Source organism: Neolamprologus multifasciatus, chromosome 22, assembly GCF_963576455.1.
Source record: "Neolamprologus multifasciatus chromosome 22, fNeoMul1.2, whole genome shotgun sequence".
Taxonomy (NCBI): domain Eukaryota; kingdom Metazoa; phylum Chordata; class Actinopteri; order Cichliformes; family Cichlidae; genus Neolamprologus; species Neolamprologus multifasciatus.
Genome location: NC_140459.1, coordinates 14,168,666 through 14,290,561, shown reverse-complemented (window position 1 = coordinate 14,290,561; position 121,896 = coordinate 14,168,666). Strand labels below are relative to the sequence as shown.

The 121,896-nt window shown below is 40.7% G+C and overlaps 5 protein-coding genes across 13 annotated transcripts in view; 2 read left to right on the top strand and 3 right to left on the bottom strand.

The window, feature by feature from the left end:
* The first annotated feature begins 468 nt into the window (after positions 1–468).
* On the top strand, positions 469–35,814 carry LOC146493147 (myocyte-specific enhancer factor 2D homolog). 5 transcript variants are annotated; one of them, XM_085147491.1, is made up of 13 exons: positions 469–685; positions 8,203–8,553; positions 12,145–12,348; positions 12,986–13,123; positions 16,261–16,477; positions 17,689–17,745; positions 18,296–18,477; positions 20,138–20,167; positions 22,944–23,064; positions 23,215–23,392; positions 25,836–25,904; positions 27,244–27,294; positions 27,807–35,814. In XM_085147491.1, exons 2-13 carry the CDS (start codon positions 8,500–8,502, stop codon positions 28,288–28,290), a joined length of 1,785 nt encoding a protein of 594 aa, XP_085003617.1. In that variant the 5' UTR covers positions 469–685; positions 8,203–8,499; the 3' UTR covers positions 28,291–35,814. The 5 variants fall into 5 exon arrangements, with proteins under 5 accessions (XP_085003617.1, XP_085003618.1, XP_085003619.1 ...); XM_085147492.1 differs by lacking the exon at positions 20,138–20,167; XM_085147493.1 differs by lacking the exon at positions 27,244–27,294.
* On the bottom strand, positions 31,822–46,329 carry tmem79a (transmembrane protein 79a). Its single transcript, XM_085147496.1, has 5 exons — positions 46,070–46,329; positions 41,911–42,684; positions 40,865–41,059; positions 40,529–40,751; positions 31,822–36,453 (listed from the first exon to the last, which is right to left on the bottom strand). The coding sequence occupies exons 2-5, from the start codon at positions 42,590–42,592 to the stop codon at positions 36,261–36,263; spliced, it is 1,293 nt and encodes a 430-aa protein (XP_085003622.1). The 5' UTR covers positions 42,593–42,684; positions 46,070–46,329; the 3' UTR covers positions 31,822–36,260.
* A 4,636-nt stretch (positions 46,330–50,965) lies between these two features.
* On the bottom strand, positions 50,966–57,270 carry LOC146493145 (uncharacterized). The gene is made up of 2 exons (XM_085147485.1): positions 57,008–57,270; positions 50,966–55,013 (listed from the first exon to the last, which is right to left on the bottom strand). Exon 2 carries the CDS (start codon positions 54,971–54,973, stop codon positions 53,567–53,569), a length of 1,407 nt encoding a protein of 468 aa, XP_085003611.1. The 5' UTR covers positions 54,974–55,013; positions 57,008–57,270; the 3' UTR covers positions 50,966–53,566.
* A 25,755-nt stretch (positions 57,271–83,025) lies between these two features.
* LOC146493144 (small ribosomal subunit protein eS19) lies at positions 83,026–94,267 on the top strand. Of its 4 annotated transcripts, none has more exons than XM_085147490.1 (6): positions 83,026–85,169; positions 87,785–87,855; positions 90,380–90,480; positions 91,828–92,011; positions 92,106–92,160; positions 93,760–94,267. In XM_085147490.1, exons 1-6 carry the CDS (start codon positions 85,131–85,133, stop codon positions 93,805–93,807), a joined length of 498 nt encoding a protein of 165 aa, XP_085003616.1. In that variant the 5' UTR covers positions 83,026–85,130; the 3' UTR covers positions 93,808–94,267. The 4 variants fall into 4 exon arrangements, with proteins under 4 accessions (XP_085003616.1, XP_085003613.1, XP_085003615.1 ...); XM_085147487.1 differs by lacking the exon at positions 93,760–94,267 and adding an exon at positions 92,915–93,753; XM_085147489.1 differs by lacking the exons at positions 83,026–85,169; positions 93,760–94,267 and adding exons at positions 86,775–87,570; positions 92,915–93,753 and having other exon boundaries at positions 87,785–89,280.
* Positions 94,268–99,004: 4,737 nt separating this feature from the next.
* Positions 99,005–121,896, bottom strand: part of kmt2ba (lysine (K)-specific methyltransferase 2Ba) — a 34,852-nt gene continuing 11,960 nt past the window's right edge. Inside the window, exons 6-36 of one of the 2 annotated variants that reach the window (XM_085147481.1) lie at positions 119,748–120,018; positions 118,973–119,034; positions 118,608–118,856; positions 117,519–117,622; positions 114,796–115,635; positions 113,680–113,793; positions 113,347–113,493; positions 112,886–112,978; positions 112,664–112,781; positions 112,462–112,575; positions 111,762–111,952; positions 111,511–111,612; positions 111,303–111,413; positions 110,837–110,904; positions 110,505–110,662; positions 110,324–110,391; positions 109,869–110,003; positions 108,710–108,868; positions 108,471–108,588; positions 108,265–108,343; positions 106,944–107,104; positions 106,632–106,793; positions 104,235–106,530; positions 103,814–103,942; positions 102,727–102,845; positions 102,428–102,556; positions 101,852–102,104; positions 101,643–101,753; positions 101,470–101,553; positions 101,244–101,373; positions 99,005–100,708 (exon numbers count right to left, since the gene is read on the bottom strand). In XM_085147481.1, coding sequence (XP_085003607.1) covers positions 100,433–100,708; positions 101,244–101,373; positions 101,470–101,553; positions 101,643–101,753; positions 101,852–102,104; positions 102,428–102,556; positions 102,727–102,845; positions 103,814–103,942; positions 104,235–106,530; positions 106,632–106,793; positions 106,944–107,104; positions 108,265–108,343; positions 108,471–108,588; positions 108,710–108,868; positions 109,869–110,003; positions 110,324–110,391; positions 110,505–110,662; positions 110,837–110,904; positions 111,303–111,413; positions 111,511–111,612; positions 111,762–111,952; positions 112,462–112,575; positions 112,664–112,781; positions 112,886–112,978; positions 113,347–113,493; positions 113,680–113,793; positions 114,796–115,635; positions 117,519–117,622; positions 118,608–118,856; positions 118,973–119,034; positions 119,748–120,018 — 7,151 coding nt within the window. In that variant the 3' untranslated portion in view covers positions 99,005–100,432. The remainder of the gene's footprint in view (positions 100,709–101,243; positions 101,374–101,469; positions 101,554–101,642; positions 101,754–101,851; positions 102,105–102,427; positions 102,557–102,726; positions 102,846–103,813; positions 103,943–104,234; positions 106,531–106,631; positions 106,794–106,943; positions 107,105–108,264; positions 108,344–108,470; positions 108,589–108,709; positions 108,869–109,868; positions 110,004–110,323; positions 110,392–110,504; positions 110,663–110,836; positions 110,905–111,302; positions 111,414–111,510; positions 111,613–111,761; positions 111,953–112,461; positions 112,576–112,663; positions 112,782–112,885; positions 112,979–113,346; positions 113,494–113,679; positions 113,794–114,795; positions 115,636–117,518; positions 117,623–118,607; positions 118,857–118,972; positions 119,035–119,747; positions 120,019–121,896) is intronic. The other variant, XM_085147482.1, reaches the window with a different exon arrangement.

Sequence of the window (121,896 nt, the reverse complement as noted above, 5' to 3'; positions counted from 1 at the left end):
ATTTCACCACGTGTCCCTTTATTTACTCTTAAACAATACGTGGACATTTCACCAGTCTGACATCATAGCGTCTGGTATACCGCTAGAAAAGAAGCACTTGAGATGAAAACAATTTAAGCGGTAATTGCCTCACAACATTCAACATTTCCCACTTTGACAGCCTTCACATGCCGCAGCAGGCGGTTATTCGCCGCTAACAGGGCTGTGTTGATTGCAGACGTGAAAAACAAATGGGCTAGCGGGCTCTCTTATGGAAAGCAGGCAGGGCACAGTGGGGCTACAGTGACATTTTCCCCACATGCAAAATCATGCAAAAGGTAAATACTGAGGCGGAGGGATACCAACACTATTGCAGAACATGGCCGTCACCTCCGTCATGTCCTCTCCCGCAGACCGACCCACTCGTCTGCGATTGGACGAGAAGTTTGCACGTCAGCTCCCAATTGGACGAGCGTCACGTCGATCACGTGCTAATGTCAATGACGTCGATTGTACACTGGGTACGCTGTGTCGCCTGGGTGGATAGTATAGTTACATCAACATTAAAGGGAATAAAATGCCGCGGATTCATGTAAATAGAGACTTCGCTTCAGCGCTGATAATTAATGTTTCTTAATTAACACGGGTCACCTCTGGAGCCGGTAGTGGCAGGCCTATTTTCGGTGTTTATCAGCAATATTTCAGGGTAAGTGGAGTGATACATTTCCTTCCTGCGTCTTTTTTCCTTCACACGGGTGCAGACCTGCTTGCTTTATTATTTAAATACAAAAAAGTAATAAGCGAGACTACTGTGTTATATCACACAGATACCCAGTCTTCACGTGAACATGAAATATCCGTGATATGATTAAAAGTAGTGCGTACTCCAGCTCGCCCTGCCGAGTTATATGGAGAGAGTGAGGAAGGTAATGGCTGTCGGTCGGACTCGTAACTAGAAAATTGTGAAATGGCCTGTGTAGAGTAACGTTAGCTCGTCCTTTGCTTTCCATGTCGGCTCCGGTAGTTATGGTGTCCTAAACGGCTGTGTTAGGCTTTTAAAAATCACGAACCGAGGATCTGACACTAGGTTTTGCCTCCAACATGTCAAATTAGATCCTGTTGGGTACCTGTCTGCCGTCAGTGGGCCTCCTCAGTATCCAGACTACCATCTGTCATCATGGTTAGACAGTTTGGACTTCTGCTCCCACTTTGTTAACAAAAAAGGGAAGAAAAAAATCCACTTTAACCTAATGTGGTCTTCACATTACCAGATCTCACACGGCTATTAGCTTAACGCCATTAAGAAGAAAACAGTCCAAGTGCACATAAAGGAGAGCTATTGTTTAAAGCTGTTCACCCTGCTGCTGCATTTTTTTTATTATTTTTTTTATTATTTATTATTTTAATTATTTTTGTAGCTCTTCACAGGAGCCCGAGGGAAAATATATTTCACTTTCCTGCACTGGTTTACGTGTGTGCAGAACAATGCACATAATATTTAAAAGAGCTAACAATCAGTGGTCACACTACAATGTCCATATTTGTGTGGTCTTTTTTGTTATGTTGTTTATTAATACTTAAAAGTAATTCCAGTGAAATTGGGGCTCTGATGTGGTTTAGCAGAGAGGCTGGCCCGTGCAGCCATGATTTTTCTGTGCCCTCCTATGGTAGATGCCAGTGCTGCTGGGCTATAAGTAGGCCACTTTGACAGGGTGATCCACCGCTGTGAGGCGTCCCTGCAGATGGATTCATATCAACATCCCTCGGTAGTGCAGCCCGACTGACCATCAGCACAGATTTTACACATAATTTCTCGTTTATCGTGACGTGTACTGTATGCTGTGGATTGAGCACAAAATCCTCATGTTTAAATGTTTCAAAATGTCACCTTATTATTTGGATTGCAAATGCTTCCCAGTCCTGGTCCTCTGCTGGCCTGGCAGCAGGATCAACATGCTGGCAGGCCAAAAACTTTGCTATCTTAAAGTGAAATATCTGATTAAAATGAGGAAAACAACATTGATATAGAAGCGTGTTGCCACCTCGGGGTTAGGATTTAAGCTGACAAAGCTGGTAATGGTTGCCAAGTTGAACGGAATGAAATCGTTTCTTCACAACAACAAATCATTAAGATAGCATCGTGCTCTTAGGTTATGAGCAGCCTTTGGGCTGTCAGAATGTAAGCTTTTGTCTCCTAGATGTGGTAAAGATGTGACCAAACAAACAGGTAACGGTGGCACATAAAATTAGGAAATATCCATCCGAATCTAGGAATTTTTCAGTTTTAATAATAATACACAGTGATTGCATGCCAAGTTTTGTCCTTCTGACCTGGCTGAAATAGTCCATCCATGTAAGGATAGTTTTAATTTGTTTCCCTTTGTGTTAAGTGTTCCTTGAACTGAAAGCTCATTAAAATTGCAATAATTTTCCACTCAAATAACACCTCATCACATTGAATTTATTAAGGCTTGAGGCAGGTCTAAGAAATTTGTATGTTTTTGCTTTAGAAGCATAATTTGCTAGAGTAATGAGATTTCTTTATATCTTCTTACGACTTTATTACTTACATGTCTAATGCTTTTTGCTCTTAAACAGTAATATTAGTTGGAAGGTTTTGGAAGGTCAGACATTGACTTGTTTGGTAATGTTCATTTAATAGGAAGACACAGTGTAACACTGTCCTAATGCACAAGGGTTTAAACTGGCAACATATGCGAGTCCTTAGTAATATTTTTTTGCTTTTAAAATGACAGTGTCTAGTTTAATCTTGTTCAAAAAAAATCAGCTTTATTTAAATTGGAAAGCTTGTAGCCCTAAAGCAATTAGGTGGTTAACTGAGGAGTTGATTTATGAAAAAATGGAGACAGATATGCAAAACACTCCCTGAATCCAGCTCCCTAAATGGTGCTTTTTTTCTTGGTCCTATATGAAACCTAATGATGCTACTTTAGAAATTACAAAGAGATTTTTCTCCATTGCCTGAGATTTTCTATGCAGCACCTTGATAATCAATGTGTTGTTGCCTTATGTTGTCAGGTGGATGCAAAGTCACAAACTGTGAGTGTAAATCAATTCTATCCACCTTTTGGCTGTGGGAGATTGAGCCATTAAGGCCATCAAGTCCTGAATCCTTGTCTGGGAGCCGAGCAAACCCCATTGCTAGTCACGTTTGAGGCTCCGACCATTTATCTCAGGCATTTGGCACATTTCATTGGGCAGTGCGTAATCCGCTAAAGGTCACTGCCACTAATTACACTACTCCAAAACAGGCAGATGCCTACCCTGAGCTTGATTGCGCCACCCTTCATTAGGAGACTATTCAAGGGTTGCATAAGCATCACTTGCATGATTCGAATAACATATGTGCGGCTCTTTTTCTTTTTCCTAACCAGAGTGACCAAATGCCTTTCCTCCTAAGATGATGAGGCACACCTGGTCCAGCTGAAAGTCATTCATTTGCCACTGTCACAGACTTTTTAAATAGTGTCTTTTAGATCGACTTGCGCCTTTTCTGGCTGATTGGCTTCCTGCGTCTGAGCGAGATTGGTTCGACTGGCTGCAGGGCTCAGTTTTAGCCCAGCGGTGATCTCGTTATCTCAGTGTCCAATCAGTCCTCCGGCCACCTCCTAATTGAGCCATCAGCGCCTTGAGGGGGAAGAGGAGGGATGAACGTGTCAATTACAATAATGAGGGGGCAGCCATGCAGAGGGCAGTCGGGGAGAGGAAGGCTAGACAGAAGCCTTGCAGTGTCGCCCCGTTATGGTCAATTCACGACTAATCAAAGATAATATTGTAGCCTGACAGTGCCAAAGTTAGCAGAGTCAGTAGGGAAGAGCATTTTTTAAAATCATTTTCCCCTCTAACTGTGGGATATTTCTGCATGTCGTGTTGTGGTAATTGTTAGAGCCGCTGAGTGATTCATTAACACTGCTGTGGATATAGATTTAATATACGGAAAGCTCAGTCTAAGCACAACTCAAAGCACCTAATGCTCATGCATCTGTATGTGTCAAGTAGCTTTTTGGGCTCGAGGGTTATTGGATTAGTTGTTAGCCTGTATTTAAAAAGGTCCTTCATAAAATGTTGTTTAATAAAGGACACCAATATTAGTAGTAATAGTAATATTATTATTACTACGGGCTTTGTGAGCAGAGGACTCGTGCAAAAACATAACATTTTGAGCACTTTTTATGACTTGACAATGGTGATGATGTTGATGCTACTAAAGACTAGTAGGTACACTCATGAACAGATTCACAGCTAGTAAGATGAACCTGTGTGTCGATATGGCAGCCACTACTGCTGTTTATACACATAAGGTACTTGGAAAGATTTAGCTCATTAGCAGCTTAATCAATCAGCCCATTAATTGATTGGTAATTACTCTGTGTTTTCCCAGCTTCACAAAGCTGCAGATTTTTGGTGTTGCTGTAAAAGACTTTAAAAGCTCAGATGGTCACGCAAAGCATGATGATATGAAGATGTCACCTTGGAGGCTGATGTGTCACATTGGTTTGATTGTTATAGAAGTGTTAATTTCCTGTTTTTATATGTGGATTTTCCATATATTGCTGTAAGTTGCTGTTATCATTTCCATTGCATCAAATAATTATTATTTTTTCGTCACTATGGGTCTTTTTTAGTATTAGTGCATAACGAACCATAGAATCTATTGAGCGATACACTTGAACAAACCATGATTATTCAGTTGGTAATGCTAATGTTGTGAAGGGGGTTATATTTGAACTCAAACCACAATCTGTAACACAACCGGACAACATAGTTTTTGCTGTCTAAACCTAACCAGTGAGTGAAAGCGAAAGTAGAAAGCTAGCGCAAACAAGATGATCATCAAGTGAAAACAAAACACAAAAGTCAAACATGTGAAATTTTGTAGCTGAGAGTGTGTTAAAACCAAGGATGCTGTTTCTGATATCTTTATCTATGAGGAATCTGCATTATATCGAGTAACAAAAAAACACTTACACTTCTATATAAGCCAGAATTTAAAAGTGATTGGAATCATTTTTATGCGAGCTGACACGGGTACGGGGGCACGTCACAGCCCGCTGTGACTAAATGAATGTAAGTGATAGTGAAAATACACTGTATAGCCACACCTGACCCGCTCAGTGAGATTATTATTTTCATCTCCAGAGAAAATTGGTTGGCTGGCGAGTAGAAAAGTCATAATGGATAAATGGAGGGGAAAAAAATGATAGCAGCTGCTGTGGCGGTAGAAGAAATTCAAAGTTGACCAAACAAAGTAAAGAAAAAAGACCAGTTTAAACATTTACACGATCAGGACGTCTTGTATGAATTCATAGGTGCAGCTCTGGTTTGAGTTTTCACCAGTTAATTCTCAGTCTGGACATTTGTTAAAATGTGGGTTATTTTTTTTGGGAAGCCCCATGTGCACTCCAGTGGCGTTTTCATTTTTTCCGTCTGGCCTAACAACAGTCCCACAGGAAAGCTCGGATGCGGAGGGTCAAGACTGGAGGGAAAACTTAACACAATTGCCACAGAGCCGAGCCCACATGTAGGAAAGAGAATGGGGTTTAGGTAATGTGTTTAGTAAAATGTGAGCTGAAGATAAAATTGGTTGAGGAAAGAAAAGTAGTTTTGTTGTGAATTTTCAGGCCAGTAAGGACATTAGGACAGGTTAGTTTTGGGGTCCATTTCACAGGTGTGATGAAATCTGTTTAACATATTTTTTATTACATAAAAACAGATTTTAAAATAACAGAGATTGCAGGAACTCGGTCCATTGACCGTCTGTTGTTGTCAGTAAGATCACAAAGAAAAGCAGCACAAATACCTGGATTTTCTGCCCTTCCACTAATTAATAGACAAAACAAATTTTCCTTTCAGCTCAAGGTAGCGCTTGATTTAATGTACCACACCAGGCAGCTCCCATAAATGCAAAGCATCAGCATTGCACCTGACTGAGTTTAATGAAATGTTCTTGCTAAAACTGTGATTAATGTATGATTAATTGTGCATCCCGAATGTAATATAGATTAATTAAAAGCTCTCGCTGCAGATAGGATAAGTGCACCTGTGCAGTATGTGACTGTTAATGACTTTTAACTCATTATCATGCAAAGTAAAAGGGGCCAACTGCTTATGTATTTGTAAATACATAAGCAGTTAAATATTTGTAAGTACTGCAGCTGTTATAAGATTTAACCTTTAACAAAGATGATTACCCCGAGTGTCCCGGGTACAATCACAAAGTGTCAACTCACTTCATTCTCAAATTTATGTTTTCCCCAAGTAGCAGATTAGAGCTACAGTGGAGTTGTTAAGGATTTCTGCCAAAAATGTGTTTTTAAACGTGTGTGTGAAAGAAAAACTAAAATAAAGTTTTCAGAGGCTTGTAAACCATCCAGTAAATGTCTTCATTAGCCGATAATAAGCCCAAAGGACTGCTCTTCAAACTAAAATTACTTTGATTCTTTCCATGGTGTCACTGAGTAACCCTGAAGGGCTGAATCCTGGGGAAAATCATACTGACAATTATCTTGACTGACGTCACGTTCACGTTTTTAGTCCTTTGGAGGACTGCATTAAATTTGTTTTAAGAATGAATGAATTTATTCTATTAACCACAGTTTAATAGATTTTAAAATATTAACCACAGGTTCCTTAGTGTTCTGTTTTGTTATGCACTTATAAACCACGAGTCACTACGGGTGACTTTTTGATAAATGTAACAGTAATAACTTCATGCATTTTGGGGCTTTCAGTGGAAATTAAAAGCCCATTTGCAGGCTGCTGGTAGTCATAATGTTGAATTGGTTGCAAAGAGGTATACAGTGCTGCACCAAAAACCTCCTTGCAAATGCTTTGATTACCTGTAGTTTGCGTGGGAAATGCTTACTCGTCAGCTTTTACTTTGAAGGCTAATGCTTATCATTTTCAGCTTGCGCCGCTGTTTTTCAAGTTTCACTACCGCTCCGTGAGAAGTTAACAAATGTTTTTGGACAAGTTTTCAAACTGAGGGTGACCATGGCAACGTGCTATTGACCAAAGCAACCACAAGGAAGTTTTTGGTGCAACACTATATACCTCTTTGTAACCAATTTCACAATGAGGCTGCCAGCAACACTCTCTAACTGGTTGAGGAATAATCATTTTTTGGCCCTAATAACTAGAGGTCACCAAGGGGTCACTGAGCAGTCTATAGGCCTGTGTGACTTGGGTTAACTCTTTGGAAGTAGAAAATCTGTGATTTGGTCTAATCAGTCAAAATTTTATTTATTTATTTTTTGGGGGAAATCGTGAGCTCTGCCTCCAGGTCCAAGGGAAGAAGGACCATCCAGCTTATTATTGATCAGCGCACAGCTCAAAAGCCGGCATCCATTGTGGCTGGAGGTTTTAGTGCATATTGCATGGGTAACTTGAATACCTGAACTGCTGCAGAGAGCGTCCATTTTTCAGGGAGGACCTTGCCTATATTAGCAAAACAATGTGATTGCCAAACTGGCTCGCTTTAATTCAGACCATAGAAAACATTAGTTGAATTATAAAGAACCAAAAATAGAACAAAGCCTATATGTAGCACAATTTTGCCTTCAAAATAACAGCGGGAAATTTGTAACCTTTAAGATAGTACTAACACGTTTAATATGTCATTGATTAAATATGAAGTTTAAATTATTTACAAATGAGCTCTTTAGTGCTTTAGTGCTTGCTTATATTCACAAATTTTGATTGCAATGACTAAAATAAATCTCTTTCTCATTTTGACCTGCTGAAGTCAGTGTAAACAAAACACAAAACATCCGGCCTATCTTAGACCGGATCTGTTAGCTGTTACTTAACACTAAGGGTGACACAAAATCCAAATCTCGTCATCAAATTCAATCTCTGGGAACATTTTCTGAGCTTGAACGCCTTTTCATATTTTTTAATGCTTTGCCTGAAGAGATTGAGACAATGGCAGCCGATGAATTTAACCCATCGCAGTGGTGTCGTGTGTCGCTTGGTGCCCCCTGACCTCATAATCAGACAGCATTGTTGCCTCAGTTGTTTTCAGGTTAACTACAGTTGAACAAGTGGGGTTAGTCATTATTTTTTTTCACACGAGTGAATGATAACTTACTGATTTCTGAATGCATGATTCCCACCATCAGATATCCATTGTTTTCCTTTCCTCTGTTTGTGTCATACACGAAGAACCTTCCAGTAACGTCTTTGTCTCTTTACTTTTCACAGGAGAGGAGTGTCGTCATCCTCACCACAGCAGCTGGGGGGGAAGTTTGTCACTTTAGTCCCTGTTGAACAAATGACGGACTGAGAACCATCTCAACCTCAAGCGTCTCCGCAGCACCCGCTCGTTGAAGGAGTCGACCGCGTTGCCTCGCCACACTGGACAGAGAAATGTGTCTGTGCGTGTCCTCGAGTGCATGACCGCGTCTCAGTGTTTTGTGGCTGCACTTCCTCTCTCACCTTCCGAGAGGCACTTCTGCACTTGACTGACTGCAACATTTGTCTTCATCACAACAAAGCATCATGGGTAGGAAAAAGATTCAGATCCAAAGGATCACCGATGAAAGGAACAAGCAGGTGAGGCTTAATTATTTATTTGGTTGCTCGTTTAATCTGCTGAAATGAGTCATTGAAGAGACTGCAGATTGAACCTCAGTGCAATTGTCTGTATGTAACACTGTGATACATATCTGATTTTTAAAGCACGCAGCTCCAGCTTGAGCATTAACTTCCAGAGTTAAGGCGTTATTTCAAAATAAGGTTCTCGTTTTTGTTACTTTTGGCTGTGACTCTGCATGTGCTGAGATTTGCACCCGATCTACAAATTCAAATGTCATATTAAAAGCTTACTTTTCTGCTAAATCCACTAAGAAGGAGGACACTTTTTTCCATATAAATGGAGCAGAGCTGTCAGCCAGTTAATTAAGAGCTTTAATCACCCGTGTGGTCAGGAGTTATGTGCAATTTTCTTAGTTCTCGTGGTTCTAATTGTGACTGCTTTTCTTACTTGCGTCCTTTGTTTTTTCTCAGCAACACATCGTGTTTGCTTCGTACGCTCCAGTGCACTTTATCAGTGACATTTGGCGCTTGTTGCCTGTCCCTGCTTTGGTTAGTATGATGATATGTAAAAAAAAAAAAAAAAAAAGAGAGAGAGAGAGATCTGTATGAAAAGAGGGAGGAAAAAATGAGCAATTTCTGAAAAATTTGTTTATTAGAAGTCTCTTCACAAGCTGTTCTGGAGCTTTTGATCACATGACGTGACTTTTATCAGCTGAGGCAGTTTTTCTTGTAATCATAAAGTGACATCTCGGCCAAATTTGCTTAAAAGTTCAGATAAAAAAAACAAACAAATAGTTTAATCAATGAGTTAATAAAACATAGTGTAACCAGTGATAAGCTCACTTACAAGTAAAGTCTGCACATGGTTGCAGATTACTACATTTTTTTTTATTATAGGTAAAGCAAACGCACCGGGTCACCCCATTTTTGTTTCCTTTGAAAAATCACTTGTGAAGTGTTCTAAAATACAGCCAATATTAATTTTAATGGTTGAGTCAAAAGACGAGAGCCCAGTGAGGCTTTATTTAGAAATCCAGCTGTTTTAGGTATTATACAATACTGTTTTATAATAGTTTTATTCTGTGAGCTGTTTAATCCAAAAATGGTGTTCTCTGGGCAGTACTTTGTGAGGACTGATCTGATCTTAAACAAAAAAACTCCATGTTTTATTGCCAGAAGTGGCGAACGTTGTGTGGTCATAGAAAGGTTCAGCATGCGAACCAAAAAGAAACCAAAAACATGCATATTATAACATGATAAGGGCTGTTTACTGCTCATAGGCACTGGGACAGTTTTACAGGGTCAACATAGCTGTCCAGACGTCACAGATTTCAAATGGAAGTAAGGTCATGATTTTGGGCTGGCCCCGCACAGCTTTGTGATGTTGTTTGGCGTCCACATTCAAGTCCTGCAATGAAAGGTCTCAAGTACTAAATCAGGCTGTACCCCAAAAGCTGCCTTTTCAGCTCCATTTGCTTCCTTTCTCTTCTCACTGCATGAGGCTGCCACTCCACTTCACAGTAATGATGGTGCTGGATGAGTGATGAGGTGATTCCTGCCAAACAGAATGCTTTGTATGACAACTGAAAACTTCAGTTTTGTTTTCATCACACCACCGAATATTTTGCCTCATGCTCTCAGGCCTCCACGTGCTTTTTTTTTTTCCTTTGGCAATCTTCAAGCACGCTCATTTTTTCCACAACTGATTCCTCCGAGACATTTTGCTCGAAGACCAAATTTGAAAATCGCTGCATTGATTTGTCTTTTCAGAAGATCGTTTCTGCCAGGTCGGACGGTAGCTGTAATTTGAATTCTGTACTTTTAATTTCTTCTCTCTTTAATCTACAAAAATGTTTGAAGTTCCCATGCCCTCCAGCCCAGACTTTGTGGACATAACAGACCCTGAAACCTTTTCAGATAATGTGTGAAAATGGAGAGGCCAATTTCAGAGGTTGGAATTGGCCAAGGCCAGGGCTAGCCATAGAGTGTAAAAAAGATGGACTGATCTGAAATGTGAAGGCAAAACCCAAGTGCCTTAAACTTGGATTCTTCTTAATGGCCAGCAGGGGGGTGACTCCTGGTTGGAAAAAGATGGGAAAATAGGTTTAGTTTCCCGTTGCTCTGAGATGACTTTATGGCCTAAGACGCTGTTTTCGGGTCATGTTAAAAAGAACATAGAGCTGTTTTTGTTAATTCTGGTTAATATCGGAGTTATCCAGAATGTCAGTCTGATCCACCCCTTGCTTGTCACTTCCTGCTGTCTGTTGGTGTTGCAGCTGCCGGCTACTGTTGCCTGCGTTGGCAAACCTGTCAGTCAAAATGGCCACACCTTTAACTTTAGGTCATAACAAAATCTAAAACAATTGGGGGGGGGGTTCCAAAAAGAAAGAAAGAAAATAAGTTACAAACAAGCTTTACAGTTTTAAAACAGGCGTCTGTAGGGATTGTCCTGCTTTTGGAGCCTTTCTAAAGGGGCCACTAGAGGAACTGTAGTTATTAGTACTTAACGTCAGCTCTGTAGGTTACCTCCTGGTTAGGTAAAGTGGCCTGTATTTGTATAGCGCTTTACTTGGTCCTAAGGACCCCAAAGCGCTTTACACTATACACAATCATCCACCCATTCACACACTGGTGATGGCAAGCTACATTGTAGCTACAGCCGCCCTGGGACGCACTGACAGAGGCGAGGTAAAGCTACTTTCACCTGCTCCCTTGTCACATTTAAACACCACATCTCTTCACATGTCTTATTTTTGATCCAGATGCCCTTCCTGATGCAAAAGGGGATTTTTGTCTCTGGCTGGAGTTGAATTAGTGACCTTTCTAAATACAGATATTAAATATAAAACAGGTCACCATGAAGCACAAAAATGACCGAGCATTCAGTTGCACAATCTATGCACTTCAACACTGACCGACTGATTCACAGTCAGTTGGGAAACAAATAAAAAAATAACGCAATATAGGAAAAAGTTAATGACCTGCAGTATTTATGCCAAAGTGTGCATCTCTAGTTCAACTTAGACCACATCTAATTATAGCAGAAGCAGTGAATAACTGTTAGGCTAAAAATATCAACAAATATCAAAACTGTTTGTGTATATATATATATATATATATATATATATATCAGGGAAAAATGATTATTGACTGTTTATTGTTAGCAACCAGAGTGTCTGAAGGCTATTTATTGTGCTGATAATAATTACGAATAATAAACCTTCACAAAAACAAGGATGCTTCAGTATCGATGCTGAAAACTGACTCACTGTGCTTCATTGATGGCTCTTTATTAATGTTGTTATTGCTATTGTTGTCACTGGTACACTGTTATTTGCGTGTGCTTTCACCTAATGTGTCTATCTGCTGTGTGAAATGTGTGTTTGTGTTACAGGCAGTTGAAATAGTCACAGACTTACTTTGTCTTTGTAAAGATTTCATTTTATTTTGCAGGCCTAGACCTGTTTGCGTGTGGTGCACAGAAGACCTGTGTAAAGGTTTTTTATAGGAGTTACAGCGTTAGTAGTGCTTTAACCCCGAGAAACCTCTGGGATTTTTTTACCCTGCCCTCTGCTGTTTTTACAAATCCTTTCTTCTGTTTTCTTTCAGGTGACATTCACAAAGCGAAAGTTTGGTTTGATGAAGAAAGCCTACGAGCTGAGTGTATTGTGTGACTGCGAGATTGCCCTGATCATCTTCAACCATGCGAACAAGCTGTTCCAGTATGCCAGTACTGACATGGACAAGGTCCTGCTCAAATACACAGAGTACAATGAGCCGCATGAGAGCCGGACCAATGCCGATATCATTGAGGTTAGTCGATGCATCCTCACCATTTGTGCAGAAGGGAGTAAGCTAAGGCCTTGATTAGATTTTAAATAATATGGAAACTGTCAGGGCTGAACTGTTGCACCAACTCTTAAAACATAAAAAGCTGTATAATACTGGCAATATCCCATTTAATCTGTTAAATATGTAGCCATATGCTGCACAAGCGATTTGTTTTTTTTTGTGGTCTTTTAGCTGTATTGTCATCATTTCACCAGATTTTGATTTATTTGCTGTTTGCTTTTGTGTTTTTGATGTGACAAAACCAACAAGATTAAAAGCTTAGGCTTCTTGAAAAAGGCTTTGTGACTGTTGTTTTAATGCAGTCTCTGAAGAAAGAATTTGAAGTGTTATCTTATCTTTGTGTGATCAGAGGCAATGTAACCGGCGCACCCCATTGTCACACGTCACTGCCTTCATTCAGGGGTGTTATAAAGAAAGTAGTTATAATTAATGGGAATTGTGTTTCTGACTTCACAACCTTGATCAAATAATTTTCAGTGGCAGCTGACTCTCTTCCACCTACATTTTCCGAAACATTTTAAATGATAAACTCATGATTCATACTATGATTGCAGTATCATGTCTTCTCACTTCTAAAGCCCAGTTTTTACATTTACAGACTTTGAGAAAGAAAGGCTTCAACGGCTGTGACAGCCCAGAGCCAGATGGCGAAGACTCGATCGACCAAAGTCCCCTTAATGATGACAAATACCGGAAAACCACAGAGGACCTGGATGTTCTCTTCAAACGCTACGGAGTAAGTTTTGTAAACTTCACACTTAAGTCTTCTCTTAATTCATGCAGCATTTTTTTATATTGCAGTTTGTTCTGCTTATTAGTCAAACACTTGTCTGTTGTTGTGGTTCTGCTTTGTCTTAAGTACTGACAGGAAACTGCTACTTGTAGGAAGTTCCTCTAACGAGTTGTGTTACACTTTACTGTGACCTTTATAAAAAAAATGCAGATTGCTTGATTGGTGTTAGAGATGGTGGTATTATTAAGAGCTTTTGTTTGGGGTTTTTTTTTGGTCATTGCTTTGAAGGCAGTAAATGAGTTAGTCTAACTCATTTACTGCCTTCATATTATTCACAAGCGAGGACTAAAACTCAACACATCTGTAAAACCACTGCTTTTTGGTTTTTCTGGCCATGCATGCCTTCAGTTCTCTTTATTTTTCTGTTGTATGCTGATGATACTCGCCTATATTTTGTGCTTAAAGACTCCAATTAAATAATTGTGCTTTTTACAATAATACCATGTTCATTTATAGTCAATAGATCGGAGTTAAGATCATAACATTTGTACACTGTATCAGCTGCACGCCAGGAAATTTGCACACAAAGGGCATTTTGAAGACAAAAGAAAGCAGATAGCACTTGATGTCTTTTATTTAAATGGCAAAAGAAGTAAAAAGAAGTAAATGAAACACTGAAGTACATCAACATGGCTGCTATTGTTGTATGATTTTTAATTTACCACAGATGCATCAGTGGAAGCAAAACAGATAATGAAAAGTTGCAGTAATAACTGTAAATCATTCAGGAACTTTGTGTCATTGCATATTTTCAGGTCCGCCAGCTTCATATGAGGGAGTTGATGGTGGTCACTGAATAGTCTGCTAAAAACTGAGAGAGTGGCATAACACTGCTATCTATAAACTGAGACGTCTGTTTATTACCATCAGTAGTAAACTTTGTGAGAGTTCTTAAAATATTTTGTTGGCAAGATAGAAAACTTTAAGGCTTCACTGGGTGCCACTTGTTCCTTTCTTTCTCTACCTTGGCACCCTCCATTCATCTTACTGCATTTACCCCCATTACTCTACTGGATTTGAACAAATACAACACCGTGTAAGGTGGAACTTCACGTGTTGTTTCATTAGCTGTTCAGGCAGGGTTTTGATGTTATAGCCTCATGGATCGTTAACGCTTTCTCCCCATAAAGATGACATTTGATGAGCTCCCCTGTACCCGTAATAATGTGTTTGACAGCTCAGTATTTATCAATGAACATGTGGTTTGATGACATTAGAATAGTTTCCAGTGGTAGCTGTATAGGCAGAGCTCACTCTCACTAACTTCTGATGCAAACACAGTCATTTCATTCTATAAGAAGCCCTCAGATATGAAACCACTCAGTTCAGAAAAGAGCTTCAAAGGTTACTCCTAGTCAGCTTTCAAGGGGTAAAGAGTTAAAGAAAACTGATTAATACCCACCATAACTGCATAAATACCTTCCTATTTCCAAATGACCTCTGCTTTCAAAAATTCTTGAAAAAGTGGTTAGTAGGCAGCTCTTAGGGGTAATAAAAGGCAATAATTTCAGTCTGGTCTTAGAAAAAAAGTACAGAAACCACTTTACGTAAAGTTTTTAAGGACATTTTAATGAGTACAGATTTAGGCAACATTACAGTTTGTATTTTACATTTGGTACAGCTAGAGTCACTGTGGACAGTTTTACCTCATTTACTGCACCCTCATGCCATATGGGGTCCAACAGGGCTCAATCCTTGGACCTATTTTCTTTAGTTTGTGTCTTACCTCTGTAATGCTGATTATTGACATTCGCTTGTCTTATTTAGTACAGAAAAACACAAACATGTAGCTTGCCTGCATTCCTGCCTTGGTGCCATTAAGGACTGGATGACTTCTAATTCCTTAAAACCAAACTGTTATTGGTACTGAACATCTTACTAATATTGTCATGACCCAAAGCAAACTGCTAGAATCTTTTTTTTTTAATTTTTCTTCAGCTTCTCAGTTTCAACTGTTATTTCAAATCTCTCAGTCCAGTCTTTATATGGGTTAGTATATTACAAAGGTCAGATCAGGACTTCTGAATATTACAGCTGAACACCTTATCCACTCTCTGATTTTCTGCTGATTAGATTATTGCAAGTCATTGTATATATTCCTAAATGATGCAGCACTTTTGCATCTACACTTCGTACAAGACTACTCACAAACACGCTGCAAATGCATGACTCCAGTCCTTGCAAAATTACTTTGGCCTCCCATTCAGTGCAAAATTCAAATTAAGATTTTACTGATTACTGTTAATAGAAAGGGGGACTGCATTCAGTTTTAGCCCAACAAACTTCCTCTTCAGTTAGCTCAGCACGATCAGTTCCTTGTTTTAAAAAAACTTTTAAAAGCCCACACTTGTATATTGGCTTTTATATCGTGGTTTTAATGTCATTTTATCTATTTATAATTTTCTAATGCTACTTTTTTGTGAAAGTGAAAGAAATAAAGGTTGTTATTCTGATGTTCATCAAACAGAGAGCAATGACAGGTTTATATTTGCATTTTTTTACTCTTTGATAATTATATTTTGACTTGTTTTTCTTTACTTTTTAACTTACAATAATAACTTAAACAATAACTTAAAATAATATTTTATAACATTGAAGGACCCACACAAGCCAGTGTGGGTCCTTCAATGTTAAAACTTCTCCACTTCACAATATGTCATACGGCAACAGTTTTCAGTCGTCTTTCTTCCACAATGGTGAAATAAGGAAATGCCTGTAGACCCATATTCATATATTATGTGCACCTATTTGGAGCATGACAATACATCTTAATTTTACCGTATTATAATAACAATTAAGTATTACAGTGCCTAATTTTCTTTGAAATTATATTTGATCTTTTACAAATGAGGTGACTAAAACTCTGGAGACAATTTTTCCCATTACATGCTTTTATATTTGTAAACGATCGTGTAGTTTCTTAGTTGAAGCTGTGAAGTACACAACCTGCCAGTTTTACCACTTTTTTTAATTCCAAAAGAGTAGTGTGAGGCTAAATATAGGTAATGTTCTGATTGTTATAAAGTAGTGCGTTAATGTCGCGCAGTAGGACTGAAAGTGACGTTTTCTTAATTTCGCAGCAGTCAACAGCTCCGCCTCAGACGTTCTCCATGCCGGTCACCGTCCAGGCGTCCAATCAAAGCACACTGCAGTTCAGCAACCCTGGCAGCGCACTGGTAACTACCTCCTATGTAACATCATCGTCGCTCACGGATACCCACCTCCTGTCGCCACAGCAACCGGCTCTTCAGAGAAATACGGTGTCTCCTGGGTTGCCACAGCGACCAGCCAGTGCAGGTGAGCGAGATGAGGAATGGCCTATAGACCAGCAAAAGACAGTAAACAGTCTTCAGCGCAGGGATTTTTCTGCTTTTACACGAACATGACTTTTTTAAGATGCTCGTGTTTTTTCACAGTTTGATCGAAAACAAAAGAAGTTGTTTTAAAAAAAAAAAAGAAAGTTGACAAAAAATTATCCCTGTTTGTACCCCCATAGGATTCATTTTGAATTCTTTGTAAACACAAGTAAACGCTGGCCTTTATTAGTTAATAGCAGAGATAATTACAAAATCAAGCAAGGCAACACTGTCAGACAATCAGAGACTATAGCAGACACTGGCAGCATGCAGCTCCATATCATTATGCATAATAAGCTGCTTCATTCCTCGGGGAGAAATGCATGCCGCTCTCCTCTGGACTAATTTGCTCTGTGTGACATTCGCTACACTTCACTTACACTTTTTTTTTCACGTTTATATTACATTTTAGTTGATTAGTTGATGCATGCAGGGGAGACCTGGAGTTAATATTTATTTAGATTATACTCAATTTAAAGTCCTTTTTTGTTAAAAAAAAAGGACTTTGAAGTCCGTTTCTTGGAGGCATGTTCAGCAGTGTCTGTGCTAACAAAAAGCAGTCTTGGTTTCATCGAGGACTTAAAGTTCATTTCAACAGCGAGGTCCATTTATTAGCTGTCCTTGAGCTTTCCCTCCGATCACACAATATTTCTCTGCACAGTGGACCCGCCACATAATTAAGATTAACACTTGAACCACCAGGTCAAATCTGAGGAAAAAGGGCGACTTTGGCTTTATTTAGATTATACTCAATTTAAAGTCCTTTTTTGGATATACTCATACAGTTTGTGTAATGAAATGCATGGTGACATAATGCATGTGCAGCACTGGTTGGAACTGAAACCTGAGGAGGGAATGAACAACTGTGTATAAGTCAATATTTAAGATATACCAAAGAAACAAATAGAGTGCATATAGTATACAGTGTATCCATGAGCTGGGGTCTTTTTTAAAGTACAAAAAATTAAAATGTCCACTGTGGTAAAATGTTATGTGAGAATAAAAGGCAGTTCTCTCATATTTTGAGGCTTTTGTTGCATTAGAAATCACTGAGAACTCCATGTATTACCTTTTCTTCCACTGCCAAACCTTAAAGTGATGTTCTTGTTCTTAAGTCCCAACATTTCTATTAATTTAAGCTTTTATCAATAGGCGCTCTTCTTGGAGGCGACCTGAATAATTCAAATGGAGGATGTCCAAGTCCAGTCCGTGAGTATTAAAATATCTGAGCGCTATCCTCCACTTATTTGTTGTTTTTCACCACAGATTGTCCTTCTGTTATCCGGTCTGTATTGGGAGTATTCGTTCCTGCTCTCCTCCTCTGCACCGTCTGTGATTGTATCTCACAGGGATCAGGGGAAGCCACCAGTAACAACAGAAATGCATGGGATTCCCAGCACTTCCTGCGGGGAATGCAGTCAGCCTGGCACATGCCTTAGTTCTTTATTTCAAGCCTGCACCAGGAAAACGTTTTCATTTACATACTTTTTATTGGATTTCTAGATTAAAAATGTCCAATCTTTTATTTATTAGTACTAGAGCACATTTGCCTCAACATATCCAATAATCTGTAACATTAGAGGGCTTTTACTCCTTGGTTCTGTTTGCACGTCTTTGAAAAACTGTTTAACAAAGAAACCTTTGGGAGGATTATGTAAGCCATCGTTGAGGGGGCACACCGTCTGTACCCCGCCGTCTGCTTTCACCTGTTTGATTTTCCTATTGATTTCTGTCCATTCACACCTCCGTCTCCCCGCAGCTAATGGATACACCAGTGCCAGGGCCTCCCCAGGCCTCCTCACCGTTTCCAACGGCAACAGTCTGGGGAAAGTAGTTCCGGCCAAGTCTCCACCCCCACCTCCGAGCCCCCAGATGGTCAACAGCCGCAAGCCAGACCTCCGAGTCATCACCTCACAGGGCGGAAAGAGCCTCATGCAGATGGTGAGCTTAACTAAGCCGAACTTGTGTTGTCTGGGTCGGTTTCTTTAACGCTTCGATCCTTTAACAAGCAGCATAACGCCTCCTGTCTTCACTAAAGTTACTCGCGATGTTGAAGCAAAGACAAACGATGAATCTGAAGGATTATTTCAGGACCACGGGAGGATTATTTTCATTTCTTATCTCAGGAAAGTTTTGAGTGAGATGGAAAACCATACAAAACTCTGGGAGTTCATATTGATGTGTTGAATGAAATTCAAGAATTACACTGAAGATAAACAGTCTGTTATAGAAGAATGCTTGCCATCAGTTTTGTGCTTTAGTAAAGACCTGGGGGAAGAGTTTTTGTGCTCAACTCTTCTCATTATTTAGTCTAGGAAAGTGAGTAAAGTTGTGTTGAATCAGCCTACTCCCACCGACACACCGATGAGATTTCTCTCCTCTCTTTTCCTGAACCAAGCGTGCACCCACGTTTCTTGGAGGCATGTTCAGCAGTGTCTGTGCTAACAAAAAGCAGTCTTGGTTTCATCGAGGACTTAAAGTTCATTTCAACAGCGAGGTCCATTTATTAGCTGTCCTTGAGCTTTCCCTCCGATCACACAATATTTCTCTGCACAGTGGACCCGCCACATAATTAAGATTAACACTTGAAACACCAGGTCAAATCTGAGGAAAAAGGGCGACTTTGGCTCAGAATAAGATGTATTAAAATATATTGGGTATCAGAGAATTACAGTAATGTAATGAATGTGATGGGGAGTATATCATGGTGCTTCTGTATTGGTTACTTTTCCCATGAGTACCCTCGTGGCTCAACTAGGCATTGTATAATTAGAGTAAAGTAACAAACGTGGTCTTAAGAACTTAAAAATAAGGGGACTGTACTTCTTTTAGTTTTTAAAAACATTTCACCTTCTTCAGATCTAAAACCAAAAAAGTAGAGAGTCTTAGACATTTTAAACCCTTGCGTGCTTGTCCCTCAGGTGGTCATTGACCCACTATTGATCATGAGTGTCACCACATGACCCAGGGTATGAAAAAAGGCATGGGTCATTACCACCAGAGATTTCAGGTGAATCCACCATGAGACCGATAGGTTCTCCGTCCAAAGTGTTGAACTGAACTGAAGAAGCCTCTTGGATGAGAGGCACATCTTCAAAAAAAAAACCTTAAATCAGTATAATTGCCTTATTTTCAAGCTTTAAGACTACCCTGCCCTGGATGACTGAAAACCTACCCAGCCACAAGATAAACATGCACGAACTGCTGGTGTTTTAAGAGCAGAAAGCAGCCTCTGCTACCCAGTAGTATTAAAGATTTTTTGCTGCTGTACTACTTCACTTTTCCTGCAGCTTTTCCTGTTTTTTCTTAGCTTAACATATTTATCACAAAGTGATAAATATGTTGACACGGTAACGGCTGAGGACGATTGTGTGAACGAAAGCTCAAGATTAGTGAGATCAGTCATTACATTTCTAATGACTGTAGGCAGGAAGAGTGATGGCACGGCCGCACATTTCATAATCAGACTGCAAGTATGTCATTGTTAAGCAAGCCACCAGTGAAGTAGCTGCCAGACTACAGTAAGTAGTTTTATTGTTGTTCCATATATATTTTTTAATTACCCCAGAGTTGTAACCCTCTCTGTTACCACCCTTTGCAGACAGAGGATGAGCTGGAATTGGTAAACGAGGTGATTTCCCCCACGTCAGTCACTCGCATGAGTCGATGGCACATTAATAGCATGGATGCAGTTCTCTTATAGGAGTTTCACATTGTTCTGGTCTTGCTCCACTCACATTTCTTGGGATGGTCTTTCAGTTTGTGGTTCCCACCTGACTGCATGTGGTTCAGGGCTCATGGATGTGTTGTTCCAGCATTTCTTTAGTTGTGGGCTCATAAACCTGTCAGTGATCTAGAAATACTCAAGTGATTCAGACCTTCACATGAATCAGTTTTATTTCAGCAGAAGTGTCATACTGTAATGTGCTCCTGTAAGTTTTTGAACCAGGTCCATTTACTTCATCATACGACGCCACTTTAAAAGCATGGATGTCTTCTCGAGGCACCACGGAGCATGCTCCCTGCTCACTGACACTCACACCGACTCATTCCACCATCCTCCAAAAACTGTGTGAAGTACAGATGTTTAAGAACTAACTGGCATTACATTAAAGGCATTTCCTCTGTCACGTATGCAGCATATTTAGCTCTAAAACACTAGGATTTAAACATTTTAGGATTGTGCACCTCTGTATTTATGGTGTTACTATAACAAATTGATTAATGATTAAGATGAAATAAAGCTAATTAGCTATGTTTTTGTGAGGCGATGGCTTCCGCTTTTTAAATAGGGCAATTTTGTGTTGAGATTTGCTGAAAACAAGCTATTATTCCACTGTTTTCTGACTATTCATGGGCAGGATTATTATTTGAGACAAAAAAAAAATGTTATAGCAACATTTTACTTTCATTGAATATTTGTGAGACAGAAAAAATACTTATCCCACTTTTAATAATACTGGGGGGAAGAAAACATTGTATTTTCTTGTTATTCTAAAAAAATCTGCCTTTGATTTAAGCTGAGTTTACACAGAGAGAGATGATGGTTGCTGCTGATGGTGGTGGTGGCTGCTGCCGTTCCCCCTCTTTCACAATTCCTCCCAAAGTTGACAGGCAAGATTCTCATTTTCCAGAGAAGAGTGATTAATTTTCATCGCTCTCACCTCGCCGCTCCTCCTCACTTCTTCACAAAGGCAGATAATTGAATCCGGCTCCTCTCTCCGGTCTGTCTCTTCTCTCTCTCTGTGTAAATTCAGCGTTACAGTCATAACTCTGTCCGAATGTTTCCTCTCCGGATGATGAGCCTCAGCGTGGAGAAGAGTAATTCCAGACCTGAATTACTGCGTCTTTGGCCTTTTATTCGCAAACCTTTTATTATTTCCTTCTGTTAAAAACCTCCATCTGCTTTTCTCTATATATATATCTGTGATATAATTCAGCTCAACCTGACTCTGGAGGGTTGTGTTTCTTCACAGATTTGTGTCTTTCAGCGAGTGTACATAATAATAAAACCTCAGGGCAGCAGTTCCACAGATTTAGCTGTGTGACTGTGGCACCTGTGTTGGAGAAACACTGAATATCTTGTCATGTAAATGGGTGACTGGATGTGCAAACACTCATCTCCGTGGCTCCTATAAAACTGAGTGATAGAAACATAAACAGGATGCTTTACCACAGCGCACTGTAAACCTTTACTGACATCCACTGGAGAATCATGAGATGAGCTCTGCATTGAGGCAAACAGGATCAGCTTCACGATAGCTGCAGATAACGTCACCCGTTTGTAGTTTATTATAGTGAGACTGGAGAGTTTATTCTGAAATTTACCATCTAAAATTACAACACACTGCATGCACAGTAGATGATATTAAAATTGAAATGGGAGATTTTATTTCCTATTAAATGTTTATGCCATTTTTTTAAATCAAAAGGCCAAAAACACAGTGAGCAACTGTATGTATGAATACGATGGTAAACTGAATGAAGAAATCAAAGAGCCATTTTGGCTGCAAGACCCTGTGATGTACTTTTATCACTTTTGACCTTTTTAAATCAAACAAAATCTTGATTCAGTGAACTGAAGCAGTCTTGTAATGGAGAATGGGCTAAAATTCCTCCACGATGATTTGAGAAACTGATAAAATCATACAGAAAACTATTAGTTCAAGCTATTCCTGCTAGAAGCGACTGAATCATGGGGTGTACTTATTTTATCACAGAGCTGTATTGACTCCTATTTAAACTTTTTCACATCACTGTGGATGTTTATATCCAGATAAGCCATATTAAACTTAAATAGTGATTGTATAATTTTTATTGAACATATTTGTATAGGTTTTTACATAAAAACAAAGAGCACCAAATAGAACAGTAAAAAAAAAAATGAGACGAGATAGATCCAAATTTTGCTAAAATATTTTTAATTAATCTGTTGATGTTTTTTTCAAAAATGCATTGATAAAATATTGAATTTCTACAGAGTCTGTGTCTCGTCACAGTCGATCTGCTTGGGAGGATTTACTTTCACATAATCTTTTATCTAGTTAATTGATCTGATTTACACTTTGGTAATTATCATTAATATTTGTGGAAGCTTAATTTGAATAAAATGTGGCAACTGAGGGTTGAACAATGTGCCTTTAATGTAATTCTATAAATCACCGAGAACAATGAAAGTGTTTTTGATGCATGTCATCAAGAACGTCCCGACAGTAAATCCACATTTAACTCCGAGATTTACTCCATGTGGAAAGCCATTATGAATCCAGCCATGTGCACATCGTCATTCCCAGCATGTCAGAGTGTACATTAAACAAAAAATAAGTCTTGACTCCTTTGGGTCACATGTGGAAGTGTTGATCCTTTCTGTCCTGCTCTCACTAACATGCTGTGGTCCTCTTTGGCAGAACGCCCAGCGGCTGGCAGCTGGAGCTCAAACTCTCACCACACCAGTGGTCTCTGTAGCCACACCGAGCCTCCTGGCACAGGGGCTGCCCTTCTCCGCCATGCCTACGGCGTACAACACAGGTGAACTCAACACGAGAGCTTTGGCAGCAGCAATATCCTTTTTAGATGAGAGTTTAATAATTAAATAATAAGTTTATTTAATTATTCACCCTGATAGCTTAAAGAAGAAATCTATTTTGAATTCCTGCTGTGACCTTTGCCCCCTCTCAGAGTACCAGCTGACCAGCGCGGACATCACTGCTCTACACGCTCTGGCGTCACCAGGAGGCTTGCTGCCCACTGGCGTGTCCACATGGCAGCAGCAGCAGACAGTTTCCCAGCCAAGTCAGCAGCAGCAGCAACAGCAAACACAGCAGCAGCTTAACTTAGCATCACTCAGCAACTTGGTGTAAGTCTGCTCTTCATCTTCATCTTCAGCAGTTGAACCTGCACTCAGGTCCAGAGACGGTGGCAGCTGAGACGTTCCTGTAATGGCTCTCTAACCCTTTTAATGCTGATGTACTGAATCTACAGACTCTCCCATTTAGCTTGCATGATATCCATACCATGACCTTTATATGCAAGCAATCCACATCCTTTTTTTTAGCGATCTGGTCTCTCACCAGCATCTCACCATCTCAGCCTTTTCATAACATCAGTCTGAACACTGTTCGGCTTTTTCTGGGTTGATTAAAAAAAACACATTGAGTGGAATGAAGAAGTGGTTTTATTGCCTCACAGTGGAAACAAAATGACACAATTATCAGATAATCATTATTATTGAAACCCTTTATCACCCACACGGTTCTCAGTCAACTAAAGCTCCCCTGAATAACCTTGTTAGGCATCGTGTTTATGTACGCTCAACTGACTAGTAAACATCAGGCGGCTCGCTTGGCTGAAAAGGCACTACTTTTCCTGTTAAAGTGAATCTTTTACTGGAAGTCATGCTCCTGTCATTGGCTGTTATTGGCTGCAAACCACTGAATAAGTCTCTTTGTTTGCCCCTGTTGCGTACAACTTTCCCTGAGCCATGCTGAGACACAAATAAAGAAAAAATACCACAGCATCAAAAACAAATATGATGAAGCCGCTTCCAGCTACACTGAAAGCTACACAAATTCCTTATATTGGAAGAAGAATACAGGTCACTGCATCTTTAAACTGTGTGCACAGTGAAATGTAGTACAATGTCTACAATGTCTTACGTAAATAATTATAAATGGGATTGTGTGTTTTACTTCCTACAGAGACAGAGTGCAACCTTTCATTCTGCAAAATATCTTTATAAAGGCCAAAAATATAGAATTTCATTATGTCAAAGGAATCTTTTAGGCTATTGTCTAGTTAGCTGTGGCGAGTTATTGTTAGCAAACTTCTGTGACATTTTATGCTGTCCAAGATGAAAGCTGATCAGTGTGAAAGAATCAGGATAATATCCTCAATCGTGGCTACAAAACTGTGATTGTGTGTTGTACAAGGGTAAAAGTTCAACAGTTTTGCAAGCAAAGATAGCGTGGGACAAACTTAGGATGACCCTGCTGCCACAGCCCTTATCTACTCACATGCTTATCAACCAGACAGCACCAAACAAACTTAAATCGAATATATGGAAATAAAACTTAATTGCCTCAGAAGCAAAATGACACAACGTCAGATGATTTGCACCAAACTTGGAACAGAAAAAAAAGGTTAAAATTGAAATCTATTTGAAGTTTGGCAGCAGAAAGTTGTTTGTATGATCTATCATCCAGCTGTTATCAGAGCCTTACATTCACATAAGGTGAATGTAAGCCTTGCTATAAATCCAGGATTCATAGCAAGGCGTACATTCACCTTATAAAGATGCTAAAACTGTCGAGTGTGTGTAGGCATTTCATTGCAGACATAACTTTACAGTCTTCTGAGTTACCCACAGTTTACAAACTGTCACAATCCTTTAGCTTCATTTAAAAATCATAGCGATGACAAAGTGATGTTTAGATATTTAACCAATCAGCGACAAAGTGGTGTCGGTGTACTGACAGTGGGTTAGAGCTGCATTAAATCTGAGCTGTGGCAACATTGTAACTCCAAACCTTTCGGATACCCTCCGTAGTAGCTTCCCTAAAAAATATAACTACACGTCACTCTGATGTCACATACGTAGGCTAAACGAAGGTTGACTGTTGATGTTATGCAGTTTTTACAGTCTTAGTCTGGGTTACTGAACTCTTCTTGGTGGAGGCACCTTCACTAAATACAAATTCACAGGTTAGCTGTGTGAGGGTAGCACCTAAATGCACTCTGTCTCTATAGGTTTAATTCAGCTTTGATTTCCCTCAGCTCAGGAGGGAAACACAAAAAGGATTTCGATCCTTGGTAAACTCTATTTTGTCAGTCAACCTGAAAATTTATAGGAAGTGAGAAACTGTTTTAAAAAATCGCCACAGTTCCTCGATCCTGATGTGAATGGTTCCTCATTTTAGGAAACAAACCTGCTCGCATTTGTTTGTCAGCACAACTTTGGCTCGTCCTTCATGAAAACATTCAGTCAGACTTTGCCTCATGTGAAGATGTTAGATCTTCTGCTAGCAACGTAGGAAGAATAATTAAATGTAATTTTGATGTAATTCGGGACTTGCATGCACAGTGTGATGCTATTTTCAATATGGAGGAAATGCAGTGTGATTTAGAGAAACTGTTATCACGTTAAGCAGATGGTTTCACTGTTTTTCTCCCTTAATAAGCAGCATCTGGACTGGATTATATCAGTGCGGTGTGGGTGTGATTGAAGAGCTGTGTGAGCTGGGTTGGGGTTTGGTAGCGTGAACACCAGAGCCTTGAAGTGTGTTCTCTCCTCTCGTCCACAGCATGTGGGGCGTGGACAAACAGAGCAGCGAGCTGTCTAGCCAGGTGTCCAGTCTGGCTGCCAATCTGAGGTGAAAAGCCACTAATAGTGTGTGCGTGTGTGAAATGTCATGACCTTGTCTGTAGGGGAGGCTGTAGTCCACTTTGCACTTGAATGGGATTCTGTCTAAAACACAAACAACACTCAGTGCGTGCTGCCGTAGACAAAGTTTCTTTTACACTTTTTTACTAACAACCGGCCTTAAAAATAAACTTGGGCTTATTATTAATTTTGCAAAGACAGAGCAGGAAGAACTCTTCAATAAGAGCTTTCAAGAATATTTAGACTGTAAAAGAAAGGATTGCTCCGTCTATAATAAAGGCCTTGAAGCTACTCCTCATTTCTTTATGTTTTCTAGGAAATTTGGAAATACATGCAGCAGTTTATTGACACCCAAATGGGAAAAGAGTACGTAAGGCAAAAAACTGCATGTTTTGTGTGTTCATCCTCAATTTTGACATGATCCTCAACATCACGTTTCCAAAAAATACACTTTAATTGGTTCTTTGCTTAGTTGTCTGTTATGCATAGAAAATATTTAGGGGCTTTCTTATGCTTGAATGATTCACAGGTCAGTGTTAAGTGGTTTAACAAACAAAACAAAACAAAAATGCTCAGGTACAAGGATTGGACCGGTAATGAGTGAAAAAACAACCAATTTCCAAAGAAACACTTTGAAGGAACTTCAGAAATCCTGGAAAACTACTGTTCAAGATCAAAATACATTAATGTCTTTCTCCTTGGAAGCAAAATATAAAGAAATGAGGGGTGACATAGGACATAGGTATTTTAACTAATTGTTTTCACAGTGTATTTCCAAATTAGGCCAATAGATATTTACTTAAATTGATCATTTATATATAAATTATCTTCTTTTTTTCTTTTTTAATTTAAACATACGTGGATACGGTGGCCCTTAAGGATCAAACAAAAATCGCAAAAAGCTGCAAAAGCTGAAACAACAATTGGACAAAAGGCACAAACATTAAAAGTAATAATTTGGACCACATGATTTACATGCCGTCATGTTTGCCACTCTCAAGCTTTGAAGAAAATAACTTTGTCCATGTTTTTGCATTCGATCTTGTACTCTGTTACTTCTTTAGGGCCACCGTCCACACTCAGGTGTTCCACACGTGAATTCCTGCATAAACGCTCCACACGTTGTGTATTGTGTATTTGTAGATCAGAAAACAAGATTTTCTTATGGGTTTTGTTGTGCTCTTGCTTCCAAAACATTATGAACATTATTGCTGTTGTTGAAAAGAAAACGTTGCCCGCAATAATGTTTCACACCTCTCTCCACACATGCCTTCTCGTCCACCTGTTCCCTTTGGTTTGGGCTCCAACATTTTGTTTTCTTCCCACAGTGTTGGCTCTCCGTCCAACCTGCTCTTGGGTAGAGATGAGTGGTTGGGCCGGTACTGTATCACACTTCCTTTTTCCTGTGTGTCTGTGCGCTTTTGGCTGCCTCGCTCTCTTAGCATGTCTGGTGCCGTCTGCAGTCAAACAGGAAAAGAGACTTAGTTCCGGCTTCCGCCATGTTCTCTAACCCGAGATTACTTTGTGTTTTCTCATTCTGGAGTTTCTACACCGTCACAGCTGACTCATTGCAAACCACCCTGTCACTCGAATCATTTCACGCTTCTTCGGCTGTTCTGTTGATCTTTTGGGAGCAGTTGGGATCTTAACTCCTGCTTTTAAAAGGCTCAGATTTGATTGTTTTTATGGAATAATGAAGTGTTGCTTTTCCCTGTTGGTGCTGTGCTTCGTAATGTGGGTTATGTCTTCACATGAGTGGTCTTCCAATTTTTCCATATTCCCTTTTGTCAAGTGGCTAATTATTTGTAAATTGTCTCTTGCTTTTCCTCTTTGTTCTGCCCTTTATCTTCCTTCCATTTTTCTTCCTCTGCCTCTGTGACCCCATTCTCAGGCCGGTGACCAACATCCCTCAAGGTGCCATGCTGACCGTCAACACAAACTCCAGCGTGAGCATCAAATCGGAGCCCATCTCGCCCGGCCGGGATCGCAGCACCCCTTGCCCTCCTCCGTCTACCACGCCATCCTCGACCTCGGGAGGTACCATCCTGACTGCTCCGCCTCAATACCCCGGCTCCCTGCTGTGCCTGGAGCCCCCGACCGGCCGCTCGCCCGCAGACAGCGTAAGCAGCAACGCCAGCTCCTTCGAAGGCAGCGACCGCGACGACGCTGGAGCGGCCGGAGGTGGCACTGCAGGTGCGGGAGGAGGAGGCGGTGGGGCCGGCGGTGGAGGCGGAGGTGGCAGCTCGGCAGGTCCTACCAGCCGGTCTGTGCCGCCCGACTTCAGCCCGTCGGCCGAGCTCCTCAGGGCGTCGAACGAACAAGACCAGGAGGGAGGAAACATCAAGCGCATGAGATTGGATGCCTGGGTCACATAAAGGCACCAACACCTCCTCTCTGCACGCACAGTGAAGTTTTGGTGACTCCCACAACACGCACCCACACTCATTCTTAGTCCCACCCCCCACCACCACTGCCCCGACCCCACTGCCATGTGACACTATTATCACACACAGTTATATTACTCAGCTGCGTCACCCTGACTTCAGAGGCTTTGCCAAAAACCCCATAAAAACAAGCATAGAAATCCTGATGGACAGCTCCAAGCTCAGCTGGATATTTTAGCCCCTCGGATGGAGGGACAGTAGATTTTTAAAGCCTTCTTGCTTGAATGGACTCCCACATATTGATATTTTTCTTTTTCTTCTTTGGTAGAAATAAGTTGTTTAAAGTGAAACCACGAAACAAACATTTCTCTTTCACACGGTTTCCGTATCGCCTCCATGTATTTACATCGACCTCCTTTCATTTTAATACAATGTGACTCGTGGCCTGTCGACATTACGGGACTAATGCCGCACGACTCGCCACTTCCTGCTCTCCAGAATCCAGCGTTTATTTAGGCTGCGTGCTGTCGATTCTCCTGTAAGGCACTTCCAAACTGCACTAAAGGAAATAACTTTATCTGGACAAAGACTGAGCGATTCTTGGCACCGACCAAAACAGACTCAAGCAAAGGTCTTTCTAGGTAACAATATTTCTGCGTCAAAGGATTTTTTTTTTTTTTTTTGCCTCTGCTGCCACGACCTCATGCAACCAGGCAGGCCCCGAGCCCCTCAGGTGGCACTCTGCGGCTGTGTGAGTCGAGCACCTCGCCAGAGTGCCAATATCAACTTCTCTTTGAGATTTAAATAAAAGAAGAGAAACAAACAAAATGCCAAATGCCCCTGTTCTCTATAGGGACATGCTATCGCTCGCACTGTCGTGAAACATTGAATTGTATTGGCGGTCACTTTGTTCACAGACTGGGGTGCTCCTCCCGTCCTCTCACCTCATCTCCTCTGGAACTCGGATGGAAATCCAGCCGGTTACTCAGCTTATTAGCAGGAGTAGATGCCATCCAAGTGAAATTCAATAGTAAGAGTTTTTTGAGCCTCTGTTGGCTCTTTTTTTTTTTTTTTTTTTTTTTTTGATTTGATTTGATTTGATTTTTTGGAGTAGGGAAGTATTTGGTTCTCTAAGTCCAAGTGTTCTCTATCTGTTGGTATTTTAAAACTCTGTTAGTCGTCCAGAAGTAGGAATTCCGACTTTGTATAAAAATCACTCCTTATACAAAAAAAGCTTTGATGTCCTCTTTAGCTCTCTATAGCTCTCCTTAGCTCTTTGCCGTGTTTCGAAAAAGTGAAAGGAAAAAGACATTTTTCTATATTTCTACCGCTTCAGTTGGCGACAAAGTAAAACTAGCTTTTCGGCTTCAACGACGTGTATGTACATATGAATATATTTGCATAGACTTTGCTAGGTATCCCTAAAAACAAGCAATGTGTTGATTCTCAGTGGATCTGTTTGCATATATGAGTGTGCATTTGATATGTTTTGAGATACAGGTGCAGGGGTTACGCTGCGCTGGGTGGTGCCGGCGGATCGGACGTGTTTCAAGTAAACCTATTTTATTCTAGTGTCGATGGTGTGTGCACTTTCCGTCTCTCACTCACAGAGGCCTGCTTGGTTGTGGTGTCATCATATTCGCTTGCCACAGTTCTTCTTCTTTCTTTTTTTTGAAGAAAAGAACCCACGATCAAAGAAAGAATCCTACACCGTGACATAAACTTATTATCAGGACACTGCCGTTCACTTCTAGCGTAGAGAGGTAAAATACACTTTGACGGACTCGTGTAAAATCTTTTCCACCTTAAGCTGACAATTTCTTTTTTTTTCCCATCAGGAAAACCAAGTTTGACGTTTAAGTGTAGCTTTTCTTGAACAAATCTGTTTTTCGTTGAACCATTTCAAGTGTATGTATTGGTGTGTGAACCCAGGCTGTTTATCGCTCTCGATTACATTACCTTTTATTCTCCCCTGGAGACGATGCTCAAAGTGCAGACCGGCTGTTATTTAAACAATCCTACACCTTTCCGTCAGTGTAGGTGAGCAGCGTTTGACGCCGACTCTGGGTTCATGCCGCGAGTCGGAAAAAGACATTGGGGCCGCGTGGGATTTTCTCCAAAAGACTGACGCGTCTAGCTGAGGTATTTCATCGTCATCATCATCATCTTTCCTAGTATATGTGGAGGGTAGTTTTTCACTCCACTGATTTCAGGTTAGCGCTGCTTTCCCCTCTCAGTCAGCCACGGTTAGCAATTTAACAGCCAACACTTTCAAAGAGCGCTTATTGGAGAAGTTTTTTTTAAAGGAATACTTACACAGTGAGTGGGAACGAGGAGATCCGTGCTTTTACTTATGTGATCAGTATGTACACAAAACACCAGCCAACACGCCTGATGCTTACCTCTAATGCTGCATTTATGAAAGCGAATTATTTACATTATTTACAGCTGCAGATTGAAACGTTAAAATACAAATTTCCCAAAAATCACTAAAGAAAGTGAATAATGTGTGATTCCCTCCAGAGTTTGTCAGAGCAACACGAATCCATTAGAATCAGTCGGGAAGTGATGCAAGCATGAAAGTTGTCAGTTATCTTTAGTGTCTCTTAACCTTATAATGCCCTTAATACAGGAGTTTCTGAGACCTCTATCTCATTAACATGATCAATACTTGCCATAATTTTAAAAACTTATGGACAAAACTTTTTTTTTGTCTAAATTGCCAAAAACACCCAGTGTGTCAAATGCGATACAAAGAAATATATAGCAAGTATATAATCAAAATATATCATACACAACATGATATAGCAAAAACATTTTTTGTGGATTTTGCTATAAGGGTTAATGAACATCTCAGTTTGAAAAAAATCAGAATTTCCTGGCTGTTTTTTGATGGGTTTGATGGCGGGGTTAAAAGAGGGTGCCCGTTTTTCTCCTTATACACAATATGAGTCTAGAGTCGATTGTTTGGGGACCTTTGTGCAAATTAGATATGTCACCAATAGCATCGGCCTAACATGCAGTAAATCCCTGCATCAGGACCCGGAGGAGATCAGGAATGATACAGATCCATCTGCCGTGGCGACACCTTACAGTAAAAGGTTTGGTTTCCAGATGAACTTTGAGGCTCTCCAAAGGCATGATAGTTATTAATTTAGAATCCTAATATGTATGCAATATCACATTTCCATGCTGAAACGACTTAAATGTGACCAGCTGTGGCAAATTCCGATGTCAGAGAGAAAAATTCCAAAAGAGAATCTTGAACCGTTTGCAGGCTTGTGTCACCATTTGGATAATTTTTACACTTAAAATCAATTCAATTAAATTTGTCGTTTTTATCCCCCGCTTGTATAAAATGTACATAAATAAATTTCGATGTCTCCACCTGACACGTCTCGGTGTTAACGACCATAAAGTCAGCTCGAGCTCAATTATGCGTCGTCTGCATCCATTTTCACAATACTATAAAAGTATCAAGCTCAGGCGTTTACATTACACAACTACAAGCCGTGGCACATCTCAGAGTTGAGATGTAAGATCTCAAAATTAATGCAGCACATTTTTTTTTTTATAGTTAAAATGACAGAGTGAGCTTTAGAGGTGCTGGCAGGCAGAGTGTGACTCCTGGACTGTCGTATCGAGCCTCTTCTCCGGCCTACATCCCATCAAGAAATTTCAAGATTTCAAACTATTCCTTTTGAACACTCGGGATGCGTGTCCGCCTTCCTGCAGACAGAGCTGACGATCTCCTCTCGTACCACCCGCTCATTTCCACTTTTAGAAAAACTCACCTTCAGTGGCATCTCTTCGTTTCTGTGGGCGCTGATGTTTGACTGAAATGTGACACCACACCGATTGGCTTTGTTCATGTACAAAAGGAAAAAAAAAAAGGTTCTCTGTCCAATCTAGCAGTGTAGTCACAAGACAATCTATATGAGAAATGAAAACCTGCACCCCTGTTACTTGTTGTGTACAATGTTTTTTAGAATCTCACTATTTTTGGATTAATTTGTGCTGGTGACAGTTCCATTGTCTATTATTATTATTATTATTATAATGATATTATTATGGAGCTTTTATTTTATTGCTATTTTTTGTGTAGGATAGCCAACTGTTTTTAATTTCCTCTTTATTTTTCTCTTCCGTATCATAAACATATAGTACTGGTTTCCTTTTTTGAGGCAACTTTGCTGACAATTGCACGATCAGTTATTGTGGTATTAGCAAATGCAATGAAGGAAATACCAGTTAAATGCTGCAGTTTTAATTAAGATACAGAATATATTTATAAAAACGGGAAACAACTGAAATTAGTAAAATCCTGAAATTTGAAACATGTAAATGCATGGGATACAGGTAACAATGACATATGTTACGTACAGTAATGATAAGGACATGCATCAGAGATGAGTTTTAAAGCAACTCAGAATAATGTAGCATATGAAATACTAAAGATGAAATTTATAGCTAATATATTGTGTTGAGCTGGTCTGCTTTGGGTTTTGTTGTAAAGAAAATATTTCTTTTTTTGTTGTTTTTTTTTTGAGAATGATATACAGTTTGTGTATATTTTCATATACAAAGTATGCACTGATATGTTATTGAAATTCTATACCGCTTTTACAAAAAAGTGTTTGTTGTACCAAAGTATCCAAGTCCCTTGAAACCTTATCCTTTTTGCGTATGTTTTACCGTATTTTATATATTAAATAGACAAACTGAGTGAAATGAATTTGGATCTGTGATTCATTTTTGTTTTGTTCCTACGTCGACGTGGGGGCAAAAGTGCTTCTATAATGACTCATCCGGAACATGTGGCAGCACAGCAAGAGGTGCGAAATACCCAGAAGTCTTTGTGAATTCAGTCCATTAGTGCATTCACGTGTCTCTTTCCTTTTTTCCTTCCCCTCTTCATCCTCTGCTTATTGTCACAGTTACAAACACGTGAGACGGAGGTTCGATTCGCACATTCGACAATAATCAGACGGCCAAATTTAGCTCATCTCTCACAACCTCTGAGGAGGTGAGCAGCAGCCGTGCATCAACAACATCTGAGATTTAAGAATGAATAATTGTAGTTTTTCTAAAAAGCCAATATTATCTTTTAAGGCGCTGTTATAGTATATGGACTTCACTCATTGTGATTTAAAGGGTTTGCATTGATGTTTCTCAGGGGGAAAACTGGTAAAAGCAGAGAAATAAAAGCTGTTTTTAATGCAAACAAGTGTGGCATTAGATAAAAATTGAATTACTGGTAATAATGTTTTTATATAAGCAATTCTTTTTTTTAAATTACTGAAATTAAGTCTTTTTGAAAGGTAAAAGTTACTCAGTTTAACACCAAAATTGTTTTTAAAAGTTAAAACGTAATTATTCGCAGATAAGACATTGTCAAGGTAACGAGATGAAATTCAAACAGAGTCATGCAGAAGAGCGCATGTGAACAAATAGCACACTGAATCTTGAAGGATGGGTGCCACTGTTGTCACATAAGAAAAGGAAACTGAGGCTACAACTCATGAAGTTTGTAAAATGTTGCCTGGGGTCAGATCTTTTGTGTAAAAAAATAAGATCAAATTGGGTCTTTTATCCACTGCTCAGGCTGCTGGTGTAATGGTGTGGGGATATCTTTAAGCCCCTTGGTATTGTTTAAAGACCACAGCCTAGCTGAGTATTGTTGCTGGCCATGTCCATCCCTATATGATCACAGTGCTGCTAGTATTTTAATGCTCCTATACGTGTGGCTACCTGCCTTTTCAAGGATTTTCAGCTTAAATAACCTTGAAATAGGCATAAAAATCTTGTTTTTCATGAGCTGCCATTTATATAGTGTTTTTCTACAGGCTGCTTCACACAGTGCTTTAATCTGTACACTTCATGCATTTTATCTTTAGCGTGTTTTTGGACTGAGGGAGGAAGTCAGAGTACCCAAGTACAGTATTTAACTATGCTACGTTCTCACTCGCACATGAACATCCTAACAGACAAGTCTTGTTGTTGTTAGTTTAATCTGTGACACAAAAAGTCCACATTAGAAACTGTTGCAGGACTTTAGATCCAAACTATAATTTACACTCGACTTCTTGGTCATCAGTTTAAACAAAACATAACCACACCTGCGAAATGTAAACAAATGTTTTTCACTGCAGGCTGTTGCTGCTGGATCAATCCTCGAAGTAACCATCTGACCAGACTACAGCCTTAGTAACTTTTGTCGGTTCTAATAATTTACAAAAGAAAATAAATAAAATGCAGAGAGAGAAAAAACAAGTCGGCAAATGAAGGTGGCTCTAAACTCCCTTCAAGGGTAGATTCCGATCGGATTGTGAGTTTACTGGGATTCCTGGACAGATCACAACAAGCCCAACATTGAAAAGTTTCATATGGAATGATGGGTGTGTACACGCACACGCATGACATTACAAAGGCTGGGGAAACTAAAGCAAACATACCAACAAAGACATATGTTTAAAGAGGCAAAGGTGTGTGTGTGTGTGTGTGAACATTCAAGCAGCTCATGTGCACCCTTCAATGCTGACAGACAAGGACTGAATCTATTGATTTGAACACATCGTTATACTGATAATGTTAATGATTGATATTGGATGGGCAAGTGGAGGGTTCACGATCCCTCTGATAGCAGACGCAGTAATGGACTTCAACCCTGTGGCACTGACTCAGAGTTCATTCACGTCCGTCGTTTGCTGGTTTCGATGCGGCATTACTCACGGCGCTCCTCGAGCTTCGTCGGGTCACCGCGATCGTGGCTCTGCAGTCTGCTTTTCAGGACTGGGGACATTTTTCAGCTTTACATTCTGATGTTGTCAAAACTCAGAACATTGACTCACCCTTTCCCGGACAGAATTGATGAAATGAGGCATTTTAATGTGAATCATCAGCTGCACTGTTATCATGTTTCATAATGAAGATTTATTGAACTCATTCAGGGGCCCGAATATTGACATTTTCTTTACATATTTACCACTCACAGCATCAGAGGGAGGGAGGGGAGGGGGAAAACAAAAAAACATCCTTTGGACACGAAAAAAAAAAAGGACAATCCAAAAATAGCATTTCAGTTTGTGCTGCTATCAACAAAGAAAAGCCTTTGATCAAAACAACAAAGGTGCATTTAACAGGCACAGTTATAAATATTACGTTTAAAAAGCCACAGCTGGCAGCAGCAGTGTGAAAATAAACAAATAAATGGAAGACAATGATTTGAAAAGCTTTTAATTCTCCTCTAATGTCGAGAGTTCAGATATTGTTTTAGTTTGTGTATTTTAAAGTTTAAATCACTAAATATGACCTAAAGTGAAAAAAAGAACAAGTAGATATACAAACAAACAAAAAAGTACTACATCAGCACAAAACATGAGACCACAGAGTTGTAGGTCACTAAGAACGGATCGTCTCATAAGGGTGTCCAAAATGTTAAATCTATATAAACCGGATTGTCTACGTCAGTCTGCTCAAAGCGAAGTTCAAAAACAAGAAAAAAAAAAAAGACAACTGTACAGAGTCATCTGTTTTATGATTGGACGGTTGATTAAATGTTTCTGATTTTGATGATTTTGACGCTCCGGTTTTTAAAGTCACTTTCTAACGTCACTCTTCACCCACAGCATAACTGGAGCTCGTACGTTTGAATTCTTTGTAAACAAAAAGGTCAGAGGAAACATTTCACACTGAGAAGTCGTAATCCTTTTCATGAAGTCACTGATTAACAACCCCGTATGATGAACTGCATCAGGGCTAAATTATACAAAAATATATATATTTTTACACAACACTGCTGATCAGTGATCATAAAACATATTTAATTCATCAGCAGATGACTTCTTTATTAAAACTTGGACCCACCAGGACAGAACGAGCTGTCTGTGAGCAAAAACGGTGTCGTTATACTCCAAGTATTATATTACAGGTTTCATTGTCTCTTTCTGCTCCACGCCCTTTTAACCCCACCAGCGCTGCCTGGGTGGAGGAGCCGAGGTGGGCGGCGCCACGTCAAAGACGCTGTCTTGTCCCATCGACGAGCACACGAAGTAGAGATTGGTGCCCAGCATGACCAGTATGGGGAAGAAAGAGAAGCCGAAGCCGAAGCCTCTAGCGCTGCTGCCCAGGGAGAGGCAGAGCCAGTAGATCAGCCTGCAACGAGGGGGATGAGACTCATTTCTGTTTGAAGCACAGTCACCAGCAGCTGGACACAATACTGAGAGAAGATCTGATCACTGCCCGCATCAGCCCACACACCCACTCTCCCCTTTCAGCAAGAACATTAGACAGCGCAGCTCATTTATGCTTTTCATCTGTTTTTGTATCGAGTGCTTGATGACTCAAAGCTGCACTAATGGCTTAATAGAGGCTTTTTTTTTTTTTTTAAAGTGTCCTAATTTTCTGTCATCGTGTTTTCGAGACTGTCTGAGATCTTTTTCAGGGCACAATGTGATGGAGTACTGGAGATTTGAGGCCCTATTTTTCAGGATGTAGCTCAAAGTGCTGTGGTATAGGAAGAATTAATTATCGTCTCAGAGCTCTCAGCCCGAGTTGGAAATTAAATGTATTCATTATTACAGCAGTTTTTAAAATCGGCTGCGGTGGAGGCAGCAGACTGCTTATGAAAAGAAGAACGTAGCCTCGTAGCTTGTCCACGTGTGTAGGTGACATCATCAGCTCAACGAAGACTCGCTGCAGAAGTCTAAATCAGCTGTTACCTATTAAATCTAGTTTATAAAATGCTAAAATGTATTCCACACTGTCCATTTATGAATGCTCAGATGTAACAGGTTAACAGAACATTCGCTACAAATGGGAACCAGAGAGCTTCTGATGCCAAATACAGTGGCTTGCAAAAGTATAACCTACCAAGACAAGGCCGTCCACCTAAACTCACAGGCCGAACAAGGAGAGCGCTGATCAGAAATGCAGCCAAGAGGTCCATGGTGACTCTGGACGAGCTGCAGAGATCTACAGCTCAGATGGGGGAATCTGTCCATAGGACAACTATTAGTCGTGCACTGCACAAAGTTGGCCTTAATGGAAGAGTGGCAAGAAGAAAGCCATTGTTAACAGAAAACCATAAGAAGTCCCGTTTGCAGTTTGCCACAAGCCATGTGGGGGACACAGCAAACATGTGGAAGAAGGTGCTCTGGTCAGATGAGACCAAAATGGAACTTTTTGGCCAAAATGCAAAACACTATGTGTGGCGGAAAACTAACACTGCACATCACTCTGAACACACCATCCCCACTGTCAAATATGGTTGTGGCAGCATCATGCTCTGGGGGTGCTTCTCTTCAGCAGGGACAGGGAAGTTGATGGGAAGACTTGAAACTGGGGCGGAGGTTCACCTTCCAGCAGGACAACAATGGAATGGTTTAAAACAAGACATATCCATGTGTTAGAATGGCCCAGTCAAAGTCCAGATCTAAATCCAATCGAGAATCTGTGGCAAAATCTGAAAACTGCTGTTCAAAAACGCTGTCCATCTAATCTGACTGAGCTGGAACTGTTTTGGAAAGAAGAATGGGCAAGGGTTTCAGTCTCTAGATGTGCAAAGCTGGTAGAGACATACAGCTGCCAGTCTTTTAGGGTAATTGCAGCAAAAGGTGGTTCTACAAAGTATTGACTAAAGGGGGCTGAATAATTATGCACACCCCACTTTTCAGTTATTTATTTGTAAAAAATGTTTGGAATCATGTATGATTTTTGTTCCACTTCTCACGTGTACACCACTTTGTATTGGTCTTTCATGTGGAATTCAAATAAAATTGATTCATGTATGTGGCTGTAATGTGACAAAATGTGGGAAAGTTCAAGGGGGCCGAACACTTTTGCAAGCCACTGTATGTTGCTCCTAATTGGTTATACCAGGGGTGGGGAACTCCAGGCCTCAAGGGCCAGTGGTCATACAGGTTTTAGATATCACCCTGGGTCAACACAACTGAATCGAATGATAAGTTCATTACCAGGCCTCTGGAGAACTTCAAGACATGTTGAGGAAGTAATTTAGCCATTTAAATCACAGTTGGCTCAAGGACACATCTAAAACCTGCAGGTCACCGGTCCTTCTTTGAGTGCAATTTCAGACTGCAATTTTTGAGAAATAAACCCAGAGCTACCCTTGGCTTATCAGTAGTTTTCAGAGTCCCACAGCACACTCTTTGAACCAGGGATCGATACGATTGGCTCACTGTTTTTTGTAAGCAGGCGGCACTGTGATGTCCCCACTGCAGATGTTTTTCTTTTGCATGCAAGCTTTAAACTGTGGATAAAGTAACTGCAGCAGTACGGGTGATCAGACAGGTTTAGGGAAAATCCCCAGTTGAACCAGATGATGAAAGGCAGGAAAGCAGTTAGATGCATGATGAGTCCAACAGAGAAACAGCAGGAAGTAACAGGTTATATAAGAAGTTATTCACTGTCTCTGTGGTTTAGATAATATATCTTGTTTTAATCGTGCCAGAGCATGCAAGCGGTTTCACTGTATTCAATTTAGTAAAACTGATCGAGGGGTCATGTTTGTTTGTTCAGCCACTGACTGAACAAAGAGTGAAACTTTATTTAAAAGCCTGTTAAAAAGGCTTTTTTGTCTGATTATTCTTTAAAGTTTGAAAAGGAACTTTATGTTCTTCAGCTTCTCCTCATTTATTCATTTAACGGGGGCACAAAAACAAAGTTTGTTTTTTTAAAGGTGAAGATGATTATCTGTTCTTGCACAGTACAATTTGAAAGTAATGGTTTCACAGTCTTTACCTCATACTTGTGGAGCTAATGTGCAACCAAATAAAAACCAATTAAAGCATCAAGCAGCATTTTAAAGGGATTAGAGTTCACTGTTGTAGACCTAAAGATCAGAGGAGTAATCACATTAAAAGCTTTTTAAAAAACACTCACTACAGCCTCGCTTTCTGTCTCACAGAAATTTGACCTAGTCAGTCTAGTGAAGTTGTAGTAATGATGGAGTCTGAGCACGCTGACTTTGCAGCTTTAGTCGGACTTTTGTCTGCTCAGCACCTTTACCAGGTTTCACAGAGACGACTGTGACAGTCGAACAGGTTTAAAACTTTATCACAGACAAAACTTTCATGGATTCAGATCATTGTATAGGGACAATCATAGCTAATGGAGGATAAATTGTACTGACGCACAAGTAACTGCAACAGTGTTGTCATCAACCCTCCCCCTTAGCATGAACTGTAATAGGTTTGGTCATTATGACGTGCGGACATCTGGACAAACTTTTAGTTTAGTTTTTGTTTTTTTAAACAATCCTTCAAAAACTGCTGATGATCCCCTTACTTGGCACCAATTATCAAAAGTTAATGCAATGAATGGTTAAACTTCAATCATACGAGTCTATTATGATCGACACACTGGTTGTGTCAAGCACAATGATGTGACCACCTATACTAGTACTGAGGACATGCAAAACTTGCACTAATTTCCTTAATTTCCTTTTGTGACTGAGACAGCCTCCTTGCTATAGAAGCAGGGAAGAGGTGTGACATCATGTCAGCTTATTATACCAGAAGTCCTAGTCCCTCCTGATATTAGTGTTGCTGAGGACATTCGAGCTTCTGATGATCACATAGGATTGACCATGTTGCACGCAAACAGTGACATCACCACAAACGTATAATTTATCTCAACTATACCTCTGCAGCAGCACTGGTACAGCCATGCACGTATAGACCAAAAACAAAGAAATACATGAGATTTTATTTGGAAAGTCTAATCTTTTCAAGCTCTTAAAGCATCTCCCTCTGTATTTATTTGGGATTCTTTGAGCTTCTGCACGGTCTGTTAGGAAGTTGGAAAATTATTCCATCCATAAAATTCCATCTATATCAGCATTTTCTTTACCATTTATCTAATTCGGGCTAACTGAAGATGAGCCTATACCAGCTGACAGTGAGCAAGAAGCAGGGTACATCCTAGACAGATGCAAGTAAAAACTCTCACATTCACACCGCTGGCCAATATTACAATCACACTTTAACACAAAATTAATATCTCTGGCGCTTGAGCACTCAGAGAGCACCAATGCAGGCTTGACACAGAACCCTCCTTTACTTAATCATTGCTGTGCTCCATGTTTAGTCTGAAAAGTCTTATGAGAGATGAGTCTTATGAGAGTGTCATTCAGTAGGTATAAACTAATCATCATAATATTTTCATCACTGAACTACCAGTTGCTGACAACACGCACACAAACACGTACCTGCCAAAAACAAATACGATGGTGAGCAGCGGCACCAGTTTGATGAGGTCCTGGCTGATGTAGGTTGCCATGACAGCAAGCTGCAGGAAGTAGAAGAGGAAAAGGCCGAGCGATTCATTGACGTAGTGCCAGTGCACGGCCACTTGTATGTTCAACAGGTTACTCTGAACGAGGGGCTTGACCGCGCTGTAACGCAGCCGGGCGAGGCCCTGCACCACCACGCCTGCAGAGAAAGATCATCGTCACCTCATTTTCTTGTTCTCCATTTTCTTATTTGCATGACAGATTTGCTTTGGTGCATTACAATTTAAACACAGGAAAACACTAAAGTCTCACCGAGCAGGATGGGCACGCTGGCAAAAAAGGCGCAGCGCAGTGTGTACACCACCCTGAGGGGGGCGCTTTCAAGCTTTGGCGAATCAAAAGGTATTAGGGCGTAACCACCCCACACCAGGAAAGGGAAAAGTATTGCTGCAGCCACCATCGCCAAAACTACCCTCAGTTTCTCCTTGCAGATATGCTCACACAGGTCTGAGGAGGAAGAACACAGTTACGGTTTATGATTAGCCAAAGTAACTCTGCAGGAAGGAGACTGTACCAAAAAAGATGACACAACATATCCTGAAGCCACAGCATGATTCACCTAAAGACATAATTACGTGTCATTAATTCCAGTTAAGCACCAAAAAAAGGGAGATCTAGGCCAGGTCACCAATGACTTTCTCACTGGGGAAAAATGTGGTCCAGAAAACACGCTAACCTACTTGGAACAGAACCAACATGTGATTAGATCATCAAATTAAAGCGGACCTATTATCCTCAATTACTACTCCATATTTGTATTCTTTGACTTTAATAGAGTAACTTTGCATAATTCACACTTCCTGATTTCTCTCATACTTAGTCTTGATGCAGCTCCTCAGTTCACCCACTGTGTGAAACAAGCTCCTCTTCTGATTGGCAGCCCGTCACGAATAGAGAAGGTGGAGCTTCTGTGCTATCAAGTAGAGCCTCGAGTCTCAGGTAACCATATAAAGACCGATCCAAGAGTACTAAAAAGAGTACTATATAGCACAATTCAAGATTTTATTGGTGTGAAATTAAGATACTGTGCATTTTGTAAGGTGTGCTAGGTGCGTAAAAGCCACAAATAGGCCGTTTCAGCCAGTTAGTAGGTGGTTGTTAAGGGATATCAAGGCGCCTAAGATGTGCCTGTGTGCCAACTTTGGCTGCTCACCTCATAACTCTGATGGAAACAAAAATGAAAAAACTTTTCAGAATAAGAGCACTAAGATTTCAGCGGTGCAAGGAGTAGGTCCTTATTAATGCTAATAAAAAAGTGGGCTGGGTGTAGCAGAGTCTGGGTTGGTCGGGATACTCACAGTACTTGTCGTCATTGGTTGTCCACTCCGGGTAAAACTCTACAACGGAGTTGTGCTCCATCTCCGGTTCCACCTCCTTCTCTCCGAGTGGCCTGCTCACCTCGGGAACCTCTTTCGTGGAGTGATTCAAAATCGTGACTTGTGGCGTGAAACCTGGAGATGATTTTTCCGAGACCCATGTTAATCCCCCTTCGTCTTCCTCCTCCTCATCCTCATCATCTGCGAGGGAGCCGTCCTCTTTATCACCCTGCTTCAACTTAATCTCATCGTCCCTCCACCTCTCCCCCTCGGGCATGCTCTCCCTCCATTTGGTCTTGCTCTTCACTTCGCTCTCTTCCTGGCTCTGCTCCTCTGACAGGTCCTGGCTCCCTCTGCTGATTCCCGTGTCCCTCTCGTCAAGCTCTGATCCTCCTTTTTCTGACGAGATTCCATCATCCTGCTCTGTAAGGGCTCTGCTGTTTCTGTCTGCCGACCACGGTAAAGTGCTTGGCTCCAGAAAAGCAGAGCTGGTCGCATCATCATCTTCTTCTTCTTCCTCCTCCTCCTCATCTGTAAGCTTTCTTTTGTCCTCCAAACCGTTGTGTTCTTGTGGCTTTTTACTTACTGGTGTTTGTGGCTCTGCACTTGACCCAGCAAGTGAAAATGCCAGCTCCTCACTTGTGTTGTTGATTAGGTCAGCCATTCTTAGTGTTTCTTTACTTCCAGTCAATACCAGCTGCACTGCTGAGAATCTGTTGTTACCAGCTCCTAAAAGTCCTCTTTGTTCGCATTTCTCTGTGAGAGAGGGAACAAAACATTATAACGATGCTTGAAGCAGCAGCCTGCTTCAACTTGAGCTTCATAAAAACGTCAAAGTTCACAGATTATCATGGGCGTGTTACCAGATATGGCTCACTCTGTCGTCACACATAACAGCACTGTGCATACAACATGTTACTGCAGCTCTGATTTATGTGACAGGATTAATACATGAATCACTACGTGTCTGAGTTGCAGATGCAATAAACAACTAATCCAGAGGGTGAACAGGAAAATTATTAGGAGGCCACTTTGTTAGGTACGCCTGTTGAATTGATCTTTAATGCAAATATTTAATCAGCTAATCACATGGCAGCGACTTCACCAGCAACTACCGTACTGCTTTGGGCTGATAGGAAGGTAACAGTAACTCAAACAACCACTTGTTACAACCAAGACATGCAGAAGAGGATCTCTGAATGCACAGCACAACACTTGAAGCAGATGGGCTACAGCAGCAGAAGACCACACCAGGTTCCACTGCTATCAGCTAAGAACAGGAAACTTGGGCTCACTAACGTCAGGCCACAGGAATACCATAACTGTAGTATCCTCGCCACCTGGAGGAGGCCCCCAGGGCAGACCCAGGACACGCTGGAGAGATAACATCCCTTGGCCGCCCTGGGAATGTCTTGGTGTTCCGCTGGACAAGCGGGAGGAGGTGGCGGGGGCAGCACCTCCCTCTCCCCTGCCACCTCCTCCCGCTTGTCCAGCGGAAGCTTATCCGGCCCCAGATAAGGTGAAGAAGATGGATGGACTGTAGTATTTTTAATGTCTCTTTTCACTCACCCCTCTGTGAAGAAGATTCAGATGCTAACCACAAAGTGTTGATTATACGTTTTCTACTGGTTTAATTTATTTTTATTCCTTTATAAAGATGTTGAGCTCATTGTGAATCTTTTTGATAATTACTGTATTTCTTGTTGAAAAGTTGAGCACTTAATTAAGTTTGGGGTTTTTTACTCTCAATTTAGCTGTTTTATTGGAACTCTTTCCCCCATAAAGACAACATCTGACGACATCTCCTGCACCCTTAATGACAAGTTTTGACACCTCATTGCATATCAATAAAGATCTGGTTTGATGGGCATTAGAATATATTCCGGGTTTTTCCAAGGGTAGCTGCATAGGCAGAGACAACCCTCACTAACCTCTGATGTACACTCAGTCATTTTTTTTTTCCATAAGCAGGCCTAAAATATGAGAGAAACCACACAGAAGTAATATCTCCATTTTCACTCCAGTTTGCCGTTTTGGACAAATACAGCATTAATGATCAGGCCTTCTCGGCACCTCCAATGATATCTTGATGCAAAATCATGCAGGAGATTAATCTGTTCTGCTGATGTCTACCTTTTTGCTCAGTTAACTGAGATACTGGGTGGGTGTGTTGAAATGACTCATCACATCTGCCTGAATGGTCTTTTCCCATGGCTGCTTCCAAGTCTAGGTCCTATTCCACTTCTCCTGCCTACGGTGTACCAGAAGGCTGTTTCCGTCCCTCTTCAGCACATTTTGAGCAATATTAAGTACTTTTTTGGATCATTCTATGCAGATGACGTTCATTTGTGCGTCTCCTTTAAGCCCCAAGATCTTTCTAAGTTGTATAGTTACTCTTGGATTTAGAAAATATTAAAAGTTTGATGTTTGACAATTTTCTTCAACTTAATGAAGCAAAAACAGAAGCTTTTTTGTGCTTTGAAAAGATTTGTGTCTAAGGTTATGAAAAATTTAGATCCTGTGCCACGTTAGCTAAATCTTCTCTCAGGTGTAACTTCTGACTCAGCCTTTACTTTGAATGCTTACGTTAAATCTCTGGTTCACTCTTGGATTCTACTTGAGAAATATTACCAAGTTCAGTTTCATTGTGTCACACTCTGAAGGGAAAATCATTATTCACACCTTTATTTCATCACATTTGGATTACTGCAATTCATTGTTCACTTGTCTTAAGAAAGCTTCCTTGAAACTTCTATAGGTTATCTTCTAAATCTCCTGAGTACTCCCACTTCACAACATTGTTAATTCATTCGCCTTGACTCCCCATTACCTTCAGAGTCTACTTTAAGGATCTGGCTTTGACTTTTAGAGCTCTGCACAGACAAGCTTCAGGTCACATCAGTCAACTTTTACATCCTTGCATTCCCAGCAAGGTCCTGGAGGTCAAGTGATCAGGGCCTGCATCACACAAGGCTGAGAACTTAAAGGAGAGAGCTTTTATAACAGTGGCCCCCAGATCTGCAATTACATCCTTCCGAGCCTCTGATCAATGGATTTGATCCCTTTTAACAAGCAGCTAAAAATGCAACTTGTATTTGATTCATTTTATAGTTGCTTGAGATTTTTCTCAAAATGTCCTATACAAATAACATTTTATTTTGAGTCTCAATTTCTACTGCAACATTCTGATTGTATGATCAGAATTTGGCAGAAATGTGAAAGCATGGCTCCATCCTGCCTTGTATCAGCATTTCAGGCTGCTTGTGATGTAACAATTTAGGGGATATTCTTGTGGTATATTTTGGACCCCTTAGTACTGTTGCTAACCATCTCTCTTTGAGACCAGTGTACCCATCTGCTGATAGTTGCTTCTAGTAGGATAACGTGCCATGTCACAAAGCTGAAATAATCTCAAACTGGTTTCTTGAACATGATAATGAATTCACTGCACCCAAAGTTACTAGATCTAGATCACCTCTGACATGTGGTGGAACAGGAGACCCATCATGGATGCGCAGCTCACAAATCTGCAGCAACTGTGTAATGCAATCATATCAATATGAAGCAACATCTCCGAAGAACGTTTCCAGCACCTCTTTGAATCTATGACATTGAGAACTAAAGCAGTTCTGATGGCATTTCACCACTTTGAGGCCTCAACCAAGAATCAGCTGCACCGTCCATTAATCTGATTTGAGCTGTTCAGGATTGAAAATATCGTGCAGAGTCGTTATAAAAATCTAATGTGTTATCAAATGGTTTTTTTTCTTAAACATTTAAGTGAGATAGCAGTACTCAAAGCTATACACGCATTAAAATATGTGAGGCAGCCGCTGCGATTTCTCAGGAAATACTTCTGCTTCTGGACGACCGGTCCACATTATCGGTATTTCATTTTAAAAAACAGCTCATTGTTGATCAAATTTATTGTATAGAGTTTGCTGTGAAGGCTTAAGGTGTCACAGAGACGTTTCTGGGCCTTTAAATGCATTGTAGAGTAACTTTAGACGCCCGTGAAAGAAAAAGTAGCTTCAGCCAGAACTTGTTTAGCAACTCTATATTTAGTACGACTCAGCCTGTTGATTCTTCGCCGCACTGGGTTTTAAAATATATCTTTTTAAAAAGTTAACGGTCAATTTACCTGTTTTTAAATCCGGTCACATCACTGAAACAATCCGTAACTTCGTTTAAAAGTCGCCAGTTTCGCCGTTTCCCGCAAGCGGAAACAAAGTTCCAGACAGGTGAGGCCAGGTGTTCTTCCACTGTTTAAACAGGGAAACGGAAACAGTGCAGAAGTATCACTCCGCTCGAGAAACGTCAACATCCCCGCCCTCTCTCAAAGCGTTATTGTATCGGGGTTCTGACCAAAGTTAGAGTATTTATCTTTATTATTAATCTTTACGCTCTTTACTAAAAAGTCACGTGTTCAGCTAATCAACCTTTATTCCAGACCTGTAAAGCTGCAGTTCCTCTAGTGAACACTTGAGGAGCTGTCTTCAGAATGGCTCAATCTCTAAATGTTAACATGCCCAATTTTACAGCATAAAAAGCATGTTTACAGCCTCAAATTTACAACAAAAAATTTCCTTTTTCATAACAAACGTATTTCCCTTCACAGGCTAATTTATTCACCTGAATACAGAGGCGTGGCCTGTACAGAAACAGAAGCCAGGAGCCTCCACTCCGTGCCATACATCATAGCAGGTCTCACTACCATCCTAGAAACTTTCACCTTCATTGTTGTAACTATCCTTCTGTCACAAATCACCACTGACACTCGTCTCCACGTACTCCACCCTAGCACTCGGCCCTTCACCTCTCTTGCAAGCTGTCCATTGCATTGCAAACCCAGATATTTAAACTGCTCCTCGCAGCTTCAGCTTTCCATCTGTCGCTTTTTCATGCACACACACATATTCTATCATGCTTCTACTAACTTCATACCTCCATCTCTCCGGGCTCTCTCCCACCTTCCTCATGCAGTACCACAGCTCCAGTCTTGGCATCCTAATATATGCTTTCTCCACAGTCCTCAAATACCAACACACTCAACGCTCTTTCTCAGCATTAAGTCATACTGCTCCTCATTGATCATCACCACTTTTCTTAACTCTTTCTCATCTCTTCATGGCATGGGTTTTCTTTCCGCATGCATCCTCTCACTCTCCAAGACTATTAAACAGACTAGTTAAAAAGTCCACTGCCCTCTCTCCTAGACATCTCTACAGGTATGTCATCTCAACCAAGTGCTGTTCCACTCTCCTTCTCCATAGTAATCCGCTGCGCTTCCTTATTAACTTGCTCTCCTCTGCTTTCTCCTCTCTCTCATCAGCACCTCACTGTTCCAGCACCTTCAATTATGCATAATATATGCATAACTGAACTGAATAATTATGCATTATTATGCATAATAATTATGACTGCATAATACTCACTGAGTCAATTTTTCATGTGCTGCAGTCTGATGTTGCTTCCAGCTGACAGTATGGAGATATTTGCTCAGAAACAAAAAAGTACCCTCCCTGTCCTGCTACACACCCTTAACACAGCCATTCTTCCCCCTTTCTCATCCTCATTGTGTTCATGGTGCATATCTCAATAAAGTTGTAGATAGTTGAAATTATCAATGAACGACAGCCATACAAAACAGAGCCATAAAAAACAGATGTGTGGTTCCTTTGGGTAATCAACCTTTACTTTATTTTACACCATGGAAGATTGTCCCAAAAATCCTCTGTTTGGGTGTTTTTGTGAACTACAGCCTGGTTTCTATTCGTGAGTCTTGCAGTGAATTACCTCATCCCACAGCCATGAAGTCATCAGGTTGTTTTGCATTTTCTAGTTTAAAATCACAGCTGTTTTTTTCATAATAGCCCCACCTGTTCATTATTACTGTCTCCAAATGCACGTTCATCCCTTTGCTCCTCATATTAACAGACTCCACTGCTATCTTAACAGCATTTCTGTGTGTGTGTGTGTGTGTGTGTGTGTGTGTGTGTGTGTGTGTGTGTGTGTGTATAAACTGATGTTGCAATGGCACACAGATGGAAACGAAAAACAATTATTTTTAAACCCTGTACTTTCTGTTAAAAAGGCTGTATGTCACAAATAAATCTGTCCTCTAAGTTAAGATTTTATTCTTAAAATGGCAATAAAAAAAGGCATAAATAATGCTCACATATTTTTCACTTGTAGTTCTTTTCTTTTTTTTTACCTTCACATGGTCCAGTTTTTGAGATATCGACTGTGGAAATATGCCTTTTCTTGAATTTAATGGATTTACACAACTATATATATGGATAGCTTCCTGCTTAATCCAAAAATCCTTGTTGTACGATCAAAGTATTCCAAGGCACTTTGGTTTTTTTAAGTTTACCTTAAAAAAAAAAAAAAACTCAAGCACCTTTCAGCTTAAACAATGGCTCTTTTGATTGTCCTTTCACCAACAGGAATCTCCCACCTCGGGTGAGAGTGGAAAATTCCACCAGTGATTCTCCTAAAGTAGGAATTTTTAAAACCTGGACCCAGACAGACTCCTACACCTGGAGTCTGGGTCTGTAATTTATAAACAAAAAAGCTTCCCTTTGGTTAACACGCCTTTGTCGTGTCACCTGTTTGTCTGTGTGTACGGAGAGAAGACACAAAGGATTACTCTTATGAAAGTCAAAGGTTTGGACTCATCCACTCATTCATACAATCATAAATAAATAACTAGTAGAAACTGGAGTATCATTGTGAGTGATGGTGTACTGAGGCAGACTCTTCTTGAACCACCATTTATCAGTTTTCTGAAGTTCTCCACTCCTGTGCAGTCATCTTCAACCAGACACCCCAAAACACAATGAGGTCATAATTCCAGTGCAATCACTTTATAAGCCAGGGGTAGGCAACTCCAGGCCTCGAGTGCCGGTGTCCTGCAGGTTTTAGCTCTTACCCTGGGTCAACACAACTGGATCAAATGATTAGTTCGTTACCAGTCCTCTGGAGAACTTCAAGACATGTTGAGGAGGTAATTTAGCAATTTGAATCAGCTGTGTTGGATCAAGGACACATTTAAAACCTGCAGGACACCGGCACTGAAGTCACCTACCCCTGTTATAAGCTAAAGTTTCTGTGGGAAGATTTTCCACTGGGAGAACAATAAGGTGTTTGCAAAATAGCAGAACACACAATTAACTATTTACTATTATTTTTTAAAAGGAAACAAACCTCTTTCTAGAGAGGTATTCCTGTTATTTGTGATTGATCCTGTCGTGTGTTGCTTTTGTAATTTTGATTTCAATTTGATAAATATTGTGGGCTTTCTGTTAACATTCACAATAGAACATAGAAAACTTTTTTTTGGAGTTTGGACAGGGCAACGAAAGGCTAAAAAAAAGTAAGACTAACATAACACCGGGTATACGCAGAGCATCTGAGAGAGGCAGTTTCTCAGAAGTATAGATGGGCAGAGGTTCACCAGTCTGCACTAAACTGCGCCTACAAGTTAGAATAATGTCCCCCAGTGTAAAACTGTAAAGACATAATAGCACAAAAAGTCTCTGTGTGCACAAGGCTGAAAATCAGCTTAGGATGTCCATAATATTCAGGCCGTCGGGCGGTATTGTATTAAAAAGCAGGCATGTCTGTGAACCCAGTTCACCTCACCATCTATAAATGCAGGTTATAGCTCTATTGTGCAAAGAAGAAGCCAAATATGAACATGATCCAGAAACGCTGTTATCTTCTCTGAGCCAAAGATCATTTAAACTGGTCTGTTCTGTGGTCGGGAGAGTCGAGATTTTGGATTCCTTTTCGGAAAACATGAATGGATTAAAGCGGTGAGAGACCATCTGCCTTGCTATCAGTGTTTAGTTCAAAAGCTGCATTTCTGATTGTATAAGCCTAATACTGCATCTATTTTAACAGCATAGCTTTATAGTAGAAGCCTGCAGTCCAGACCTTTCACCTTTCACCAACTGGAAACATTTGACACACCATGAAACAAGAAATACAACAAAGAAGACCCAGGACAGTCGAGCATCTAGACTCCTACACCAATCAGTCAGTTCCCAGATTTTTACAGACTGTAGTTAAAAGAAGAGAGGATGCTACAAAGTGGTAAAAAAAAAAAAAAGAAGAAGCCCTGGGCCAATTTTTTGAGATTACCTCAAAACTACCTCATGTTTTCTTAAAAAGGTACATTTTCTTACTTTAAACATTTCATGTTTTCTGGTGAACAAAATATGAGTTTATGAGATTACCAAACCATTCTGTTTGTATTTACATTTACACAGCTTCCCAACTTGTTTAAAAGTTGTGATTTTTAAGGTCAAACACAAAAATAACAAAAGCGCGATGGAGATCTTCCCTTTCAGAGATGAAGCAAAACAATTTGCATCCAGGAAGCGTTCCTTCCCCCAAAACATTCAAAGCCTTGTTGTTGTCAGTTTCATGCAGGAACTATTTTCTTTCCGTCTACATCTGCTGACAGCTGGCTAACAAATGAGCTCAGCAAGGGGGAAGACCATTAATTTTTTACATCCTGTGTATATAGTTTGCAGGTGTAGTTTGGTAGGGGGAAACTAATTGCTACAACAGATCAAAATAAGCTCGCTGATGTTTTTTCTTAGAAACCAGGTCACATTCAAATTGATTTTTCAGCAACGCAACGCAACATTACCAGAATTGGGCAACTCAATAAACAAGTTTTATTTTGGGGTGAACTGTCCCTTTAAATGTAGCGCCCATTGCTTTGTGCCGAGCTGAATATTCTAATGTCTGCTGGTATTGCGTCCATAGTTTGCAGTGACTCATCTGTCACTACACATACCACCTTTGCTCCAGCATGACTCTGGTGCATAGTGCACCAATGCAGTCATAAACAGGACTGGTGAGGGTGGAACAGCAGCATTCTGTAATGAACAGATAACTGATGAATCTTCCTTTAATCATGTAAACTGCCTGAAGGCGATAAACAGCCCCAAAATAAATAAATAAATAAAATAATGCTGATGGACAGAAAACAGACCAAAACATCACACCACGCTTTGGGAAATAAAACGGCAAGATCAACATTTTTATTTTAAACTCAACCATAATCTCACAAATTATTGGCTTCTTGTTTAAAACACACACACACAAAATGCAAATTTCCACTTGAAATGATTCGACTTCACAAAGGCAGGTCAAATATTACTGGGATGTGTCTTTTTTGTTGTTGTTTTTAACCTCCTTCTTTCACGAAAAGCACAATCCAGCATTTAGAAACTTAAATTCTTATTTGACCCAAACAGAATCAGTATGAACGGCGTACATGTCACACAGCTTTATACAAGGTCGTCCAAAATAAGTCAGGCAGTGTTCGTGAAACCAACCCAACAGCTGGATTTTGATCTCACGACAGTTACAAAGATTAAACAAACAAACAAAAGGCTTCACAGCTACACTAACATTTTGAAAAATTTGTCAAATGATATCTGCAACAAGAGGAAAGTAAAAAAGGCTTAAAATGGTACATGTAGAGGAGGAATGCACGGGATGGTACATTCAAAGCTTTAGCGATTAAGGCAAAAGAAAGATGAAGCTACCGTCGACCGTGAACCTGCGTAGAGGACAAATCATGACATCATTTCAAACGTTAGTAACCTCCAGAGGGTGTAAACTCTCCTCTCGGATACACAGGGCCATGTTTGAGAACTTTTCAGTAAGGTTTTCCTGGTTCAATAAAACTTCAAATAAATAACAAGAAAATAAAGAAATCTTTAAAACAACATCAACATTTGCTTTTTTTGCAATGAGACAAATGGCTAATAATTCAATCTTACCTAAGAGTTTCTGCTTTATTAAGCATTTCTGTTTGAATAATTTCATATAGAGTACAAGACAGTGTGGCTGAAACCTGCTAGAGCTCATAGGTTTGACCAAAAAAAATACTCATTATCAAATAACTTTTAATCATCAAGCACATTCTGAGCTGGATTTATAACCACCTTGCAAATATAAACCCATGACATGCTTTCTTTTACCTGTTAGCTGCTACAAGTGACTGGGTGACAAATTAAAGGAAAAAAACCCAAATAAAGTGCAGAAACAAGTGTTTTCACAGGTGTGCGCTATTGCGATGTCCAGAGGTACTCGGATACTTTTTTAAACCAGGAGTTTGTTTTTTTTAAATCCCATCCACACGAGCATCGTTTAAAACCATCATGTCACAGTAGCTCACAGATGAGCGTGAAATGACACGCTGTTCTTGAGCAGAAATTAAGTGCAGACCCTTTAAAAGATTGTTGCATAATCTGCTAACAACATCCCCACAGGTGGAAATACAACCACAAACGTATGGAAATGTTGGCTAATAACCAGCCTGAGCAAATAATAACATGGAGCACAAAAAATAATAATAATAAAAAAACAGGTGATAAGGGTGCAACACCTTTGAATTTGCAAGAAAAAAAATGTTTTCCACATGAAGTCATGAAAATTTACCCGGAAGGTTTTTTAAAACCTGTTTTCAGGGAGTTGACACGCCTTTTGTATGTGGACAAAAGACTCAGCTTGGACTGTGGGAAGAAACACGAGTACTCTGGGAGAACATGTAAACCCAGCCAGATGATGGAATCAAACCCAGGACCTACTGGTTTTGAGTCTACTGGTCCCATCACCCTTTGTGTGGGTCTTGTCTTTAATTTGTCACCCATCTTTGCATTAAGTTAGTTGCTAACGTTGGTGCAGGCAGTGAGACTGGGCCAAAGTTAACAACATTGGTTAAACGCAAGACTTTATAAGTCGAGTACGGCTGCAGATTCAGGTGATTTTTCACCAATAAACATTTCTGTTTTCACATCTTCAAACTGCTTTTTACAAAAATATCCGTCACAGCAACTTCAAGCACACAATAGGGGGAAAAATATGTATATAAATAAGTTTAAAATGTTTGGCAAATAGCTCACTGTTATCAGATTTATATTGATCTTACTGCATACATTTATCCAGTTAAATGAGATTTGGGGAAACAAACTGAAATCTGCCCATCTTACAATCACACTTGGTCAGTCATTTGTGGGACTTGGACAGCAGAGCAGTATCAGTGTAGGAGGTGTGAGCGAGCACGCTTAGCTCTGCATTTTTGTGTCAGTTTACGGCATAAATATGGAAAGCAAATCCCTTGAAAACATTTATTTTCTTTAGGATGAAAGGCTTAATGAGAGACTGCATTGTTGTACAAAAGCTGTTTATAGTTCTTCTTCTCCTCCCTTTCATCGTCCTAACATTTATTTGGACTTTCATCCTGCCTCTAAGTTATTCCCCAGGCGTCCTTCTTACAGTAACAACAAAACAAAATAACACTACATCTGAAAGCTGAATGTAAACTGGAACAATCGGTCTATAAGAATCACTTCCACATGTCGGCTTTAGTAAAAGATTATTAGTACTTTTGTTTACTTGGATGACGGAAATAAAGGTATTGAAGAAAAAAAAAGTAGCACGATAAAAACAAGATGGACACGTTAGTCAGAAAAACAGAGGAGCTGCTGGATATCTAGCCTAGCTGATGGCAAAATGTTAAAAACATGTTTTTGTCGATATGAATGGATTCTATGTTTTAAACAGCAATTACTACAGCAACTTTTCTTTTTGGTCACACCAGGATTGTTCATCAAGCCTGGCTGCTAACATCGAAGTTTACATCCTGATCAATCAGAGTTGCTTCCTCATCGCTTGCGTGCTCGATGGCCGGCGTCTCCGTGTTGTGCTCCATCTCCTCCTCTGCCAGCTCCGCTTCACTTTCCATCCTAACCGCAGACGAACCGCTCAACGCTTTCGAGTGGTTGGGGAAGGTTTCGCTTCTCGATTTATTTTTGTTGACCGAACCTTTAGGGCGACCCCTTTTCCGCGGGACGTCGCCTTGGCTTTTTGCAGTACTTGGAGGACGGCCCCTTTTTCTCGCAGGTTCATCGATGGGGTTTTGCGGTGTGAATGGAGCGGCAGGCAGACTCTTGCGTAAATGAGCGCCTTTCTTAGATTCTGACTTGCGAGGCCGACCACGGGCTCTGCGAGGGGGGGGCAGAGATCCCTCTGGGGGATCCACACGAGGGTATTTCCTCGGTCTTCCCAGTGGCTTCCACACTTTTGGCTTTTTCTTCTCCTCAGGCGACGGCAGGGGGTACTTCCTCGGCCTCCCCCTTTTGTTTGGTGGCTTTTGTCGCGGTTGACCACGTTTTCTTCCACTCACAGGCAGGATGTGTACTTTCCGAGGCCGGCCCACTCTACCATGGACCTTATATGCTGGGGGTTTCTTGTTTAAAGACCCTTTAGGCCGGCCTCGCCCCCTCTTTACAGACTGGGAGCCATCTGTGCCCAGTTTATTTTGTTCAATACTTTTTCTTGGCCTTCCCCTTCCTCTCTGAGGCGTATTTGAGATGCCATTTGACATATCTGCCGAGGTGTTATTCACCACCACTTTCCTGAGTCGTCCTCTTCTCTCCAAGTTTAGGCTCTCATTTAGATCTAAGATCCCCACAATGCCAAGCTCGCTCTCCAGCCTTGATTTCTTATTAAGCGAGCCCTTCGGTCGACCTCTTTTCCTGGGCGTTACAGAGCTGCCTTCATCATCTTCCCCACTTGTTAAACTCTCTGACTTGCGCTTTACCGATCCTTTTGGGCGTCCACTTTTTGGCGTATCTGAGCCACCATTCGGTAAGTCCTCAGCAGGAGCCTCCTCATCTGTTACAGACTTCCGTGGCCTGCCTCTTTTCTTAGGAGAATGCTCTGTCCTGTCTTCATCGCTGGCCTGACTCTTGGACCCTTTGGGCCGGCCTCGACCCCTGTGAATTTGGACCAAATTGTCAGCATGGTCGTCTCCTGAGCCCCGCTGCTCTGTCTGTTTTGTGCCAGAGAGCTTCGGACGCCCTCTTCCCCTCTGTGGTTGTGTGGACTCGCTGTTGGAAACGTTCAGCTTCTTGGAGCCTTGCGGCCTCCCTCTTCCCCTCTTCACTGGACTGCCTACACTGGCCTGCCTTTCATTGCTCACAGGATCTCCTTGTTCTTTAATTTCTTCTTCCATACTGCCGGCTTCAGCGTGGACTACTTCTGTTGGTGTGCACCTGCATATTTAACAAAGAAATTACAGTTATTATTTAATATTGTTTACATTTTACTCATTATTATTCATTACATAACTGGACGTAATAACATAATAACTACGTGTAGCTACGTGGAGTCCAGACAGACCACAGATTGTGTATGGAAGATGATAACCCCTACCACTATTTAATCTTTTCATTTTTCTAATCAATTTTTTGGAGGGATAAATCCATAGTAAATGTCTCAGTGGTGGAGTGACTTAAGCAGCTGAGGCCTTTCTGTGTGGAGTTTGTCTGTTCTCCCTGTACCTACATGGGTTCTCTCCAAGTACTCCAGCTTACTCCCACAGTCCAAGGACATGTTTGTTTTCTCAGTTAGTGAAGCTAAATTGACAATAGGTGTTAATGGTTATGCCTACACTTCTGTGTTCTAAATGTGCAAATCAGTCTGTGCATGATTACACCGCCCATCAAAAAGTCACCTGTGTGAATATATCTCCTATAGGCATTTATTGGACTGATGAATGTCGGTTGGAAAAATTTTCATATCACCCAACCTTACAACGTATTACTACACATGCTGATCAGAAATGACATGTTTAAGTCTACAAAACTTTCTTGGAGTTCCCCAAGGCTCCATTTTGGGTCCTCTCGCATTTACCGTGTACTAACTCAAAAACACAAATAATATATAACCATGTAATTACTTAATTATATGTAACATTATGTAATAACTATATGACTGCATAGTTGATGGACATGGATTTAAATAATATGAGCAGAGAATGACATTCCTTTTAGTCTGAGTCTTTTAATAACAACCACCACAAGACCACAGGCTGGAAGTCCTCAGAACTCCAACAAATTAATAGAAATACAAATAAGCAGCCTATCAAGAAATGTGAGTTAAACCAGCTTGTGATAACGAGAAAAATTCTGAACAAAGGTGGCCTCTAACGTCTCCTGCCATATCTTCTACTGGGCTTAGAGTAAAAACAGCGCAGTGGTTTACACATTCGGCCCACAAGACAAAGATATGAATAAAGAAGAAACAGAAAGTGAAAAAGAAAAAAAAGTGTGCACCAAAGAGGTTTGGGGCTTCCACGCAAGGAAAATCACCAGGACTGTGATAAATGTTTTATTATCAACAAACAAACAAGCAAACAAAAACACAGGAAGTAGCATAAACTAGGATTAACTAAAAATGTTAAATTTTAAAAAGGCTTGTCTATTTGCAACCCCTGAAAAATCCAGCTTAGACCATAAAAACTCTGTTTATAATAATGAAGCATTATAAACGTAAAATAATCAACAAGATTAACAGGAATTAACTATTTCAAGGAAATACCTTAAAAATACAGAAAAATTATTTAAAATGCTTTATATTTGTAATAACGAAAAAGCCAACTAAATGAATCACTACAGTGAATTAGATTCACTTAACTCGTGCATCAATTTAAAATGACTGAACGAGTCCCTCTGCAGGCGATTTAGCACTTTTAAGGTGGACTGACGGGGAAAATAGGATGCCATGCTCAGCGTCTTATTTAAGAGATGGGGTCTGCACGGCTACGTCTATTTTCTGGGTTACAACCTTGCAACGGCGGGAAAGTGTAGCCGTGGTCTGCTGGTGTTGAGGTGTCCCATTAATGACGTGCACAATTAATATCCCTGCATGCAAAAATCTGTTATTTTGTGCTTTAATGGTGCAATTTTTACAGATTAAAACTTGTGCAACTTAACGAAAAAAATCACACAGACCCCGTGCATTCTCAGCAATAACTACAGGGCAATACATTTAATTGCATTTAAGGGCCTTTAGCAGATGCTATGACTGTGGAGCAGACTGTTTTTCAGGTAATAGCCTGTTTCAAAATCGACGGTGCTGAAAAGAGTAGCTAACGCTGTGAAGCGCACAAAACAATGCCGTCAACGGGCTGCGTAACTCACCTTACATAAATATTCTGTATGATTTTAGTTTAATTTTTCATAAAATATTGATTCAGCAGACATACCGTAAAGTGAAAGTGCGCGTTTATTGTTGCTGTGATGGCTGTTCAAATTTGCGACCGCTTCCGGCCGTACGTGACATCCACGCGGTTCCGGAGGAAACTACAGCGGAGAATTTCAGTTCCGCCCCAGCAATTCCTAGGGTCCTCAGGGGGACCAGGATCCCACTTTTTGATTTGATTTTGTTGTTACTGCAAGATATACATTGTCTTAAAGTCTGTCTTTTATTTTACATTAATAATTGAGTAAAATCCATAGACAGTATAAAAGGTTTATCTTATCATGCACTTTATTTCATATATGGATAAATTACACAGACAGTAAAGAAGATATGTTTTATTTTAATTTTACTTTATATATGGATGAAGTACATAGACAGTAAAAATAAAGAATTTTTATTGTATGCTTGCCAAAATTTAAAATTGATGTAAAGATAGCAGCAGGGAATTTTTAACCACTGAAAACAATATTTTTATGTGTAGGTTAAAATTTTTGGTTATCTCAAAAAGTTGATTTTTTTTTTTTTTTACGTTATTTATTAACAAGTTATTAACCCACACTTCAGAGAAAATAACTGGAAATTTCAAGCTATTAAGTCAAATCTTTTAGCTTGAAATTATGACTTAACTCTGCCTGGCTTTTGGGTTTTTTCCCCTTGCATAAGGGAAGCCCTTTATCACTGTCTAGTGCAGGTTTATCTGTGGATATATGAAAATCACCGCAAAGGGATAAGCTGTGAAGATTTTGGCCAAATATGATGGAAACTAACATGAAGACAAGAAAGGGAAACAGTGGAAATATTGAGAAACTACCTATAACAAAGTGAAGCTGGCAGAAGGTGATAGAGTCATATTTCAGTTTGGCACATTGGAAAATATAGTGTGAAGTGACACAGGAGGTGAGAGTGTCATAACTGACTGGCAACACAGCTGTCAGGTGTGCCTCAGAAGAGATATCCTGATCCACAGATGATTCCCTACTAAAACCCAGCAATGATTACCAGGCAGGACAGCAGCTGTAATAAAACTGACCAGCTATCACTGACCCGCTGCAGAGCTGGTGATGCTGCAGGAAGCATCCCCAGGTTTACATTTGTGGTGCCAAAGACAAGCCAACTCTGACAGTGCTCAATCAATCAAGTCTTTATCTCAAACAAATAACAAGTGTTCATACATTAAACATGAAATCAAAGTCATCATTTTCACGTGGAAAAAACAAAAATGTTGACATTTGCTGTTTGAAAAGGAGGCTACGAAAACAAATGCTTATGAATTCCTAACCCATATTTTATCTCGGTTTTAATTATACAATCTAAAATATAATATATGCTATAAATAAATATGCCTAACACACAGATTCATGTTGTACTTAAATACATTTTATATATAAATTCTACAATTATTTAACCACCATATTTCATATTTCCAGAAGTATTGCTTTTTATAATATCATTATACACAATTATTTTTTAATGCATCACCACATAAATATTCAATACGCTATCTCATCCCTATTGTTGAAGTTTTAGTTTCACTGTTAGTTTAGCATAGGTGGGAAGATTCAGAAAGTATTTCCATACAAATAAAACTTTCATCTTGTCAGTTGTCTAAACCCTATTTTTCACCCTTTCAAAGTCTATTTTTTAAATGTTTTCGTGCCAGTTAACCAAGTTGTTTTTTCCCCCGTAACTAAAGTATAACGAAGGGCTACTTTATTCAACGCCTAGTTTTGCATTTCATATTTTAGTTCTATACATTTCATAAATATTCGTAAGTGCTGTTTTCATTATGTTCATTAGTAAATGATGGGTACGAGTGTGTTGTCTCAGTTTTAATTAAAGTATAAGAGTACTTCACCAGATGGATCCCGGTGAAGAGTGACTAACTCAGCTCTGCCCTCCAGAGGCTTATTTGCAGATTTTAGAAAATGTTAGCTGGTAATGGTGCACACAGGCATAAAACATGTTAAAGAAGGACTAAAATGCTTTCACATATTATAGTGTAAGACAAGTCACTTACTATTATTCATTGTGCCAAGCATTAAGCATGTGCAATGGATTTAATCAATGTAGCAAAATCTCTGCATCCAGCAACTCTAGTAAGAGGTTTAGAACGAAGTCCTTTATTTTTTGTGGCTCAAAACAAGATCGCTATAATAAAACACCTTTTCACTGGAGCTTAACGTTTGACAATTTATTCAACACCACAATGATATCTAAATGTTTTTCGTTTGCACAAAATAATTAATTTCTTGTACCAAGTTGTTTTTTTTTCTTTTTTTAAACCAGGACTCTGTAGCTTTACAAGCTTCTTCAGCTAAAAGAGTTAGTCTCACATTTTATTTTTTACTCTTTGCATTACTTTATGCACAGCTGTCTTAAGGTCCCAACACAATATTCGATTCAGGTTGAGGTCTGGACTGCAACACCTTGATTTTCTTTTTTAGCCATTGTGTAGATTTGCTCCAGTTCTTGGGAACATTATCATATTAAATGAACCAATTTCAATCATCTTTTAGCTGTTTATAGACGATGTGAAGCCATCTGAGTGCACGGCCTACTCAGTGACTGCAACGTGCACATGTCCTGTTGCTGCAAAACAAGCCAAAATCATGACCCCTCCACCACTGTGCTTGACAGCTGCTATGAGGTGGTGAGTTGATATGCTGCGTATGGTTCTCACTGTTCTTCATGGACAAACATCTCTACTTTGGTCTCATCTGGCCAAAGGACATTGCTCCAGAGGTCGGGTGGTTTGTTCAAGCAATGCTGCCATGTTCTTTTATGAGAAGATTCTTGAAACATTTCCAAACAAGTCGGTCCTTTTCCAAGCGAGCTGTTATGAACTTTAACATGCAGTGTCCTGTAGTCTTCAAAAGAAAACAATATAAAACAAACACTTCACACAGAAACCCCAACACGCTACATTTCAAAGCATTGCTATCTAACCTCGAGGTAAATTTGCTAAGATGCCCACTCCTGGAAAGAATAGGGCATGTTAACACTGACCTGCATGCTCCAGAACAATAAAACTGCTGCTCTTATAGAAGCGCTCACGTGTTTATGAAATAAAGAAAAGACTCCTCTTAAATGTACAAAGTTTTATTCAGAAGTAACAAAGTGGACTTTTTATGTACTTACAGAAGTTTCCACAAAAAGAATCAAGGCCCACAAAAGAAAGGCTGAACTGTGATTTGAGGAGGGTGTGACTCACTTTAGATAAACTTTGATCCCATGCAGGAAGAAGTGTTAGAACTGAAGCAGAACAGATAAATTACCTGCTACATGGACAATGATCAGCTACTTTGGTCGAAAATGAGGGGGAAGGGGGGGGGGGGGGGGGAGTAATTGTTCTACGAGCAGGAACCACATAGACAAGGAAAAAGGCATTTGGTGGGGAAGAAAAGTAAATTGGAGGCAGATTATGTTGTGCTGGGAAGTTGGATAAGGGGGTGGAGTATGAAGTAAGGGCAGATCGGTGAGGTCACCATCAATCAGAAGAATGTGAGAAGAAAAAGAAATATGCAAATGTGTTTATGTGTGAGGAGGGGAGCTGTCAGTTCAAAAGAGGGAGAGAGGCTGAGAGAAAATGACAGACGTGGCCTGAGGAAAGGAAAGGCGCATTTGAGAAAGACAACCCCTGGGAGGCTGCACGGTGAACCCACTGCCCCGTCTCAGCCCTCCTCCTCCTCCCCGCCTGTGTGCTTTGCCATGGTTACCAGACAGGGCTCCCAATGCAGCCAGTTAATGCGTTTTTCAGCAGCAGGAGCGAGCTGCGTACTAATGTGTCTCAGTCTGTCTCCTGCACAATCAATGTCAACTGTCCTGGGATGCACAAACACATGGAGGGCTGCGAGCCAGGGAACACAGAGCCACCCTGGCTGAGCGTCAGAGGCTGAAAGAAGGCTGCATCGCTTTCATTTTTAGTCACCTGGAAAGTTTTACTTGCATTATCTGCAGAAGCCTTGAGTCACATGTCGATCTTTCTTACAAAGGTATGAAATGTTGAAAAAGTATCCCACAAGATAAAGGAACACAGCTTATTAGTTTGAAATGCTTTCAAGTGCTCTTATATTTATTGGATTCACAAGGCATTTAAATACAATAACACATCACATCCATAAAAATACTGGATGTACCAACATCTAACTTAAAATTTGCCAGTTTTCTGTTAACCTAAAGAGCTAATTTAGTCTTAAAGTGTAGAAAAGAAACCTGAATAATTCCCTATCGTTTTCAGGAATGTGTTAAAAGGGAACTCGCACATATTTTCAGCTGCCATGAGGAGCTTAAAACTCTCCCTAAAGGTTCCAATGTTGTAGTTTTCCATCTCTGGAGTTAAACAAGTCCTGTGCGAATCATATCGGGGTCACGACCATTGGCTGTCTTTATTAAAAGATGGCTGATACTCAGAGCACAAAGCCGGCCAAAAGGTTCTGCCCCCTGGAGAGAACCATGCTGTCTCTTCTCAGCTTTTCCAGGATGAGTAGGAAGGTTAAGAAACTCTCTGGAGATCATTCTGCACACTCTGTTTGGAGCTTTTACTTTTGCTGGTCTTTATTAAAGAACATTGTTTTTGGCATCCAGAAGCAAATGCATGCAGCTTTGTTCCCAAGGACCTCACCTGTGACCTTTCATATCATCACAGGTTAAGGGTCTCAGGGACAACGAAGCACACCGAGAGCTGCTCGCAGTCAGGTGTCCGTCAAGTCTACGTAATGTACTGCAGTGACATGTGCCATCTTTTTGTGGTTAATTCATAAGCATGTCATGTTTACGCCACTATTATGCAATTATGTTAGATACATGCCATCTTACATTATGGGGAAAGAAAAAATACTTTAAAATGACAATTGATGCGTCACACGAGACGTTACCATTGTTGGTTACCAATTCCGATGCAGTCCGATCGTCTCGTCCGACAGAACTGGATCAAATCCTGTGAAGAGAGACGGATTTGATTAAGACACGATTCCGCATATAAACATCCGTTATCGGAATGTTACACATATACATTTTGTTTTCAGGGCCCCGTCTGGCTGCTTTTCCTCCTGATGTAGCCAGCGCCTGCTATTCAGTGCAGGTCTGTGCAGCAAGTCGTTGAAATAAAAACGCCCCCTGCTGGCAGACAGCATTAGTAGACAAGGACGCAAAGAAAAACCCGCAAATTTATCGTACAAGTCAGGCCTTATACGGACGAGTTAAACTCTAGAGCGGTCGTGCATTTCACACACGCAACAAATCTTTGTGCACATATATGTAACATCCACGGACAGCTGTGCCTGCAACCGCAGACACTGTCGTCTTACATTTCCTACAGGCCTTGTGATCTCACACGATTATGCAATCACTCCCCCATGACAAAGATGTTCAGCCTTGAGGGAGTAGCACTGATTTACTCTTAGCCAGACAAAAAGTCACACAAGCCTGACACGGCAGATACCACACAAAGAATCGGGCAGAGTTCAAACAACTGATGCACAGCTGAGAAGCTCCATTTGCATCACACGTATGTTGTGTCCAGATGACTAAGCTGTCACCTGCCAACAATCCAGAGCATGTCCTTAATATACCAAAAACCAGCCTGTGGACAGGTGCACGCATGCAGACAAACATGCGACAGTGAGGTGCTCACAATATAAAGCCTTTTTGCAGTCTGTGTGAGAGTTTACACTGCCTCTCCCCATTTCCTCTTTGTCTCTGTGCTTGGAGATATTTTCCTCTGCCCCAGTTTTATGAGCTTCTCTGCTGCTCTCAAACATCGCATGACAGACAAAGAGCGGAGGATGTGAACCAGAGGCTGGAGGGGAAATGAAGTGAAATATTCGAGGAAAATAATAAAAAGACCCTATAACAGAATGAACATGAAGGTGGACATAATGAAGGAATATGGCGGGTGGATGTGGTCAGTCAAATCGCTCGATTTGTTAGACGGCCCGCTTGAGTCATTTCGAACTCACCATTTGTTTGCCTGGTGGTCCCTACATGAACACACTCATTCCCTGTGAACACGCATACAACAAGTGCATGTACACAGAACAGGTATAAGCGCACACACTCTTACGATGAGTTATTGATCCATTCTTGCCTCTTAGAGAAAAAAAAAAAGCCAATTAATCCAGCGGTAAAGAACAGCGCTTGATAAAACCTATCCTGCCTCATCTTCAGTCTTCCTTTTCCTCTGAGTGCAGTACACAGCGGCGACGGCGAACAGAAAAGCTATTCCCCTCTCGCTACCCCTCCATCTCTCGCTCTGCTCTTTTTTTGTCTCTCCTCTTCCTCTATCCCTCTCTCAGGCGCTGTCCCTGGCTCTGCTCTGTACCCGTTTCCCTCTGCCAAGTCACATCATTAATTCTCCAGGCGATTAGAGTCCGAACAGACTATGAGGCAGGTACACCACAGTAAAAAACAGACGATTGCATTGATTCCATTATCTGGTGCTCTACCAATAACCCCACTTCCCACCACCACCACCACCCAGTAACCACCAACAGCGCTATGACCCCCCACCCCCTCCCCTTCATAAATCTGTGTCACCTACATACAAACATTCACTCTCTCACACACACACAGGCAGACACTTATGCAAGCATGCAGTATCTCCAGCTATCGCTCTCTTCTCCTGCTTGAACACCCTCTATCACTCTGTCCCCGCCTCCCCCTGCTTCATCTCAGCCCTACCCCTCATTTTCATCCTTCCCTCCTCATCTCTGCACCCTTGCTTCCTCGCTTTCCAACCCCCCCTTTCATTTTTTCCAGGCCTGACGTCCCGTCTCGCCTGAAAAGGGAAAAAAAACAACAAAAAAACCAAACAACAACCCCCCTCCCCCCCAAAAAACCCCAACTCTACGTTCACATGATGCAGTGTGTCTCTACGTGGGTGTCTAACTTCGTGTGCGTTTGAACTTGGGCTGCTGTGCTCGGTGCATCTGGAAGAGAGTCAATGTGTTCAGAGGGAGGGGCGTGTGTTTGAGGTGTGTGCGCACTTTTGTCCTCGTGCACGCATGCATCCATGTCAGAGTGTGTGCAGGATAGAGGGGAATGAAGGTGTGGGGGTGGAAGAGGCAGCGTAGGGAGCTCAGACCAAGGCTGTGGATTTTACACAGCGCGAGGATCAAAGCCACAGCAAGCCCAAAGGTGATTAACCTCCCAGCCGCTCTGACCACAACACTGCTGCTTCTCTTCTTCAGTCTTTCATCAACACAACCTGCCTGAACCATCTACGCATCAATTCAGCAGCTTTTATTCCACAACTCCTGAATATATATAATAATAATTATTATTACTAAAAAAGTGTCAGTAAACTCCTTTGACAGAAGAATCTCCAAAATTAGAAAACGAGTGAGAATTTGAAGTGGCAGACTAATAAAGTAACCAGAAAACAGATGTGTTAACGGGGAAAACAGTCACGGTGTGAAATGTGCTAAAAATTAAAGACAAATGGAGACTTGAGCCACCCTTTTTGTAAAACAGCAGGTGGCAAACAGCTGAATTTGGAGTCAGAAGATGCTGGGGAGTAGTTTCTTTGTGTGCTCGTAGAAAAGAGCAGCGATCGGCAGAGATTGCTGATATGTGCTCTTCCCCTCCTCTCCCCCCCTTCCTCGTTTGAGCACTGCAACGCAATGCGGATACTGGGTGTCTGAGCCACTAGCCAGACACACTGGGGGACAGAGCAGGGTGGGGGAAGGGGGTGGGGGTGTGAGGGAGCAGTAGGAAGGAGGCGGAGGCAGTAAGCAAGTTCACATACAGCCTTGTGCTCGAGGACACGCTGATAGGAACGTCTGGGCACACTGTCATTATCTGCCATGACTACAGAGAGCAGCGGGCACAGTTCATTTTGGAGACTTGTGTCAGCCGAATACACACAGCCACAGCTCTGCCATATTCACAAACTGTTCATATACTCAAACTGTTACAATAGGGGACTTAAGGAAAACTTGAATTACATCGTCACTACCAGACCATAAAATGTCCCTGACTCTCAACGAAATATTAAATTTCCACTTTTCCTGCATTTTAGGCTCCTCACATTCCAGCCCAAAGACATCAGGAAATATTCTGTGTTCCTGTGCATGGCGTGCTATCAAAAGCCCAGAAACAAACCGCTATTGATAGTTGGCTCTATACCACGTTGGACTGCACCAAATAAACCAAAGAGCACTGCAGAGCAAGGTGGATATATCGATGTCTGGATTAGGTGGGTCTCGACAGCAAAACCCGATTAGTATTTCAGATGTATTAGATTTAAAGCGGTTTTGTAGCTTTTTTTTTCCTCCACCCCCCTCCATGTTTCATTACAATTATTGGTGTGAAATTGAATTTGCTGAAGGAGAAATTATTTTAGATCTGATAATGGATGCCATCTGTACAGCATGGAGCATTGGTGCATCTTTTTCTCCTTGACTGAAAAGCCAATAGAAGTTTTGTCCAAAACACCTTGAAAGAGATTTTAAAAATGTTAAAAGTGTTGAATATAAATATATAACTACAGCCCTGAAACCTCATTACCACTTTAAAAAAGGAAGTCACTTATCCTTATTTTTTGTGCTCTTCTTCATACTTACCACATCAAGAAGCACGATGTGGATGCATTCAGGTGAAGTCTGGGTGACTCCGCAAGGAAAGCTAGAAGGTTGTACAGTTATCTCCAGGCTTTTTATTATGCGAAACCATACAACCAACTACCTCACACTGCAGAGCACAGGAGCGGGTCAGCACTGGAGTCTTCTTCCACACAGTCTTCTCATCTTTTGCTTCATTTATGATCTCAAAGTCATCAAAGCTTCAAATGTTTTACTGTACAATATTTTTAGTGACTTCTCTATTGCGAGGAATCAAATAAGCTTCTTGAAGTTTTTTCCCCCTCCCAGTCTCATTACAAGATCAAAGTTTAACACCAAAGTGGTTGAATTGAAATAACGCATTCTGCATTTTTGTGGACTTGTCTCCCTCTTGTGGGTAGACGCAGTATGTCGACAACCACCTCCCCCCACCAGAGGTGGAGGCAGACTTTCACCATCTATGAATACAAAGACAAGCACTTAACCTGCAGTTGCTCACTGTAGGCGTCTGCCTGACCTACTTCTGCAAGTGGAGCTGCTAGAATCTTCCACATCCTCAAAGATTCAATTCAGCACTACAGAGCACTATTCCACCATTTCTCAGAGGTTAAAGTCTAATAATCCTGTGCTGCTGTTTTTATTGTTGCTGAAGCCATACTTGTATTCCAGCACTGCAATCAGCTTTGAAGGTTATCACATATGACCTCCAAAGCTGATCGAAGGAACATTTCTTTGTTCACTTCTATGGTGGGATGTCGAGACATAAATCCATAAGCATTCTTAAGCCTTTAGTATATACATGCACACAATAAGATTGCACCCCCCCCCCCCACCCCGATTATATTTAAGCATTTTGCCTGTAAAATTTGCATAGTTGGGGCATCATTGACAAAAGCCCAAAGGGGAAAGTTGGAAAAGCTGAAACGGAAGTTTCCTGCAGAAAATGATGTTATTCAAGCGGTTTTGTTAACTGGGTTAAAAACAGGAAATACAGAGACAGTTTGAGCTCTACTAAAAGGGTATCGACTTGATTGTTAAAAGGAAATTGCCAGCCGTTTCAGTTAAATATAATCTTTTGCCTGGTCCCATAAGAGATTGTCATAGCAGATCACCTGCCTTCATCTCAGCCGCTCTTCCTTTTGCTTATGTTAAAGATTGTACTTCAGTTTACTTTAAAAGGCATCTTTCAGAACTGCAGTCAATAAAAGACTGATCTCCATCTGTAGTAATTTATATTTGGCAGCATGGGTGTGTTGTGGGACTTCCTTGCCCTTTCAGTGTGCAAACACGGAAAGCAGGTGGCAGGGAAGGCAGCAAGACCCCAGCATAGAACAGGAGGAGGAATCAATGCCTACAGATAAAGTTGGAGACAGAATGGTGAAAAAGGGGAGCTAAAGTAGAGGTGGAGTGCAAAGCAACTTGCAGATGTGCAGTCTCAAAACAATAGAGGGGCATCAGTTGAGCCATCAGCTGAAATGGCCTGGCACTGAGATGAGCAGTGATTGGTGCCGAGCCTGCGATAAGGAGCACCCACACATGAAACTCAGTGATGACCGGATACCACAAATTTGAGGACATTCAGCAACATCAAGCAGCCACGGGCCAAATATTGACTGGAGACGTTAAGTGGGTGGGTCCTGAGTTGAAGTAGCAGTATCCTTTGGAATAGATGCCAATGAGAGCAGTCACCTCAATTGGTGACAAGGACATCAGGGATTTACATAGGCCACTGGAGCAAATTCCTTCCTGAATGGAAGCCCATTTAGTAACTGCCCTAAGCCAACACTGGAGTTGATTCCTGCACGTCTCACTTTGCACAGAGAAGAAAACTGCCTTTGTTAAACTCTACATCCAAGGCTCCCTCCTAAAAAAAAAAAAAAAGGAGACTACTACTAGGAGACTTAAGCTATGTCTTAGATTGCCTTGTCCATCCTTACATAAATAGGTTGTTTGGGTGCAGGGTTGCATCTAAAGTCTTTTGTAATTTCCTGAAAAAGACATGGCGGTCTTGTTGCCAGGCAGTCAGAAATGTGTTAGTGGGCAGCATTTTCACCCTTTATTCATTGTTTGCTTGTGTACAACCAAGCACAACACGAGAGCCACGTGAATTCAAGGACAGACTGACTGCAAATGTGCTTCATTATCTTACTCCTCTGAGATCTGGCAATTTGCTCCACTGTTGCGTGTGGCCATTTGGAGGAGCCATCGCTCAGATTTAACACCGACTGCTATAGAATCTTCAAATTTACAACATCTTGGTACTTTCCATTAAGAAACAAAAATCCCACTTGTCGCCAGCCTGTGAATTACTGCAATCATTTCTCATCCCTTTAAAGCAATCAGACTAAACTCTTTATGCACATCCCTGCTCTCTATTGTTATCACATAAAGATAAATTATTCTCTGAAAAGTTTATAAAAAGGCAAAACTGACCTTGCGGCGGTGAATTATTGTCAAGTGTTACCTAACAGAATTGCAGCAGTAGTGAACACATCACTGGCCCTAGGTCTTTATACTAACAAGGGCAAACCGAAACACAAATGTGAAGCACCCTGTGGAGTTGAGCAATGCTGCAGAGAGGCTTGTAATGCTGAAAGATGACTGTTGAGAACAGAGGACAATGCCTCCCAAGAGCAATAGAGGGGGCAAATTTGAGTGCATACATGAATGGAAGAATGAGAGACTGAGTCTGTAAATACAGATAAAAGCCGCATTTGATGTACATTCTGTCCAGTTGCCGTTTGCTGGTTTATGCATGAATTTCTTCCTCATCTGAATCTCAGGAAGGTGTCAGACACCTCTGTACACTGTAAGAGGATATGCCGATTTATGCTATTTAATAGGGTATTATTCAGTGTAATGCAGAAATTGGTGCATTGTAGAGGAGTTTTCAGTGTAGCAAACAGGATCTAATGGGTGAATAATTGGATGACAATTTGGAGTAACAGCACTATCCAGTCAATCTGCCTCATTATACTCCATAAATAATGGGGCGCACCCACACATTCGACATCTAGCTGAGGTGATCTCCTGCAAAAGCAGCAAATTGGCTGTTGTTAGCAGTCAATGGCTGTGTTTTGACACTGCTCCTGTGTGCCTCAAGGACTCATTGATTACTTGATAGCTGCTGCACAGCTGAGTTGCTAGGCCTTCCATTCAGCTTGGCCACTGCACAAAAAAAACAAAACAAAACAAAAAAACACCATTGAATGCACAAGTCTTAGTCTCTCACAGAGCTGGATGCAAACACATAAGTGGAAATCACAGATTCCTTAAAGGGTAACTCACTGCTGCCTGCCACAACCATTAAGGGTGTATTAGTATACATTGCCCAGCACAGGTCTATTAGGATGATACATGGCTGTGAAGGGCCCTATTCAATTACATTAGCAAGACTAAAAGTAGTTTGTAAACTGTCTTATGACTGTCTTAAGACTTCAAAAAGACTTAAAAGAAAAAAATGAGCCTGTGTTCAGGAAACTTCAGACAGACTTGTTTTGGGCCAGCTTCAAAATATAAACTCATTCACCTCACCCCTGCCCTCTGCCATACTGAAAAGCCCCCACGCTGCCTATCCTTCATTTTCTTCCTTTGGCCATCCTCCCACCTCTAAGTGCCTCATCACTGAACATTTCACAGAACAAACTCTTTACAACTTTTTTCCAGACAATCTCTGTTCATAACAACTCCACCGCCCCCCTTCTCTCTCCGCCCTCCATCCCCTTGATTCCTCTCCTCCCCTTTTTAAACCTCTCACCTCATTCGCAGTCGGATCACGCATGCATGCGGCATGGTTGTGCCAATGCCAGCTCTTTGCCAATCTGCTTGGGTGTGTTTGTGTGCCAGTGAGATTCTGGTGGGAAGCCCCTGCACTGGAGGCCAGGGGTGGTTTATAAGCCCGAACCCCAGCTGGTGTTGGGTTAGGTGAAGCTTTGCGAGAACAGTCGCCCCTTTGGGAGCGCGAGAGAAAGTGAAATGATATTAAGCAGAAGTATAAAGTTAGATGCAAGTTGCCACAAAAAGGTCATTAAATTGAAGAAAATGCACCAAAGAGCCCAGCTGTTATAACAAAGATATCTGTGCAGAGAGCATTAATTAAAATCTGTCATTAATGAAGCTAATCAGTTACTCTGGATTGGTATTGCGCCAATTTAAAAGAAAAAAAAAAAAAAAAAAAAAAAAAACCCAACAAAAACACATTAGATTTGCATCCAAGTTTTCAACACAACAATGTAGCCCCAAAACAGTACTAAACGATTTCTCAAATTTAAAGATTTGTTTATGTGACACTGTACCTGAAAAGGCTATAAATGCTGCAATATTCTTGTACATATTCAAAAAATATTGTTGGTTAAGGGATGAGACAAATCTAAAAAGCTCACATGGTGTTAAATGCATGCACAGGATCATGTAAGTCAGTCAAGACTAAAATGCCCTACAAAAAGCTGTTGAATTTTCCACAATGACCAAATCCAGAGTGCAGTCCACTGCACTGGGTTTGAGTGTCTGGGGTTTTTTTTGTTTTGTTTTTTGCTTCTCTAGCATTTGCTGCCAAGTTGGTCGTTTTTTCCTTTTTTTGCTGCTAGGAGTAACAAACTCCCTGAACCCAGTTCCTTGGATGGTTTAAGTTGTTTGCTTTAAGGCAGCCAACCTCCACTCTTCAAAATAAAGCAAATCTTAGCTTGCAATCTGATACTTTAGTACTCATTTCCTACTTTAATGTTTCTACACCTGCTAAAGTAACCCGAGATTAGTACTAGGAGTAGTTTTATACAAGTACAAATGTCCAGTAGGATTTAAAATATATATATATATAACAAAACTGAGCAATAGAGAAATAGACGCGTTATCCAGTCAACTAAAATTCAAGCCCACCACTTTTCATAAAAATGATCAAAACATTTACACTGCCTTCGAAGACAGAACAAAGACTTCAGGTTGCTCTCAGCCACTCCTTGGCTTTGAGAAGTGATGCACAGAGTACGGCACCACCCAAACAATGTAGGGGCAGAGTCTAGCGAAATCTGCCCAGTGACAGCAAATAAACTGGCAAGTGCTAGCTCAACAGGAATGCAGGCCTCAGACGGTGGTTCTCAACTTCAAGGTGAGGGAGCAATGCCGCCCTATTTGATTTTTTGATTTTTTTTTAAAAACAAAAAAAAAACCACCAAAAAACCAAATGCATGTCATCAGAGCAAAAAACAAACAAACAAAACAACAACAAAAAAAAAAAATCCAAAAATGTTTGTTAGAAATCTCAGAAAAATTAAACTATACGAATCCATGTTATTCTCTAATCCACATTTTAATAAGATCTCTGGAATGGGTGTGTATTAACAAAAAAAAAAAAAAAAATGAAAATGAAAATGACATGCATCTGTGCAGCCCTCCTTAAAAATCAGATTGGACTGTGTGTGAAGAGGACTGACCCCAGATCCCCGCTGATGCTGAAGCACCCCTTCAGTAGGAATACAGCTGGCTGAAGCACCAGATTTAGTATCTGCGAGTCACAAACCATAAATTATTAGCTCCCAAGATAAAATGAGACTCTGTAGTACAATTTCTCCAACCCCACTGCCACCACCACCCCTCGCTCTCATCGTACCTTATTTACAAAGGCAGAAAATGTAACCATGGGAACACACTACCAGGCAACCTCAGTGGCTTGGCATGATGCCCAATGGTTGCTAGGGCACTGTTGTCAATGGCTATTGGGTTGTGTGGGCCAGTGTGTGAGTAGGAGAGATTGAACACTCTCACACAAATACACAAGTTTGTAGATTACACACAATATCTAGGTATTAAATAAATGTAGACCAACATGGTAGTGTTCCAGTTCCATAATGGGGGCTTTTATATGCATCCAGTGTGTAATTATTTTAAATAATATGGGCCATTTAAATTTATTTTATTATTTTATTAATGGTTTGACTGTGGCTGACAAATGATGCAAGGCCGCTTTTGTTGGATAACAGACAAAAGGAAAGATTAAGCCTGCAGGCAGTTACATGAGGCCCCGTATTCGATTATGTTGAGTAACATATGCAGCAATGATCCATGCGTTTCAGTCTTCTTCCAAAAGGTCCTAATGTGTTAATAGTGTTTTTAATGACGGAAATTCAAATTTGGGATCATTTTCATCAAAAGTCAGGCTAAAAGGCATTTAGCCATCATTACCCCTGATCTATTGCGCCATTTACCTTTGAGTCACACCTCTGGATATTAATAAGGAAAGACATTGAAGTATTTAACGTCACAACCAGGAACTACATGGAGCTTTATTTTTCCATGGCGCTACATGGAGCTGCTGGATGGTTGACTTAGGCATTCCAGAAAGCTGCAGAGCGTTGTGTAGATTATTAGCATACCGCAGGATAGAATAGGGAGAATCAGTAAACAAATTTAAACATCCAGTTTGGGTATGTAAATAAACAGTGATGTTTAAAGCAGAAGTCATTCTGGACTCATCCCAAAGTATTTGTTCATGACCAAGTAAACCATAATAGCCCTGCCTTTGGTAGCACATAAATGTATAGCAATACAAGCATTTATGACACAGGAAGCCTCAAACACTGTGTTGCAGAGTACGAAACAGATGAAGTGGAAGATAATGGTGAGAACGAACACTGTGCCATCAACAAAGCATGAATGAGAGGGTGGTACAAAAATTCATGTACAGCGGAGACAGTTGAAGACAATGGCAATGAATAATACATTAATAACGCTGGAAAATAGAATCCAACGTCATAAATTAAACAGCATTCACCCAAACAAATGCAATAATTATGACACTGCAATACAATGAAAGAGACAAATGCATGGCTTTTTTGTTGGTGTGCACCAAGATTCCCACATGTGGATGTATATATGGGCTTGTGTGTTCCTGTCTGTATGCACTTAAGGCTTAAGCAGAGTACTGCCTGTGGTGCATCTTATCTAATATAACTGAGTGCAGACACAGCCTCCCCTCCCCTTGCTTCTCACTCCCCTCCTCTGGCCCTTTGAACTCAAGCCGCTGCTGGAGATGCAGTCTGACTGAGCACAGCATGTCCTGAAAGGAGGTCAGAGGGCATGACAAACAGTCTGGTGTCATGGCAACTTGATGCCGCCAACCAAAAATTTGGTGTGGCTGGTTGGTCTGCAGAAACAGTCCACCTATCAGTGGACAAACTCTCGGCACCTGGTTATTTAAAAAAAAAAAAAAACTCATTAAGAAATCAGTTAGGAACATGCCAAAACATGCCAATGGCACCATTCCTTTATGATTGACAAGGACAGTGTAGTTATGTTAATCCTGCCTGATGTAAACACAGGAACCACTTCAACTGTATGTATCACAATCCAAGCTTCTTTAGGGAAGCCTTTTTGAAACTGGAAATGGCTTGTATTCATTCCAGGTTTTTACAAAGAATTACGTTTTAAGCAGAAACCAATAGCCACCCAAAGATTGCACAAGAGATGGACTAGCGCCTTGTTGGTTTTGGTCTTTCCACAGTAAGGGTTGGGGTTATGCTTGAACTAGTTTGTTTGCTCTTGATTTGCGGAGTAGTTTGAGGACACATCATACAACGAGTGAAAAGCTGTCCGTCAACACGGAGAGGGAGGGGTACAATATTGTTCAAACATGAGAATAAGGGCATACAATCTCAAATATCTTGCAAAAACATTGTTTGCAAGAAAAGCGGCAGAAACAGTACATTACAAACCAATGCTCAAATACAGCAAGTGTTAATGTTAAAATTTTAGTTATGCAAATTCCTTTCTAAGCAAATGCTGATACTGGAAAAGGTAAGCTGAGATTTTTGGAAGTGTTTGATCATCAATTCCTTAATCCCATTGTGTGCTTTAGCTCCTTTTCCCCCTAACAGATGATAGGCCATTATTACATTTCAGTATTTGCTATGAAACCATTTTGGGAAAGCCCATCAGCATGCAGCTCCAACCTTGACTGACTTAATTGTAGAATTTTACTCTGAACTCACTGAATAGTTTTCAAGAAATATGCAATTACTGCCACAAATGTCACCTTGGCTCATTTACCTCGCTACACAATTACCACCAAAATGAATGCCTCTCATTTGTTGTTCTAATGATTCTGAGTGTAATTCAGCAAACCTGAGAAATGAACTGCAGCTGTACTTGTGTCGCCTGCCACCAGCAGCCCTAGACTCACTATGTTTTCATCTTACTCTGAAAGTGTTGGATCAATATAGAATCCAGGTTCCTTTGTAAGCCATTAGCTTGCCTGATGCTTGTGCTGAGACCTCTCCAAACCACCGTGTTCTCAGCCTAAAAGCTCTCATATCAGGAGAGTGTGATTGCAGGTGTGTGCACAACCTTTGAAGCAGTTTATGTCTTATAGGTTTGCAAATAGTCGTGTTTATCCTTTTGTTCTTTGCATCTGCATCCGAGAGGTTTGCGCACGTGTATGCGCACATGCATGTGCTGCGTCTGTAAGCTTCTGCGTGCACGGTATGTCCTTGTGTTTGCTCAATGCGGCAGAGGGTGGAGTGGCAGATCAATAGGAAACAAATGAAGATCAATATTAAGCCAGGGAGTGAAGGAGAGAGAAGGAGAGATTGAAAGCAAGTGAGTGGGGTGATGCGCCACAGCAGAGGAGGGGGGAGGATGTGTGATGGTGGGTTGAAGGGTGATGTGTTACCAGCAGCACAGCTACTAACTGTCCACTTGGGAAAGACCACTCATTTCTACAGCCTTCTACAACCCTCAGCGCTTTTACGTCACCAATTGTTAAGCAAGGTAGAAGGAAAATTTGAAAAAATATACAGCATTTCTGCATCAGTGGTGATTTCAAGCAGAAGGTGAAATTTAAAAAGGGGAAAAAGGCATTTATATTCTCTTTGTTGTAATTTTTGTTTTTAAAGGAAAACCCTGTCAAGGTTACAAAACCCTTGACACCACAATATCCAAATGTACATACATCTCTCTATATATGAAAAGATATCTATACATCCATCTGTCTCTCTCCCTCTCTGCAGCAGTAGTAAGTAGGACTATGATTTCTGCTTTACTTATATTTTATGCAACAGTTTTCCCCGTGTTAGTTTCTTTTTGGCAAGATCCGATTTGTTGATAACCAGGGCGAGAAGGTCATGGCTGCAAATAAACAAGGCTGAACCCTCCAGCTGTAGCTGAAATGAACTTTGACTTTTTCCCCTCACTTAAATTCTGTGTCTAAATAATGAATTTGTCTCACCAGGCGCAATAAGAAATCTCGATAAAGGAAGGATTTAATTCTGACCTTTCAACTTAAACTCCCAGCTGGAGCTTGACATTTGCTCAGCGACATCAACAAGGACCCAACATGTTCAGTTTGGAAAAGAGCTAAACTTCTGCCCAATTTCTCATTTTAGTGATTTTTAGTATGAAGAATCCTAAAGCTTTGCTTGGTGTCAATTCCTACTCTGATCAGTAGTTTTTACCCAAAATTATTAGGATTTAATTTTAATGAGAATAGAGAATGGCAAATTAAATCAGAGTGGCAATTTTCCAAGAATAATTCTGTAAACAGTAAGTCCAAGATATCATTTCAACTTTGAATGTAAAGTTTTAGCTTGCATCACTTAAATACTTAATATGGACAGATGCTCCTAATCTAATGTGTTCACTCTCAAGGACAGGGTACTCTTAAGTTGTATACTGGCCAACTTCATTTGTCTAGACAATGGAGAAAGCAACCAGATTTAATTAATTAGAATTTCAAGGTCTTTCTAGGCCATTGTGTGTGCAAATACCTTCTGGCATTTAAACAAGTAATGTATTTACTTGCGACACGTACTGCATCATCAGTGATTTTAACCTGTGCTGAAAACATGTTTGACATCCTCTCACTTTGAAGTATCACCTTGAAACCGCAAACAGGATTGCTCAGTTTTGTGCATCAGCTCATCTCTTGGCTGTGAGATCAAAACATCAAGAGCCATTTGGGATTCGGAGCTCAATGTGACTTTCAAGTGATAGTGGCGAAAAAACAAACACATGGGTGCTGAGTGCCTGCGAATGAGCACTCTGCACTTTCAGCTCAAGGTTCCTCGGCTCTAGAGATGGATTTCAATGATAAATGCATCAATTAGCTTTGAGTGTAGTATTTATGATGCCTTAGAGACGATACTGTATGCTGTATAGATATTGTTTAATCATACAGCTACCTATAGCAATGCCTTTTACGAAATTCACTGTTTGGCTTTGTAAGGCAAGCCTGATGGACAAGAGTGAGCGCCAGCATTAACATTACATATTTGACATTACATATTTCATTTAGGAAAGCCCACATACCCTTTGACTGCCACTGGCTTATTAGCAAATGTAGTAATAAATAACTTTCATTGAAATAGGGCAAAACAAGCTAAAAATCATGTATTTGTTGGATCAGCTGGCAGCTGACTTCAATAATGACAGTACTGTTGTGTTTTGATGTGTATTTTTGTCAAATTAACCTGTGCTGAGGATAGGATTTGGTGAAACTAAACCTAAACATCTGGCTGCAGAATATAAAGTGTGATTTTTGGTGATAATTAATTTTTGCAAAGCTTGACATGAACACATTTTACACAACTGAGTAAAATCGTTGTGATGGGCTATTAAGTACCCAGGTCAAGTTGACCGTCCAGCTGCCGGACTGTTTGATGCAGGGTGCAAGCAAGCCACCTGTGTTGTTTGCTTAAATGAGGAAAAGTGGTTGTTTTATCTAAAAAAACAACACAAAAAAGTATGTGCAATCTAGATCATCTTAATCTCTAAATTTCTTCGACACTTCTGGAAGCAGAGAGCAGCAAACCTTAATTTCTAGCAGTGACACCTGCAGCATACAAGGAAGTATAAAGAAGGGCACAGCTTTCATTCTACTGCATTTAGGCCTTTGTTACCATTTTCAGAGGTTTAATATACAAATTATAGATTTGCTAAATTCTTATACATTAATGTAGGTGTGTAAATAAAACTGCTTCTTGTGGCTCATAAATATAAGGAGGAGACAGAAAAGTAACGTACTGACCCAGTAGAAGAGGGAGGTTAGTCATGTTAAACAATTGTGTGTAGGTGTGACTGTAATGACACCAAATTCTCTCTCCTATATTTGCATCAGTGCAAATTTTTCTGCATCATTCAGGTTGTAGATCAAACATCTTATTGTCTCTCGGTGCATCTGAGCTACAGAAATGTTTCTACTGCCTCACATGAATCATCACAAATTGCATATTTCGTAGTGCTCAATGGACCCAGTGGAGCACAGGAGGGAGTCAATCTATCAGACCTGCATGGGAAATAATGTCTGAGGCAGCCAGCTCAGCAGTCCCTCAGCTACATCACTGTCGCTCATTTATCCCCTTGTTGAACTCGCACTAGCATTTTCACCTTTAGCAATTTCACACCATGAGGGGAGCTGACAGACAGTGACCATGGATATAAACAAGATAAAGTGAGACTCAAAAAAAAAAAAAGAAAAAAAAAAGGGTGAGACAGTACAATTATTTTTGAATTGATTTACTTTTTTATTGCTTTACTTTTAGACCTTAAAAGTGATGATATATGCTACAAAAGTCCCACAGACAGGAATTAAAATTTTAAACTTAATGTTGTAGTTATGTAGTATGCACCATAACTATTACACCAGACCCCTCTGTTGATTGAGGTTTTACCCAATGATAAGCCCTTTTATCAGAAGAAATTTTCCAATTCTCCCAATTTTTCCCCTCCTAAAACAAAGAAACACCACACAGTGCATGAAGGGAATGATAGCAGCCTCTAATATATTTACCCTGTGAGCTCTAAGTGAAACATCTGTGAATGTAAAGTGTAATGGTGTCTTCACTGTTCTTAGAATTGTCATATTTAAAAAAGTGGCAAATCCTCAGAGACCAAATGTTTTCACCTTTTCCCATCGGACTACTTAAACATTATACATTTGTTGTTCAGCTCATTTTCTTTTACATCCAGAGACTCATCTGCAATAAACACATGTGACAGAGTGAATCCAGCAAAGAGAGGTTGACAGTGAAACCCGAGGCTGTGATGTAGTACATCAACTCAAACCAGACAGTGCTGAAGAAAGAAAGCAAGCAAAAAAAAAGCAGCATGGCGAGCCAGACTTCACCACGTCTCTCAGCTTTTCTCTGTCCTCTTTAATCCGACACCCCCCACCCAACCCGTCTGTCTCCCTGTCTCTCAGTCCCCCTGAGGTGTGTTCTGTTTGTTCCCTCGCTGCCTCTCTCCGTGTCCCTTTCTCTAATGTGCTTTGGCGTGCGTTACCCACGGGTGCTTGCACGCTGCTGCAGCAATCCTAAAGCCGGGTCAGGGGGGCAGCTAAAGCGGCGCATTGCTGTCTGTGACATCAGTCACTGCTATTACTCACGTCTCACCTCTCCTCACTGTCTGAAACCACCAAAGCTTTAGTCCAAAGAGTGCACACAAACAGATTTACACCTATGCTGTCAGATTAGTAAATACAATTTTACTGTGCGTCACACAATCTGGTGTCAAATTCCAACATGCTGGATTTATTTAATTTAGTACAGTGGTTTTAAATGCAGGCTCCTGAAATAAAAGTGCAAAAATTAACATGCAAATAAAGTTACTAAAATAAGGATTTATTTTTTGCAGCTAATTTTTTATTTCACAAACTGATTTACTTCCCATTCTATCTATAAGTGGTTGAAATACTAAAATGGAACATTGTTAAAGCCCAAGATGCTTGAAATTGCTTATATATTGTATTTGTTGTATTCAAGTCATACAAATCAAAACAGGAGAAAACTTAATGTCTAAACTAAAATGAACTGCAGATATTTTTTAGTGACCCACCAACATATTGACTGGCACAAAATGGATGCTAAACACAGACAGCAAATCTCATTTGCCAAATATTGAAACACTTTGACAAGGAGCTAAAAAGTTATACATTAATGAGAATTTCTTTGTGCAATAAATAAAATTCTTGTATTGATTGCCAACTATTTTAGGCAGATATCCTTATTTTACTTAAAAATGATCAATTACTGATCAGTCATTATCAACTATGAGCTGTTGCTAACAGTTTATATAGGGAAACTATTTTCCTATCAAATCAAAAACCTGCTTAAAAAAAACAACAAAAAAACCCAACATCAATTCTTTCTCAAATTAAAATCACCCCCAACCTCATTATCATTCCTAGTCTAGAAAGTCTCCAGATGTGCCTTGCACTCTGCATGATGTCTAAAAACTGCACGTCTGAAGTGCGTGCTTCCATCCAGCCAGCGTGTGAGGATCAGACTGTCAAATCACCACATCTGCCATCAGTGGGAACACTTCAGTACCCGGGGGTTTGTCTGTCGCCCCTGCTGTTAGCCAATGAAGAGGTGAGCCTGCAAACTCCTTCACTCAGGAATACTGATAGCTGGTATGAAAGCCCTCAGCCTGTGTGTAAGAACACCATATAAATCATACATGACCAGCACCAGGCACCACATGCATGTTACTGCACTGCATTAATAAGCAAGCCAGTTGAGCCTGTGCTTCTTTGCTTCATATGCCCTGTTGAAAGCACCTGCAGCACTGAACTCAATGTGCCACAGGAAAGAAAAAGAACAAGAAAGAAAGGACAAAGTGAGAAAAACAAAAGGAGGGCGAGTGGTTTGAGAATGGATAAACCAGACAGTGACAGAATAATGACGGCTGAAGTGTAAATACCTACAGGCATGAATAACTGAAGAAATACGAGCACGAGTGCATGGGGACAAATAAAAGGCAGAACAAAGAACGAGAAAATCAGTAGGCAAAGTAGGACAACAAAATAGATGGTGTGACTGAAAGACAAGCAGACAGATTAACTAAAAGACAGCAGAGAGAGTAAGAAGGTAGAACAAAAGATAAAAGGATGAAATGAAAGGAAAGAGAAGGGCAGACTTGGAAGAGATAAAGAGGGGAGGGAGAGTTGCGCATGCTAAAATAGGTGGCAGACTCTTGCCAGTGCAGTGACCTAGTCTCGAAGGACTGAGGAATTCTCAGCGCTGACCCGGACACATTCCTCCAGGCCTCAGACGTTAACCCATGTCACACCTCCACACTGTACGGACTGTAAAAGGGAACCAGAGCACCACTGAATCTACACATCCTACAGAAAGCACGCAGTTCATAAAGCAGCGTTAACATTTGTCATTTTGAGAGCGTATTATTTACAACGCACCGTGGAAGCAGAGTGCTACAAATCTGAGCAAACACCTTCCACGAGAATTTTAATATCAGGTAAAGTGCACAGCAGCGATACCAGCTCTGAATCAACAGCCTGTGCTGCCTGCAGAGGACTGTGCGCATGTGTGTGCACACCGAGGGCCCTGCAAAAACATTGTGAAAATATCAGGGCAAGAAGGGCTCTATTGTGTCACAGAGGCAGAATGTAGCTCTTATCCTCGTGCTGGTCTGGGGGCATGGGGTGACATCAGCACAAAGACACAAATGTAATGTGAGGCATCTCCAAAGCTAGCTTCAAGGCTAGACCACAAGCCTGTCTTTATACCCATGCTCTCTCACTTTTCAACAGCATCTGATATTCAGGACATGACCAACTGATGACCCTTCCACTTGTTGCTTACTAAGATCAAGCCCAGCTGACAAGAGTTGCACTAAACTGGTTTTAAAATAAAAAAAAAAGAAAGAAAGAAAAAAGATGTGCAGTTAAAAACTGCATATTTGCCGCTTTCACGCAGGCCCATGGTTAGTAGATATCTGTGTCACAACAGGATGACTCAGGGAAGAGTAATTCAATTATTGTGATGGTGCATCGGCTTTTCGATCGGACCACAGACTAAAATGGCTGACCAAGTGTTCCTGACTACTGAGTGCCATTAAGCAAAACTCTGATCAGTAAAGCACAAACTACAGAATTTTTTGCTTCTTTCATCTCCCTTTATAGCAGGAAATTTCCTTACCTTTTAAAATCCCGTCCTGATGATCTGGCTGTTTCAGGTTCAGTCTGAAAGAGACAAATCAGAGTAAATCACTTGAAACAACTTTCAATCAGTATGTAGTGAAATTTGAAAAATGTGAGTGAATAAAAAGATTGTGGGTTATTCACCTTTAAAGCTAATCTGAATCTACAGCTTAGAATTTCACACCATTTTATTATAGGTTATTTATTATAAGAGCTAAAATATCAAAGTAAAATTACCCACCCCCCAACTGTGCTGCTATTTCAAGGTCTTTAGCGCTCTGCTACAGAGCACACTTTGTCTCTTGCAGAGATTTCATTGTATAGTTTACATGTCACACTAAGCCCGATTCTTTTGCACTAGCACTACAGTTTCCAGGTTAAAAGGAAAACCGTCAGCACCAAAATTCAAACCTGCTACAACGGCAGCTTGCATGGGAATTCCTGAGGTCTGTTCTGATCCAGTAATGTATGCTGCGGTTGAATGCCATCAATTATGAATGAGAAACACATGAGATTCACGGAGAGCTGGTACAGGATCGTGGGGAAAGCAGAGGGACCGCAATAATCTGGATATTTTCAATATTACAAACGAAGGTCTGATAGTAGATTATTTAAAGTTAAATAATTTAACATTAACTGGCTTCTATATTATAAATTTTCAGATTAAAAGACAAGCACAAAGACAACCTGCTACAAATTGGGTCATCGTCCTCAGTTTGATGCACTATGTATGGTTTCTGTAGCATCCTTTGTGCAGCTGGGGTTACTTCTCCTTTAAGTCCCAGGTAGTCAGGAGTGTGTTGACCCTGCCAGCGAGTTCATACCATAAGCAGACCCATATAGCTTCTCCTCCAGAGCCCCTGATCACGAGCCTGCTGAGCTGCCGCCTCAGTTACGTAAGATTACATAACACCAGGTCTGTCTGAGTAATATTTCATAACCTGGGGGTCCCACTACACAGGGTAATAGACACCAAATCCGCTCAGAAGTGGAATCAAAACATGCTTGGCAGATTTTAGCCAAAGTTGAAGGGAAAAAAATAAATTTAAAATAAATAAGAGCAGGTTGAGGGCTCTGTGGAGCTTTAGCCAGCCTATCCTGTTCTGTGTTTTTGCTAACCAGAGCAGATATGCGGTTCCAGCAAAATCCTGACATCAAAGGCTTTTCCCTTTCATTTTCTTAAGAGCTACAGTACAGTGGAGGTCAAGGAAAGGTTGACCCTGGGATGATGCTAAACAAAAAGCACCCTCCCTATTTGGCTGATCGCAGGATGCAGTGATGCTGTCATCTCATTGCACACAAATTGAGCACACATTTAGTCACAGACTATTATTACCAAACTAGGATAGAGAGTGTTATCCAACGCTCTCGGCTACACAATTAAACCAGTCTACAAGATGACAGTTTTGAATTAACTTTACAAAACTACGCAGTTTTAATGCGCAAAAAGGTGATTAGGATTTTAAACTTAAGGGGGGAGAAAAAAGAAAAAGCATAAACTTGCACGATCAAGCATTTCTGGGATTATCGTTTGCACATTCACATCTATAAAGAACGACGACGCAGGAACACACATATATGCACCCCTTGGAGCAATACCTTGGATTAAGATAGCAACTGTGGTACAGAATGTGACATAACAGAAGGATATGTAAATAAAAGAAAAAACACAGCAGACACATGTATAACTAAGGAAAAGAAAGGAGATGCCAGAAGATATCCAAGGCTGATACCGCAGGCAAAAAAAAGTAGTCAGGGCTGGATGGACTGCAAATGGACGATAGGGGACTTGTTATATATCCTGAGTCTCTCAATTGTCTGACTGTACTTACCTCACTGCTCTTACATAAAGTTAAGCACTTCAAAAGTCATGGTTCAGATACAAAAGTCTAAAAACCTGTTTGCCATTTAACTGACATCTTTCTACTAAAAATCACATCTTGGACTGGGTTTTGTCTTTACAAGCAGACCAGAGAGATTGGGGATACCCGGATGAAGGAGGGGGGAAAGAAAAAAAGAAGAAGAAGAAAAAAAAAGGGAGCCGTATGGGAGGAGAGAAACATCTAATGAAAAACAAAACAGCAATACTTTAATTCTCCTCATTTCTCATCCAACTACCTCCGCTTTCATTTCTATACATTTTTATAACTAGCAGCATGGCACAATCCCTGAATACGAAACGTGATCATCGAGCCAACTCCACGCATGCGTAAGCGCTGCCGGCTCCCTTAACTCTAAATCACACTCCAACATATTACAACACACATGCACAGACACACATGAACAGAGTCTCACACATGCCTCCTTTCGAGTGCTGGCCTCCCATTCAGGGGCCCCCCTAAAACTGGATGCACTCAGTGATCCCTTTCCAAAGCCCTCATCTAAATGTGAGCAGAGGTAATCCTTGAAGGAAAGGCAAGGAGAACAGCGATAACCCACGATAAGGGGCAGAAGGGGGGGAAAAGAAAGACGGCGAAAGAAGGTGAGAGGTGGAGCGAGAGATGGGATAGAGGAGCAGGATTTTTTTTTGGGGGGGGGGGGGATTAGCAACCTAGGGAACACATTTTTCAAAAGAAAAAGAGTTGGGAAAAAATGAAGTGAGGTGAGGGGGAAGAGGAAGAAAGGAAAGACAGAATATGAGAAAAAGGACATGTACACAGTATACTCACAGATGAATGATCAGAACTGATGAAAAATCATGTCTGAAAACAAAATCAAAGGCGGCCACATAGTGCGAGTCTGAGTTTGGAGAGAAGTCCAGTTTCTTCTTGTTCTGGAGTTTTTTTTCCCCCCTTTTTCCCGCGATTTTTGTCAATTCCTATGCAGCTGTCCCTCCTTCCCAAGTCTATCCCCTTACTGGTCCTCTCTTCCCCCTCCCGTTTTTCTTGCCAGTACCGGTACTCTCCTACGTCTCTTTTGCTCTCTTTCTTGCCTTCTCTCTCTCTAAGGCCATGCTCTCCATTTTCCCCTCATTCTTTTGCCTCAGTCTCCTTCATGTGTCCATTCAGACATAATCTTCAACCCCTCAGCTTCAACTTCAAAATGCAGATAAGATTTTCTACAGAGAACGCAACTATGGAGTTGAAAGGAGAAAAAAAATATACTGCAGAAGGGAAGAAGAAAAAAAACTGTTTACAGGAAAGGACATGGCATGCAGTCTAATGCAGGGACAATCCACGGCCTGCGTTTTTCAGGGCTGCCACGCATAGTCAGGCGGTGGCGCCGCTGCTGTATATGAGGGTATAAAAAGCAGAATGGCGAGCAAAAGAAAAAGAAGGCAAAAACTGAGCTTACTGCGGTCGGTCTCCAGTGAAAGTGAACAGCATGAGGGAAATGAGTGGGAAGGAGTCCGGGGCGTGTGCATGTGTGTGTGAAGAGGTGGGAGGGGAGAAAAAGCCAACCAGAGAGAGGAGAGAAAGCGAGAGACTGGAGGTTAATGGAGGGAGGGATAGGAGGAGGAGTGTGGTGGTGGGGAAAGAGGAGGGGGCAAGAATTGGAATACATTTTTGTCTTATGCTTGCTATATTCAAATTTTGTGGTTCTTATTTTTTCATGGGGCTAATGCCTTTTCTTTTCTCTGAAGAGAAAAGGAAGAAAGAAAGCTACAGTGTCTTTTGTCTCCAGCTCCTGCCGTTCCCTTTCCTGGTTTCCTTTCTGCTTCGACTCTCCTCTATTCAGCCCATTTTCTGCACGTGCACTTGAACTCCAAATCCTGTCTGCCTTCCCCTCCCCTCGCTCTCTAACTGCGCATCTGTGCGCGTCTGCCTCTCTCCCTCCCTCTGTCCTCAGCACAGGCTTGAAATAGTGCTCGCAGGCAGGAGAGCAGCGAGGGGAGGGAAAAGGAGAGGGGGACAAAAAGGGGAGAGAGATGTTGAGAGGGGGGGAGGGGAAGGCGCTTAGACAGGCTGACACAGAGAGCAGAGCTGCTGTGTATGTGTGTATGAACATGTCTGCACATTTGTAAACACATTTAGCTAGCTTTAATTTAGATACAGTGCTTCCACACGCTGGTGCAAGACATTAGCTCAAATGCCACATAAGATGCGACTTTACAGACAAGGAAAGCCACAACGTTCTGCATTTTCAGCACTTTGCCACAAAACTTAAACGAGCATCGTCCAAATATGCATTGGTTCTGAACAGCTGAAAGAGGATTCAATACGTGTTTTCCGCAGTATTGATACACCAATACCAGCTGTGCTTCCTCACTCTCCTCTTCGACAGTTCACACATAGACTGCAGTGGCCGCTTAGCCCCGCCTCCTCTCTCTAAAAGTATACAAATTCTTATAGTTTGGTTACCCAACTTTTATCCCTTTCAATGTCAGGCTAGTTATTTAATTTGTCTCAGTGGAGATTAATGCAGAAAGAACTGGACCTTAAAATAACCTGTTACAGAGCCGTTTTTTGTAAAGCCTGTAAAAACTGCACGTGGCCTGCAATAGATCATCCAGCCACCCGCTTCCACTTGCATAGCCATAGAGGTGGTTAGCGTCTTTCCCTGCTGTCCTAAAGTGACAGTGGGCTAGTTTCAGTCATTGTGCAAGTGTACTGTTTATAAGGTTGGGGGAAACCTGCAGTCAGCTGAGACTAAAGAAGTCACTTGGATGAGCGACGAAATGTTTCTTCCTCACTGAAAACGCTATGTCCAGAAGAACACAAACAACCTTTTGGTGTCGTAAAGTGAGTGACAACCTGAAAAGGACAGAGTACACTGTATCACTGGGTTCGTTTATTTGAGACATTGTACTATTAATTAATTATTCTGAATTCATTTTTAATGCATTGTAGTTTCATGTATTTTAGGTAGTGAATTTGCAAGTGTTTAGTTTGTTAAGCCTTTCTCTACAACAGGGACAAGATTTAGGTTTAGAAACTGTACAGCAAGAACCTAAAACTTCAGAACCCTGTTAGGTTGACAAAACCTAAAATTGAGGACATTTACATTGTTATTGTATTTTAGTTTAGATCCTGTCATATAGTTTGTCTCAAATGAAATACATATAAAAATCTATTTACCTGTGATCTATGGTAGGCTAACACATTGCACAGTAACAGAAACTCAGCCACATCCAAGTGAGAGCTGCATGTCAGCCTGGGGAGTACGAAGATACTTTGATATCCACAACGGCACAGTACTGTGCAAAAATACGCAAGGAAATTGTTCCAGCTACAGGTGAAAACCACTTGAGGCAAATATCATTGAATACAACAAGGCTATGAAAGTAAGCAAGCAGGAGATACATGGATGACGTGCAGCCCAAAAGTAAACAAATGACTCCACTTAGTATGAAGCTAGGAGCTCTCACTAGTTAAACAGGATCAGCAAAAGGTGGATGGAAATTACACTTATGTTATACTTGCACTTAAGACTCCCATTGAACAAACTACCTAGGTTTCTTTTGCTCTGACATTTGACTTATTCTGCATCACTACTACTGCACTGTAATGCTGCTGGCACTTTAAATTATAAAGTTCATTGGAAAAGGATTGAAAGTGCCCTTCATTGCATAAAAACTAAAATAATGCTGCCTGTAAGCAGCAATTACATAAAATGTTCTTTTTTTCCCCCATGTCGTCAAATATTACACATTTCTTTGAAATATTGCAAATTATGAGGCAATAGAAGTAATGTTTCACTTAATTTATACAGTGATAATAACCTTGATATTTCATTAACACAACTATAAAACATCTTTAAAAATGCATTTACATTGTTCTGCAACACCATTGTAGTACATGGTCTGGTCATTTTGTTGGGATTACATAATGCATTTTTTGAAGCAACTGCACATCTGCTTAAAAATCTTTTTTCTACTTGAGACTATGTGGCCTAGTAAGATTTCACTTTGCCTTTTAAATGTGACCATTTTAGACGGCAAAATGTTAAACGCCACGCTAAAAACCCAAGTTTTATGCCCTCAGAGAAAGGTATTTTACCTATAGTTGAAAAGTAGTATTTTAAGACTATGACAAAGCAAGTAATACTTTACAGACAACACACGCCCCATAAAAGCTGCATGCAGTGTTACTCTATTACACGATCTAATTGTTCTTTTGCATTGATGAGATGCCTTCAACCTGTACATGCTTTTGAACTGACAATAAAACTAAGAGCCTGGACTTAAAGTTAAGAGAAAGCTTCAAATCCTCACATTTAACAAGCCATTTGTTTTTATTGTTAATCAATTAAGTGGCTTTCAGCTCAAAACCAATTTTAGTCATTTTTATTTTAAACTTGAGTTTAAAATCTGTAATCGTCATTTCCCTTTAAGTGTATTTGATGGACTTTTTTTAACATTACAATATAGAATTAAGCCTAATGTAATATCCATCAAATAAAATAGTTTGTTATGTATCTGTTAAAAACTTATTTGGGTTCTGATCTTTGTTATATTTCTGAACAAGGCCAAAGCGTTTAGTTTGGGGGATAGTGACAGATGCTGACTGTTTGGGTAGCTCCAAATCTAATGCGTTGTGTCATGATCAACCGTTGAAATGCACTCTTGTGTTTCCTTCAAACACGGAACACAGGCTCTGCAGCCGCAGAATGAGCTCCATTTAGCGTTTGACAGCCAAATAAAAGCAACGTTGACTGTATTTGCATAAACTACAGTTCACTGCAGGTGAAAAATTAAGACGATACCAGCCCTCTGGTGCTTTCCTCCCCCCCCCCCCCTCCCTGACTGCAGAGCACTTTCTGAAAAGGATCCTGATAAACACGAAGTGGGCCAGGGTGTAAAGAAAGGTGCCACAACAGTCCCCCCTGCTGGGATTCAGCAGGAGTACTTCATAAACTGCATCCTCATATTCAAAAACTCGCTTTTTAATATTGTTTCGCCATCTTTTTTGACCCGTAGGATTACAATACAAGTGGAGAATATTGCCGTCAGTGTTACTTAGGTTTAAAGGGTGAATTAAGCTGGGATATTAAGCGGCAGGCGAGGTTAGTTTGGGATACGGTATCATCCTTTCCAAACGAGGGCAGTCTCCCTCCATCCCTCTTCAGCATCCTTTTTTGCTGCAGTCACTAAGCTGGGAGTCCACAACCGCCTGCCTGTCGTCTCTGTGGGGCCTATACAAAGTAAGATATTTGGTAATGTATGATAATGACAGCTGTACGTTTGAGTAACAGAAAGAGGCGAAGTGTCTGCCCCGCTTTCAGTTACTTTAGCTAGGCTAGCGTAGAGTTTTAGCTAACGTTAGCAGAGAAGGTACATCAGCGCTGATTTTCTGCTTGTAAAGCCGCAAACAGTGTATCATTTTCAGCTCACCCCTGTCTCCAACTGTCCTTCTAGATGCCCAGCGTCACGGTGAAAGATGTCAACCAGCAAGAGTTTGTCAAAGCACTGTCAGCTTTCCTCAAAAAGTAAGTAATGCACCACAACCTGCCTCTGCGCTTATCTGATGACGGGCTGATGTCCACCTGTCAATCAAGCGGGATGATGGGGGATTTGTGAAGGCTGGGCAGAGGCTCAGACAGCTGCAATACACGGTGAATCACAGGGAAAGGACAGTTTATTAATGCAGACACCGAACTGATGGGCACCTAAGATTATACTTTTATTTATTTATTTTAATTAAAGGACGGGCGATAGAGGGAAGAGAGGAGGAAAACAGAATAAACACTTGAAAACTAAACTTCAGAGATTAAAATTGTAAATTTGGAGAAGAAATGCTTCGAAGGAAAAAAAAAAAAAAAGCAACCCCAAAACAAAACAAAACAAAACAAAAAAAAAAAACCCAAAACTATGCGTCCTAGAAAAGAAAAATTCAATTTGAGAGATGAAGTTAATCTGAGAGTGTAAATTTGTGAGTGTTTAGCTAATTTTACGTCAAAGTAGCGCAAATTAGAATAAACTGGCAGATTTATGAGGGATAAAAAAAGGAAATGCAGAAGAAGAATTTACACTTTTTTTGTGAAAAAAACTGGCACATATTGGGTGGGATTGTGAAAAGAAATTATTAAAACTGTAGATTTGAGAGGAAAAGCTTCTAAATTTACTATATAGAACTATATTCCAATTTTTTAAATTGAATTTGTTTTTTAAAAAAGCTACAAGTCTTCCTAACATGCAATAATTTTACAAGTTTTGTTTTTTAGCGATTACATTAATCTTGAAGACTGAGGGTTTTTTTTTTAAACTTCCTAGAAAGACCCATGCAAAGTAATAAGAGATTGGCATACCGAGGAGACGAAGAATGGAAGAAACGTAGGAAGAAAAGCAGACCACAACTACAGGAGTGTATTTACACAGAGGGCTAATTGCAAACAAGACACAGGTGGGAGCAGAGCTCAGGCACAGACAACTAAATAGAGGTGAAAACAATGAAGGAAAAAAACAAGAAAAACTGGAAGTAAAACCAAAATAATATACATGAGAGATCTAATTTGGTTACAATCAGAACCTGAAGTTTTGATTGCATAGTTTTCACAGCTAGGTTTCAGTAAAACACACACACAGATGATTTTTTTAAAATGTATATGCATGCATAGACAATTATATTTGTATAACTTTAATAGTACTAAAGAAACAACCAGTCTCGTGGCCAGTTACGTCTTCTGTGTTTAGATTAAAATTTTTGTAAAATGTAAGTCACTCAGGAAAATCCGGTTCATAGTTAAAAAGTGATTTAAAATAACTATTTTAAAGGGTCTCAGTCTCCGTAGCAGAGTAAAAGAATGAAACACACATGGGCTCCAGAATGTAGTAAACCACAGTAGCAGCCATGATGGCATGATGCTGTATTTCAGTGCGGCTTCTGACACATCACAGATGTTCTCTCTCTTGTGGTATGTGGCCATTCTCAGTTGAGTATTGCTGATTTTCTATGTATATCACTGCTGTCTTGTTCACACGTACAGTTTCACATATGTTTCCCTTTCACTCACCACCGTGTGTGTGTCAGTGTTTATTGTGTGGTTTTTACTGGCCGATAAATCACATTTACAACCAGTGAACCCTCAGAGTACAGCCCGACTGACGGCTGATATTAACCGTTTGCCGATATATCGGCTACAGTAGCAATAGCCGATAAATTAAAGTGAAAATGTAAAGAAGAGAGGGGCGAGATGCCCTTAAACACTGAGTGTTGATGTTGTATAGTATGTCTACAAAAGGGCGCTCTCTAACTTCCATGTTGGCAACACAAATGTGATAACCAGCTGATCTGAACTGAGTGGCAGTGAGTAATCTGTGACTTGCTGTGACAAGAAACCTAGATTAAACTGCATTTTCATATTAGCTTAGTAATTTGAATATATAGAACAAATATAATAATTTTCTTTATGTTTTGTGTGTCTGAAAGAAAAAATATTGGCTGATGTATCGGTTCTTAGTTTTTTTTAACTATGCTAAATATTGGTATCAGTATCAGTCTTAAAAATCCTATATAGGTCAGGCTGTACTCCAGAGGGAGCACAGACTCATGCAACAACAATAATACACCCCCTGAATGCTGAAAAAAGAGAAAGCAAAATTCCAGCTTGTTTCATTTTCTTTATTGTGCTTTATTTTACAATAGATACCTCACTGGTCTTTCTGCACATCTGTTGTACCTCTACTGCCATATTTTTTGCCTGCATGGGATTAATAGAGGCTGTATTTTCATATTTCTCATGATGGAAATTTCTAACATAGAACTACTTTAAATATGTACACTGTTAGTGCACTTAAGTGGAAACATCCTGCAAAGAGCAATAAAATATGACGTTCTTACTTTGACTCTCATCCAAATCGTAATCAAAGCTTTTTATGACCAAAAGAATCTGCCTTACTCTACACGATGAAGACTTTACCTTTATTATCATATATATGAGTTGGAAAAGCAAACAATTTAATATGTATCACACTGTTTTTATTCATCACATCACCTACTAATTGATTTTTCAGGTCTGGCAAACTGAAGGTCCCAGAGTGGGTTGATACCGTGAAGCTTGCCAGGCACAAGGAGCTTGCCCCCTGTGACGACAACTGGTTTTACACCAGAGCAGGTTGGTTTTCGTTTCCACGTGCAGCTGGAGTAACAAATAATCATAAAAAGTAAATGAAAGTCATGAACATTTCAGGCTCAGTCCTCTCTAATGTGTGGATGTGCAGTTTCCCTTTGTCTCAAGCTGTTTTAATTATTGTTCAGACAAAATAAACAATTACACACCGAACAATTACCCAAACAGAGTTGATTACAGTCAACAACATGAAAAGCAGTCATTAGCTGAATTGACTCAGTGAACTGAATTGTTTAATCAGAAGATATATTTTATTTGATAAAGTTTGGGTTCTGGAAATCTCATCTTAAGATGGAAAAACAATTCGGTCTTGGAGTTATTTGTACTTTTTTTAGGCATCCTTGTGATTTATGATCATACACAAACAGCTGAGTAACACAGGCAGGCCTTTCACTGTGACTACCATGAACCTAGGTGCAGTACAGTCAAATCTGTTCTTTATTTCTGAGCCCCTGATTTAGGGAACATTGTAAAATTAGGAGTTTTTATTTCCAAGAGGAAGCTGAAAAATATAACCGTGCTTTTATGTCCAGGCTGTACAGCTGTAACGCACCGATTACAGAAATCTTGTGAAACCAGCTTCAGCTACCCCTGAACGCATCAACGTCTTAATTATGTCATTTTATTAATACTCCTATTCTTCATGATTTCTTTTGAGTTTTGATTTATGTTGTTTGGTCTTCTGTTTATAATGTTTTATGTTCCCTGGTCCATTGGAATCTCTTTGTCATTTTTGCCCTTAGTTATTTGCTTTGATGGTAATACGTTTGTTACTTTCTTTTGTGATCCTTCTCTGTTTGCCCAGTCTTGTCTCTGTGGTCATTTTCTGTGCAGTTCATTTCCTGTTTTATGTTTGTGGTCTTTTGTCCCTGATGGTTTCTATTTAGTGCAACATCTTTTGTCCCATTATCCCTGATTTGTGTTGTGTTTTCCTTCTCAGCTGTGTATTGGATTGCCTGGAGTTATGCTTTGCTTTGGATTACTTTCAGACATTCATTCTTATATTTAAGGGCTCAACTTTATGCTTTACTCCTGTGTCCCATGTCTGGGTCTGCAATCCTGACACTTTCTTCTGTTTGTTAACTTAGTTTTCCATTATTGAGATAGTATCATTCTGCACATTGTGCTTCTGCCTGGAATAAAAATTTGTTATATGAATAAAGCATATTCGCTAAATTCAATAGAAACGCATGCACTGCACATTGTTCCTTTACCTGTGGATGTCCTGTACTGACTTATATTAGCTCTAAAATATGTCGACTTCTTGTATTTTGAATGATAAAACAAGTTCATACTGAAACATACTGCACTGTATATGATACGTGCCACCAGCATCCACAGCCCGCCACCTGTACCTGCGAGGAGGGGTCGGCGTGGGCTCCATGATCAAAATCTATGGTGGGCGCCAGAGGAATGGCGTATGCCCCGCCCACTTCAGCGTAGGATCCAGGAACGTGGCGAGGAAGGTCCTGCAAGCTCTGGAGGGCCTCAAGATGGTGGAGAAGGATCCCAATGGGTGAGAAGGGTGAATGCTGAGACGATGTGATTCTGAGGTGGTGACTTCACAACAACTGTTATTTTTAAATGTCTTAAAATATTTGTGCTTACAGCGGTCGTAGACTGACCTCTCAGGGTCAGAGAGACCTGGATAGGATCGCTGGGCAGGTGAGTTGTTAGACTTGCAGTACATGCATATGTGGATTTATCTGTGCATAAAAATGTTATTGTTTCATTCTCTGTAATGTGCATATTATTCCTGCAGTTAGTTAAAGACTGTAATTGAGTGGGGTTAATCAGAATTTGTATTATTTTTACGGTGTAGAGGATAAAAATCATACTTTTTTGTAGCAGAACTATAGTGACAGTGAGCAGGGGATTATATCTAATTGTCATAATGTTGTTAAATAACTCTTTACAGTGGACCCATTATGGTCTTTGAGGTCCATGTATGTAACAGTAATTCCTTTGAGCCAAACACTCAGGCTTAGAGTTTCAGACAGTCGTTTTCTAGTCTTGGATCTGTACGATATCACAGAGTAGGGAATTCCCTAATGTGGTCATCTCAGCCACGCAGCAGCCCCACCCACCTACTGCTCAAGCCTTTTGTTTATGAAGAAATCAAATGGATAAAAGCTGGTTTAAAGGCTGTGTCTAAGACCCAGTTTAAGACAAATAAAAATTATTTTTGTTTTTTATTCAGTATGAGATGCTACTCTTAAAAGGTAAGAACAAATGGAAGCTCATTACATTTATTTTGTGCTGTCATAGTAAAAAGAAAGCACAGCATCTGTTAATTCTAAGGTCTAGTTTGTTCAGATGTAGCTTTGCAAACCTGAGCTGTGCTGGTATGTGTTTATTGTTTTTCTAATTGTAGTGTTCAGTGGTTTACACATTCAGCTAACAAGCGAAATATCCCCAGTTCAAGACCAGCAGAAGACACAAATCCCTAGGAGGGTGGCGTCAGGAAGGACAAAAATCTGTGCCAAATCAAATATGTGGCTTCATCCTCTGTGGTGATCCCTTGTGAATATGGGAGCAGCCGAAAGAAGGTCTCTGCTGTCGGGAACTTTAACACTTAACGTGCTAACTGAGAGTTTATCCAAGCTTTGTACAGATGACCTTGTGGTGAATTTGTTGGGTTTTCCACAGCTGCCATGAATGTTTTCCACTTGTGAATAATCTTTCTCACTGCAAAATGGACTTGAGATTGTCTTGAAATGATCTCATAGCTCCTCACAGATTGACGGGCAGCAAGAATTGCTTCTCCAAGGTGATGTCTTTCTTTCTTGGCATTGTGTTAATGCACCCGAACGCTCCAGAGCATCAGTCTGGGAAGGGTTATGAGATTATTACCATACAATCCATCATCTCCTTTTATAGAGGTGTTCGTATTTGCATAATTTTAAGACCTGCTAAGGGCCAGATGATTTATTTTTCATGATCTCATTCGTAAAACTCTAGAACTGAAAGAGTGTGCGCTTCCTTTTTTTTTATCATGACTGTAGACACATTTGATACTTGCAGAGGGCTTCAAAGACATCAGAAATTAAATATCATTATTGCTCAACCCTTTACAGCACCAGATGTGCAGCATGCAGTTGAAGTGGCTCCCTCTAGTGTTGTGTCTCAGTTATGGCAACAATGTAAAACATATAATCATATGTGAGATATTTCTTGGGATCTCTAAATAAATACTGCATGCCTTGTGTGCAGAGTATATGACTGTCCTCTCTCCTCTTTCTTTATTGTCTTTTGTGTGCTCAGGTTGCCTCAGCAAACAAGAAACAGCGGAGTTTACAGAGCGCCATCTGAGGACGTTATATAAGAATCCTGAGAAAAGGAATGCAGTTATGCCTTACCGCTTATTTACTCAAGTTCACCCTCCTCCCATATCAATCCAGTGCCGACAGTAACCGAGCACAAAGAGGCACTTCATAGCGATGCATGTGTCTAAAATACAGCGAGTGCAAATATCATACATGAATGTTTTGCAGCAGTCAGAGGTTGGCGGTGGCCTCGTAACATTAAGGCGCAGAGTGGACACAAAAGCACTCCGAATGCAGTGTTACAAAGCAAAAGCATGTTCGTATTTTTGCCTACAAATGTGAAGCAATGGAGAGAAAAAGAAATGTGAGAGCAGATGTAGAAAGGAAAGAAATGCAAAGAATTCTCATGCACATTTTTATTCATTTTCTAACTTTGTGTTTACATGTATTACTGAGCACATATAAGTTATACAGGATGCTCTGAATAAAATGAGTATGAGCACTGACTGAATGTCAGTTTTTATATGGGCCTGTGAGTGACTCTTGCTCAGTTCCTGCAGCTCGCCGTTACACACCAGAGGTCCGCCAGCATCTGCCTGCAGACAAAGACAGGAAATACACAGTAGACTCTCTCATCACGAAATACTAACTCACTGATAGTTCCAGCTTTCTGTGGTTGCAGTGTGCTTTGTGCCACCTGGAACCACATGGCAGTCCACAGGTGTGAGCAAGTTACTTTAAGTGCTTTAAAACTTCAAAGTAAAGTAAAAATGATCATTATGGTGGAAAGAAAACATTTGGTTGAGCTTATGGTATTAGGCAAGTACAATACATATTCAGTAAACTTGAATATTCTCATTTGTACAGAAGGCTGGTCAGCAAGGCTTTCTTCTTCTTCATCTTCAGGGTTTGCACCAGTGTACTGCAAGCCCTGCCAGACCTGAACACCAGGCTAAGACCAATACATTCTTTAGATATAGGCTTTAATCTAATGTATCTTATTGGCATACTTTCACCTATTTTATGAAAGATTTAATCTATAAAGCCATAACATTTAGATTAACAGGAAGATGATCAAATTAAGTAGCTTAAGACAAGCATTTTACTCCAACTACTTTGGCCCAGAGATCCAAACAATGGATCTCAAACAGAATAACAGCACTGTGTGTGAAAAGTGACAATTAGAAGCACAATAACAACAATTCAAAGAATTTTAATTGTAAAAAAAAAACAAAAAAAAAAAAAAACAGGATATTTTCCATGTACTAACAGAAACTTCCCCCTTTTCTATAATTTTATACATTTATTACAGTTTAAATCATGCTGACACATTTTTCTCATTTACTACAGCAGCATTTCTTTACCACGTCAAAAACTAAGAAAAGCTGTTACAAATGGCCTTCTTTTTCTTTTTTCTAAATATGTAGTTAAACTTCTTTCGTTTCACTGGTGCTGCCTGCTTAGGATCAAAATGGGCTGTAACGTGACTCTCCATGTAAAATGAGTGCATCATACCTGCTCTAACACAAGACAAACGGCTGAAAAAAGCGAGTGAAATATGAGTTATGGAGCAACTGGCTCATAAGATAAGCTTTTATGGGGACTGGGTTTGAGAGGAATAGAAGACGTGTTTACACGTCAATGACAGGGTGAGGTCACAGGAACACATGGTAAACAAACCAGTATATGATGTAAATGTGCAGAGCGGCTGAAAATAGCAGCACTGCGAGCACATAATTCTCACAGTGAATTGGCTAAAAACACTCAAGATCTATCCAAACTGAACCAAGGACACATGAATCACTTGATTTTATCTGTAAATGTGTATTTAAAAAGTATAAGGACTAGTAGATACCCTGTCTGAGCTGAGCAAGACAACACCTGTAACATTTCTCTTCAAAGCATCACAGCATGAAGTTGTTAAACGTGGGATCAGGTAAGTTAGTTATGGATAAACGATTCTTCTGAATGTAACTGATGACATCTTTTCTGGAAAAAACATTCTTGACATGCATTGAGTAAATTAAATCCCAAACAAACCACGATGATGGCAGATGTCATAATGTTACCCATGTGATTGTGATGAAACCACCATGCTGACAGATATTTGCTACATTTGGTCACTTGTCTTTGTTTGAGTGCTATATTTCTGTAATTAAAAATCCTCTTCAGTCTCTACAATCAGGAATAACAGAAAAAGGCAATCAATTGGTCCTTTTGTACCAAGGTGGCTCCTGATAGCAGGCAAGCATCCTCACCTCTCATCCCTGCAAGCCTCTCTCCTCTCTTTCCCTCTGAACTGTAGCGGAAGTGAGGTATAAAATATCACAGAGTACTTAAGTAAATGTACTTAGTTACATTCTAACACACTTTGACTAGGTTTTCTCTCCAACAATACTGCTGGATCTCCCTCTTACAGTCAATATTAGAGTGAGAGCATCTTTCTGATGCTCAATTAGATGCCATTAGAGTGTAAACCTGCACCAGTGAAGTTTAATAAGAAGTGCACTCAGTCTCAGATTTCATGCGCATACTTGTGTACCACCTCAGTCCCTTTGTGTGCACTGGGCTTTAACTCACTAGGCAGTTACTGGTGTCTCCATGCATGGATCCAGCGCAGACCATGTTCTCAGTGACCTCGGGGACGGTAGTGATAAGGTTCCTGCAAATTGCGTCATCAATGATGGGCTGCCACAGGCACTGAAGATTGCTGGGGTAGTAGGCTGCAAAGTGGAAAGAAGTCTCAGTTTATTTATTTGGATGATAGGGGTCCAACCTGCTACTGGCAGGTGGGTAGGTATACCTAATAAAGTGTCTGGTGAGTGTGTATTTAAAATTCCAGCATGAAGTATCCAAAGATAATAGGTACCACAAACACTAAAACTCAGTAGTTACCAAATCTCCACCACTTATAAGAATATGGCAAAACAAAACATGCAAATGTTTCAGCCTTGTGGCCTTTAACAAAGCTTTGATGGATTTTTACCAGCCCAAAAAAAAAGACTCATGATTGTTTCTTCAGTTTGTCTCCACGTGTTTGCAGTTTGGTCCTCTGTGCTGCAGTTCTGTGAAACACTGCTTTACCTCTCTCTCTGTTGGCCTGTCGAGGGAGCACCGTGCATCTTGCCCTACGGCAGCAATGACAGACTCCTGTCACCTTGAATTTGAGAAGTGGAAGAAGATGGATGGAGATATTTTTTAAGGACTACATTTTCAGTTTCCTCCAGTTTGTGATAAAACTGAAGAAAACATCAGGTGAATGAATGAAAAAGCAGTCAAAATCCAAAGAAAATCCTTGACAGACCTTCAGAAAGTCCTGGAGAACTATTGCTCAAGACTACCTTATAAAAGGTTTATAAAAGGTTTTTTTAAGCACAATATAGAGAAATATGGGATGGCTCAAGATTTTTGCATAACGCTTTAAATAATTTATTCAAAAATAAAGCCTATTGTGTTTGATGACGACCTCTTCAAATCCACACTGACCCCTCTCTGAACGTCTGTGTGATTTTACTTACTGCCGTTAGACGACGCCTTGCCCCATCCAGACTGCATGCAGTTCTCATTAGCCACAGAGCATAGAGAGGGCAGGGATACAGTCTTGAAAACATATCAAACCCACAGAAAACTGGTTGAAAATCTGGTGATGTAATGTTAATTTCGAACATATCTCCTGCTTCCACAAGAATGCATTAGGAGACACGATAATCCCACATCAAAGCACAAGCATTTCTTTAACTCTAACTAGCAATGACTAATTTTAATCATTAGACAAAAAGGCTGTTTATATCCATTTCACAGACATGTCATTATGTACCTTTAAAACTATTGATATTTATTTAGACTCTTTCTCTCCGATTGATCTCTCCTTCTTTAACTGAGCCAGGCATAACATTATGGTAGACCGTGTGTTGAGGTTCTCAAGACAACATCACAAACTAACCTGTATTCAGAGACTCAATTCATTCATGCACTTTTCGACTCTTTTAATTAAAATAAAATGTACAATTATTGTTCTTTTCTTGCCTGTCGCTGGGCAAGAGATGGGGTACATCCTGGACAGGAGAGACAGACAACCAATCACACACAGTCACACCTACGGCTAATGTAGAATCACCAATTAACTTAATAATAATGTAATAATAAAGGATTGCATTTATATAGCGCTTTTCGGGACCCCTCAAAGCGCTTTACAATACCACTATTCATTCACTCTCACATTCATACACTGGTGGAGGCAGCTACAGTTGTAGCCACAGCTGCCCTGGGGCAGACTGACAGAAGCGAGGCTGCCATATCGCGCCATCGGCCCCTTTGCCATCACCAGCAGGCGGTAGGTGAAGTGTCTTGCCCAAGGACACCACGACCGAGATTGGCAACCTGCAACCTGCAACCTTCCGATTACAAGATGAACACCCAACTCTTGAGCCACGATCGCCCTTAACATAATATGCAGTATTGTGTAAAACTCTTGAGCCACCCCTCATTTCTTTATATTGTGTTAGAAAAATGGGAAACAGGCATAGTGATTTATTGAAACATGCAAACGTACATGATAGTTCAGTATATAAGGCAAGCTTATATACAAAAGTAAATATTTGGTGTGACCAAATTTATTCTTCAACATAGTGAGAACGCTTTTAGGCAGCTCTCTTGTGTTTTCTTTAAAGTCTTCAGGAATTGTTCTCCAGGCTTCTTGAAGGACACTCAGGGTGTTGGCTAACTTTTGTTCTATTTGCCATCAAAAGGATCTCACACTGCTGTGGTTCTGGGGAGGCCAATCCGTGACTTCTGGAAGTGTTCACTTGTGCGTCTTTCTCATTATCGTGCTGAAAAATGAGGCCTTTCCAGATCCTATTTTATGGTGGATATGGTTCAAGACTTTTGCACTGAAGTGAATGTGCCTAAGCAGTTAGGCAAATGGATAGACAGACACCACGCCCCCTTTTTCCAGTAATGCGAAAAGCTGGTTCCAGCTTCCCGGAATATTTGTTATTAATATGCCAAATGAATAATAATTTATATAATAATAATATATAAATTATAATAAATAATTTATATATAATAAAAAAGTTCATAACATTCTGGCATGTTTCTACAAGATCAATCCAGTCTGATAGATAATCTGTTTTTTTCCCCCACTTTTAATCAAACATCTTCAGCTGTGTGATTTTTCCTGTATATTTCACTGTGAATGCCTTCAGGTTCTGTTTGTGCGTTAAGAAAATCAGCAGCAGGAAAGCAAACTTTGAACAAATTTTATTGAACATAAATTAAAAAAAAATTGGAGGTAAAAAAATATTCAACAGGCTTAGAAATTCTTTACAACTATGTACAGGAAAGGATCCGTGTGAGCTGATACAGTAACAAAGATTTGTGTCAAATTCAGTCATGAATCCTACAAAACAAAAAGTCCACAGCAGTCAGCCTAAAGTCCCAGATCCTTTCTGTGCATCCAGTAGCGGGGGCACAATTACACAATGGAGTTTCCTAACAAAAAAAAAAGAGGAAGAAAGAAAAAGCACAAAAAAGGTGACCACCTATTCTAAGTGTCCAACAGCAGTGATGTTACCAGTTTCTTAATATCGAAATTCAATAATTAGAAAGCTTAAAGAGCAAGAAAGCAGTTTTTCCACTGCGTGTTGTGTAATTAAATTAAATCTCACTTCTTTCTTTGAGGTAGAACACCTGAGGGAGATTTGGGGGGACAAAACAATGATTAACCAGACATCAATTGAAGGGAATAAGCATCACTGTTGCTCAGCCTACAAAGAGAAGGTTAAAAGCTCAAACATATTTACTTCCATTAGTCTGATGAGCATACATTTATTGTTCAAATGTACAAAAAGAGCTGTAAGGAACTGTGCTGGGGAAAGATCACCGTTTTCCTTTTGAATGCTGCACCAAGGAAACGCTTCCTCGTAGGCCTTAAAACATACAAACTGCACAAACAAAGAGAACAAAGAAAGAGTGTAACAGTGGGTAAAAGCATTCGGGTCACAGCATCTGCGCCGTTACAAATAAAAACAGAAGCTTTCGGCTGACTGGAGGAGCACAAAGGTTCGATCGACGCTATTAAAACTAACCTGTGGGATAAATGTCATCAGCACCTAAAATATTAAGTGAACGGGAATTTGTAATTCACTTAATTCAAATCCCTGCTTCCGAGAGATGTGGTATCCAGAGTAAAAAGAGCTGCACTGCTGCTTTATAGTAAAAGTGAGTCCTGTCTGCTGCCAGAGAAGGCTGGGTCATGCTAAGGTGCTGTAGAAATTCTCCTCTTCGTCGCTCTCTGACTTTTTATTTACAGAGACAGACAGACAGCTGAAGTTAGGTCACTTCAGTTTGCACTTCTTTTTTTCCCCAGTTCCAGCAGAGGGCGCTGACAGCAAAGTCAGCGATGTAAAACAAAGTGTGAAGTAGATGAGAAACAGTACATAAGTCCATCGTGTGTGTGCGCGTGCATGTGTAGACTTCATCCTAAGCTTTCACATATGGCTCTTATCTTCTGTACGTCCTTCACGGGTCTGTAAGTTGATCTTCTAAACACTGGCTCAGGTCTGTGTGCGTTATTGACCTCCATCATATGGCTACAGTTGCCTTCATGATTTCATTTACCGCCTGAGCTGCATCAGGTACGACGGCTTATTAGGGTTAGCGGTGAGGGGGGGTTAATTTAGATAGCGGCGGCAGCGCCTCGCCCCGCAGTTGCAGGAGAGCTTGTTGCTCTCGTCCTCGATGGGGAACTTGTAGTCGTAGGTGAGCTCTTCTCCCCGGTAGATCTTTCTCAATGCGAAGATAACGATGTGCTTGCGTCCGTCCACGTTGATGACGCGCGAGTAGCAGTTCGGCTCGCACGAGTGGTTGATGAAACGAGCCGCATTGCCCTGCATCGTGGCGTCGACCACGTCGAAGTCGTCGATGCGGAACATGTAGCAGCCGATGCCCTGGAGAACAGAAACACACACGTTACTTTCACATTTTAAGATTAAAGGTGTTTCATTGTTCTCGCCCCTTATGAATGTTGCCCACGATGTAAAAGGAATTTGACCGCCTTAACTTTTAATGGCATGCCCCCCGAGTCTAGTGAGAGTGTGCCTTAACGAAGTGAAAGAAAAAGGAAGATGTTGAAGTGCAGTCTAGAGCGTTTAGCTGGTGATCAAAGAATAAAAGAAAAAACCCTTTAAAAAAAAAGTTTTATTTTAATCAGCTGACTTGTTCCAGGTTCATCCGACATGCCTGTTTGTTCCTGTTTGAAGTGCTAATGATTAATGTAATTGTTGGAAGCAGACCGTGTCTTTGCATGCTGTGGTATTCAGTGATTTCTCTGTAGTTGTAACTAGTTACTGCTGCTTCACATTAAACTTGCAGTGGTGGCTTTGTTGTGAACGAGTCACAGCAAACACGAGGGCCGTGTTTCTCACTAACGTTTTAAAAGATGAAGCAGATACTCTGTGATGATGAATTCCGAGTGTAACCAACCTTGCTGTCATAATACTTTTCCCGCTTATCAGTCAGGACTGCGCGAATGACAGTACCGGCATACTCGATCACCATCTCCCCAGCATCGATGTTCCTTTTGCAGAAGAGTCCACGACCATGAATCGCCGATCTAAGGGGCCACAGGGGGAGAAGATTTGAAAGTTTAACTTATTTATTTTTGGACATCAATGAAACCCTGAAGGGTTTTATGGTCATTTGTCGTTACCTGTAGACTCCTACTGCTTCTTTTGAGATTTTCTCCAGGTGTCTGAATCTCATTGCCATGGGAAGCTCACTGCTGGTGGCTCGCCTGGCAGAGACGCAACAGAGCAGCTGTCAGTACTGATGTGAAAACCACTCAACTTCACAGACAAAAGTGAAGCAAACTGAATGACTAACCTAGAAGATTTGAGCGGGAATTCATCCTCCTCTTCATCAAACGGGCCCAATATGTCGGGAAGCTCTCTGTGCTGCGACGCCAGGAAGTTGAACATGTCAAACGTTGCTTTCCTGGTTAAAGAATCAGGGAAAATCATTTGTGATGTGCGTCATAACAAGACACATACAAAGGTATGAAAAGCAAAACCCGTGAACTAGGGTGTCTGTACCGTGTGCAGACTTCAGCTCGGGCGCAGCCACTCGGGTTGAGGGGGAGTTCTTCCTCGATGTCATCACATCGGTGGAAGCGGAAGCGGTGGCGTTTGCAGTATGCGGCGCCCTGCAGCTGCTCCAGCAGGAAGATGACGGCATCGTGGACGACGCCGAGCACCCGGGGCCCGCTCATCCCACCTAGAGGCAGCTGCCTTAGGTGGAACCCTGCCCGAGCTTCGAGGACGCCGTCTATCACAGCGCGCCAGGCGACTGACGGTAGGTGAGAAAGGAGGCAAAGATGAACACGCAGCCAAAACGCAAGATAACACGGACAAATGTTTAAGTGAACACCTGGGCTGATTCTTTTATGTTGTATTCATTCTCCTTTTTATTCTCATATTATAATAAGAAAAGAAATGGCTGGCAACAGATAAACATCAGCCACTGACATAAATGAAAATCCTCTTATTTGCTGATAAAAGTCGAGGCTATTATCCGATGAGATATAAACTTCTATTTCTTATTTTTTTAATGACAAAGAGTAGAAAATACCAGCATAAGAATTAAATAAGAAGCAGAGGAGTGTTTCCTACCTTCTATGCTGTTAGCCTTAACGCTAAAGCCGTCATCACTGGTGATTTCAAAGCGCAGGTGGGGCTGGTTCATGTACGTCCTCGCTGTGGGTTTAGGTGGAGGTGGTGCTTCTTCTTCTGAGCTAAAACCTGCAAAAAGTGAAAGACAGTGTCACACCTAATCACATATTCTCTCTCGCAAAGCAACGAGACTTAAAGACAATCAAAACTATATAAATGAGATTAATGACAAATGTTAAATGTAAAAACAGGTTTTTAGCCTAAATTAGACACAAATGACTAAACTTATAGTCACAAACCTGAATAAGGGCCCCACTCAGAGAGGTCTCCGTGCCGAGCGCTCACCCATTTGTGCGTCATACCCTGAATCTGACTGTTGGTTTTGGTGGGAAATGGTGGACTGTCATCATGAAAACACCTGCACACAAGGGAAACAAACATATTTGTCAAAAATACTTTTTTAAAAATTTTTTCACAGGTTAAACATTCTCTTCTCCCTTGATTTTCTCTTCTTCTTAACTACTACAGGACGGTCTAACGGTCTTTGGGCCCGATCAAAAATCACATCAAGTATCTGAAATATGACACCCTGATGGCCCTGAACACTGCAGTCAAAACAAAACTGCCTGGGAGCAGGAGCCTGGACTGGAATGGGACTGGGCGATCAATGTTGGGATAAAGCTGTCCTTAGTATACGTTCATGGTACACTCTGCACTAGGCTGCAACTAACAGAGTTAAAAATACTAAAGAAAGTCCTGAATAATCCCAACAGTTTATTCCTGCCATAAACAGCACAAGTTTTGACCTGATTACTTAACCTAACCTTTGATCCATTTTCCTGTGGCTCAAAGACATGATGTCATTTCTTAAATTAGGAAAGGGGGGGGGGGGGGTAATTTCACAGTCAAAGGCAGCACTATTCATTTTCCCCCAAAGTAAAATTCTTTTTATCCAGCTTTGTCTGAATTAGTCCACTTATTTTGTAAATATTAGTAGTCACTTTGATCCCCCAACTAGTTTAATTCATATCTGTCTTACTATGCTTACTTGGAAGCAGAATTGTGAACCTTATTTCATTTAATCTTTGATAAACCACTGACCTAAAACAGACTGCCTTGTCTGGAAAACATTTTCACATCCCCCACAATCCCCTCCTTTTCTTTGAATTTCTTTGAATTAACTATTAAGTCAACTTAATGTGTACAGCATCTTGGTTTTTCAAACAAAAAACAAAAAACAGCACATACACAAAAACTACTTGAGGCTCGAGGACCTAAATAATTAGTTTTCATGTGCCCTTTCAAATCTTTAAATACAGTCTGACATTAAGTATTTGCCTCCTTTTGCCTTTGTAGCGCAGTAATAAGTCCGTAAATGAGGCTAACCTTTTGGGTGTAGGAGGTGGTGGTGGGGCAACGATCCTCAGCAGCTCAGGCTCTGGCTGTGGCTCAAGCTGGCGATCCAGATCAAGAACATCTTTCATTGTTGGAGCTTTCATTCTTACACCACTCGGCCTGTTGAAAGACATCAACATGCTTTATTTTCTCTTTTGCCATCTTTTACTTTAAAACTCTTTCAGCTGCTGAGAATGCAAATTTCTCTCATTGCTGAGATTCTGCAGATCAGAGGACCAATTTATAAAATGTCAGTCTGTATGTGATGCTCGGTGCTTCATACAAAATGAAGCTGGAGATCAGTGTGGGGGTGTTTTTATGTTAAACATTAAGATCAATGGAAATATTAGTTTTTTAAATATTACTTGTGTTCTGCATGTTGCAGTAAATACATTTTAAAACCATCTGTTACCTGGCTTCATCAGTGTCCTCCGGCTCACTCGATGGATCCTTCAGAAAGTCCATCTTGGATTTCTTCCTGGAAGGTCTCTCAGACACCGACGACACTCTCTTAACTCTCACCTGGTGACGCGATGAAGCAGGTATTGATTCATTACCGAAAACACTGGGAGACTCCGAACGACCAGCTGATGACTGATCCGAGTCTTCGACGTTGGGAAATGGCAATGGTTTCCGATGCTTGGCCTTTGGCTGTCGAGTACTGCTGAGGATGATGGGTTTTGTTTTGGGTGCGTCGCGGTGAGTAGCCATGGCTCTATCGATAATCGCTTGGGCTGTGCTTTCTTCAATGTTGGAGAAACTAGATTCAGGAGAGCTGTACATGCTGACAGTTGTGGGAGCAGCAGCTGTGCTGTTGCTTTTCATGGGCACCATTTTGACGATGATCTTCCTCTCGGCCGCCTGGAGGTTCGGGGCAGGAGGGGCGTTTGCAGCTGAAGGGCTGGGCCGAGGCTTTATTATGACATGAGGCATGGAGCGCTGTAAAGCATTACCACTGTGGAGAATCTTGGCAATCTGGCTTATTTTATTGTAGGTTGGTGAATCTGTACTGAGAGGCTGATACGTGTTCAACTTTGGGTCTTTGATCATAATCTGACCGTGCCGGTTGACCAGCAGGACCTGATGGGTAGAAGCCTGCACTGGGGGCGAGCTAGCTGACCCAGCTGGGTTCTCCGTCGCTGCCTGCTGCTGACTTTCCGGCTTGGAGGTGATCAAGTTTATAGCGATGGTTTTCCCCAGTGAAGCACCTGGCTGAATGTTTAAAGCATTTAAACCATTGATAATGGCAGCGGGTGCAACCGGGCGCGGTACTGCATGAAAAGTAACTGCAGCAGAGGAAACGGACGCAGTTTGTCCAGGATGAGGGGGTAAAGGCAGTTTGGCTTGCATCAGGGGAAGTGAAGGTTTCATCGCCAAGCGCTTGAGGTTTGGCGCAGGATGTTTTGTCTTCACAAAGACCGTTTTCATCTGTGCTGTGGGAGGTTTTTTGGTTTTAGGCTCTGGAGAATAATCAGGATCATTCAAATCATCTTTAAATCCTTCATCTGAGTCAGCTGACGAAGCACTGTCATCTCTGTTGTCAACAATGTGTTTATTTAGATACTCTGCAGAGCCATGCTCAGCAGGAACAAAATGGCCTGTAGATGAATCCAAGAACACCTCGTTTTGAGACGGCGATGTTTCTGAGGTCATCGGGACCTCTTCCTCCTGAACGGACAGTTCGTTGTTTGTGTAAGCTGACTCCAGGAGAGCAGAAGGTGAAAGACTTTCCTGAAGCACTGGTTCCGGTTGTTCTTCAACTGGTGACCTTGGGACCGGGTAGATTGACTCAAGCCTTTTTAGCGCCACCGTTAGTTGTTTAGTGGGTGTAGTGTGGTTGGTTTGAATTTTAGCTTCTTCATTCCCTCCCTCTGCATCCTGAGCATCTTCATCGGCCGCCTCGCTTTCAGTTTCTGACCCACCGTCCGCACCGTCTAACTGCGGGATAGACTGAGCTGAATTAAGCTGACCTGAGGCATCCGAGCCACTTGCTGTGTGATCGCACACCACCGTGCGTGAAAACTTAAAATAACGACTCGAGTCGTCTTCTTCAGAATCAATCTCCTGATCCTGCATTTCCACCTCTCTGCTGCCTTGTGCCCCGCAATGAAGCGACACATTCTCTGTGAGCAAAGCCTCATCAAACTCAAGCTTGGCATTCAGCATGGAGTCCACTGCTACCTCAGTGTCAGTGTCAAACACAGTGTAAGGGAGCTCCTGAGACATCAGGTGGGCCACTTCCTCCTCTAGGTTATCAGGTGCCAGTGAGATCCCATTTGTAGTGGCCACAGCTGCATCTTCTGCCTCAGATGATGCCAAAAAGTCTTGGGGAACCTCGGCAGAGACTGGAGTGGTAATTTTAAAGCTATGCCTCCCTCTGGGGGAGTGAGTGATGGCTCCTTGCCGAGGCGACAGCCCTGTAGAAATGCTGGAGCTGGATCTAGGTGGGGAGCTCCAGACTGGAGATGCAGAGTTCTGTCGTGAGAGAGGAGGTGAAGCCGATCCAAAGTTCGATGCTCTCGGAGGGGAGCTGAATAGGGCACATCGGGAGTGGACCGTGCCGCCAGAGCGGAGTGTCATTGGTACGGACGGGTCGCTCTCTGATGGCGAGGAGCTGCACCGGCTTCTGGACGAGAGCCTTCGAGGCCGCCGGGTTTCCTCCAGGTCCCTCAGAGTCAGGATGTGATGGGATTTGGGTGGAGCACACCCTGACAGCAAGAAAAGGGAAAAGGGTGTGAAATGGGGTTTACTCTTTTTATTTAAAGTCACACTACAACAGGTACCCATCTTCTCCCAAAACTCCACGTACCTGGAGATGGTAGTGGTCGAGATGATCCTCCTGCTGGTCTCCTGGTGTGTGTGTAAGCAGGGCTTTTAGACCCGGGTGTGTTGTGCAGTTTAGAGTTGGGTGATATGGAAGTGGATTTTATTGGGCTGGATGTGGGACTTAAAATATCTGGAGACTCAATATCTAGAAAAGATTAAAAAAAAAAAAAGAGAGAAAAAAAAAGAAAAAGAAAATAGATTTTAGCACAGTAAAAAAAACAACAACATATTTTCAATTTCTTGTCCACTGCTTCAGCTTCAGCGCTCTCCTCACAGCCGTTGAGATCCTGCTCACCTCTGTGGTGGTTCGGACTGTGGACTATGGTGTGGTTCTCTTCATCCTCCCACTTCAAATTCTGTTCCTCACCAGGGAGAGGAGTGCTCACCTCTGTCACCTTGCAGGTGTACTTACAGCGCCGGCGTGGGTCCACGGTGCTCCAGTACAACCGTGAACACCTAGAAAATAAAAGAAGAAAATACGTTTCAAGCTTGTTAATGAAGAGACAATGAACTATGGATAAATCAGTAATGTCAGTAACAGCAGCCAAGAACTAAGCCAATCACATGTAACCCTTTCCCATTAGTACAGCTTGGCATGGTTTTCAGGGGTTTCCATTAGGTGGTAGTACCTGTTACCAGGTGCTTCTTTTTTAATCTACTTGGCCGGGGTTCCAAGCGATTCGAGGCGATCGAAAGAAAATATGACATAAATAGACTGACTGGATTGTTAAATTTGTGATTGACATGACATTGACCAATCAGGTGAAAGGAAGAAAAATTGGGTCAAAATTAGTACTTGTAAGTTGAAATCCACACACAGCCAGGGAACTTGAGTGCAGAGTTTTACACATCGTTTTTTGCTTTGTATCTGTAACCAGATCTTAACAAAATTTTTTTTAACTTGTGTAAATATTTTTACATAAGTTACAATTACAATTACAAGTACAAAATATTTATGACCACAATTTGAGCCCATAGAAAACTACACAAAAAACAACACTCTGGTCCCTGAGTCTGAGACTAAGCCATAGACCAAACAGCAGGTATGACACCGTCTCGACTCTGTTGTGTTGTTCACGTTGCATACAAATGACCTCACTGGACTTTCGGCCTTGTTGCTATAATGACCACATGCACATAAGGTCGACTGTAATGGAAAACGACATAAACCGAGTTCAGTCCAGCTGAGTAGGCAGCAGTGGAAGAGGGCTAATAGAGTCTTCTGTTTAAATGTGCTTCAACTCTAAAGTAGAAATGAAAGGGTTTACAGCCTGATAGAGAAAACAGTCTGACTTTAAAACTAATTTCCCTGTGGGTACTTTTTATTTTTCTTTAATAATATAACTGTAGACAAAAGTACCGCTGCGCCTTATACATCAAGAGGAAAACATGGTTCTGCGCTAGGTCTGTGGACAGTTTTGCAGACTATGTGTTGTAGCTGTTTTTAGCTATTTATAAGTTATAGAATACGAAACAGGCATGTTAATTTCTACTTATATCTATAATTCAAAAGTTGCTGTTTGCGAAGCAGTAGATGAACAGCTTAATGGGGAAAAAAAACCCAAAAACAAAACAAAAACAAAAAACACTTGAATACAAAGGCAGTTATCACTTACTGATAGCCTACAGGATACAGCATCCTCCCATTTGACGACAGCTCTGACAGAACACCAAGTTTCTGAATCTGCAGCGAGCCTGGAAGGTAAAAAAGAAACAGATAATGAGGTTTATTGCATCAAGACATAAAGCAGCCGTATTTTAATTCAATCTGAATCTATCCCATTACAAGAGTCAAAAACATGAAACATCAAGATAATCTTACCTATGGTCATATTTATGGATTCTGGCTCAAGACCTGTGAGGAACTTCCTTCTGAGATTGATCCCATTGAAGTCCACATACACCCGTCGCGGGACTTCAAACCCTTTACCAGAGACGATCTGTGAAGAATCACAAACAATAGTCAGCATAACGAACACAAAATCAGAATATAATATTAAATATGTATACTGCTTTCAACAAAAATATATATTTATAATCTGACAACATATAATTTCACACCTTTGCAGTCACCAGATCCCTGTGTTTGTAGCAGTAAACCTTCCTGTCCTGCTGGAACGCGCAGCTCTGGGCACGTGCACACATGAAGTGGAAGTTACTCTGACAGGTGGGGAGGCAACAGCCCACGGTGGCTCCTGACTGCCCGCAACGATCACAGCGCTGGAGGAAAATTTAATATGTACACACATAGTTTTAGGACCAAAGGGTACTTGTCAACCTCACAAAATGAATGACTGATCCTAAAGTCAGGCCATTAGGATTAGAGATGATCAAATAATTCACAAGATCTTTAAATGGAAGACAGGAAGAAAAATAAATAAATAAATAAATAATAAAAATGGAGGTTAAACATCGGCAATACAAATAAGATAAGATTTCACATAAGAAACCATTAATGATATTTTTCAATAGCCAAAATGTGCTTTTATTCCACCAAAGTGACACTTTGTATTGGATAAAATGTTACAGAAATATATGTAAAAGTAGCCCTCCTTCCTTCTCAGCAAACATTTGGTGTTTAACCCATGATAAAAAAAAACAACAACAAATTCTCCAAATTAAAGATACATAATTGGCCTAAATGTCAGGTTTAGATGATTTGCAAACATTGCCTGGATTTCCTTGTTAGAGTTTCTTGAAGGGGAATACTGTATATCCGTTTATCGATTTGAACAAACAAAATTATTTTGAGAAAGAATTCATGCATCTCAATGGCCTTTTGCCTCGTGGGACCATTTCTCATCCAATGAGTTAATTGACTTTACGCAAAATTGTCTGCACAGTTATAATGCTGACATCGAAGGACAGAAAAAGGTAAAAAAAAAACCAACAAAAAAAAGATTCAGATTTATATTTGTTAAATTTGTTAAGTCTGTGTGTGGATAAAGGTGCAGCTGTCTCTTCACATTTGTTAAGTTTGACCAGATCGTTATTCTATGTGGAAACATCTGTCTTGAATTCATTTTTGTGATCGTACCACGACCACTTTTGACCATCGACAGCTGTCGTTGCTTCGCTTGTTTGCATCTTGCCATCACAAAGACAGGTGCTGGCACATAAATTAAATGAGATTTAACGAACTGTATTTCTAGCAAGAGCAGCGACGTCTGAACACCTAGCTGTCACGCACAGCCTTAGTTACCATTTAATTTAATCTTACCAGGTGGCGCCCCCTTGAAACAGCACTGTGCACCTGAAGAAGAGCGCTGTTTTCCTCGTACACCTCTGCAGACCAAAGACAGCAGTTAACATGGGCCCACTCGTTCTGACCCAAGTACAGGAGCCGTCCTGCTTCCTGTTGAGAAAAGAGCAGTTATATCACTTAAGAAGTATCAGGGAGCCGTTATTATAGTGCCAAGAAAACAAAAAATGGTCAACAATTTAATAAAAATTCTATACATCCTCACATAATCAGTCATTTCTTTAACAAAAACAGTGAAAATGGGATACTTCCCCCTTATCCTGAACTTAAAAAAATGATTAACTTAAACTTGCTGAATATTTTGAGGACTTCTGTCTATCCTGATGCCTTCAGAGCAAACAATGCATGAAACAACACCAAAATTAAGTGGTGAAAAAGATCTATGAGCCAAAAGCCTTGACATAAAAACTCACACTGGGAGCAGAGTCTCCACATTGCTGGCACAGGGCACATTGTCTCACATCTTCAGTCTTGGTGGTCTCTGGAGGATCATGTAAACATTTTAAACTTGAGAATGTGATCGATCTATTGCAAGAAAGTGCCTTTAGCTTTGTCTTCAGTGTGCTACAAAACAGATTGTAATAGCGTCCATACCAAGTAATTTCAGAGAGGGAGTTTGCTGTGAAGTCACTGACGAGTCGGTTTTCCCCGTCTGTGGGTCCCTGGAGTTTTTGAGCTGGTATGTTCTCTCCAGCCATTGTGCATAGCTGTGCTCTTTAGATGGTGGGAGAACTGCCTCGGGGAGCATGCCACTAAAGAGGATGGAATAAAAACAAACTGAAGAGAGCCATTTTAGGCACCTGTCCATATACTACAAGGTCTTCAGACGTTTTAATTATAATTAAGATTTAATTTAGTGCCAACCTTGTAAATGATGACGTTTATGAAATTGGTTAAGTAAATTATTTTTAGCTGCGTTTACTTACCTCGGAAGTTCTTCTGAGAACGAGTTCCACTTTTTGACATTGCACCAACTGAATACTTTTTCCATGACCTGTCAGGCAGGAAACAATGAAGTAAGACCAAAATTAAGGAATGTTGAAGGACAGTGTTCATTTGGATGTGACAACGAGAACAGAAAGGGGGCAGCTGTAGCTCAGGTGGTAGATGAGACGGATGGGCATTTCCTCGCAAGTATCCTTGGGCAAGATATTGAACCCAGACTGGCCCTGATGTATCCATCAAAGTAAAAGTGTGTGTGAATGTTAGAAAAAGCGCTCAGGCATAGACTAAAGCGCTGTATGAATGTGCTACGAGTGCTTAACTTGGGGAGAAAGGAGCTGTATTAGTCTACTCGTAATTTATCCAGAGTTTCCCTACAAAATGAATTAAGGTCTGGGTCTCTAAAAAATACATTAAAAGCAATTAGAGAATGGTAAAGGGAGTGCTTACTTCAACGTAGTGTGACATTGCCTGAAGGGTCGGTCTCTGATCTTCCAGCAGAGCTTCCTCTTCCTGCAGCCTTTGCCTTATCACAGAAGCAATATCGCTATGAAAGGCTTTCTGATTGGGAGACAGGAAAAAGAAAAAAAGGCCATTAATTCAGTGTGGGTTCTACAAAAAGAGCCTAAGTGTAAATGCATAGGATATATATGCTCACTATTGAGGTGTATCCGCCCCCTTTAAACCTCCTCTCCACCGCTTGTAGATCACAGACTGGTTGCTGTTCCCTGATAAATGCTGTGATGTTTGATTCCTGACACTGAAAGACAGTAAGAGACAACTACTCCAGCGACACATCCGGAACATAATCAGGCTTTGACGTTAAAGGAGAAATACTAAAATGTGGCATTTTAAAGGATAAAAAGGTTTCCTTGTGCATCCTCTCAGAGTCTTGCTGGCAGCTCTTACCGCTTTACACGTGATAAGGTGCTGAGTGCTGTTGGAGGAGAGGAGGTCAGTGAGCACCTCCTCCACTCTGGCTGCGAGCCTCCTCTGCAGCTCCTCCTTCAGGATGCTGTGACTGGTTTGGTGCTGACTGCAGGGCGAACATGTAAAATCCACTCTGCCTTGCTGACTCGAGAGCAGCCCAAAAAGCTCCTCTGCAAAGACAGAGAAGGAGAGCTTCGTTTCTACACAGAAAGTTAACAGCAATCACATTTTATCTCCATAGTTTGGTCCTGTTTTATAAGTCACTCATTCAGAAAACAAGCTCATAACATAACAATAACAACTTTATATATTTAGAAAACTTTCAGTTTTGATTAATTCACTGTTAAAATTAATTCAGATTTATTTTGGTGAAGCACCCAAGTTTATTCTCTGTCTCTATATCCACTCTTTGGGTTAGAAAAGTCTCAAATCAAGCCTTTAGAGCCTGAAACCAGAGCTTTCATCTCACAGGGATTAGTTGTCTGTAATGTGATGTCATTATTTGAAATTGTGGCCTTATTAAAGTATGAGTATTCACCCTTGTAACTGATAGACGCATTACAACAATAAGAGGGGTGGAGGGGGTGGGGGTCTACTTTTAACAGCCTGAGAAAACATGAAATCCAACAAACAGTGAACAAAAACTGACTGAACTGAAAACTTTATGAGAGCAACTCACCTGAGATCCCTTCACATCTGTAATGAATCCAGTGGCTGCACTGCGAACACTGAAGCATCTGTGATGGTTGGATACTGTCTTCATAGCACTTGTGGCAGATAGTGCAGAAATTACCTGACGTAAAGTAAACAGAAATCACAGACGAGTCACATCATCCATTTCAAGCATATTTACATACAAGTTCAACTCTCAGAAGTCTTACCTTTTTTGTGGAGTGAGGTGCAGTCAGGGCAGAGGTCCTGCTCGTGGTTCCACGTCAAGTCCCAGGTCTTTCCAGGAGTCACGCCGCAACTTTTACACCGAATGCACGTCATACACACCTGCACAAAGACATATGTGATGTACGGTGTCATGAAATCGTCACATTTATCCTCAAATAAACTGAACATATTTCTAATTACTTTAAAGCTGTTAATGCATTTACCCAGGGGACGCTGGAGTTCATAGGTTTAGGGTATGTTGGTCCCAAGCATGAAGGGTGGTATGACGTTTGGCATCTCCTGCACTGCAGCACAGGCTGTGAAGGGACAGAAAAACAAAGGTATAATAATTATGGGTAAATACTCGACTATGATGTACACCAAAAATTGATAAATATGTAATTTAATTCAGATCTCATGTGTAAAATACTTAAGAAGCGTGGATAATGTTTTTTTTTAATGAAGTGAAAGACTTAAATAGAGTTCTGAAGGTAAAAAAAATGTATTTTAAAAGACTAACACTTTTCATGTTACTCTAAGTTATTACAAATAACACAAATAATTATTTTCCAACTCGTATAAATTAATGCAAACTTGTTTCTTATTTTCTTCTTCTTCTTCTTCTTATTATTATTATGTGTATTTTGGGGGGATATTATAAAGTCTTGCTACGCCTCATACACACCTTTGTGCTCTTGCTTCGACGTCCGCACACGTGACAGAATTTGCAGCGCCTGCAGAACCAGTTTTCCTTGTTCTCCTCGAGGGGCCGCTCCTCAGGTGACAGGCAGAAACTGTGAAAAGGCTCACAGCAGATCTGACAGAAGATCATCTGATGGAAGTGGGAGGTAGATGAGTTAAAAAAAAAACAAAAAAACAATAACAACATTCAGAATGCATATGAAATGTTTCTATTTTGTTTTTTGTCACATAAGTGAAATGTAAAACAGAAGCTATTTGCGTGAGCACTCAAATATGCAATTTGCATACTTTGCCAAAGTAGTCAAGCTCAGCTTACCTCGTGTCGCCCTTTACTGGCACAGAGCAGACAGACGGGCTGAGGCGTAGTTGGGACAGACGTGAGAACGCTGAGGCCGCCCATTAGCCACACATTCTGGACTGCACAGTCCTCCTAGTGGACAGACACCCAATAACAGCACAAACAAAGCAATCAGAGCCTCTTCTTCAGAGGTTTCCAGGTGCTACATTAGTTCACTAACCTGTATCAAGGTTATGAACATATGCCGGTTTGTAACAACTGAATGAGCGCATGGCTGATCATCCATATACTGAAATAACAAACATTCCTCGCTGCCTTCTCCTCCCATTATGGTAATTTACACAGCATGAAAATACTGATGTTTGTTTGAAAGCAAACTGAAAAGAGTGTTTGTCATAGTGAAAATGAACTTTTTCTCTCAGAGATATTTTTCTCAGACCGATAAACTATATAAAACATGGCAAGGAAAATTTAGTTTGACATTTGACCTTTTTTATCTTTTTAAACTGAATATGCCTCATACTGTTTTTTCATATACACTGTTCTAAATTGAGCCATAACCTACAAAATGAAAATTAAAGAAGATCTGAAATCAGTAACTCAGACTATTAACTACAAATGTGTTTGCTGATGTCATACATGAGGTCAGCACTAAGATCATTTTCCCAAAGATGATGCTTTCTATAAAAAATGACTTTCCAGTGTGTGACCAAAGCCCACAGATGTAACAACCACCTTACTTGAAGCTACACAAACTTAATAACCTGCAGTTTATGCAGATTTTGAAGATAGATGCTTTATTATTCCTTTGCAGGAAATTATATCGGCACAGCAGCTTCGACACAGATAACAGCACAAATCTGAAACCTCAAAGCAACATTAATTTATAATAAAGTTCTTAATAAATGTGGATAAAATCATATTATTGTGCATTAAGCAGTTGTACAGCAGCTGTTATGAAGAACCTCCTGAGGCATTCAGTCTGAGATCAGTTATATTTTACATCTATGTGGGGATCTTAAGGTGGAAAGAGCTCTCCTGAGAGAAAGCGATAATGGTGGTGCTGAAAGGTAACACTGTAGAGTGAATACACACCCCAATAAGCTGTAAAGCAAACAGGCTGCTGAGACTCACCTTGAAGTCTACACGGATCTTGTACGTGTTCTGCGACAGGCCCTTTTGGAGAAATCCGTTAGTTAACCCTGTCGGGGTGTTCACTGACGTACACTCTGCAGGATTCTGGGAACGAAGGACAGAGTGTGGGTCAGTTGTTGGACAGTTTTGCAGCACTGTCTCTTTTACAGAAGAATCCGGCTTGTCCTCTTCAGCCTGCTCCAGTCGTCGCTCCTCCTGCTCGTCTTGTGCGTCCTCCTGTAATTCTGCGCCTGCACTGACAGTCTGAGGGGGGCCAGGCACAACTCCGCTCAGAGTTTTATCTGTCTTAGCTCTGTGCGTCTCTGTGTGCTCCACCTCAAACCCTGGACGCCCATGAGAGCACTGCTGTGATGAAACCCGAATCAGAGCTGAGTGCAGCGTGGACTGTGGATGCTGCTGAGGTGGTGATGACACATATTTGTGCGAATGCATGGCTGACTGCACCACGGACTGGGGCAAACGCTGCAAACGTAACAGCAAAGATTTCTGTGGCGAGTCTCTAACTGGATGAGGTGAAAGTGGAGAAGCAGGCTGTGTTTCAGGATGGGACATTTCTGGGGGACAGTTTGTAATGGGACATGACAAATGGGAAAAAGCAGGCTGTGTTGCAAGATGAGACAACTGTGGATGCGACTGTGCAATACACCGATCCACATCATCATGTTGGGGCGACTGCCGCAGCAAATACACAGCAGGAGACTGCAGGACAAAGTCAGGCAGACGGCATAAGTGTATTTGTAGCTGCCGCATTGGGGTCCAGGGTGGTCTGGGCTCAGGGAAAGTTTCTCTGGGCTGCATCTCTTCTGCGCTCTCCTGTGCCTGTGGAGGAGGGGACTGCCTAAGCCAACCAGCAAGAGATGCACCAAAGTTACACTGATAGTAGTGACATGCAGCGGCGGCAACCGGCAACAGCCAAAATGACAGAAAACGGAAGGAGCACTGCGACTTTCAGAAGACGGTTAGCCGGGAAGGAGCGTTAAAAGTGTATGCATTCAGTAGCAGCACAGAAACACACACAGAAGCATTAACTGAGTATTAATACACACTATTTTAAGAGCTAGAAAAATCATAAACACAAAACTAAAATATTTTGGTGAAATTTAAATTAATCTGCTATAGAATGCACACAAACTAATAATTTATCTAACAAATCAGGTGTGTAAACTGGAATGCAGAATAAATAAAGGTCATTTCATAAATTATGGATTTGCATAGTTCCATCTCTACACTTGGGAATTCTATGAAATTAAAGAGATAATGCACCTGTTGTGTCACATGCAAAAACCAACCCACTACCAAAAAATGGTTCATGCAACGAGCCACAGCAGCATAATCTGGCAGATTAGTGATAGCACAGCAAATACTCCTGCTGTAATGTCTACAAGTGCTGCCAGATGCCCCCCACCTCCCCACCCCACCCCCACCCACACAGTGCATCTGTGTGCATATAATCTGCTAAAAATAGGGCTACTAATTTGCAAAACAGCAAATGCAGACAGAGACAGGGCTGCACTTTAAGAATATCTGTTCTCAGCTTTATGGGGGGAGTGAGAGATTACAAAGAAATGCAGAAGTTTGAAGCAATGCAGAAGCAAAAACAATTTTTTTTTTACTGACAATAGACCATTCTTTCAAGCCAGCAGAACAAGATTTGAGAGGGACAATTTCGAAACTGACAGCTCTAGTTTGAAAATGTCAAATGCTAGTAAGAAGAAGCAAGAGGCATAACCAAGAATCATCTCAGCCCGAATAAAGACAAAGCAAACAGCCTTTTAGCTGTGAAGTCAGCGGTGGGAGGAGGCAATGCTGACTTTTTACACATCTGCTGTGTTGATTAAGGCAATCGCAGTCCCAGTTAAACTAAACACTTGACACAAAGAGGCTTCCGTCACTATTTAAGTGACTATTTACAAACTGCTGTACTGACTCCTGAATATAACCAATTTTAAAGCAGCACCTCCACGTTGAAGAAAATATTTGACTTTGGACAAAAGAATCTTCTTCAGCGTCTTCCTGCAGATATTTTGGTTTTTAAAAAAAAACAAAAAAAAAAACACCACCATTAAGACTCCAGAGAGTAAAACACGCATAACAGGAGGGGCATGACTTTCCTTCCCCATACCAACATCATGCTTGGATAACAAGTTCACTAATTGTGCTAAATGAGACAATGTTGTTGTTCTTCAAACAGAAAATCACTCATGGTGCTACCAAAAAAAAAAGCATGCTGTAGATTATCCCGAACGTAGCTTGACTGATCCATAATTTATGAAACAGACGGAGTACATGCAAAGGGTCTTATAAAAAGCTGGAAGTGAGAAACAGAAGATCAACAGGGCTACAAGACTTCTTTAAAGAATTCTTTTATCCCAACAGACGTGGTTTAACTAAGAAACAGTGGAAAAACTGAAAAATGAAATTCAGAGCTGGGCAAAAGCACCACTTGGAAATAAGTGTTTCAACTGTGACTTGAGGGTTAAATATTTAGTTAAATTATAGAGGAAAATTCATTTATTAATCAAATAAATGAATTAAGATAAGATAAGCTTTATTAATATTTAAATAAGAAAGAAAAATAAGAAAACTAAACACCTGTCTAGAAATACTGACAGGTATGAAGGTAAACTTTTCCAAACAGTACTGTTTGTCCCAAGCTCCATTAGGTGGTCTATTAGAGGCAGATTAGGGAAACATGTTTTTACCTTGTAAGCTTTGGTTCTGCTGCCAGCTCCTCTGGAAGGCAGCCGGCGATGCCTCCCTGCATCTGGGTCGTCTGCCACTGATCCACCATCTTGAGAAGCAAGATCTTAAACAAACAAACAAACAAACAAAAACAAAAAAAATACAGATACACAAATCTAAGAAACACTGCTGACACAAAAGAGGTTTCAAACAACATCAGGGCTCAGAGCAAGGAGAGATTCTGTGCTTCTAATATTTAGATTATTGGAGGATGCACAAAGAAATCATTCTTACAAATTAACTGGGGAAACGGCCCAGGATGCACTTGGACCCGAGCCCCTGATGAGCTTTAGTGGTAAACTGACATATTTATTTCCATTTATTTATGAACTCCGTGAACTCAACAGCTCATATTCAAAGGTTTGTGTATATTCACTACATATGTTGCATATGTGCGTACTTTTATGATTTTTACTAATCATGTTTACCTCAACTAAGTTACCAACATTACCAGCAGGGCAGTCAACATTACCTTAAAATTAGCTGGAAAATCAGAAATAACACATCTGAACTGGAAAACCATCAACTTACAACTTCTGGGGCTCTGAGACTTGGAGTTAAAGTAATCAAGTAGATTTGGCATCTGCTCTCCTTTCAACCTGCCTGATGCATGCATGCTGCCAGAGGAAGGAGTACAAGCTACACAACTTTGTGCCCTGCGTTTTAATTTTTTTCTACTAAGTCTGTGGTGTAATATCAAATTGCCAATTTCTGAGACATCTCAGTGTCATTATATTTTTAAATAGACAACTTCATGTAGATCAAAACTGCTATGAAAGTAATTCAGGACTTATTTTGGTGTTTCCGTGTGGCTCAGAGCCACAGCTGGAATTATGGAGAAAATATCACCAAAATTGCTTAACAATCATTAGCTGCTGACAAACAATATTAGGCGTTGTGATGATTTACATCATGATTTACACCTGTTTTTCTGTGCGAGTCTTTCATGAAACGTTTATGCAGGATAAATATTTGCTTAAATAAAGAATGGAGTGAAATTCAGACTTGACACTCAGAGGCTTGTGTGCCAAAACCAAAGCTTTAGTTACCTTGATTGTTGGCAGCAGCTACATTTGGCTTTACTGTCGATTTATCTGTCCTGTCCTCTCCTTCTTCCTCGTCCTCCTCGTCTTCAGATTCTGATTTAAGCAGACTGCTGTAAGAGCGCGGTGTGATGTTACGCAGTGAATGCTTCCTGACTCCAAGCGCCATCGAGGACGTTCCCTCGGCCGGCTTTCCAGAAGTCCAGTTTGTATCGTCACTGCTTGTAACGGAGCCCAAAAACCCCTTCGCCTGGACTGAGAAAAAGGAGCCCCTTGATTAATTATGTACACAAGCTTTTAAACCGGAGTAGTCATTCAAACTTATTAGATTCAACTAAAAAATAAATGTATATCCAAAAATTAAAACATACCTTTAAATGGTTTCACAATCCGCGCCATCTTTGCTTTTTCAATCCGGTCACACTTCTTATATCTAGAAGGGGAAAAAATGGAAAAACATAAGTGTGTGTCCAGGGCAAAGTTCAAGTGTACCCATCTATAAATGTGTTTAACTCAAAGAGTCAACTTGCCTTCATTAACTGAGTTCTTTAATATGCGTTACTGAAAAGAAATAAGTATTTTTTTATGTTTCATGTACAAGAAATTTCTAAATCTACAAGGTACACAGTATTTTAGGCACCAATTAAAACATGTAGTGCGGTTCATTTTTAATTTGTGGACCAAATATATGAATGATTTTCCGCAAACAGCTGGATAACTTGCCTTTACAGCAATAGTTTGGAGCTGTACTTATTCAGTCTGTGATGAGAACATGCAGCTTTCAGACTGGCTTAGTTTAAATTAAATCAATACGTAATGGAAATCAAATTATCTTCTTGCAGTCAAACTCAGTCAGTATATCAAATTAGGGCCTACACAGCAGCCGTATCTAGCTTTGTTCAAGATGACATGCAACATTATTCCAGGTTACAGAGCTGGAGCATACATATAAATGAAAATACAAGAGTTGAGTAAAATATATCTTATGTATACATTTATATAGCCAGCTCCTTTAATGTGAGTGTTGGCAAATAATTTAAATGCCTTTTAACCATTCAGTAAAACTTCATTAAAGGCTTATCTGTATATGAAAAAGGTTGTGATTTAATATGATTTAAATGCAAATCTGTGATGGGCTTCACTCACATGCAGCACTGCCTCTTGGTGTTTGGCCCCCCGAACTTGGGCTTATCCAGGCAGTTGATGCACTTGGCACAGTCCTCTTCCACCAAGCAGCCTTTGCAACGTCCACAGCGCCTCGAACGCACTCCTCCACGAGTATATTGACTCAGTATCTTCCTTTTCCTGAACCTGTGGCCCTTGCCCCTCCCTCTCCTCCTGCGCTGGATGCTTTCCTGAGAGACAACCCACTGGGTCCTGCCCTGATCAGTGATGTCATCGTCATCATCTGCCACATCTGAAGGCGAGAGACAGAGAGGCCGGGTAAAAGAGCCATAGGACACATTTGCGTCACCATTATGTGCATGCGATGTGCTGGGGGTGACATCTTTGGACACCATATCTCACTATTCAGCCTGCAGATCTAACATCTTCCACTCTACATTTAATGGACTGTTGTTTGGTTTTCACTTGTACAGCTACTCTCCTTTAACGACTGTCTGAAGAGTTGATAGAGCAAGTGTGTGCACATCAAGGCAAACTTTTCTAATTCCTACCCCCCCCCCCCCCCCCAAAAAAAAAGCGTTGCAAACAAGGGAAAAAAAACAAGGTCTGCACACCATTTTGCTCCATATTTTGTACCATGTCACCATTTCTGATTCCTATGATGACTGATTCTTTTGCAGGAATGCTAAATTATGAATCATGTTTTAAACATACTTACATATACCTTTTTTTTTTTTACTTTTTCCTCCATGGATTTGCCTTTTCTGTTACACCCAAACACTTTTTTTTTTTTAAAGTTCTATAAATCTTGTACAGGATTCTGTCTTGTGTATCTTTCTGTAATGAACCCTTGGATATTGCTTTGGTAATAGTCCATTGGACAATTGCATCCCTGCTTTTAAGAAATTAGTCACTTGCTGGATGTCACCAATTGATATCTAATTTCTTGTCATTATCCTACCATGAGATAGGCTGGTGCTTCCTGACCTATTTACTTATTTTTTTAAATTTAGTTTTGGTTTTTTTTCCAATCAACTTTGCGTGACATTGTATTTTATTCAGAGGAAATTATATTAAAAAAAACCTGTATTTATTATTATTATCATCCTCTATTTATTTTAGCCATTGCAGCTCCCAGAGGAGGACTTCTGAACACATCTGGCTTCCTCTTCAGAAATTTATTTCAATTTCTTCAGACTTTCTTTCACACCACATCCAGCTGTGCATGCTTCTCCCTCTCTCTTACAAGAAACCTGGACCATCGTCTGGGTTTTTGCAAGAGAGGCTTCACTTCTTTCTCTTCGTCACCTCGAGGGAAACAGGTTTTGTTATTTGGAGAAATGAGGGCGTAGTGAGCCCGCTGTGGGAATTATTGAGAATGTTTTGTAAGTCAAACAGTAATTTTGGACATATTTCAGTGTACATAGTAGTAAATGAGACCCACTGCATTAATGGAGAAGCCCTCATCTTCTGTTGTTTCAGCAATCACATGTAGGGCGACAGCTATCAGTTGTTTTAGTAATCAAGTAATCTATCGATGACTCCATTGATTAATTGGAGAAAAATAATTTTCTCTTATTAATGAGCAATAATAAATATTCAATAGAGAAAAAAATCCAGGTTTTTCAGAACTGCTCATTCTTGTTCATTTTAGAAATTACAGCATTTTAAAGTTTAACTGCATACAACATGTGTTAAAAAAAACAAAAAACAACAACAACAAAAACAACAACAATTAAACCCTTTGAATGTGTCTATGTGCCATATTAAAACTGATTATTATTATTTAAAAAAAATTCAAAGAAAACACTGTCTTAAACCAAAAATATATTAATAATCCCAAGGTCAGAGATCAAAGTCAAACAAACAACAGCCCACAGGTCAGCCACTGGCTACTCAGACTTTTACTGGCCCATGTACATTTTTACTGGCTTGTAAAATGGTGATCACAGGAACAGTGATGGTGTTTGGACACTAGAAACAGGTTTTCTTTCACGTAACCTGAGCTCACCATCTCTGTACTGGCTTCACTTCTTTGCTCTTCTCGGTGTGTAAACAGACTCTGGCTCCAGCCTCATCATCACTGCTGCTGTTGTGTTGTCAACCTTTTTTTAAACATCGGCACGCTACAGAGCCACGTGTTGAACAAAACATTGAAGCAAACAATGTG

Bases quoted from the DNA above. Each gene is read 5' to 3' on its own strand.
- tmem79a (XM_085147496.1), bottom strand. From the start codon at position 42,592: ATGGCTGACCTAATCAACAACACAAGTGAGGAGCTGGCATTTTCACTT. The intron at 41,060-41,910 runs GTGAGTATCCCG...CTTCCTCCTCAG, and splicing joins AACCAATGACGACAAGTACT to ACCTGTGTGAGCATATCTGC. The intron at 40,752-40,864 runs GTGAGACTTTAG...CTTTCTCTGCAG, and splicing joins CAGCGTGCCCATCCTGCTCG to GCGTGGTGGTGCAGGGCCTC.
- LOC146493147 (XM_085147491.1), top strand. From the start codon at position 8,500: ATGGGTAGGAAAAAGATTCAGATCCAAAGGATCACCGATGAAAGGAAC. The intron at 12,349-12,985 runs GTTAGTCGATGC...TTACATTTACAG, and splicing joins CCAATGCCGATATCATTGAG to ACTTTGAGAAAGAAAGGCTT. The intron at 18,478-20,137 runs GTGAGCTTAACT...CACCCTTTGCAG, and splicing joins GAAAGAGCCTCATGCAGATG to ACAGAGGATGAGCTGGAATT.
- LOC146493144 (XM_085147487.1), top strand. From the start codon at position 85,131: ATGTCCAGAAGAACACAAACAACCTTTTGGTGTCGTAAA. The intron at 90,481-91,827 runs GTTGGTTTTCGT...ACGTGCCACCAG, and splicing joins CTGGTTTTACACCAGAGCAG to CATCCACAGCCCGCCACCTG. The intron at 92,012-92,105 runs GTGAGAAGGGTG...TTGTGCTTACAG, and splicing joins GTGGAGAAGGATCCCAATGG to CGGTCGTAGACTGACCTCTC.
- LOC146493145 (XM_085147485.1), bottom strand. From the start codon at position 54,973: ATGGAAGAAGAAATTAAAGAACAAGGAGATCCTGTGAGCAATGAAAGG.